General features: G+C 42.2%; 1 protein-coding gene across 2 annotated transcripts; it reads right to left on the bottom strand.

The window, feature by feature from the left end:
• Window positions 1–17182: 17182 nt before the first annotated feature.
• Window positions 17183–118594, bottom strand: LOC122553887 (RNA-binding protein 25). 2 transcript variants are annotated; one of them, XM_043698355.2, is made up of 19 exons: window positions 118441–118594; window positions 85544–85664; window positions 84889–84938; window positions 80318–80365; window positions 73167–73337; window positions 72586–72643; window positions 55891–56051; window positions 50944–51120; window positions 46047–46130; window positions 43133–43479; window positions 42447–42561; window positions 37841–37930; window positions 32988–33061; window positions 32750–32900; window positions 30741–31059; window positions 29897–30171; window positions 26740–26838; window positions 24891–24938; window positions 17183–18973 (listed from the first exon to the last, which is right to left on the bottom strand). In XM_043698355.2, exons 2-19 carry the CDS (start codon window positions 85647–85649, stop codon window positions 18881–18883), a joined length of 2466 nt encoding a protein of 821 aa, XP_043554290.1. In that variant the 5' UTR covers window positions 85650–85664; window positions 118441–118594; the 3' UTR covers window positions 17183–18880. The 2 variants fall into 2 exon arrangements, with proteins under 2 accessions (XP_043554290.1, XP_043554289.1); XM_043698354.2 differs by having other exon boundaries at window positions 73167–73349.
• Window positions 118595–121896: the final 3302 nt, after the last annotated feature.

The raw sequence follows: 121896 nt of genomic DNA on the forward strand, positions 1-121896 counted from the left end.
GCAGTGTGTTCAGTGTGGGGTGCTCATGGGATTGGGCAGTGTGTTCAGTGTGGGGGGTGCTCACGGGAGGGTCAGTTATCACTTCTTCACTAACAGATTGCTGTGTTCAGTGACAAATGCCAGGATAGCTGGCCTAGAGCTCTCTGTTTTTACCTTAACGCTTTTTTCAAAACTGGGGTCTTATTTGCTGGCACCAGCCCCACTGAGACCCGTTGTAGAATCCTGAAATTCAAGGAATCAGTGCTCATCTGCTGAACTTTAACACATTTTAACTCAAACGTCTTAGTCCACCTTCTTCACACCACTTGATTTAATCTCACTCATTACCTCCCAACTACACTCTCCATCACATATTCATGTGCACACGTACTCATGCACACCCATCATTCTAAGGGAGTGGGGGGTTTGTGATGACGATTGTGTGCTCTGATATTCACTGTTAATTCTAGGTCCAGAATGGAGACCTGAAGCAGTACATGGATGACTGCAGGTAATGAACATGAACAACATTAAGGTTTGGCAACGGTTGCTCATACTCCCAACTGCTCAGAGTTTGTGCAAGTGGAAATTTTATTTTGAAAGGTAACTTTGATTATTTCATGGGATGGGGGAGTGCTTTTCTGCCTGTCCCAAGTTGCCCCTCAAGAAGGTGGTGGTGAGCTGCCTCCTTGAAGCACTTTTTAAAAAATTCATTCATAGGATGAGGATGTGACTGGTTAGACCAGCATTTATTGCTCAACCCTAATTGCCCAGAGGGCAGTTAAGAGTCAACCACATTCCTGTGGGTCTGGAGTCACATATATGTTGTCTGCCTATTGTTGTCTCACCGTCCATCTCTATTTCCAGTTCAGTGTGTTATCACTCTGTCTCTCTCTATTCCCAGTTGTGTGTTATCTCTCTCTCTTTCTAATCCTAGGCGAAAGTGAAATTAGTGAATGCTGGAAATTAGAGTTGAGAGTGTGGTGCTGGAAAACTATAGCAGGTCAGGCAGCATCCAAGGAGCAGGAGAATTGACCTGAAGGGCTTTTGCCCGAAATGTCAATTCTTCTGCTCCTCGATGCTGCCTGACCTGCTGTGCCTTTCCTGCACCACACTCCTGACTCCTTCTAGTTCATTGTTTGTCCCTCTGTCTCACTCTATTCTCAGTTCAATGTGTTGTCACTCTCTGCTTGCCTCTTCCCAGTTCAGTGTGTTGTCATTCTGACTCTGACTGGTTTCCAGTTCAGTGTGTTGTCACTCTATCTCTCTCTATTGCCAATTCAGTGTGTTGCCTCATGTTCTCTCTATTCCTAGTTCATTGTGTTCTGTCACTGTCTCTCTCTCTATTCCCAGTTAACTATGTTATCTGTCTCACTGTATGTCTCCATTCCCAGTTCAGTGTGTTGTCACTGTCTCTCGTTATTCCCAGTTTAGTGTGTTGCCACTCTGTCTCCCTCTCCACACATACAGTGTGTTGTCTGTATGTCTCTCTATTCCTTGTTCAGTGTTGGATCGCTCTGTTTCTCCCTATTCCCGTTCAGTGTGTTGTCTTTTTGTCTCTCTTCCCTGTTCAATGTGTTGTCACTCTCTCTCTTTCATCCAAGTTCAGTGCATTGTCTGACTGTCTGTGTCAATTCCCAATTAACTATGTTGTCTGTCTCTATTCCCAGTTTAGTGTGTTGTTGCGTGTACTTTCTCTATTCCCATTTGTGTCCTGTCTCACTGTTTCCAGTTCAGTGCATTGTCACCCAATTTCTTTCTTTACTCAGTCGCGTGTGTTGATACAATCTTTCTCTGCTCCCGGTACAATGTGTTTCTCTATTCCCAGTTCAGATTGTTTTCTCACTGTCTCTCCCTTTTCCCAGCTGTGTGTTGTCACTCCATCTGTTTATTCCCAGTTCAGTGCATTGTCTCACTGTCTCTATACCCAATTCAATATCTTGTCCATTTGTCTCTGTTACCAGTTCAATGTGTCATTACCGTGTCTCTTTCTAAACCAGTTCAATGCTGAATGCATTCCCTTTTGATTGTGCTGCCACGCTCACTATTTGCAGTTGAATGTGTTGTTACTCTACCTATTTGTCTTCCAAACTGTGTTGTCATCACTCTGAATCTCTATTCCTAGTTCATTGTGTTGTTACTCTGACTCTTTCCCTGTTCCCCAGTCTGTTGTCTCCCTATCTCTCTCTTTTTCTGTTCCAAGCTCAGTGTGTTGTCTCTCTCTGTCCTCAATTCAATGTGTTGTCTCTCTATTCCAGTTTCAGTCTGTTGTCTCACTGTCTGTCTCTATTTCCAGTTCAGTGTGGTCAGTTTGTCTCTTTCTATTCCCAGTTGACTGTATTGTCTCTGTCACTCTCCATTCTCAGTTCAGTGTATTGTCACTGTCTCTCCCAATTCCCAGTTCAGTGTCTTGTCACACTCGCTCCCAATTCCCAGCTCAGTATGTTCTCATACATCCCCTCGATTAGCTTCTCCTTGGATGCTGCCTGAACTGCTGTGCTCTTCCAGCACCACTAATCCAGAATCTGGTTTCCGGCATCTGCAGTCATTATTTTTACCTCATACATCCTCTACCTATTCCCATTTCAGTGACCTGTTACTCTGTCTCTCCCTGTGCCCGGGTGAGTGTGTTGTCATTCGGTCTCTCAGCATTCCCAGTTGAGGGTGTTATTACTCTTTGGCTTCGCTCTCCCTTTTATTCCCATTTCAGTGTGTTGTTTTACTGTCAGCTTACTGTGTTGTCTATCTGACTTCCTCAGCCCTGAATTCAATGTATTACCACTCTGTCTCTCCCAATTCCCCATTCAGTCTGTTGTCTCACTGTCTGTCTTTATTTCCATTTCGGAGTGTTGTCACGCCATCTCTTTCTGCTCCCAGTTGAATGTGGCTCTCCATTTCCAGTTCAGTATGTTGTCATTCTCACCCTTCCTCTTCCCAGCTGTGTTGTTACTCCATCTCCCCTGGTCCTTACTTCAGTGTATCTTCTCAGTGTCTGTCTCTGTTTATCTCTATCCCCAGTTCCGATTCTCACTCTTCCCCTTCCCCTTCCCACTTCATTGTCTTGTCCATCTGTCTCAATTCCTAGTTGTGTGTATTGTCACTCTGTCCCAATTCCCAGCTAAGCGGCAACCGTCTCTCTCTCTCTCTGTGTTCCCAGGACAGTGTGATGTCAAACTCACTCTCTCTCTATTAGAGTGAGTTTTCAGTCTGTCACCCTCTACTCCCAGTACAGTGGGTTGTTAAAACGGTCTCTCTATTCCATTTTTACTGAGTTTTCAGGCTGTTGTCCTTCACTCCCAGTACACTCACTTTCTCTTTGTTGTGGAGGTGCCAGTGTTGGACGAGGGTGGATAAAGTCAAAAATCAAATGACACCGGGTTATAGTCCAACAAGTTTATTTGAAATAGTAAGTTTTCGGAGCCCCAGCTCCTTCCTCAGGCAGAGCTTGGGCTCCAAAAGCTTGAACCTGTTGGACTATTACTTGATGTCTTGTGCTTTTTAACTTTCTCTTTTGTTCCCAGCTCAGTGCGTTGTTATCACTCTGTCTCTCCCGGTTTCCCTTTCAGTCTGTTGTCAAACTGTCTGTGTCAATTGCCGATTCAGTGTGCTTTCACTCCCTATTTCCAGTTAAATGTGTTGTCACTCTCTTTCACTCTCAATTCAGCATGCTATTTTACGGTCTCTCTCTCTATTCCCAGTTCAGTGTGTTGTCTCTCTCTTTATTCCCAGACCAGTGTTTTCTCTCTGTGTCTCTCCATTTTGTTGTGAGCTGTCGCTCTATCTCTCTGCAATTCAATCTGTTGTCTCTGTCTCTATTTCCATTTCAGAGTGTTGTCTCGGTTACTCTCCATTCCCTGTTCAGAATGTTGTCACTCTCTTCCAGTTCCCAGTTCAATGTGTTGTCAGTTTCTCTGCTGAATTTAGGGTGCTGCATCACTATCTATCCGTATTCCCAGTTCAGTGTTGTCATTTCCACACTTTCTCTCCCAATGTCATTGTGTATCAAATAGATTCTTCCAATATCTCTCTCAATTACCACTTTATTGTGTTGTCTCTCTACTTATCACAGTTGAGTGTGTTGTAACTTTTCGCAGTTCAATGCGTTCATAGAATCCCTACAGTATGGAAACAGGCCATTTGGCCCAACAAGTCTACACTGACTTTCCAACGCGTAACCCACGCAGACCCATTACTCTACACTATTACTCTACATTTACCTCTGACTAATGCATCTAAACTACACATCCCTGAACGCTATGGACAATTTAGCATGGTCAATTCACCTAACCTGCACATCTTTGGATTGTGGGAGGAAACCGGATCCCGGAGGAAACCCACATAGTCACCCGAGACTGGCACTGTGAGGCAGCAGTAGTAAGCACTTAGCAGAGGACGTTGTCACCCTTTCTCTCACTCTTCCCAGGTCAGTTTTGTTTCACTGTCTGTGCTTGAAACGTCGATTCTCCTGCTTCTCGGATGCTGCCTGACCAGCTGTGCATTTCCAGCACCACCACTTTTTGACTCAGTATGTTGTCGCTCTCATTTTTTGTATTCCAACTTCATTGTGTTATCCATCTGTTTCTCTTGCTTCCCAGTTCAGGGTGTTGTCACTATGCCTATCTCCATGCCCAGTTCAGTTTATTATTACTCTGCCTCTCTCTGTCCTCACTTCAGTGAGTGGTCTCACTGTCTTTGTTCCCTGTTCAAGTGTTGTTTCACAGCCTGTTTCAATTCCAAGTTCAGGGTGTTGTCACTTTCACTCATGCTATTTCCAATATAGTTGGCTGCCACTTTCCCTTTCTCTTTATTTCCCAGCTCAGGATGTTGCCATTCTGTGTCTCACTATTTCCAATTCAGTTCATTGTCATAGTCTCTCTCTGTTCTCAGTTGTCTGTTGTTACTAAATCCTTCTCTATTCCCAGTCATGTATGTTATCACTCTGTCCTCACCCGTGTCACTCTTTCCAGTTGTGTATTGTCTTGCTATCTGCTTCCATTCTCAGTTCAGTCTGTTATCACGGTCTCTCTCCAATCCCAAGTCAATGTGTTCTCGCTTTGACTCTGTTCCCAGCACAGTGTGTTGTCGCTCCATCGCTGGCTCTTCCCTGCAGACTATGTTGTCAGTCAGTATCTCTCTATTCCCAGTACAGTTGATTGTCACATTCCGTTTCACTTAGACTATCGACACACTGAGCTGAGAACTCTCTGTATTCTGAAATCAGTGTTTTGTCTCTTTCGATTCCACTTTCATTGTGTTTCTCCATAGTTACAGCCAGCTGTGTTATCAACATCTCCCCTTATCCCTAGCTCAGTGTGTTGTCACTCTGCTTCCACTTATTCCCAGGAGGCTTGAAGAACACAGCAAGTGCAGGCAACATCAGGAGGTGGAGAAGTCGACATTTCGGGTGTAACCCTTCTTCAGGCAGCAGATGCAGTTTGTTGTGGCGATGGTGGGGCAGGCTGCAATACTCGGTGAACTGTTCCCATTCGGTCTCCCCCCTGTAAAGAAGACCATAGTGCAGTTCATTGTGGTGTCACGCTATCGGTCTCTAGTCCAGGTTTAGTTGTCTCCCTCTCTCTCGCTCTCTCCCCCTCCCTCAACTCCAGGTTTAGTTGTCTCTCTCTCTCTCTCTTTCTTCCCAGTTCAGAGTGTTGCCCCTCTTTTTATCCAGTTCAGCATATGCTGGGCTTGCTGCTCCTACATTTCACAATGAAGGGAATATAGAGTCATACAGCACAGAAACAGACCCTTCACTCCAACAAGTTCATTCCGATCATAATCCCAAGCTAAACTAGCCCCATAAACCTTTCATGTACTTATCCAAAATGTCTTTACTCACATCCACTTCCTCTGGAAGTTCATTTTCCCCACAAATGACTGTGCAAACAAATTGCCGTTCCTGTCTTTTCAAAAGCTTTCTCTTCTCACCTAGCTTTGAAACTCCCCAGCCTAGGGAAGTGACACTGGCCAAATACCTCATATTTTGTGAACCTCTGAGGCTGAGGGGTGACCGTATAGAGCATCAAGTGAAGCATTTCTCATCAGTGTGAACATGTTGATACAACATAAGATCCCAGGCACATTTCAAGCACTTCTCACAGCCTGGACATTTTAAAGGTCTCTCCGTGGTGTGAACCCACTCAGTTTCTAGCAGGTTGAATCTCTGACTGAATCCCTTCCCAAATAGCAGGTGAATAGCCTCTGCCCAGTGTGAATTCATTGTTGGACAGTAAAGGTATTTGATTATATGAATCCAGCTCCACAGTAAGAGTACGTAAATGGTTTTTGTCAGGGTGAGTGCGTTGATGAAAGATGAAGAGGAGATGGACAAGAGATGTTGTTGGGCCTTTGTAACCCGTGTGTCCACATGAAGAGTCCAAGATATTGTTGATGACCACTCCTAGGAGCTTGACACTCTCCATTCGTTCCACCTTTGTACTGTTAATGTGTATGAGACTTTTGGCAAAATGTTACTTATGAGTTACTTGGTTTTGCTGGCATTGAGAGCTAAGTTGTTCTTAGTACACCATTTTTCCAGGTCTTCCACCTCCCCGCTGTAGTCTGTTTTGTCGCCATCTGAGATTAGACCGACTATGGTGGTGTCATCAGCCTGTTATTTGGCAATGCAGTCATGGGTATACAACAAGTACAGTTGGGAGCTGAGGACACACCCCTGGGGGGGCTCCAGTGTTGAATGTTAGTAACAAAGAAATGTTGTCCCTAATCTTCATTGTGGCCTGTGGGTCAGAAAACTGAGGATCCAGATGCAGAGAATGGGGCTTAGTCAGAGATCACCAAGTTTAGTAATCAGTCTCGAAGGAATAATAGCGTTGAAGGCTGAACTGTAGTGAACGGTGTCAAGATATTCTAGAGAGGAGTGAATGGCAAGTGATAGGGCATTTGATGTGGATCTATTGGTCCGATAGGCAAATTGGAGTGGGTCAAGAGTTGTAGGGAGGCTGGAGTTGATTAATGTTGAGAGTGTGTTACTTGTAAAGCACAGCGGGTCAGGCAGCATCTGAGAAGCAGGAAAAATGATGTTTCAGGTCGGAGCCCATTGCCATGACCAGTCTTTCAAAGCACTCCATGACCACCGAAGTTAGGGCCACTGGGTAGTCATTGAGGCATGCTGCATGAGCTTTCTTAGGCACAGGGATGATGTTGGCCCTCTTGAAAGAGGCAGGACAGCAGCGAGAGGTTGAAGATGTCCGAGAAGACCTCTGCCCGTTGATCTATACATGCTCCAAGTGCACTGCCTGGTACTCATTCCGGTCCCATCGCTTTCCTTGGATTCACATGAAGGAAAACTGATCTGATGTCTGATGCAGCGACTGTTGGGATTGGTTCGTCAAAACCGGTGTTACCTCTCCGCCAAAATTCTGCTCAAATCGAGCATAGAAGATGTTGAGATTATCTGGGAGGGATAGGTCATCGTCTGCTACCTTGCACTGTCTCATTTTAGAACCTGTGATGTCATTCAGTCCTTGCCATAGTAGCTTGGTGTTTATCTGGGTCTCTAGTTTGGATCGGTATTGGTCCTTGGCTCTGTACGGTTCTCTGAAGGTCATACTTGGATTCCTTATATTTGAGACCTCATGCCTGGTTTTTAGCAGGTTCTGTATGGCCTGATTCATCCAGGGTTTCCTGTTGGGGAACAGCTGGATTGACTTCCTCGGTATGCAGTCCTCCACACATGTGCTGATAAAGTCTGCGATGGTGGTGGCTTACTTGGCCAAGGTACCTGCAGACTGTTTCAACCTGGCCCAAGCAGCCGATTCCAGACAACACCAGAGTTGATCCTCTACCTCCTCCGACCAGCACTGGACCTGTATCCGTGAGGAGGTCGCCTGCTTGAGCTTTTGCTTGTGAGCCGGGAGAAGAAACACGGCATTGGGGTCGGAGTTCCTGAAATGAGGGCGAGGGATGGAGTGGTAGGCATTCTTCATAGTGGGGTTGAGGGGGTTATAAAATAATGAAGCCTCAAGTACAAAGAACAAAGAAAATTATAGCACAGAATAGGCCCTTCGGCACTCTACGCCTGTGCCAATCCAGATCCTCTATCTCAACCTGTTGCCTATTTTATCTTTGCTCCCTACTCATTCATGTATCTGTCCAGATACATCTTAAATGACGCTATCATGTCCACCTCTATCACCCTCTACGGAAATAACTTCTCACTTTATCGCCTCTAAACTTTCCCCCTCTTACTTTGAACTTGTAATTGAGACCCCCATTCTGGGAAAACGTTTCTTGCTTGAGGTCTATATCACTCATGATTTTATAGACCTCAACCAGATCGCCCCTCAACCTCAGTCTTTCTAATGAAAGAAATCTGAATCTACTCAACCTCTCTTCATAGCTTGTGCTCTCCATACCAGGCAACATCCTGGTGAACCTCCTCTGCACTCTCTCCAAAGCATCCACATCCATTTGGTAATGTGGTGACCAGAACTGCACACAGTATTCCAAATGTGTGAACTAAAAGTCTTATACAACTGTAACATAACCTGCCAACTCTTGTACTCATTACCTTGTCCGAAGAAAAGCATGCCATGTGCCTTCTTGACAACTCTATTGACCTGCATTGCCACCTTCAGGGAACAATGGACTTGAACACCCAGATCTCTGTACAATTTTCCCCACAACTTTTCCATTTATTATATAGTTCGCTCTTAAATGGGATCTTCCAGAATGCATCACCTTGCATCTGCCTGGATTGAACTCCATCTGCCATTTCTCTGCCCAACTTTCCAATCTATCTAGATTCTGCTGTATTCTCTGACAGTCCCATTCACTATCTGCTACTCCACCAATCTTAGTGTAATCTGCAAACTTACTAAGCAGACCACCTATATCTTCCTCCAAATCATTTCACATATCATAAACAACAGTAGCCCCAACAGGGACCTCTGTCGAACACCACTGGTCACAGTTCTCCATTTTGAGAAACTCCCTTCCACTACTACATTATATCTCCTGCTGCCCAGCCAGTTCTCTATCCATCTAGGTAGTACACCCTGGACACCATGCGAATTCATCTTCTCCATCAGCCTACCATGGGGAACCTTATCAAACAGCTCACTGAAGTGCAGAGACTAGAATAACACAGCAAATCTGGCAGCATTGGAAAGCACAGAATTCAACTTTTAGATTATAACCCTTCTTCAGGACCGGTCTATCTGATCATCTACCCGTTTCTTCACTGCCTAGACAATGGTCATCCATTCCCTTCTTTCTCCCAGTCCCTTGAGCACTGGTGTAGCCACCTCTCTAATCATGCTATCCTCATACATTGCAATCTCTTGGATGCACCAGCCACAGCTTGAGCCTCAAAATCAGAATAAAAGTTCATGCAGAATCCAGAACAAAAGAAGCACTTCCCGCACAGTCATCTGGGATGCTGGTAGTGTCCATGACTTCCCACAAATGACAGGTCACATTCCACTTGGCATATTTGTGTTGCCATGACTTAATTTTGAATTCACTTGCTAACTTTTCTAACTAATCTTAAAAATACTCTGTTCTTTAAAACTAAATTTAAGCTAAGAAAACAAAGAAACACAGCACAGGAACAGGCCCTCAAAGCCTGCACGGATCATCATGCCCTAAATAAACCTAAAAAACAAACCTTCTGCCCTTATTTCGGACTGCATCCCTCTAATCCCTCCCTGTGTAACCATCAGATGTCTCTGGCATTCCAGGCTCCTACCTCTCTGCAAGAAAATCTTTCCATGTACATCTCCCTTAAACTTGCCCCTCCTCACCTTGAGCCCTGTTGCTCCCCTGTAATTGAAACTTCAACTCTGGGGAAATAAACCTTCTATCCACCTCAATTAGGTCTCCTCTCAACTGCTGTTTTTCCAATGAAAACAAGAGTCTTTTTAATCTTTCCTCATAGACAATGCCCTTGAGACCATGCAACATCTTTGTGAAACTTCTCTGCGCTCTGTCCAAAGCTTCCACGTCTTTCTGGTAGTTTGGCAATTAAAACTGCACACAACAGTCCAAATGCAGCCCAATAAGGGTTTTATATAGCTGCAACATGGTTTGCTGACTCTTGTACTCCACACCTTGGCCGATACCATATGTTTTCTTAATCAACTTGGCCACCTGAGTTGCCACTTTTAGGAGACTTTGGATCTGCACGCTCAGATCAATCTGTTTGTTAATCTTCTGAAGAGTTCTGCCATTTACAGTATAATTCACAACTAAATTTGATCCTCCAAAATACATCGCCTCTCATTTGTCTGGATTAAATTCCATCTGCCATTTCTGTGCCCAATCTATATCCTGTTGTATCCTTTCACGACCGTCATCACTATCTGCAACTCCATGAATCTCCAGGTCATCTGCAAACTTGCTCGTCAGACCACCCACATTTTCCTCCAAACAACAAAGGACCGAAGAGGAAGCATATGTCAGGTATAGACAGGATAGATCAAGTGAATCCTTAGAAAAGTATAAAGGAAGTAAGAGTATACTTGAGAGAAATCAGGAGGGCAAAAAGGGGACATGAGATAGCTTTGGCAAATAGAATTAAGGAGAATCCAAAGGGTTTTTACAAAATATTAAAGACCAAAGGGTAACTAGGGAGAAAAGACTTTGTCTATTTATCCTATCCATGCCCCTCATAATTTTGTAAACCTCTATAAGGTCACCCCTCAGCCTCCAATGCTCCAGGGAAAACAGTCCCAGCCTATTCAACCTCTCCGTATAGCACAAATCCTCCAACCCTGGCAACATCCTTGTAAGTCTTTTCTGAACCCTTACAAATTTCACAACATCCTTCCAATAGGAAGACCAGAATTGCATACAGTATTCCAAAAGTGGCCGAACCAATTTCATGTACAGCTGCAACATGACCTCCCAACTCCTGTACTCAATACTCTGACCTATAAAGGAAAGCATACCAAACGCCACCTTCACTATCCTATCTACCTGCAACTCCACTTTCGAGAAGCTATGAACCTGCACTCCAAGGTCTCTTTGTTCTGCAGCACTCCCTAAGACTTTACCATTAAGTGTACAAGTCCTGCTAAGATTTGCTTTCCCAAAATGCAGCACCTCACATTTATCCAAATTAAACTCCATCTGCCGCTCCTCAGCCCACTGGTCCATCAAGATCCCATTGTAATCTCAGGTAACCTTCTTCACTGTCCACTGCACCTTCAATTTTGGTGTCATCTGCAAACTTATAACTATACCTCTTATGCTCACAACCAAATTATCTTCCATGTCCTTTTCCACAGTAAACACTGATGCAAAATACTTGTTTAGTATTTCCCCCAACTCCTGTGGCTCCACAGAGGCTGCCTTGCTGATCTTTGAGGGGCCCTAGTCACCCTTATGTCCTGAATATATTTGTAAAAACCCTTTGGATTCTCCTTAATTCTATTTGCCAAAGCTATGTCCCCTTTTTGCCCTCCTGATTTCCCTCTTAAGTATACTCTATGGATTCATTCGATCTGTACCTGACATATGCTTCCTTCTTTTTCTGAACCAAACCACAATTTCTTCAGTGATATGTTGCTTACACCTACCGACTTTTCCTTCCACCCTAACAGGAATATACCTTCTCTGGACTCTCATTATCTGATTTCTGATGGCTTTCCATTTTCCAGCAATCCCTTTACCTGCAAACATCTGCCCACATCTGCTTTTGAAAGTTCTTGCCTAATACCGTCAAAATTAGCCTTCCTCCAATTTAGAACTTCAACTGTTAGATCTGGTCTATCCTTTTTCATCACTATTTTAAAACTAATAAAATTATGGTCGCGGGCCCCTGCCCTGCCTTGCTTCCAAAGAGTCGGTCAAGTTTTGCACCTTCTCTTGTAGGTACATCACATACTGAATCAGAAACATTTCTTGTACATCCTTAAATTCCTTTCCATCTAAACCCTTAATGCTATGGCAGCCCCAGTCTATGTTTGGAAAGTTAAAATCTCCTACCATAACCACCCTATTAATCTTACAGATAACTGACCTCCTGATAAATTTGTTTCTCAAACTCCTGCTGACTATTAGGGAGTCTATAATACAAACCCAGTAAGGTGATTATCCCTTTCTTATTTCTCAGTTCCACCCAAATAACTTCCCTGGGTGTATTTCTGGGAATACCTTTCCTCAGTGCAGGTGTAATGCTATCCCTCATCAAAAATGCCTCCTCTCTTGCCTCCCTTTCTGTCCTTCCTGCAGCATTTGTATCCTGGAACAATAAGTTGCCAGTCCTGAGCCACGTTTCTGTAATTGCTATGATATTCCACATCCATGTTCCTAACCATGCCCCTGAGTTCATCTGTCTTCCCTGTTAGGCCCTTGCATTGAAATAAATGCAGTTTAATTTATCAGACTTAGCTTGTTCTCTGCTTTGTCCCTGCCTCAACTGTACCAGTCTTAGATTGGTTTCTTTCCTCTCTCTCCCTGGGTCCCACCCCCTTTCCTCCCCCCCAACTCCCACCTTACTAGGTTAAATCTTCCTGAGCAGCTCTAGGAAATCTCCCTGCCAGTATATTAGTCCCCTTCCAATTCAGGTGCAATTAGTCCTTCTTGTACAGGTCATTTCTACCCCAAAAGAAATTCCAATGATCTAAAAAAAATGAATCCTTCTCCCATATACCAGCTCCTCAGCCACGCATTCACCTGCGCTATCCTCCTATTTCTACCCTCACTAGCTCGTAGCACCAGGAATAATCCAGATATTACTAATCACAAGAACTTCCTTTTTAAATTCCTACCTCTCTAATCTCCCTTCAGAATTTCAACCTTTTCCCTTCCTATCAATGTGTACAATGATCCCCTGCTGGCCCCTCTCTCCCGTGAGAACATTCTGCACCCTCTTTGAGGCATCATTGATCCTGGCACCAGGGAAGCAATACACCATTCTGATTTTTCGCTGCTGGCCACAGAAACGTCTGTCTGTACCTCGGACTAGAAAGTCCCCTAACACAATCGATCGCTTGGAACCTGACATATCTCTCATTACATTAGAGTCAATCTTAATACCAGAACTTGGCTGTTCATGCTACATTCCTCTGAGAATCCATCACCCCCTACATTTTCCAAAACAGCTTACTTGTTTGAAATAGGGACATCCTCAGAACCTCCTGCACTACCTGCCTACCTCTCTTACCTCTCCTGGAGTTAACCCGTCTACGTGACTGTATATGCGACCTTTCTCCCTTCCTATATATAACTGCCATCCATCACATCCCCTTGCTCTTGTAAATTCCTCATTGCCTCTGACTGTCACTCCAATCGATCCATCCGATCTGATAGGATTCACACCCAATGGCATTTATTGCAGATATAATCCTCAGTAACACGTGAGCTCTCCCTAAACTCCCGCATCCGAGAAGAGGAACATATCACTCTACTAAGGGCCATTTTTGCTTCTTCTAATCTGCAGACCCAGAAAACAGCACCATCTTATTCTTCTACAAAACACTGCTCCAGGCTAACTTAATACTGATGGCTTATATTTTTAAGTTTAATCAAGAGACATATCTCAATAAAACATATAATCAAGAAAGAACCCACTCTACTCACTACTGCTACAGCAAGGCCACACTTAAAAACTATTCACTTACTTGTTTCTGTGCTGCGATCTCTGTCAAACAGGTGCCTCTAAGATCAGTTGTAAATTTCATTGTTTGTTAATTTTCCTAGATGCACTCCAATGTCCTGCGATTCATAAATTCAACAGCAAAGGCAGTAACTATGCAGGTTCACTGCTGTGTCAGCAGTGTGGATTCCCTCAGCCTTTCCTCATAAGACCTTCCCTCCATACCAGGCAACATCTTACTAAATCTCCTCTTCACCCTTTCATCCTTCCTATAATACGGTGACCAGAACTGTATGCAATACCCCAACTGCGGCCACACCAGAGCTTTGTACGGCTGTAGCATGATCTTGTAGCTGCGAAACTAAACTCTCTTCCAATAAAAACCATATGCCTCCTTAACAACTCTATCAACCTGGGTGGCAACTTTCAGGGATCTATACACATTGACACGGAGAGCTCTCTGCTCATCTACACTGCCAAGAATCTTAACATTTGCCCTGCACTCTTCATTCCTGTTGCTCCATCGAAAGTGAATCACCTCATACTTTTCTGCACTAAACTCCACTGGCACCTCTCAGCCCAGCTCTGAAGCTTATCTATGTCCCTCTGTAAGCTGCAACATATTTCCATACTATCCACAACTCCACCGACCTTAGTGTCATCCGCAAATATACTAACCCATCCTTCTACACCCTCATCCAGGTCATTTATAAAAATGTCAAACAGCAGTAACGCCAAAGCAGATCCTTGCAGTCCACCACTAGTAACTGAATTTTAGGATGAACATTTCCCATCAACCACCATCCTCAGTCTTATCCGGTACCTCTGATTTAACAATGAACCTTGTCATTTTAGTTCATGTGAGGCCTCAGATCTGGATCCTGTGGTCATCTGAGATCCCACAATTGCACAATGAGCAGGGATCTCTGCCCAGTTGAGCAGTAATAGGAGCCTTGACCAACTTTCCTCTTCTAGGTCTCCCAAGAACTGAAATAGAAAAGTACAATTCTGAAGGACAGTCATACTGGACATGAAACTTCAACACACACTATATAGATGCAATCGTCTTCTCCAGCACTTGTTATTTTTTTAAATTTCAAAAATCCAGTGTTACACCCAGACCTTGAGTAAGGGTTCCAATTTTGTTACTGTTCCAGGTGAGATACTCCACAGTTCCTGAGGAGAGGAGAACTGCATCCCTTTCTTTACTCACCCAGCCCCTTGGCTGATTGCAACAAAGATTAATCTACCTTTGCTTTCTCTCAGACCCAAATGAACTTATGTTTTAAAAGGAATCAATCTAAACAGGCTTTCTTGAGTTAACAAAGAGTGAATTTACCAATGACTACACGTGAAAAGTATGTGCAATGCAGAGCGTGCGCAGACCAAAAACAAGAGGTGATATAGGAAAGCCATCCTACATTTGCAAAAAAAAAAGAAGAGAATCTTCACAGAGAACCATAAAATGGTTATAGTAATTTGGTAATACTGAATTTGAACATTGCGGATAAAAAGACATTTTGTCAAAGCGCTTCATCTTGCACTTATTGGGCAATTTGTAAGAAATATCAAAGTAAAGGAAAAATGTGTACCTGATGAGAGGTGAATGCTGATTGGTAAAAGTAATACCATGGAGAATATGCCAGTTAATGATGACTGACAGTTAACAAACAGGCATTGTTTCAATTTTAATCTGTGCATTATCTATACGGTATAAATGCCTTCTCTTTATTTTGGTTTTTCTTGCAAACTATGCTGATGACAGTAAGATGTTAAAAGTTCAACAAAATTCATATTTTTCAGTTACACAATATTTTGGTCACAACATCAGAGTGAAAGGTAGCTCAAGACAGTTACTAAAAGGGAAAGTCAATGCAAATATGCAGGAGAGGGAATCAGCAGCAAGAATTCATGATGATAGTTGGACTAAATACAGTTAACCGAAACCTTCAAGGGCATCAGTGTTGGAAATCCATGACAGCACACCTTCCAGAACAAAGAAATCAACAAACAAATGTATCAAGTGGATATCTAAATGGCAGCATGTCACAAGCTGCTTTATAAATGGACAGGTGTCCGTGGAGAGTACATGTTTAATGGGTACTTCTTTATAGGGCTGCTGTTTAAATGCTGGGTGTGCAACCAGGATATTTGAAGAGGTGGTGTGCTTCTATTTAAAAGGATGGACACGTGAAGGGTAGGTGTATAAATAGAGGGTGTGCAGATGTTAAATGAGCAGTTGGGAAACAGGTTGATGGGGAGGCTATGGCGAAGTGGTCATGTCACTGGACTAGTAATCTAAACCTCGGGCAAAGTCTGGGGAATGAGCTCAAAACCTTATTATTACAAAAGGTGAAATTTGAATTCAGAAAACTCTAGAATATTACAAAAAACTAGCCTAGTGCTGTTGTGGTTCTGTTCGCCGAGCTGGGAATTTGTGTTGCAGACGTTTTGTCTCTTGTCTAGGTGACATCCTCAGTGCTTGGGAGCCTCCTGTGAAGCGCTTCTGTGATGTTTCCTCTGGCATTTACGGTGGTTATAGCCAGAGGAAACATCACAGAAGCGCTTCACAGGAGGCTCCCAAGCACTGAGGATGTCACCTAGACAAGAGACAAAACGTCTGCAACACAAATTCCCAGCTCAGCGAACAGAACCACAACAACGAGCACCCGAGCTACAAATCTTCTCACAAACTTTGAATAGCCTAGCGCTGACTAGGATGTTGGTTATCAGAAACAAAAAAAAAATCTTTACTCGTCTGACCTGCAGGTGACTTGAGGCCCATAGCAATGTGGTTGACTCTTAACTCTCCGCTGGGCAAATAGGGATGCCTACATCCCATAAATGAATTGGTACGTAACAAACCTAGTATTGTAAGGTGAAATCAGATGCAGCCACTGAAATAGTTATTTTTAAAAAATCTTTAAAATTTAACTTCCTCTTTGAATTTGTGGTTAACTAAACTTAGCTGCATTCAAATATATGAAACTCTATTGACTGTGCTTTTATCGCTCATTAAAATTTCTGTGAAACCTATTCAGGACATTGGTCCTAAGAATAAAAGGACTTAATTCAGGATAATTCCTCCTAATATAGGAGCTTCCTATTCAGGAAAAAGAAAATCACAAAACAGTTTTTTATTCTGATCCTGAAAGGCATGAGAATAGGACTGACTCAATTTGAGATTACTTATTCAGCTTTCATTGCTAAAAGCAGGAGTAATGGCATAAATAATAACCTGGAGTGATTTAATGGTACCAACTGGAGTCTCAGAAAGGATCATTTTTAATACAGTATGAAGCTTGGAGATTTGTGAAGTGAAATTGTTTGTTGTCGTTTTCTGGCTTGGTACCATAATTCTGGCAACAGATAGTAAACACTGGGCATCATCACCAACAGTAACAGTACAGTGCAGTATTTCTGTTGCACTTCGACCTGCTTCCCTCTCAGTCTTCCAAGAGTCAGGACTCATTATTTTCACCCTGAAACACACTGCTTTGTTTACATATATCCATATTACATGGATTTCACATGAATGTAACCCAGGAAATTTCTCTCTGCATAATATTAGTAGGTAGAATACTGTAAAAGTCACTGAGAAATTTCTACAAACATTGATAAAAATAATCCCAAAAATGCTACTTTGAGAAAAAGAAACATTATTTTTATGTAACCTTTGTAAAGAGTGAAAATGCAGATTGCCAAGCCAGTTGAACACAGATAAAAGCTGACTTAAACAATCTGTTATTAATATTTCAATTCTGTGGCATGTTGGGAAAGCAATTAACAATAAATCCCTCAAAAGTCAACCAAAGCTGTCCTTCCCTTGCACTTCCTTAACCTGCACCTGACAATTTCCAACTGTGTTAACTCTGCTCCTGACACAGCACTGTAGTTCAACAACGCAGTTCATCCTTCAATGCAATTAGGAATGGGCAGAAAATGCGGGCCATTGACATTTACATCCCTTGAAATAACGAAAAACAGCTAATAGCCCGGAAGAAATATAGATTTTAAAAGCAAAATTCTATTGTTAACATTCTTTACAGTACTAATTCCTGTTTGTAATGCTCAACTGGGATTAGAAAAATTAACTTCACTCTCTCTATTAAAAAGTTTAGTATTCATCTACATATGCAAATAGTAGTTCTATTTCTTGCAATCTGAACTGTTCTCTTTTCTGTGACTTAGTGTCTGCAACATTGTCAAGTCAAGAATTTCAAACTTATTTTTAAAAAAAAAAGTACTGGAGGGAAAACCAAATTTCATCACAGCATGTCAGGACTCCATAGAATACTTCTGATTTTGTGATAAATAATTGCAGCAGACAGATTTTGGAGTCCTCCACACTGCCCAAGAAGGCTGCTCAACATCTTGTTTTGAAGACTTTCTAAAATAAAAGCCTCCAAACCATTCCACAGCAAAATAAACTGCCTTGGGATAAAACTAAAGATAAAAAAAGACCATTAAAGAGGTAGCATTCCTTTTAATGGACCAAATAGATTGTATTTCTAAGCTAACCATGAAGCCATCATATTATAGCTCAAAACACATTACACCCTTTACAAACAAAGGTCATTTAGTTTATTAAAACTTCACCCCAAAGTAATTGTACGAGGCTGACAAAACAATAGCTTGCTCCTTGTATTCTCATCACAGACGATTTTGGCTACATAAAAAAGGTAAATGTAAAACTTTATGAAGGTTTGATTTCAAAACACATTTTAAATTAAACCTATGTTGGCAACTAAAGGGGATACAGATCTCTTTAAAAAGTCAACTAAGACATTGGCAAACCTGTTTATTTATTTCAAAGCCATTTAAACCCTATTCTGTCGCCTGTTGGAAAATGCAAACATTTTAAATGCAACATTTAAAATATTTTCAAGAGTGTTGACGAGAAAACCATTTCTGCATCTTTCAAAGTATTTTTCTCTCATGAATTACTAGTTTCCAAACAATAAATGTATAAACATCTTAATTCTAACCTGCTCCTCCAATATCACAGGAACAACCTGGATATCAAGTGCAAATTTCTTGCATCAATACAGCACAACCTTCCATAAATGTAACACCGAGAGAACAGAAATCAGTGTGTTGGTGATGAAAATACGCAGAAGCATTCAATTTATAAAAAATAACCAGTCATTTATCTCAGTGAAACAAAGAGGGATGATTTAGGGATATGACAAACCAAAGGAAAGAGACAGGACTTCACATTATCTCTAAAGTAAAAAATACAAGCTTCACAAGTGCCTCTGAAAACAGATGAAAGTTACAATTTTGAAGAATGGAAGAAATGTTTCCAAAAGACATATTCCTATGCATAAGAATTACAATCTATTTAACAAGTCCTATCTTTTTAGCCTCCGTTTCATATATTAATAACCTCCACATCTTCACTATGAAGACTTCTGCTTCTTCATCCAGTACCTGTAGGAAGAAATAATATTTAGCACAAGATAATGTAAAAGTAGACTGACACTGAACATCAAGTTTGCTCTCTGAGCAGATGCTGACTCATCCTGTGTTCCATGACCAATCCCAACTCTCTGGCACTTTCTTGTAATTAGCTCATTGAAAGATTTAGATATTGAGTATCATGACATAGAACATAGCATCACAGGAGAGGATGTGTGCTCTCGATGTTGTGCTGACCTGTGGAACCAATCTGAAGCCTAGTTATCCTACATTATTCCATTTTCATGCATATGTTTATGCAATGATCATTTAAATGTCCTTAAAGTTGGCATGTCTACTACAGTTGCAGGCAGGGTGCTCCACGCTCCTACTACTCAGAGTAAAGAAACTACCTCTGATATCTGTCCTATATCTATCACCCCTCAATTTAAAGCTATGTCCACTCGTGCTAACCATCACCTTCCGAAGAAAAAGGCTTTCACTGTCCACCCTATCTAACCTCTGATTGTCTTCTTTGCCTCAATTACATCACCTCTCAATCTTCCCTCTACGTTCAGAGATATTTCAAATTACAGCTGTATCTAGTCCAGATTTACACAAGGCCAGATCATAACAATGAGCAAGAATCCTGGCTGAAGTTAACAAGGGGTTCACGGCCACTGAAAAGACCATTCTTGCGATACTCGAATATCAACACATCAGAATTGTTTCTCAAACCATGTTTGGATGAGTTGCAACTCAAGTTGCTAATTGAAGTGGATAGGATATAGGAAAAGAGGGGGAATTTGTTTTAAAGTTTCCCTCTGCATATGACATGTTGTTATACGTTTCATTAGCCAGGGATTGAGTTCAGAGCCTTATGATTGAGGTTAAGCTGCAGCTCTATAAAACCCTAGGTAGACCAAACTTGGAATACTGTGTTCAGTTCTGATCGTCTCGTTTTAGGAAAGATGTGGAAGTTTTTGAGAGGGTGCAGAGGAGATTTACCAGAATGTTGCTTGAACTGGAGGGCATATCTTATGAAGAAAGGTTGAGGGAGCTAGGGCTTTTCTCACTGGAGAAAATGAGGATGAGGGGTGTACAAGATGTTGAGAGGCACAGATAGAGTGGACAGACTTCTTCTCATGGCAGAAATGGCGACCATGAGGGGGTGCAATTTTAAGGTAATTGGAGGAGGATTTAGGGTAGATTTCAGTGGTGGGTGCGTGAAATGCACCGTCAGCAGTGGTAATAGAGCCAGATACATTAGGGACATTTAAGCAACTCTTGGATAGGCACATGGAAGTTAGTACAATGAAGGATATTAGGTTAGATTGATCTTAGAGTAGGATAAAAGGCTGGCACAACATCAAGGGCTATACTGTGCTGTAGGTTCTAGATTGTAAGGGAAACTTCAAACGACTGCATTTGCTAAAGTAACATGCTTATTCAAGAAAGGGTTCAACGACTGTCCTTGTAACTACAGGCCCATTAGCCTAACATTATTGCAAGCAAAGTCTTGGAATCCATACCAAGGGAAAGAAAAATAAACATGAATAGCTTTTTGGAGCGGTTTGATTAATAAAGAACTACCACAGATTTAATTGAAAAATGTAGTTACGTTTGTCAAGTATCAGGTTAAAAAATCACACAACACCATGTTATAGTCCAACAGGTTTATTAGGAAGGAGCAGCGCTCAGAAAGCTAGTGCTTCCAAATAAACCTGTTGGGCTATAACCTGGTGTTCTGTGATTTTTAACTCTGTACATGCCAGTCCAACACTGGCACCTCCAAGTCAAGTATCAGAGTAGACTGAATAAGGGAATGCAATGGAACACATACAAGACTGATTTATAAAATGAAGGCATTTGAAATTGGAGGGTATGTCACAATCGGATAAAGAAAATGATTTAAGAAAGTAGGTGGCAAGTTGTGGTGGTTGGTTGTATTACCAACTGGTGGATTGGAGTCAGTTGCGTTCCCCTAGCGTTACCACTCCATCAATGATTTTTTTTTTTTGCAACTTGGACCTTGGAATACAAAAGAAAATTTCAACATTTCCTCATAATACCAAACTTATAAGTAGTGTCTGACACTGAAGATAAAGTAAATTTGATGCAATCAAATGTATATAGGTTAGCAGAATGGACAGACAAGTGACAGTTCTCAACAGAGAAGGGTGAGATGATGCACTCTTTCAAAGTGGCAGGATATATTCAGAAAGCAATCACTCAAGTATTTGGGATCTTGGGCTTAAATAGAGCCATAGAGTGCAAAAACAGTGATGTTAAGCTGTGGTTAGGCCACAACTAAAGTATTCCATTTAAACTTTGCTCGCTACAGTTCAGACAAGATGTGAAGGTCCTAAAGAGGGTACAGAGGAGATATACCAGAATCATTCCAGGTGTGCATTCGGTCAGGTTAGCTTGGAAAGGGTGCAGCTGTTTCACTTGACACAAAGATTTAATAGAACCAAAGAGCATAATACCAGCTTCAGTAAGGTAGACAAGAAAAAAATTAACTAGCAGCTAGCTGTACTAGAATTAAGGATATACTTTTCAGATTTTGGGCAAGACTTGACCTAGTCAATGAAGATGGAGAATGCAAAAGACAGACTTTGAAAGGATACGGGATAGTCACTTGAAGGAAATAACCTTGCGTGTAGGTGTGGGGGTCAGGATGGAGCGAGACTGACTAGAGTGCCTTGTGGAGAACTGTTATGGACACAATGAACCAAATGGCCTCTTTCAGTGTCTGAATAACTCTGACTCTCGGGGGCGGCACGCTGGCTCAGTGGTTAACATTGTTGCCTCACAGCACCAGGGACCCACGTTCGATTCCTGCCTCGGGCGACTGTCTGTGCAGAGTTTGGCCCCATGTCTACGTGGGTTTCCTCTGGGTGCTCGGGTTTCCTCCCACAGTCCAAACATGTGCAGGCCAAGTGAATTGCAATGCTAAATTGCCCATAGTGTTATCTGCATTAGTCAGAGGGAAATGGATCTGCATGGGTTACTCTTCGGAGGGTCGGTGTGGACTTATTGGGTCAAAGGGCCTGTTTCCACACCGTAGGGAATCTAATCTAATAACTCCATGACCTTACATTCCAATCATGCCTGGTAACAAATTTTCTTATTTCCATACTGCATTTATTACTAATGGAGAAAACGTTTGACATGCAAATAGAAGTTTGGGAATAAAATTCTTAGCGTGCCCAAGTTCTAATAGGCCTAAGCAAAAATGTAGGAATCTTGAGTGATTATCACAGGTGGTGGGACAGGGGTTTGAACCCCTTAGTCCAATAATTCATAACTGCACGGGGTGGCATGTGCCCTCTGTCTCTGCCAAAGTTCAGCCAAGTCAAATGGCTGAATCGCCTTCTTACTCAATGATCAGAAACCAGGGTGCAACTGAGAAAAATAATAAACATGGAATAGAAAACAACCTAGCAATGCAGAATAACTCTACCAGCGATCAAAATGCTAGCATCAAATATCATTTCAGAAAGAAAGGAAAAAAGCCAAAGGTGAGGTCAAGCCAATAAGGGTCAAGATCAGTACATTAATAACATGAGATCTTACACTGAAGGATCAAGACATAGCTGGAGCTAAGCTGCAGCAACAGACTGCAGGCATTAATGGAGCTTTTGTATATTCCCAAAAAGTAGCAAAACGGGGAAACCTAATCAGCACTAATACTGTGGAGTACAATATGCATTTCTCAAGCTATGTTGAAGAAACAACTAGGGATGAGGTTATTTTAGATTTAGTACTAAACAAAGAGAAAGGGCTAAAACCTTGCTGCAAAGGAAGCCTTTGAAAATGGAGACTACAATACCTAGAGTACTGTGTGCAGTTTTGGTCTCCTAGTCGGAGGAAAGACATTCTTGCTATTGAGGCAGTCCAGTGAAGTTTCACCAGATTGATTCTTAGGATGGCGGGACTGATGTATGAAGACAGACTGGATTCGACTGGGCTTGTACCCACTGGAATTTAGACCAATGAGGGAGGAATCTCTTGGAAACATAGAAAATTCTGATGGACAGGCTAGATGTAAAAAGAATGCTTCCGATGTTGGGTAAGTCCAGAACTAGGAGTTAGAGTCGAAGAATAGGGGGTAAATCATTCAGGACTCAGAGGAGGAAGAATTTCTTTACTCCGTTGTAAACCTGTGGCACCCTCTACCACAGAAAGCTGTCAGGGCCAGTTTGTTAGATATATTTAAGAGGGAGCTGGATGTCACCCTTAAAGAGGTCAAGAGGTTCAGAGAGAAAATGAGAGTAGGATACTGAGATTGCATGATCAGCCATGATGGTGCAGGCTTGAAGGGCCGAATGGCCTACTCCTGCATATATTTTCTATGTTTCTATGAATTTTACATGAAATTTGACTACGACATACTTCATTCTGAAACTAGCATCTTAAATCTGAGCAAAGGACACTATGCAAATTAGGAACCAGTTGACTATGGTGGTTTGAGAAAATACATAAAGGTTTGACAATAGACAGGCAATGACAAATATTTATAAAACTATAACAATTATACACTCCTTGAGGGCACAAAAAGCCAAGGGAAAGGTGAGTCAACTATGACTAAAAAACAAGGGCTGGACTGCATTGCCTAGAAGGATGAGAGAAAACTGAGCCTGAGCAACTAAGGACCCAGAAAAGGATGACAAAGAAACTGCTAGAAAGTGATAATAAGAATGCTAGCTAGTGAGAATCAAAGGTTGCTTGTAAAAGTTTTTTCACATGTTAATAAGGGCAAATGTGAACCTGTTACTGCCAGACACAGTGCAGAACAGGGAAACAGCAGATAAACTAAGCAAATACATTCAATCGAAGATGATACAGAAAATTGCCAAGAAATATGAGCTAACCAAGGAATTTGTAAAGTGGACAGCGTGGTGCTGGAAAAGCATAGCAGGTCAGGCAGCATCCAAGGAACAGGAGAATCGACGTTTCGGGCAAATGTGCCATTCCCGATGAAGGGCTATGCCCGAAACGTTGATTCTCCTGCTCCTCGGACGCTGCCTGACTTGCTGTGCTTTGACAGCACCATTCTCTTGACTGTAATCTCCAGCATCTACAGTCCTGACTTTCACCTAAGGAACTTGTGAAGGCGAGGAAAAAAGTGCTTGTGAAGCCAATTAGATTGAAGGGCTCACAGAATTCTGAAGCAGGTGGCTAGAGATAGTTGATTGGTGTTTATTTCTCTCACGCACCAGCAACCTTGCTCGCTCCCAAACTCGCACCAGTGTCCCTGCTTGCAATTGCGCGCACACACACACACACACACACTCTTCTCATCCTCCTCCTGACTCAAGACTTCCTTTTCTCATTCTGCCCTGAAAACAATCCACGAGTGTCTTTGCCACCAGCGTCACCACTCACTGTGCAAGCCTTCTTGTTACCACAATGCTGAACAAGCCTAGAGTTGATGGCGTGATAAATCATTTCAACAGGTGCAGACAGATGGAGACAAGAACAATCACCATCTGGTCGTGATCTGAAACAATGCCTTAAATGGGAGAAGTGGCAATAACTTGCATTGCTCGTTTAAAAATGGCCCAATCCTGCAGGGCAAATAGAATGTCACTGGGTTGCTTCGTTCAACTGACAAAGCCACAATGGGCAACTTGATCGCCACATGTTTCCATGAAAGGCGCATATGGATTTGGGAAGCAACCCATTCAAGGGTTTGACAGGAAAAACAGGATTGGAATGCGACTGAGAGATTAGGGTGGAATACTTGACCAAATTAAGTTTTTAAAAAACAGGGTAGACAGTAACTTTGGATAGAATATCAGCTGGTACCTGGTTTCAGAAAATTCAAATCAGAGACCATTAAAACGATGGTAAGTTGGAATTTTGCTTCTGGGGATATTTGTCGAAGGAGTAGTACAAATGACTGGAATATAGATTCGCAGAGAAAAAGAGAAAAATAGCTTACCATGGCTACATCATCTAAAATGCTCTGTGGTGAACTGTGTGCCATGACCTGTGAAAATACATCAGTTCAGTCATAAGAGATCAAGCTAAATTCAATTCAAATTTTTAACAATATATTTCTGGAACACACATTCACTGTTTAGTTAATATTCCAAAGACTCATACTGCCAACAGTTTTCACTGCAGCCTGGATGTAGAATTCATAAAATCAGGCAAAACATGCATGCTGATGAGGTTTCAGAATTCCTTTTCACTGTAGCTATCAGACTCTTCCTATACAAATTCTTTGCTTCTACTGGTTTTTTTTTTAAAAAAAACTTACTTGCTCTCCAATTTCCATACTCAGTCTAGTTCTTAATTCTAATATCAAGCTGATATCTGAGATTCATACCATTTGGTTGCTTTAATGTTCTCTCTTACCATCCAGAGAGCTTTGTTTGCCACGCCATTCCCCCCAATAAAATCTTTCTGAGACTACAGCTTACTGTTAGTAAACTCTTTTCTCATTGAAGAAATCAGATTGTTCAGTTTCAGATTTGCTGACCAAACTTTGAATCCAAATCCTGGGACAGACTCTATTGAACTCAGCCCTCCGCAATTAAGTATTTCATACTTATAAAGCTAACAAACACTGATACAATGATCACTTTTGCCTAAGTGTTTGCCCACTGACACATTGATCTGCCTCATTCTGTAGAAGCAAATGTATCCTCCTCTTTGGGAGAGGATAATATAGATCAGTCATTTTTCTGTGAAATTCCTCATTATAACAATTCCATAATTTTTGTACTGCTCCACAATTTCCTTGTAATCTGCACCTCTGCATCCTCCCACTAGTGGAGATCTGCAGGATACACTATCCTGGTATATTTCTTAATTCTAATTCAATATCTTCTGTCTGCAGCCCCTCAAGGGCATCTCTCTCTCTAGAGCTGTAACGTTATCTATAATACTGTGCCTCCTCCACTCTATCTTTCCTAAACACCTTCCATATATTTAATCACAGGCCCCTGCCTGTATTGAGACAGGTCTGCATCATCACTGCAAACATCCTATGCCCAAGTGGTAATCTGTACCTGCAGTCTTACTTACCAAGCATTGTCTTTATATACATATATTGCAAATCCAACTTCGATCTCATTGCATTTGTTCCTACTCTAACCTCAGTAAATACCTATTATCTCTTCTGTGCTGTTAGTTTCTTTCAATTCTTTGCTACTCTGGTTCTGTCCTCCAATTGCTACATTCTGGTCCTCTCTATTTCCACCCATCTTCTCCCGGTTACTTAAAATAATTCCCCAACACTAACAAAGTTCAACTAAAGCTGAAAAGCTGTGAGACCCACTTCCCCCAGAACAAGTCCCAATGTTAGTGAGTTTTGAGAAGATTTGTAGCTCAGGTTGAGGTTCTGGATGTACGTTTGCTCGCTAACTTTCCAGCGAGCAAACTTACGCTCAAGTCCCAACCTTCCAGGAATCTAAGGCTCTCCCTCCTAAACTAATTGCATCCATCATGCATTTATAAGTTGCCTTCCTATAACTTCACTTACTAATACATGAAATCAGAGATAAGCTTGAAAGCTCTGCTTGCATGGCTCCTTCCATTCAGTTGATTTCCTAACCAGATCAATAAACTTGTCTGCAAATCAGAGCTTCAATGTGAGCTAACAGTTTCATGAGAATATCAAATGCCCTCTAGAGGCCCATTCAACTAACCTACTTAGACATTCACCTCTCCACTATTCTTGGCACCCATTCAGAACTTTCAGCCAGGTTAATCAGGTACATAACTAATAAGGACTAGCTTTAATTTACACAAACATATTTGTTAAAAATCTTGAAATCACCAACCTTTGAACAAACAAAGTCAACTAGTGTTGCTTCTTCTTCACCAATGTATTCTATTATTTTTTTATTGATCCATGGTCTAATGCGTCGGTCCATTAAGTTCTGTGGTAAAAAACACAACCCAAATAGTACTATTCAATGGCAATCCAGAATCAGTACAATTGCAATCAACATTAAACAATACATCCCGATACAATCAAGTGTTGAAATGAATCCACAACTCTATTAAGCAATGAGTTTATTTTGAGAACGAGTGAGTGTTAAGGAGTTACCAGTAGCATTAACTGCTGCAGTTTAATTTCCTGCAGTTACTTAATATAACTGCAGGGTTTACAAAGCCAACACAGGGCAGGTTTAAAGAAAACACAGCCACTAACAAACTGATTTTACTTCAGAATAAATAATCAACAGGACAGGCACTACGTTCCTCCTGAACAATAGGATTTTCAATAAAGCTAGTTGTTTTTGACTGATGTGGACACAATTTGTCAAAAGAACCTTCTCCTGTGTTGCAGATCTCTACGACTCTAAGATACAGCTGGGCAGAACTACATAAAACGCACAGCAACAGGCCAGAAAAGGAGAGCACCCAGATATGTTCAGCATTAACTCCTCTCGCCTAACTCATCTTAACCTCCTATTCCCTTTTCCACCAAGGGTTGCCCTAAAACTGATGAATCAAAACAAGAAAGTGGAAAAATTCAGGACTAGCATAACCTGTGAAGAAAGAAACAGGATTAACGTTTTGAGTCCAATGAATCTTATTCAGAACTGGACTTGAAATATTAGCTCCTTCAGCAATTTCTGTTTCAGATTCCCAACTTTCGCAGTTTTGTTTTATTTTACTGATTCGATTATGTTTGCCACAGTTCAGTTTCTCCTGGTTTCTTCATTGAATTTATGAGATAACATACCTTCAGCTCCACTTCTCTTCCCCCTCTGATACAAGTGTTATCAGACCAACTTGCACCACAGATTGAGGTGTAGTTTTCTCAAGAGAAACACTGGGAAAATCAAAGCCATCTGTCCTTCAGGCCCTACCATATACTCCATTCTTTCTCCATTGTTTCTCACCAGTCACTGTTTCAGGTTGGAATAGATTTAAGGATCGGCGACTTTGGTGTCCTAATGAACACCAGATTGCAAGGATCACCCACTCACCCCTCTATCACAACCTCCGCTGAAATCCATTTTCCAGTGTGACAGCTGTTTCTCTGCCATCTCACATTATGGGAAACCACTATAGAAATCGCACTGTAGAAGACTGCGCTATGGAAAATCCGCTCTACCCGTTCAGCAGAAAGTCTGCATTATGCAAACACTGCCTAAGCTAATTTGTACATTGTAGAAGAACTACCTGCACTATGTCTTCCGGGTTGGACTATCCCAATGCTCAACTTATTGAGTTTTCATCTTTCACAAACTGCATGCCAGCAAAAATGTTGCTGCCTGCACCCAAATCCCAGCAATCACTTCTGTGATAACTGACATACAGAGCTTCCACTTGCCCAATGCCTAAAGTATCTAGTTCTTTTTTTTTGTGTGTTTAATACTCTTCAAGCCCTTATGCTCTCATTCCTGCTTACTTCTCTTGCCCCTCAACTGCCCAAGAGCTCTGTACCACTAATACGAACAGACCACAATCAGGAGTCATGCCCCATGATATCAAAGTCCCAGGTTCTGCTCCTGATAAATTGTTGCCTCTTCAACTTCCTGGAGGAGAAAGTGAGGTCTGCAGATGCTGGAGATCAGAGCTGAAAATGTGTTGCTGGAAAAGCGCAGCAGGTCAGGCAGCATCCAGGGAACAGGAGAATCGACGTTTCGGGCATAAGCCCTTCTTCAGGAAATCCTGAAGAAGGGCTTATGCCCGAAACGTCGATTCTCCTGTTCCCTGGATGCTGCCTGACCTGCTGCGCTTTTCCAGCAACACATTTTCAGCTCTTCAACTTCCTCACCTGCTTAAAAAACTTTTAATCATCACTCCAATATTAACTTTTATTTTTGCCCAATTTGACTTCAAAGAGCCACCTCAAAATGTCCAGTTGAATATTCTACAAGATATTTGACTGAAAATGTAGTTTAGCTTATTTAATACTCATTCAATTTCAAGCCTGGAAGCTTCATTTTAACTCAGTCAATCAGTGCACAAATCTTTAAAAAAAGTTCCAGAACGCAGATCCACATTTTCACTGAGCAGGTAAATTAGCCAAGACCTGCATGCCAGGTTTTGTTGATACGCCTCCATTAGTTTCTGAAATATATTGTTAACAGACAGTTGCGGAAGTAATAAAAGCTACACTAATGGCCAGAGGTGGAAACCTTAAATCAATATACTTCTACCCAAACAAGAGATACAATGCTAGTCGGAATCCCACTACTGCCACCTCAGCAGGGATAAGCTACTCACACAGGCCAAGGCTGCATTTTGGAATTTTCTGTCAGTATGGATAAACTCATTAAGCTAAGCATTCCCAGGTAATACCGTAAACTGGCTGAGCAGAATATCAGTTTGGGAGCCGTGGTTTCCAATTCAACAACCTTCCAATACGATATCTGACTCATTTGTTCATGTTCAAGATCTCAACCTGATTCATTAACTTATTATTTATATAACAGTGGGTTTGTTCCTTTCATAGATCACAGAATCCCTACAGAGTGGAAACAAGCCCTGTCCAACATGTCCACACCAACCCTCCAAAGAGTAACCCACCCAGACCTATTCCCCTGTCCTGTTACTCTAATTTACCCCTGACTAATGCACTTAACCTACACATCCCTGAACATTATGGGCAATTTAGCATGGCCAGTGCACCTAAGCTGTACATTTTTGGATTGTGGGAGGAAACCGGAGTGCATGGAGGAAACCCACGCAGACACAGAGATTGTGCAAACTTCCACCCAAGGCTGGAATCGAACCTGGGTCCCTGGCACTGAGGCAGCAGTGCTAATCACTGAGCTACCCTGCCACCCAAGAATTCCTTTAATCGGTCTGGCAGAAAGAGCAGGCATTAAATGAACAAGGACTCTACTTATGCATCAATGACAAAACAGTGCAATGTACATTTCTCCTGACAAGCAACCCCAGTATGCTGGAAAATAGACAGGTTACTAAAATGCATATCAGCTACAAGCCTTCACAAAAAACAAAACAGAAGTTTACCGTGTCCACAATCGACCAGTCAAGAGGATACGCAAAGAGCTCTGGTTTAGCTGTTGGGATTTTCTCAATCAGATTTTTTATATGTTTCCGTTTTTCTTCTGTATTTACATTTCCTTTAGAAGCACCTTTCTCATCCTCTGAATAATCCAATGGGACAAGTTTCCGCTTACGAGGAACTTCATCACTGTCTTCGTCGTCAAACTTATTGAAAACACTATCTACTGGAAGTTTCTTTCTTTTGACTGAAATTGTCTGACTTGGACTACTGGAGCCACCTGAGCAGAAAATTGGAAAGAAGTTTCAGTTTCACACATCAATTTATTGCTGACCGGGATCATATGAAGGACATAATATTTACCATTAATCAAAGACTGAGTGTCAAATTGTGTGTTGAACATTAATTAGTCTGCCAACTGCTTGGTGACCTGTAACTTGTGTGCACACCTTCCTGCTCATCAAGCTTTCGGATACCTGAAAATTAAACAGTTTTTACTCTAAAGGTTTGGAGTTAGCCATCACATCCTCATTCCTCAGCATAAGCACAATGCAATGCTAAGTCTCCTCCACACTTGGACTGTATCTGAGCAGGATCTTCGGTGCACACATTCTTATGTACCATAACAAACATTGTTGTGGCCTTTTTAGCTAACAGTGAGCTCATGGCCAACAGTAACCATCCAAAAGATTGCCATCTCGTTTGCTTGTGCTCAAGTCGAATTCGGGTTCCGAAAGTGAAAAAAAATACTGTTGCTTAAAATGTTTTGAATGAGAATGTCAATTTCATGACAAAAGTAATTCATTACCAGCAGCATTAATTCTATAGTGTTAATTTATAACGCCTAACCTAATTTGAGACTCAGGCCTATTTTAGGCCGCTGCTCCTCTTGCTGTTGGTCTGGAGAGTTCTCATGTGGAATGATAATGCCACAGGGAGACTCGTCTGCTGGTGTATTGGGTGTAGCATTACCACTTGCTGATGAAACAGAAGGGACAGAACAAATTGGACGCAATGTGGGCTTAAGGCAGGGTTTCTGTTCTGGCTCTTCCTCCTCCTCTTCTCGTCGTTCCTCTTTCTCCGGCTTCTCCTCCTCCTCCTCCTCCTCTTCTGATTCTGGCTCCTGCTTGATTGGTTGCTGCCGCCGCCGTTCTGCTTCCTGCTCCATCTATTCACAACAAGATAATAACATGAAACAAGACTGAGTTATTGGCCAGTAAGTCAATTGCCCTCTTCCCCACCAACTTAAAAAAAAGTCAGGAAATGAGAAACTAAGAAAAATCACAATCACCAGCAATGTAGCACTGAGTAAACTGCTGGAGATGCTAAGGAAATGGATCCTGACAAACTTCATTCTAGGATGTTAATACATGTGGCTAGTGATATACATTGGTTTTAACACTCCCAAATTCCCTTGATTTTGGGAAGGTAACACTAGATTGGAAGGTAGCATATGCTGACTCCTCCAAGGCAACACATTTAAAAAAAAAAGGGCCACAATATTGCTCACAATATTCTAAATGCGCTCTGACAACATCCCAATATACAGCCTCAGCAGTATGCTTCCCCACGTACTCAAGCCCTCTTGAAATAATGCTAACATTGCATTTGCCTTCCTAACTACCAACTGTACCTGTATGTCCACATTAAAAAAATCCTGAACTTCAGATTTCCAAGTCCCTTTGTGTTTCAGATTTCTAAAGCCTTCCACCATTAAGAAAATAGTCTACGCTTCTATTCTTTCTACTGAAGTGCATAGCCCCTCACTTTCCCGTGCTGCATCCCTTCTGCCACTTAAAAATCTGCCTATCAGGGAGGAGGGAGTGGCGTGCTGTAGAGATCAGTGCTCGGACCTCAACTTTTAACGTAACTTATGGTAACCAAATTTGATGTCATTATGAAAGTACTGGAATGGAAAGTTCAGGAAAAAAGACAAGTTATGAGTGGGTAAAGGTAGCAAATAAAAGTATAATATGATAAAATGTAAAATTGTCCATTTTGGCAGGAAGAATAGTATCTAAATGATGAGAGATTGCAAGTTAAAATTTTAGAGGAACCTGCGTATTCTCATGCATAAAGCCAAAAAGATTAGCATGCACGTACAGCAAGCAATTAGCAAAACTAATGAAATGTCACAATTTGACAGTGAAATAGAGTACAGAAGTGAAGAGATTATGCTTCAGTTATACTACACAGAGACCACAACAAGAGCATTGGTCTCCTTATTTAAAGGACCTGCAAGTGAGTTGAAGATAGTTCAGAGAAGATTTATGAGACGAATACCTGGAAACAGCAGGTTGGATTATAGGAAGGATTAGAAAGGCTACGCTTGTAACTGTTTGAGTTGACTAAGTGCTGACTTGATTGAAGCATACAACATCCTGAGGGACCTTGAAAGAACACACGTGATGATGTACTGGGAGAATCTAGAACTCGAGGCTGTTGTTTTAAAATCAGTGGCTACCCAATCAAAACAGATTAAAAGAATTCTCTGTCTCAGAAGGTCATACGTCTTGGAATTCTTCCTGAGAAGTGGTGGAAGTAAAGTTCGCGAAAAAAAAAGGAAGAGGTAAACAGATTCTTGTTAACCAAAAGGGCGAAAGATTATCCAGGAGAGGCAGGAACATGGATTTCAAGGTTATAATCAGATTCGCCATGACCTCGTTCAATGGTGGAGCAAGCTTGAGGGGGTGAATGGGATACACTTTCTTTGTATGCTTTCAAATCAATACTCCAAACAATGCAAGCCTTACTGTTTTACACCTTAATTAAAATGACATGTCCGCAGTAATTTGCAATTATTACTGACAATTACACTTCAAGAATATATGAGATCTGACTGATATGCAATGACCTACCCTCTGAAGCTCTGCATCTGGGTCAGGATGCCCTTCTGCCAGCAAACGCTGCCGAATCTCCTCGTGCTCCTCCTTCTCTCGTTTGCGGTCCCTTTCATCGGCTTCTATTTCTTTTTCTCGATCTCTCAGACGCTTCTGCAAAGCGCTCCCTCTAAAGTTAAACAAGAAGATCATTTCATAGAACACAGGCATATGACAATAAACTGTAAACAGGTATTGCAGAAAGACCTCAAATTACCTGTAATACTTTGGATCATCTCTGTCATCATCATAATCTTCCAAAAACTCTTTCAGTCTTTTTGCTTCTTTTGCCTATGCAGTGAAAGTCAATTATTAGCAAGACTTTTATGGTTCTTAATGTTTAACAAGTAAAATCGAACCTCTAACTCTAAAAACAGTGTTATTTCCTTCCTCCATTCCAGCACTGCACTTCAGTATTATGAACAACAGCACTCTGACAGTCTGGTCCCTCGTCTGCAGTACTTGCATCGGAGTCAAAAAGTGTGGCACTGGAAAAGCACACTAGTCAGGCAACATCCAAGCAGGAGAGTTGATCAGGTAGAGCTTTTGCTCGAAATGTTGACTCTCCTGCTCCTTGGATACTGCCTGACCAGCTGCTTTTTGACTCTCCTCTTCAGCATCTGCAGTCCTCAATTTCTCCTAGTACTAGCATCTGAAGCCAGTAGAAGACAGAAGCCATAGAAGAAGATTGATCTCTCCTAGCCTTTCAATCTCACGATCTCCAACTCAGCGTTATGGCTGAAGCAAAGGGACCGCCTTGTGGAATGCATTAATCATGATCACTGCTGGGTGAGTAAGCTCAACACAAAAGTGAAATCAAAAACTTCCTTTCTAAAGTTAAAAATCAACACAAGGTTATAGTCCAACAGGTTTATTTTGAAGAGCTGCTTCTTCATCAGGTGGTTGTGGAGCAGAATCATACGACCCAATTTATAGCAACAGGATTGCAGTGCCATTGGAATGTAATGTGAAACAAACTTAGGTGGTCTTTCATCTTTTAGAGTGATCATGTTAGTTTGGGTTCCTTCCTACGTAAATCTCAGAACTTTTTCAAAGCTACATTCTCAAGGAAGCTTTTAACAATAGGTGCCATCTCAGCTCAGATAACCGATTGAAGGTGTGAAGTTAAAGTCTGTGTCCCGATGTTAGGTCAGACTGATTTAGTGTGATTTACAGAATTTTACATGGATTTATAAAGTTTTGGAGCAAAATAAAATGTAATTCTGCAAGTACAAATTCACCTCACAAACATACGCTCATGCATGCGTGCAGGGGAGACCAAGGTATCGAACTTGGCTATCAGCCTCTGCTCAGCCACTGTGTTGTTGCCTATCCCAGAGTCCACCTTGGAGGATGATCGCCCAGAGGTCGGAGGGCAAATGTTCCGGACCACTGATGTGTTCCCCAACTGGGAGGCGTGGGGAAGGAGCACCTCACTCTACCGCAAACCCACAGATAACCTCACAATGCTACACTTCTCTAGCTTCCAACCTAAACATATAAAAACAGCCATTCCCTACAAACAAGCGCTACATATACACAGGATCTGGTCAGATGAGGAGAAATGCGATGGACACTTGGAAGTAGTCAAGGAAGCCCTCATTGGAATGGGGTAGGATGCTCACTTCATTGACCGTCAGTTCCAACGTGCTACCTCAACCGGTACCTTAGATTCTCATTGCACGACAGGTGACCCCGCTGCACTATACACACACACACCCACGCAACATCTCTCTCATAAGCTCACACATGCATCCCACACACTCACACCCACCCTTTTACAGGCTTATAACCCCATTACATACCCACATATTCACTCGGTCTCCCCTGGGCGTACACGTACAAGTTTTTGGGATGAATTTGTACTTGCAGAAGTACATTTTATTTTGCTCCAAAACTATATAAATCCATGTAAAATTCTCTAAGTTACACTTTAGAAATAGAATCAAACTATAAATCATCTTAGTAAGCAAACTATAAATCATCTTATCAATGGTTTTTGTTAGAACCTTGGTTGATTGTTCATTATTTTTGATTCATATTTTTCTCAAGTTTAGTTTGGAGCTGAGAATTGAGAGCTGAAGATAACCTTTGGACTGTGAGTAGCAGCTCGTGTTTTCTTTTAAAAAAAAACAAACAAGCTGCTGCTTGTTTGAGAAGCCTGGCCCACAAGTTCATTGTTGGTTGATTCTTGATCAAAAAAATGTTGCAGATTCTTTGACACCAAGGAAAAGCAGTATGATTAACCGGACAGATCTTTGACCATTGACAAGGTCTGTATCTGGGAGCTGGCAATAAAAGCCTGGAAAGGAAGATGATGGTCAAACAGACAGGGTGGGAGGAACTGGCTTTTTGAATTGGGGCTCTGGACAGTGCTTCAGGGAAGAGGGGTTTGGTTGTTGATGCTACAGAATGAAAATTTGAAAAAACTCCCTGCCTAACCACGTACTAGCAGCTACTGTAAGTTCAATGAAAAAAACCTAAATCTTAGGTGTCTAGAATTACAGATTCTGGGATTGATTATTCAACTAGTCTGGGGGTCAATTTTGAGGGTCCTTGAAGTTTTATTAGAAATACACGATATTTTTATTCAACCTGTTCAGGTGGGACTTGAAAATGGGCCTCCTGGCTTAGAGGCAGGGATACTCCCAATACACCACAAGAGCTCTCTGTGCTGCGAATATGAAGGTAGAAAAGCTGATTACGCTGTCTGCATCCATGTCATAACACTTGTACAGCTCAAAAATAGTTGCCAAATAGTTGAATTTGTCTATTCTTTTTGCACAAAGGCTCCAGCTAACAGCATTGAAAGTGTAACACCATAAGCAGTTCTAAGATTGCAAACACTTAATATTAGTAGTCACTTGATAGAACATGACGTGAGTTACGGATGAAAAAAGTTACATCAAATCTTTCACTTTGCACTCAGCAGAACAAAATCACAAGAATAGCAAATCTCAAAAGGGAATACCAACGTTTACTGATTGAGAAGAGGTGCCTTATTGGTTGGCAAGTGAGCTCTGATCAGCAGCAGCATTGCTATAGATAATGCACCAGGAAATGGCCCCCCCCCCTTCGATCATTCCGTCCCAAACCCTCCTTTCACCCTCCACCCACAAACGCATCGCCGTTCAAAATCACACTTCAAGTCATCGAGATTTACAGCACGGAAACAGATCCTTCGGTCCAAATCGTCCATGCCGCTCAGATATCCTAACCTAATCTGGTCTCATTTGCCTGCACTTGACCCATATCCCTCAAAACTCTTCCTATTCATATACCCATCCAGATGATCTTTAAATGTTGCAATAGTACCAACCACCAACACTTCCTCTGGCTCCTCATTCCATACAAGTACCATCCTCTGTGTGAAAAAGCTGACCCTTAGGTCCCTTTTATATCTTTCCCTTCCCACCCTAAATCTATGCCCTCTGGTACTGGACACTCTCTCTCCCCCCACCACCAGGGAAAAGACTTTGCCTATTTACCCTATCCATGCCCCTCATGATTCTGTAAACCTCTATGAAGTCACCCCTCAGCCTCCGAAGCTCCAGGGAAAACAGCCCCAGCCTATTCAGCCTCTCCCTTTTGCTCAAATCCTCCAAACCTGGCAACATCCTTGAAAATCTTTTCTGAACCCGTTCAAGTTTCACAACATCCTTCCAACAGGAAGGAGGACCAGGATTTCACTCAACATCCCAAAAGTGGCCTAACCAACACCCTGTGCAGCCACAACATGACCTCCCAACTCCTGTAACTCAATACTCTGACCAATAAAGGAAAGCATATCAAACGCCTTCTTCACCATCCTATCTACTTGCAACTCTACTTTCAAGGAACTATGTACCTGCACTCCAAGGTCTCTTTGTTCAGCAACACTCCCTAGGACCTTACCATTCAGTGTATAAGTCCTCCTAAGATTGCCTTTTCCAATCACATTTATCTAAATTAAACTCCATCTGCCACTCCTCAACCCCTTGGCCCATCTGATCAAGATCCCGTTGTAATGAGGTAATGGTCTTTGCTATCCACTATACCTCCAATTTTGGTGACATCTGCAAGCTTACTAACTTCTCCATAAAATTGCACTGTAGCCTTCACATATGATGTCTCAAATCGAGTGCATGCTTGTTTCTGGCTTAGCATGCATCCGCAACAGTACGTCAGCATGCACTGTCTAACCAAAAAATTGCTCACTATTGTTATGCTCCACACAATAAGGATTGAATGCTGGGGGGGTGGGGTGATAACAACCATTCACTGATCTTTCTCGCAATCTCTCAGACTTGCTGCTGATTTTTGCTTCACTCAATTTGTGATTCTCTGTGACCTGCACTTCACTTAATTTGTGTCTGCATCCTGCAGCACGGTGGCACAATGGTTAGCACTGCTGCCTCACAGTGCCAGGGACCCTGGTTCGATTCCGGTCTCAGGCAACTGTGTGTGAAGTATGCACATTTTCCCGGCGTCTGTGTGGGTTTCCTCTGGATGCTCCGGTTTCCTCTCAGTCCAAAGACGCGCAGACTACGTGAATTGGCCATGCTAAATTGCCCATAGTGTTCAGGGATATGGAGGTTAGGTGCATTAGTCAGGGGTTAATGTACAGTAAGACAGTAGAGGAATGGGTCGGTGTGGACTTGTTGGGTCCACATGGCAGGAATTCTATGATTTCCCTTTCATTTTGGGAAGGACAACTTGCAGCATGATCTGTCAGGAAGATATTCAGTATTAAAACCTGGATTTCTTTGTATGTGAAGGCCTAACAATCACTCTACCCCTTTGCTCATTATTACTGTACATGCACTCCCAATCCTAACATCCACGTTTCCAGATATTTCCCTCAGCGCCCTGTAATCCTTTAAATCCTTTAAAACACATTACAATTGCTTTGTCATCTGCTGCCCAATTCCAGCACATTTTTTTGACTCCTCCTTTTGGGGCTCTTTCACAGGGACTGAGCGCCAAATCAAGGACAGAAATAGAATCATTTTTGGGCAGAGAAGTGAGGTCATATGATGTCAATAACCTGATCCCTTTCACTCTCACTACTCCCTTCCACATCACACTTACCATTTCTCGCCTTCTTTCTTCCTCCCGTTCAGCTTCTTTCTCATAGTCTCTTGCTTTCTTCCGCTCCCTTATTTCCCAATTTTTAAGACGCTGAATCAAAAAGCCAAAAAGTAATTAAAATAGTTTGAAATAGTGAAGTTCAGAATTCATACTGTAAAACAATCAAGTCAGAGGGAGTGCAGCTGAATTAATTTTCAAGGGAGTAATGCAAGACTGGATGATCTTGACTTTAATGCCAGGAGTATCATGGTAAAATGGCTGAGTTAAGGGTGATGACTAGTGCATGGAAGTGAGATATAGTAGCAACAGAGATGTGGTTGAAGGAGGGGCTCGATTGGCAACTGAACATTCCAGGGTATAGAATCTACAGACAAGACAAAAGAGGGAGGAAAAAAAGGGGAGGGGACATTGTATTATTAGTTAAGGAGATAGTTAGTGTAGTAAAGGAGCCCAACGTGTTTCAGCTATGGTGACAGAAAGGAGTAACAAGCCAGCACACCATGGATAACCAGATATATTCAGGATGTAATAAGAAAAAGAAATCAGGCTTTTTGCAGGTATAAGGGGAACACATGAGTACAGGCAGTACAGAAAACGGACAGTGGAGCTTAAGAAAGACCATAAGACATAGGAGCGGAAGTAAGGCCATTCGGCCCATCAAGTCCACTCCGCCATTCAATCATGGCTGATGGGCATTTCAACTCCACTTACCCGCATTCTCCCCGTAGCCCTTAATTCCTTGTGACATCAAGAATTTATCAATTTCTGCCTTGAAGACATTTAGCATCCCAGCCTCCACTGCACTCTGCGGCAATGAATTCCACAGGCCCACCACTCTCTGGCTGAAGAAATGTCTCCGCATTTCTGTTCTGAATTTACCCCCTCTAATTCTAAGGCTGTGTCCACGGGTCCTAGTCTCCTCACCTAACGGAAACAATTTCCTAGCGTCCACCCTCTCCAAGCAATGTATTATCTTGTAAGTTTCTATTAGATCTCCCCTTAATCTTCTAAACTCCAATGAATACAATCCCAGGATCCTCAGCCGTTCCTCATATGTTAGACCTACCATTCCAGGGATCATCCGTGTGAATCTCCGCTGGACACGCTCCAGTGCCAGTATGTCCTTCCTGAGGTGTGGGGACCAAAACTGGACACAGTACTCCAAATGGGGCCTAACCAGAGTTTTATAAAGTCTCAGGAGCACAACAGTGCTTTTATATTCCAACTCTCGAGATAATTGACAACATTGCATTCGCTTTCTTAATCACGGACTCAACCTGCATGTTTACCTTTAGAGAATCCTCAACTAGCACTCCCAGATCCCTCTGTACTTTGGCTTTACGAATTTTCTCACCGTTTAGAAAGTAATCCATGCTTCTATTCTTTTTTCCAAAGTGCAAGACCTCGCATTTGCTTACATTGAATTCCATCAGCCATTTCCTGGACCACTCCTCCAAACTGTCGAGATCCTTCTGCAGGAGAAAGTGAGGTCTGCAGATGCTGGAGATCAAAGTTGAAACTTTATTGCTGGAACAGCACAGGTCAGGCAGCATCCAGGGAACAGGAGATTCGACGTTTCGGGCACAGGCCTGAAGAAGGGCCTGTGCCCGAAACGTCGAATCTCCTGTTCCCTGGATGCTGCCTGACCTGCTGTGCTGTTCCAGCAATAAAGTTTCAACCTAGATCCTTCTGCAGCCTCCCCACTTCCTCAGTACTACCTGCCTGTCCACCTAACTTTGTATCATCGGCAAACTTCGCTAGAATGCCCCCAGTCCCTTCATTAATATATAATGTGAACAGCTGCGGCCCCAACACTGAACCCTGCGGGACACAGCTTGTCACCGGCTGCCATTCTGAAAAAGAACCTTTTATCCCAACTCTCTGCCTTCTATCAGACAGCCAATCCTCAATCCATACCAGTAGCTCACCTCGAACACCATGGGCCCTCACTTGCTCAGCAGCCTCCCGTGTGGCACCTTATCAAAGGCCTTTTGGAAGTCTAGGTAGACCACATCCACTGGGTTTCTCCGGTCTAATCTACTTGTCACCTCTTCAAAGAACTCCAACAGGTTTGTCAGGCACGACCTCCCCTTACTAAATCCATGTTGACTTGTTCTAATCCGACCCTGCTCTTCCAAGAATTTAGAAACCTCATCCTTAATGATGGATTCTAGAATTTTACCAACAACCGAGGTTAGGCTAATTGGCCTATAAATTTCCATCTTTTGCCTTGATCCTTTCTTGAACAAGGGGGTTACAACAGCGATCTTCCAATCATCCGGGATTCTTTCCCTGACTCCAGTGACTTTTGAAAGATCTCAACCAACGCCTCCGCTATTTCCTCAGCCACCTCCCTCAGAACTCTAGGATGTAACCCATCAGGGCCAGGAGATTTATCAATTTTAAGACCTTTTAGCTTTTCTAGCACTTTCTCTTTTGTAATGGCAACCATACTCAACTCAGCCCCTGACTCCCTTTAATTGTTGGGATATTACTCAGGTCTTCCACTGTGAAAGCAATTAGACAAGCAAAGAAGGGATAAGAGAAAGTTCAGACTGATAAAAACAGGGAACACCCAAGATATTCTACAAGTATATCAATGGGAAAAGAACTAGGGAAAGAGTAGGACCTACTAGTGACCAATTGTGGTTAATGCCTAGGAACATTGGTAGAGTATTGAACTAATACTTCACTAGAGAATAAGGATTTAGGTATGGAACCCAAGGAGATGCTGGAGAAAACTCATTCAGGGTACGGCAAAGTATTGGAGGTGTTAGCAGGCTTAAAAGTGAACACATCTTGTCTGGATGAAATGTGTCCCAGACTGTTGTGGGAGGGAAGTTGGGAAATAGCAGGGGTACGGACCCAAATTTATAATGCCCGTCTAGCCATGGGAGAGGTGCCAGAGGACTGGGGCTTATTTGGTTCCAATATTTGAGAAGGGTTTAAAGATAGTCTAACATCAATGGTAGGGAAAATTTTAGGAAAATATTCTCAAGGTGAGCATTTATCTCCACTTGGAGGGGTTCGGCTTGATCACAACTTCGTCAGAGAGAAGTCAGACCTAACAAATTTGATTGAATTTTTTGAGGTGAACAGGCATGTAGATGAGGATAGTGCAGTTGATGTAGTTTATATAGAGTTCAGCTAGGTCTCACACAGGAGACTTTTCAAAAAGGCAAATTCACATGAAATACAGGGTGACTTGATCAAGTGGATTCAAAATTAGCTCAGTGGTAGGAAACAGAGGATGATGACAGAAGGCTGTTTTTGTGACTGAAAGCCAGTAGCATACCACAGGGTTCTGTGCTGGGTTACCTGTTACAAATTAACATAATATCTGGTCAGCATGGATGTGTTGGACCGAAGGGTCTATTTCCGTGCTGTACATTTCTATGAGTGGGGTTGGTTGGGGTAAGGGGTTGGTGTTGCCCTAGTATGCTTGCAGACAGAGGTAGTGCAGATACTTAAGTGAGGTTGAGTGTCTTCAATGAACAGCCATGACAACAGGAAATACTGTAGAACAAAGGGACCTTGACTTGCTTGTCCATAGAAGGTGGAAGGGCATGTTAGTAGGGTGGTGAAAAAGGCATATGGGATACTTGCCTCCTTCAATCGAGGCATAGATCACAAAATCCAGGAAGTCATGTTGGAGCTGCATTGAACTTTGGCGAGACCACAACAGGAGTACTATATGCAATTCTGGTCACCAATTACAGGAAAAATGTGATTGCATAGGAGAGGAAAAATGGAATAGGCTTGGGTTGTTTTCATTTGAACAGAGCAGATTAAGGGGCAATCTGATGTGTACAAGATTATGAGGGGCATGGACTGAATGGATAAGGAGCAGCTGTTTCCCTTAGTTGAAGGGTCAGTCAAGAGGGTTCAAGGTGAGGGGTGAAACTTTAGTGGGCAGATACAAGGCATAATCTTTTTACTCAGAAGGTAGTGACAGTCTGAAATGCGCTGCTATCAAGGATGAGAGAGAAAAGTTGCCTCATATCTCTTAAAAAGGTATCTGGATGAGCAATTGGTACATCGTAACACTCAGTTATGAGCCAGTATGGTAAATGGGATTAGATTGAAGGTTAAGTGCTAATATGTCGATGCAGGCTCCATAGGCCAAAGGGCTTCTTTTACGCTATGTGACTATGAAATTAATTAGTATAAGGCAAGTGTGTTTGAGCATGCTGTACATATCCTTAACTGACTCAGCCATGCTTCGGCAGAAACAAACCATGAATGCAAAATTGAAGAAAAGGGTGGGCATTGTGTGTCAACTTTTGTTCTGTTCTGGGACTGAGGATGACTCCAAGAAAACCAACTATTTCCAAGATCCAATACAGCACAACCAAACAACGCGAACCCAACACTCAAACGAAAGAAAAATATTATGTATACTGAAAATCTGCAACAAACATAATGCTGGAGAAGCCCAGCAGGTCTAGCAGCCTATGTGGTGGGAGAAACAGATTTGGAACTCGCTCAGTTTCTCCCTCCAGCTTTCTGATTATTCCTATAATTTCGTCTAAAATCTAAACTTTTACTACACTAAGGCCAATTTGTAATTTTCACAAAAGACTTCCTTTGGCCTTTCAAAAGTTACCTCTTGGTAAGCATTCTCCTTCTCACGAAGCTTCCGTTCAAGTTTCCGACGTTCATACATTTCTTCCTCATCTTCTTCTCGGTCCCTTTTCTTCTCCTTTTCTCGACTTTTCTCTCTGCAAACATCAATGAAACAGTTTTGGCTGTACAGACTCGATAGGTGAAATTGCTCTACTGTATTCTACGAAACAATGATTCTAATATAAGCAACTGATTTTAACAGGTTCTCCTTTAAAATACTATAATAATAAAACAGAGTTCTTTTGACAGCACTCGGTCAAAAAACCTGAAACATTCATTACAGGAGATGACAAACGTCATCAAATTATAAACAGCAGGAAGGAAAACCCAACTAAGTCCAGACAAGCTTCTTGTTTCCCCTTCATTCCCCCTGAGGTTTTATTGGTATATCCAATGATACAGCTTGTCTGCACAACATGAACTTGCACCCAAATTACTTACAAATCTCCCAAGAAAATCTGGTAAACTTTACAGCAATTATACGGAGAAAGTACTGGATGATGACGGGTGCCCATGGAATCATATCTTAATCAGAAACATAAAAATAAAAGCAGGACAGGAGTAGGCCAACAATTACATCAGAGATAAGGGTAAGCAAAATAATTACAAGAACTGGAAAAGAAAATTTCTATAGTTAACTAATTTCCCAAAATCATCAGTGCAAACCTAGATCTACTACGATCCTTGCTTCTTTCCCGATCCCGGCTTCTTTCTCTTTCTTTATCCCGTTCTCGCTCTCTTTCGCGGTCTCGCTCCCTTTCCTTGTCCTTAGTTCTTTCACGATCACGGTCACGGTCACGGTCTCTATCTCGTTCCCGCTCTCTTTCCCGTTCACGCTCTCTCTCTCTTTCACGTTCACGCTCACGTTCTCGCTCCCTCTCCTTTTCTTTCTCACGTTCTTTCTCTCTCTCGCGCCTTTCTCTTTCGCGTTCACGTTCTTTTTCTCGGTCTCTTCTTTCTTTTTCAACTTCTTGTCTTTCTTTTTCCCTTCTTCCCTTTTCTTCTTCTAGCTTCTAAAAATTAACAAAACAATTCTTACCCATTAGAGGGAATATTTAAAATATAAATTACAATGCTTTAAAGAAGAGTACATGAATCACAAAATCATAGTTATTGTACACACAAAATGCAAGTTGATAGAACCTGCTAACTTTAGGAAGGCATGGTACAGTTTAGATGATCAATTACAATACTGATAAAACATTTATATTTTAATTAAAACTTTACAGTCCAGAATTCCTACAAGTAAATGGAAACATCAACAGACTACAATCCATCCTTGGAAGTGATTTGACTTACAGTGGTCTGCTAGGACTTGAACCGTCAAGACTGGATTAACATTGCCTATAAGCTATGTGTCTGGGAAGAGCAAGTAAATTGTTCACAAGTAATAGAACGACCAAGCCGTCAGCACCAGCAGATGCCAATGCTTTAAAAGAATCAACTTTAACAAATTTTGTTACATACAATATATCATTTCTCTCGCATTATTAAACATGACAAACTTTTAAAAATGTCAATATCCAACAATTCAAAAGTATTAAATAATTGTAAACACAAATTCTTACCTCAAGGCTCTTGCTGTTGATTGGTCACCAATGACTCGCAAATCAGCAGACAATCGTGAAAAGAAAGCTTTTACGATACATCAATTTATCCAACCACCACTGGGCAGTGCCAAAGCACTTCAATAAAATCACCACTACCCATTGCTGAATATACTGATGTAACCGCCATAATTAATGTTGAAAGCGATGCAAAAATATGTTTAACAAAGACTAAAAATTAATTAAGTGTAGAAGGACAATCTAACCTATGCTAAATTATGAAGATGCAAAGGATTAGGGCAAATATTGATGCTGTTAACTTTCAACTTGAATTATTCTAAATTGTTAACGCAACTGATGCATTAAATTAAACAATATCACCCATATAGAAAGCACAAACATGCAGGAATATTGTGATAAAAGCAACACAAAATTACAAGGGGCTATTCCTAGATGTGATGGGCAATTAATTCAAGTGTAACAAAATATTCCGATTTATATGAACTTACCTCTGCATTTTACTAAATGCTAATATTTTGGTGTCAAGTAACAATATATTCTGCTACATACTTACAAAACTCTGATATCCCTCTTAGCTGAGTAGATTATACTAGGATAAAGAAATATAAAAAGGCGGGCTTCAAGTTCTAGCTCTCCATACCTTTGAATATTTTGTTAAATTCCTCGGGTTTTCAATGCATGTAATAATCCTTCAATTTTCATTTAAACTAGTAAAAGAAATTACGATTAACTTAACTAATTGAGCATTTTTGTTTTATACTACAAAAGATCAAAGTTGCTTCAACATTAATGTGGCCTCTTATGAGAAATTATTGTTGTTGTAGTAAAGGAAGCAGTTTAAATGTAAACATTTAAAACATCTATGATTTTGACACAGCAAATGCAAAATAATGGCAAAGGAAAGGGTAAAGGGCAAAGATAAGCTGATTGGGTCTTACCTCATATTCTTCAGACTCATCAGTGCTCTAAATGGACACCCCCTGTTAAACTGAACATCTGACAGCAACAGTCTAAAAGACTGCAGCAAATACATTACAATATAAAAGAATCAAAACATGCAAAGGTTGACTGTGCAAGTATTAAAACATCCCAATATTCAAAATGATTGCATTAAACTGCAAGCACTGAAATAAAGAGCTTTTTCAAGATGATTGTAATTAACTAGACTTTAAGGAATGACCAGTTACACCTTTGCATATTTCTAAGGGGGCATCCATGAATTTTATAAAAAAGAAACTGAAGCTCATACTTACATCCTATCCATGCATTTTCACAAGTTCTGAGTTCATCTTGCTTTAGTCACCATATGATCTCTATCATAATGGTGGGGGTCAATGAATAGATTAGCTTTAAGGGCATGTACATTATTCCATGCATGTTATATGGTACCTGTTTTGGATTTCCCCTTGCCCTAGCTGCTGCTTCAATATTCAAATATATGCCTACAATTCAAAAGTACTACATAACACCACTAACTTTTCCACTAGCCAACTTTTGGGCAGGACTCTATACTTTACTCTCCCTTCCCAAATTTTCTTTAACTTAACAATTTCTAGATTTGACTCTTGTAGTATGAAGTTTGGTTACTAAATGCACTAGAAGCAATAGTAAACTCAATGTATTAAAAGACACAATTAACCACTAGTCTATCAAGTGATACTCAAACTAACACTGACTAAATAAAACATGAGAAATTTATCACCCACCCACTTCCCCACCCCCCCAAAGAACTGATTTCTAGTATTTCTGAAAGAAAAAAATCAGATTATACGTGCAAGTATTGATCATGGTTTAATTTATTGTCTACTGCCTTGTAATTCAAACTTAAAGTGGGCCAAATGTAACATCCATCCAAAAAAAATAAGGTTGCAAAGGTAAAATTCTGATTGCTTCAATTAAACTAAGAAAAGCTACTTTCAGCAACTAATGAACTATCAGCTTTCTAAAAAAAAAGTGCAAGTATGTGTAGTTTTTGTGCTCACATTTGTAGAAATAGTGAATTATGGTACTACCTTGTGAGTATCTCTGAATTTGCTAATTTCTCGAGAAATTAGGTCTCTTTTGTCCTCTTCCATCTCCATTGCACTTATGTCATCCTGAAGAATAAAACATGGCTGTCACCAAAATATATTGTTCTCTTTATTATGCCAGAGATACATTTGAAATAAGAAAATGCAGGACACTAACAACATGACATCCATAAGGATAAAGATTCAGTGCAAGTTTGGGGGAGGGATCCTTCACCAGATATGGAAAGAACAGACAATCAAGCAAATTTTCTGGATCAAGAAAATGAAGATACACTTCAAATTATATAGTATCTTTCAAGACCTTCGGATGTGATCAAATGCTTGACAATTAATGATGTCCGTCTGAAGTTTGCTTAGAAAGTAGGGACAACGGAGGTATCAAAGCAAGGTCACACAAAAAGCAGGAGAAAGTGAGGACTGCAGATGCTGGAGATCAGAGCTGAAAAATGTGTTGCTGAAAAAGCGCAGCAGGTCAGGCAGCATCCAAGGAGCAGGAGAATTGACGTTTCGGGCATAAGTCCTTCTTCAGGAATGAGGAAGGTGTGCCAAGCAGGCTAAGATAAAAAGTAGGGAGGCGGGACTTGGGGGAGGGGCGTTGGGAATGCAATAGGTGGAAGGAGGTTAAGGTGAGGGTGACAGGCCGGAGAAGGGGTGGGGGCGGAGAGGTCAGGAAGAAGATTGCAGGTCAAGAAAGCGGTGCTGAGTCCGAGGGTTGGGACTGAGATAAGGTGGGGGGAGGGGAAAGGAGGAAGCTGAAGAAATCTGCATTCATCCCTGGTGGTTGGAGGGTTCCTAGGCGGAAGATGAGACGCTCTTCCTCCAGGCGTCGTGTTGCCATGGTCTGGCGATGGAGGAGGCCAAGGACCTGCATGTCCTTGGCAGAGTGGGAGGGGGAGTTAAAGTGTTCCGCAAGTAGGCGGCCTGCCTCCCCAATGTAGTGGAGGCCACATCGGGTGCAGTGGATGCAGTAAATGGCGTGTGTGGAGGTGCAGGTGAATTTGTGACTGATATGGAAGGATGAATCCATATACCTCTGGGACATCTGCACCAATCAACCCAACCGCCCCGTGGCTGAACCACAAGGGATGAATGCACATTTCTCCAGCTTCCTCATTTCCCCTCCCTGATCATATTGCTGAATGGCAGGCAGTGACCAGTGGGGATCAGTGCTGGGATCGCAGCTTTTTACAATATATGTTAATGATATAGAAGATGGTATTAGTAATAACATTAGCAAATTTGCTGATGATACTAAGCTGGGTAGCAGAGTGAAATGTGAGGAGGATGTTCGGAGATTACAGGGTGACCTGGACAGGTTAGGTGAGTGGTCAGATGCACGGCAGATGCAGTTTAATGTGGAATGTATGGTTATCCACTTTGGTGGCAAGAACAGGAAGGCAGATTACTAACTAAATGGAATCAATTTAGGTAAAGGGGCAGTACAAAGAGATCTGGGTGTTCTTGTACACCAGTCAATGAAGGTAAGCATGCAGGTACAGCAGGTAGTGAAGAAGGCTAATAGCATGCTGGCCTTCATAACAAGAGGGATTGAGTATAGAAGCAAAGAGGTTCTTCTGCAGCTGTACAGGGCCCTGGTGAGACTACACCTGGAGTACTGTTTGCAGTTCTGATCTCCAAATTTGAGGAAAGACATTCTGGCTATTGAGGGAGTGCAGCATAGGTTCACGAGGTCAATTCCTGGAATGGCGGGACTACCTTATGCTGAAAGACTGGAGCGACTGGGCTTGTATACCCTTGAATTTAGAAGACTGATTGGGGATCTGATTGAGACATACAAGATTATTAAAGGATTAGACACTCTGGCGGCAGGAAACATGTTTCCGCTGATGGGGGAGTGTCGAACCAAAGGACACAGCTTAAAAATACGGGGTAGACCATTTAGGACAGAGATGAGGAGAAACTTCTTTAACCAGAGAGTGGCAGCTGTGTGGAATGCTCTGCCCCAGAGGTCAGTGGAGGCCCAGTCTCTGGATTCATTTAAGAAAGAGTTAGATAGAGCTCTCAAGGATAGTGGAATCAAGGGCTATGGAGATAAGGCAGGAACAGGATACTGATTAAGGATGATCAGCCATGGTGGTGCAGGCTCAAAGGGCAGAATGGCCTACTCCTGCACCTATTGTCTATCCTTTTTTCTATCTATGCTGTCAGTACCAATATGTATGGCAATGTCTTATATGTTTGCTTTCACCCTTCAGAATACCTTCCAGAGACATCCCTGACCTTGGGGCAACAGGCAGGCAACATACCATCCTAGAATCTCTTCTGCAGCCACAGAGATCACTGTTTTCCTTACACATGAATCCCCTACCACTACAACCTTTCCATTCATCATCCTCCCCTCCTGTGCAGCAGATCCATGCATAGTGCCATGAAGTTGGCTACCACTGCTTTCAAATGCACACAGTCATCTCTCCTAATAATATCCAAAACAGTATGTCTGTCAGAAAGGAGGCTGACCACAGGAGACTCCTCCACTACCTACTTTCCTCTATTCTGCCTGATAGTCAACCATGCCCTTTCTGCCTGCTCAATTTGCAGCTGTGGGATGATCATGTCACTGATTGTAGTATCCACAACACAGATGTTCCACAGTGAACTCACCAGAAGTTCCAGCTCCGAAATGTGATTCACCAGTAGCTGCAACTGGACACACCTCCTGCACGTGTGCTCATCAGGTACAACTGGAGCTGGCTTTGCAGGATATCACAGGTGTGAACTCTGCTGCCGTGGCCTTCCTTTAAGCCCCTTACTCATCTTTTTAAGAACAGTTATGCTTATGTATGAATACTATTAACATACTTTCATTTCCCTGCTTGGCTTATGTTTCTTTATTATATTAGCACTGCAATTACTTATTTCTGTTGTTTCTCAGTTAATACCTTCTACCAAATAAACACTTACGAAAATTATGCACCAATCAACACACCAATTTTCTGTGATGTCACTGTTTCCATTTGTTTTCTCCAATCAGCATACACCTGAAGCTGCAGATTTTAAACCATGATTCCCCTCCCTCTGCTTAATTAAAGCTGAAGAATACAGTCTTACGAAGCATGAACCACACAAAAAAAGTGAAAAGCATCTCTTCCCCTCTGCATTTCCACTGAGCTCCAAATTCCCAAACACACATGCACTTGGGCTATGTCTCACTCATGATGTGTTCGCTCTCAACTGTTTGTACGAAGCTACCTTTTTTCTTCATGTGATGAGACCGTGACAGGGAAGGTTAGCATTTGCATTCCATTCAAAACTGCTCTGTTAAACTTAACACAAGTAGCTTCATCAGTCCGCTCAGAGGCCAATTAAGAATCAAAGACATCACTGTCTGTCTGGAGTCACATTCAAAGCCAATCCAGAAATCAACGCCAGATTCACTTCCACAAAGGACAATAGGTAGTTAAGGTGGTAAAGATGAAAAATTGATGCTTCCCTTCACTGAGCATGGCACTGAACACAAAAGCAGGTATATTTGGTCTCAGACGTTCGATATACACAGTTCTGATAACCGCATCTAAGGAAGTGCAGAATTGCTTGAGAGAATGCAGAGGAGATTTACAAGAATGTTGCCTACCGGCATGAAGAAAAGTCACATAGGCTCAGATTGTTCTGTGAAAGACAGAGGAGGTTGAGTGATGACTTACTGAGGTGTACAAAATAATTCAGGGCTTGGATACAGTAGACATGGAAGTTTATTTCCTCTTGCAGAGAGGTTTAATACCTGGGGCACAAATTTAAGGTTATTAGTAGAGTTAGATGGAACATGAGGAAAGACCTTTTCACCAAGAGGATCGAGGGTATCTAGAATTCACTGTCTAGTTTAGTAGTCAAAGTACAGAGCCTCAAATCATTTCAAAGGATTGTCCCTGAAACATTATAACTTACAAGGCAACAGACCAATTACTATAAGGAGGTACTAGAATTTTCTGCTGTTCCAAGAATGTGATCAGACTAGAATGGGTACAAAGACTATGAGGGAAAAAAAATTGAACAGGATATCATTGATTACTTAGGAACAGGAGAACTTTAATGGGGGGGGGGGGGGGGGGGGGGGGGGGGAGAGAGAAGAAGAGGTGGAAGGAGTTTGGGGGGGGGGGGGGGGGTGGGGAAGAGAGAGAGAGGAGGTGGGAGTGTGGCGGGAGATAGTAAACGAGCCAGGGCGTAGTGCAGAGCCAGAAGAATAACAAAGCTTGGCGTGGAATAGAATCTGTACAGTGTGGAAACAGGTGGTTTAGCCCAACAAATCCACAATATCACATTCTCCTACCCTATCCTCCTATATTTACCCCTGACTAACGCACCTAACCTACACGCCCCTGATCACTATGGGCAATTTAGCATGGCCAATTCACCTAATCTGCATATCTTTGCATTGTGGGAGGAAACCGGAGCACCCAAAGGAAACCTACGCAGACATAGGGAGAATATGCAAACTCCACACAGTCATCTGAGGTTGGAACTGAACCCAGGTCTGTGAGACAGCATCGCTCACCACTGAGCCACCATGCCCTGGCAATTATGTGAAGTCTGAGATAGTGGTGCCAGAAGGATCTAATTACTATCATAGAGAGGTTAATTGCACCAAGAGTTCAAGTAATCAACAGAACCATGGAAGGAAAATTGGGAATTGGGCAAATTGGCATTGGGTCCTGGAACTCAGCCTGAAAGGGTCAGAGACACAGAAGCCTCATCACATTTCAAAAGGACTTAGACATAAACTTGAAAAGGAATTACCTACAAAGCTATGAACCTTCTGTTGGCAAGTGAGAATTCCAGAAAAATCATCTTTCTGCCCAAAAGAGTTAAGATGTATTGAATTAAGTAAACATTCATCATTAATTTATGTAATACAAATAAATACCTCCTCTTTCTTTTCCTTTTTCTTCTTTTTGGGATGTGCATCTTGATCTTGAGAAGGTGCATTTAATTCACTGGAGTACTCTCTTATTAGTCCTTCAATTGCTCCTTTCACAATCTGATCTCTTCTCTTGGTATCCTCATCTACAACATCATCTGATGAATCCTCCGTTTTTGTATCCTTCAGGGTGTAATCAGATTAAAATGAGACATCAAGGGCTGCTCAAAAACACCAACAGCTTGCAGCTGAGTAGCTCCCAGCTGAAACAAATGTCACTTCACCGACATTCAGCGATATTAAGACTTGCCAGCACAGAATTACAATTCAACAGGCAACATTTTGTCCTTCTGTTATAATCAACAATGTGATCCAGAAGATTTTTAATTGAGGTTGACCCATTTTGCTCTCAAGATCCATCAAACTAATTGGAAAGCTCATATATATGCAACATATTTATTCTTTCAATAAATTTGTTGATCTCTAAAACAACCCGATTTTGAATTTCTTTCACAGGATGTAGTCTGATGGCCATTGGGATGAAGCAGCGTGGTCTGAAACCTTGTCATAGAGGCCACTGATCCAGTGAAAAAGTCATTTAAAATACAGGAAAAGTAACCTATTCAACAACAAAAACCACAACAGCACAAATGGGATGTTGGAAACCAAAACACATTGAATGCTGCAGAATAATAAATTCAAATTTGTCCCTGCTCTGTCCCACTGGGATATCAAAGTAGAGTCACAGATGTACACCATGGAAACAGACCCTTCGCTCCAATTCATTCATGCTGACCAGATATCCTAAATTAGTCAAGTCCTATTTGCCAGCACCTAGCCTACATCCCTTTCCACCCTTCCTATTACACATCAAAATGCCTTTTAAATGCTGTAATTGCCCCAACCTCCACCACTTCCTCATTCCATACACACACCCACCCTCTGCATGAAAAAATTGTCCATTAGGTCTCATATCTTTCCCCTCTCACCCTAAACCTATGCCCTCTAGTTTTGGATTCTTTTACCCTGGGGAAAATATCTTGTCTATTTACTCTACCCATACCCCTGATGATTTTATAAACCTCCATAAGGTGACAACTCAGCCTGCAACACTCCAGGGGTAAATCAGCTCCAGCCTATTCAGCCTTGCACTATAGCTCAAACCCCGCAGCCCTTGCAACATTCTTGAAAATCTTTTCTGAACCCTTTCAAGTTTCATAACATCATTCCTACAGTAGATAGACCAAAATTGCATTGAGCATTCCAAAGGTGGCCTACCCAATGTCCTGTATAGCCGCAGCACGACTGCCCAACTCCTATATTCAATGCAATGAACAAACGTTTTCTTCACTATCCTACTGCAAACCCACTTTCAAGGAACTTTCAACCCGCACTCCAAGGTTTCTTTGTTTAGCAATACTCCCCAGGGCCTTACTAATAAGAGCACAAGTCCTGCCCTGATTTTCCTTGCCAAAATGCAGCACCTCATATTTAATTTGATTAGATTGATTTATTGACATATGTACAAAAGTACAGTGAAAAGCTTTGTGTACGAGACATACACACGATCATAGTTAAAAATCACAACACCAGGTTATAGTCCAACATGTTTAACTGAAAGCACTAGCTTTTGGAGCACTGCTCCTTCATCAGGTGGTTGTGGCTCCGAAAGCTAGTGCTTCCAATTAAACCTGTTGGACTATAACCTGGTGTTGTGTGATTTTTAACTTTGTACACCCAATCCCACACCAGCACCTCCAAATCATGACACAGATTATAGTAAGCAGGGATGCACAGATCGCGGAAGACTTAGACAAACATTACATTGCACAGGGCATGTGCTAGGTGAGATCAACACAAGCAAGATCAGCATGATGGGAGGCTGGCTAGACCATTCATCAGTCTAATAACGGCAGGGAAAAAGCAGTTCCTGACCCTACTAGCGTGTCTTCAGGCTTCTGCATTTTCTGCCTAATGGAAGAGGTTTAGATCATTATCAGTTTGTGATGGGTCTTTGATGTTGGCAACCTTCCCAGGACAGCCAGCCATGCAAATGGAGTCCCTGAATGGAGGGCTGACTTCCATGATGTTCTGGGGCTATGCACCCCACGTTCTGCAGTTTTGTACAGGCCTGGACACAGCAGTTGCCATACCAGACAATTAAGCATCCAGACAGCATGCTTTCAATAGTTCATCTGTTGAAGTCAGTGAGGGCTCTTGTTGACATGCCAAATTTGTTGAACCACCTGAGGAACAGACTGTGTTGTCGCGCCTTCTTGACTTTCACATCTATATCGGAAGTTCTGGATAGGTTATCAATTATCTTCACTGCAAGGTACCTGACGCTCTCCATCCTCTCAACCATCGTTCTGTTGATGTGGATAGGGGCATGTTCTCCTCCTTTCTTATTGAAGTCAATGATCAGGTCTTTAGTTTAGCCAATATTGAGAGAGGTTGTTCTCATTGCACCATATCACCAAGCCCTCTATTTCTCTCCTCTATTTTGATGTGTCGATAGATATCTGTCCTATTATGGTGATGTCATCAAACTTGCAGATGGCAACACAGTCGTGGTACAGAGAGTGCAGGTTGAGGACACGCCCTTGCGCGGCTCCAGTGTGGAGTGTTATTGTAGAGGAGGTTCAGTTGCCTATCCTCTCTGATTGCGGTCGATGGGTAAAAAGCTGAGGTTTTAGTTGCAGAGGGCGGAGCCAAGACCAAGGTCAAAGAGTTTTGAGCTCAGTCTGGAAGGAATAATGGGATTGAAGGTGCAGCTGTAGTCAATGAGCAGGAGTCTGATGTCCTTGTTGCCCAGGATGTTCCAGGGAAAAGTGTACGGCTAGGATATGACAACCAGTGTTATGTAGGTCGGAAAATTGTAGGGGATTGAGGCAGGCAGGGAGACTAGAGTTGATGTGGGCCACGTCGAACCTCTTGAAGCAGTACACAATTTTGAGGTCAGAGCTGTTGGACAGTAGTCATTAAAGCACACGGCATGTACTTTCTTCAGTATGAGGAGGGTGGTGGTCTTCTTGAAGCAGCTGGGGACTTGGGATTGTAGGAGGGAAAGTTTGAAGACGTCGGTGAATACCTCCACCAGTTGGTCGACACAGGATCTGAGTGCTCAGCTGGGGACACCATCTGGGCCTGTCGGTTTCCTTGGGTTGACTCAGAGGAAGACCGATCTGACATCTGCAACAGTGACCAAGGGGAATGGTGTATCTGGGGCTGTCGGACAGGCATTACCACATCGCTGGCATTCTGGTCAAACCAAGCACAGACAGCATTGAGTGCGTCAGGCATTGATGTGTCTTTGTCCGTCATCTTGCTCTGCTTCATCCATCTAAAATAAAAACATTTGCCATTCCTTGGCCCATCTCAAATTCCCATTTTACTCTGACATTACATTCTTCGCTCTTTATGACATCAATTTTGGTTTCATCTGCAAACTTACTAACCATACCTCTTAAGTTCACATCAAAATCATTTACATAAACAACACAAAGCAGTTCACCTGCACTCATCCTTGTGACACACTGCTTTAAAAAGCAATCCTCCAGTTTAAAAAGCAATCCTCCACCACCACCCTGTCTCCTATCTTTGAGCTAATTCTGTAAGCAAATGGCTAGTTCTCCCTGTACTCCATGTGATCTAACCTTACTAAGCAGTTGACCAGTAGGAACCTTGTTGAACACCTTACTGAAGTCCATGTGGATTACATCCACCGCTTTCATCAACCTTCTTCATATTTCTTCAAAAACTTCAAGTTCGTGAGAGCATAGTCAGCCTCTCTTTAATTTTCCATACACAAAACCATGTGGACAACCAATCCTTGCATTTACAAATACATGCAACTCCTGTCCCTCATGGTGCCCTCCAAAGGCTTGCCCACCACTGATGCCAGGTGCACTGGCCCATAGTTCCCTGGCTTTTCTTTATCACCTTGGTTAAGCAATGGGCACCATGTTAGCCAAACTCTAACCTTCCCGCACCTCACCTGTAGCTATCAAAAACACAAATAAGGGTCCCAGAAATCTCTTCCCTAGCTTCCAACAAATTTCTGGGGTATACTTGAATAGGTGCCAGGAACTTATCCACATTTAAGAAATCCAAGACCAACACCTCAAATATGGAGCTGAAAATGTGTTGCTGGAAAAGCGCAGCAGGTCAGGCAGCATCCAGGGAACAGGAGAATCGACGTTTCGGGCATAAGCCCTTCTTCAGGAATCCCTGGATGCTGCCTGACCTGCTGCGCTTTTCCAGCAACACATTTTCAGCTCTGATCTCCAGCATCTGCAGACCTCACTTTCACCTCTAATATGGACACTTCTCAAGATATCGCTGTTTATTTCCCTAAGTCGTCGAACTTCGTGGCACCGGGAGTAATCCAAATATTACTACAAAGGACCTACATTTTAATTTCCTGCCTAACCTCCTATATTTTTGCCTCAGAACCTCCTCCTTTTCTCTGCCTATGTCACAAAACTAAATTTTCAAAACAAACGACCTCTTGGAAGTCATAAGTCTACACAGCTGAGTAATATTCTTCCTCCCTTGCGAACTCCACCCCAAGTAAAAAGTTAAAATTTCTTCAGTATTAATTCGTGGAGTAAGGGATTTGAGTTCCGACCTCAAAGCAGGTCCATTTTGCAATGACCCATTTCTTTCATTTGGTAAGTAATGTTCAATTTACCTTCTCTCAAGCTTCCAAATTTCTTTCCCTCATAAGAGCTTATTTGCTTTTGCTGGCTAAAAGACACTGATTTATTATGGCTAACCAATAGCAGCAAAAAGTAGGACTCAATTTATTGAAAACAAGTTCTTATTCTTTCAATGACAATTAAACATTAACTGACAACTGCAAGTCAGTGGTTACATTTTACTTGAAATGTAGATAGGATTTCGAATTTGCAACAATAAAACTGCTCAGATATTTATCTGAATGTAACATACCCCATTGACTCCCTTTTTTTTGGCCTTCCACTCATCCAGTTGGGCTTTGGTCTTCGCATCCACCTTTACAAGTAGTTTCTTGTCTCCCACTTGAAGCTCATGCAATAACCTTAAAGCACGTAGTGTGGATTCGGGTTCTTTGTATTCGCAAAAACCAAATGCTACCAAAGTAATGACATGTTTACAAAAATGACATATGACAACATTGGATTTTAAAACGGTTAAAATTAATAAATTTTTGTGCTTGATTATTTGCCTGCTTTACGAGTCTATGAAGAACAGCCAGTAGTTAGCACTGCTGTCTTACAGCATCAGCGCTAGCTGGAATCTCCAAGTCAATTCCAGCATTGGGGGCTGTATGGAGTTTGCATGTTCTCCCTGTCTGAATGGGTTCTCACTGGGTGCTCCAGTTTCCTCCCACAGTACAAAGATGTGCAGGTTAAGTGGAGTGGCCATGTTAAAAATTGCCTGGTAGGCTCCAGGGACATGTAGGTTAGTCATGGTTAAAACCCAGTTATGAGGATAGGATAGGGATGTGCGTGCATGCTCATGTTCTTCAGAGGGTTGCTGCAGACCTGGTGGGCCTATTGGCCTCTTTCTGCACTGTAGGGATTCTATGATTCTGAGGATAAAAAAGTAAACTTGACATTTTTGCAAAGAACAATATTCCTAAAAGGCAAACGAAAAAATACACTTCATGTTAACTATCCAACACGGCAAGACACACTGCTGTATCTGGATGCTAAACAGATAAACTTCATCTCTTAAGAAATATAAAGTACTGGTATGAACCTTCAAAATACATAATATTAATCCCTTCTTTTTCAGCACCATTTAAGTGGTTCTTGTTTGACCTGATCTTTTTCCAATTAATCATTCTTTTAAAATCCTCTGGACTCATTTTCATTTCTTCTACTATTGCCAGGATCTGAAGGAAGAGGGAGGGGAATAAATATTGCTTTGAGCTGCCAGTGTCAGCTGAGCCGAACACGAGAAACTCTTCTTTACACATCTCTGCCTATATCCTCAAGATGCTCAAGCCACTTTATAACAAACCTTTACTAATCCCTGCCGTCCCCAATCATCTACATAAATACCGCAGATGCAAGAATTACAGAAAAGAGCTAATGAGTCACTTCTATCATCCAAATGTAGAGAGAGTTAGTTAGGAAAAACAGGGGAGATCTTAAGTGAATAACAGGTCCACAGTTCATATTAAGCATATCCAAAATGGATTTCATAAACAGAGTAAAATCAAGACTAGGCGGACAAATTAAGATGACATGGCTTGGGTATCCAATGAGTACTAGGACAAGTTTTTATGACAGAACACTGCCAATGTCACAGAAAGGACAGGGTACTTTGAGAACATGCTAAGTCATAGAAACCAAAAGCAGGTGCTAGTTAAACAGCAAGTTGCAGTCAAAAGCAGCAAATCACCTGCGGTTACTGAGGCAAAAATGATTGCACAAATTCTGCCAGTAATCTTTCACTCCTGCTTTGACATGAATGCAGTACGAGAACATCAGAGCATTGCAAATGCTAAAATAAAACAAAAAAATGAAGGTACTGGAGATCTGTAACAAATACAGAAACTGCTGCAAAAACTCAATCGGTCCAACAGCATTTGTGGAGAGAAAACAGAATTAGTGTTTTGAATCCAGTGAGCCTTTGTCAGAACTGGACATAGCTTAAAAAAAAAATGGAAATAAGAGGGTGGTTTCAGCAAGCAGATAGGTGAAGACCAGAACACAAGTGACAGAGAAAAGCCAAGAGTGAGAGAAGACAGGAGCAAACAAAAGGGACAGTAAGCCAGTGAAGAGATGCTAGATATGTTAAAACAGGGACTATAAGCAAGTGAAAATGACTTGCTGGTGCTGAAAACAATCCATTTCAGGACAGTATCTGTGGTTGCCAGGATAGGTAACAAACATGGAGAACAGTGTCAACATTCTGAAACTATCAACTTGATGTATAAAGCCGATGGTTGAATGGAAAGATGAGGTGACATACCTGTAGCTTACATTCAACCTCACTGGGTATAGGCCAGATCTCAGAAATCTCAGCACATCGTGGTGTATTGAAATGGCAAGCAATACGAAGCTCAGTGTCATTTTTTACAGGAAGAACGTGAATGTTTTGCTAAGTGATCTGTTTGTCTCCTCAAAATAAGAGTATAGGAGAGGAATAGGAAATGGCATTCCAGTAGCAAAACAGTAGATAAGGTTGAACAAAGTGCAGGTGAATCACTGCCACACCTGGAAGGTGTGACAGTGGCCTTGGATAGTAATGATGGTGCTGGTAAACCAGCAAGTATTGTACCTGCTGTAGTTGTGGGGAGGTATGTGAGTGGAGGAGGAGTGAAACAGGATGTCCTGGAAGGAACTGTCCCTGCAGAATGCTGACAAGGGAGGGGAAAGTGTGCATCATGGTGGCATTGCTGGAGTGGAGTGACAGAGAACAAGGGGGATTGTATGTGTGCATGGGACAAAGAGAGGTGGGGGGAGGTGTGGAACGAGGGAACAAGTGTAGGAAATAAGTCAGACACAGTATTGGGCTTTTCATCCATAATGGTAAGGAATCCTTGGTTCAGGGAAAAGATGGACCCTGAAGATCCCCAGGATAATGTGAAACCATCAGAACAGATGTGACGGAGACAGAAAAACTGGTGAATGGAATGGAGGAAGGACAGTGTGAAAAATATTTAAATCAAGGTAACTATGGGTATGGTGGAATGTTGTACAGGGCCTGTTTTAAAAATAGAGAGCTGAAAATGTGTTGCTGGAGAAGCGCAGCAGGTCAGGCAGCATCCAGGGAACAGGAGAATCGACATTTCGGGCATAAGCCCTTCTTCAGGCTTATGCCCGAAACGTCGATTCGCCTGTTCCCTGGATGCTGCCTGACCTGCTGCGCTTCTCCAGCAACACATTTCCAGCTCTGATCTCCAGCATCTGCAGACCTCACTTTCTCCTTAAAAATGGAGAGAGCAATAAAGTTGGTAACAATGCTGGGCAAAGTTACAGTATTAAATCTGGGCCAAAATTATTTACATTTGGACAAGTATTGTGTTTGAGTGACTCAATCAAGTTCTTTGATCAAGCAAGAAAGGCTTGTTGAGGGTAGAGAAGTTGAGTTTCTGTCTTACAAAAGGTATTTGACAAAGTAGTTAACAGTAAGTTTGTTAGACAAGTTAAAACCAATGAGATTTAAGGAATAGTATCAGGAAAACTACCAATATCAAAGCAAAATTCTGCATTTCTTCAAGATATGAAATAAAAAAACAAGGTGCTGGCAAAACACATCAGGTTTAGAAGCACCTGTGGAGAAAAACACAGTTAACATTTCAATTCTGATATAGCTTTTCCTATAACTGTAGAAGGGTGGAAAAGTAATAGGTTTCTGTTGTTCGAAAAAGGAGAAGGTGAGTGAAACAGAAGGGAAGGTTTAGGAAAAATGAGTAGAGGAAGATAAAGATCAAAGGTACCATCCAACAAAATGCAAAGTAACTATTAATGGTTGTAATGAAAAAGCAAAGCCTTGTCTGAACTAAAACATTAGCAGTAGAATAAAGGTTAGCTATCACTGAAAGCAAAAATACTGAAAGGGATATTGGTGTAAAACATATAAAAATTAAGGTAAGAACACATGGTTTGAAGTAATTGATCTCAAAGTTGGGTCTGAGAGACTAAGTATTTAATAAAAAAAAATGGTATTATTCCAGCTTGTGTGAACTTATTAGAACATCACAGCAGGTCTGGGACCAAAACATAAGCATGTGAGCACAATGGTGCATTGAAAAATGCAAGAAAGCAAAAGAACAGGAGATGTGTTCCACAAAGCAGTCACCAAGACTACTTTTGGTCTCCATAATGTACTTGAACACTTGAAATATTGTAACATTCAAGGCTGTGGGCCTTGTGCTGGGAAGTGCAGATTTGGCGGTGCAGACTTTAACATAAAATAATACAGTACAAGAGCAGGCCCTTTGGCTCACAATGTTGTGCTGAACATGATGCCAAATTGATGAACATGATCCCTTCCGCCTGCCCTTGGTCCATATCCCTTCATATTCACATGCTTACCTAAAAGACCCTTATATGCCACTATTGTATCAGCCTCCATCACCATCCCTGGCAATGCATTGCAGTCTCCTTTGACTAAAAAAAAAACTTGTCCCTCCCCTTCTTTGAACTTATCCCCTCACATTCAATGCATGGCCCCTAGCATTATTTCAACTCAAATTTTACAGACTTCTATCAAGACCCCAGACCATCCATCCTCCCACCTCCACCCCACCCCAGGGGAAACAACCTGAGTCTTTCTACCTTCTCCTTATAGCTCATACCCTCTCATACAGCAGCAGCCTGGTAAACCTCTGCACCCTCTCCAAATCCTCCACATTCTTCCAAAAATGTGATGACCAGAATTGAATGCAATGCTCTTCAGTACAAACTAGCTGAAGTCTTATAAAGCTGCAACATTACAACCTGACTCTTGTACCTCGGTGCTCGGACTAATAAAGGCCATATGCCTTCTTTACCACCCCATCTACTTGTGGGGTCACTTTCAGGAAGCTATAGACTTGAACCCCAAGATCCCTCTAAGTCAATGCTGTTCAGGGTCCTGCCAAAACTGTATTCATTTCCTTAAAATTTAAATCTCCCGAAGTGCAGCAATTCACATTTACCTGGATGAAACTCCATCTGCCAATTCTCTGCCCATGTCTGCAACTGATCTATATACCACTGTGTCCTTTGACAACCTTCGGCACTATCCATAACTCCACCAGTCTTTGTATCACCTCCAAACTTACTAACCCACCAATCTATGTTTTCATCCAAGTCATTTTTATATATATATCACAAATATCACAGTTCCCAGTAAGGATCCCTGCAGGACACTACTTGTCATGGACGTTCTGCCTGAAAAACACTACCCTCTATCTTTTACAAGCAAGCTAATTCTGAATCTAAGCGGCCAAGTCACTGCAGATCCCAAGCATCTTAATCTTCTGAAATGAGCCTACCATGAAGGACACTTGTCGAAAGCCTTATTCAAAATCCACAGTGACAACATCCACTGCTCTATCCTCATCGATCACCTTTGTCACCCGCCCAGCACAAAGCAAAGCTGACTGTCCTTAATTAGGCCATGCCTTTTCAAATGTGTGCAAATCCTATTCCGAAGAATTCTCTCCAATAGCTTCCTAACCACTGATTTGAGTGAGTGGTCCAAGGTTTTCTGGATTATTCCTATTTCTCTTCTTGAACAGGGGAGCAACATTAGCTATTCGGCAGTCCTTTAGGACTTCTCCAGTGGCTAGCAAGGATACAAAGATCTTGGTCAAGTAGTCAGCAATCTGCTCTTGTCTCTCTCAAATAACTTGAGGTAAATACCATCTGCCCTGGGGACATATCCATCTGTTGTTCAAGACATCCAACACCACTCCTTTCTTGATTGCAATATGCCCTGGCATTTTCGCATGCACCACATTAATCTCCATATCCTCTACATCTTTCTCCTGGGTGAATACTGATGCAAATTACTCATTTAGGATATTGCCCACATCCTCTGCAGCCATGCACAAGATCCCTGCTTTGTCCCAGAGTGGTCCTGGCTTCTTCCTATTTATCCTCTTGTTTTTAATTTGGATTGCCTTTAACCAAACTAGCCTCGGTCATTTCATGGCCTCCTCTTTGCTGTCTTAATTAGCTACAAAAGTTCTTTCCCACTTTCTTTACACTGCCCACAGGTCGAGTCCAATTTTAGCTTCCTAAACCTTACACATGCTTCTTTCTTTTCTTCTGACAAAGACATCAATTTTGGTGTCATCTCCAAACTTAATAGCCATGCCCCTCATATTCACATCCAAATCATTTTTGTAAATGGTGAAAAGCAGTGGACCCAGCACCAATCCTTGTGGCACTGCTGGTCCCAAGCCTCCAGACAGAAAAGCAACCATTCTCTTCCAACTTGCTATCCTCGAGCCAAGACATCCAAGACAACACTGAGCAGCCAGTCTTGTCCCTCTCTCAACCAAGTTTCTGACATGGTCACATTATAGGCCCAAGTACTGATCCAGGTTCTAAGCTCATTTGCCTCACCCATAATACTCCTTGAAACAAATCACTTCAGTCCATCAGTCCCATCATGATCATTTATCTGTTTCTGCCTGTCCTTTCTTTCAGGGTTTCTGGCCCTAACATCCACCTCCCCCTCAATTTCTTCAAGTGCTGACCTGCTGCTCTAGTTCCCAGCCTCCCGCCACTCTAGTTTAAACCTTTCCAAGTAACACTGTCAAGATAGGAAGAAATGAATTCAGTGGAACATGAAAAATCTGAAACAATGGGTCTACCAAGGCAGCCCTGCTTTTCAATTTAAATGAGGAGGAGGCAGAAGTGAGTTGTTTGGGATTAGGGAACAGTAAGGTGGAGATCGGTGAATGGAAGATCTTCAGAGGAGATACAGTCAGTGACAGTCACAAAAACGATGCTTAACATGGAGGCTGTTGTCTAGGGATGATAGGAATTATGTCTCAGAATAATGCCAACACGTTAAGTGACATCAGCATATCTAGTCAATAAGTTTGACGAGAAAGTCAGATTAGACCAGAGAGAAAAGTGGACTCAAGTCAGAGTGAGGGAGGGGAACACAAAGCTGATGTCACATTGACAGTTCCCACTGGACAGGTCAAGATTAGGTCAAGGACCACAGAGAGAGGTTTAGATGGAGGGTGTTGAAACTTTATTGCTGGAACAGCACAGCAGGTCAGGCAGCATCCAGGGAACAGGAGATTCGACGTTTCGGGCACAGGCCCTTCTTCAGGAATGGCCTTAGATGGAGGGTGAGAAGTAGGGTGAAAGGGCCTGGTGAACAGGATCAGGATTTCTTCCCAAGGAAACGGGCATGAAGGCAAATGTGACAGTAAGTTTAGATCACATGGGATCCGGGAGATCTAGCCAGTTGGGATACAAAATTGGCTCGAGGGTAGCAAGTTGGAAGAGAATGGTTGCTTTTCTGTCTGGAGGCTTGGGACCAGCAGTGTGCCACAAGGATTGGTGCTGGGTCCACTGCTTTTCACCATTTACAAAAATGATTTGGATGTGAATATGAGGGGCATGGCTATTAAGTTTGGAGGTGACACCAAAATTGGTGGTGTAGTGGACAGGTAAGGACCTCAGTCCAAAAGGATCAGATGAGCCAGCGAACTGAGGAGTGGCAGTTACTTTCATTGGGATAAATGGGAGGTGTTGCATTTTGGGAATGCTACCTGACGCAGGACCAACAGTTAACAGTAGGGCACTGCAGTGCGCTGCAGAACAGAGACCTAGGGGTTAAGATACATAGTGCCTTGAAATTAGAGTTGCACGTCAACAGGGTAGCGAAGGCAGCGTGTGGCATGCTTGCCTTTATTAGTGAGAATTAGGTAAAAACAATGACTGCAGATGCTGGAAACCAGATTCTGGATTAGTGGTGCTGGAAGAGCACAGCAGTTCAGGCAGCATCCGAGGAGCAGTAAAATCAACGTTTCGGGCAAAAGCCCTTCATCAGGAAGAAGACTTGCAGAACTTGGTGGGCGGCACGGTGGCACAGTGGTTAGCACTGCTGCCTCACAGCGCCTGAGACCCGGGTTCAATTCCCGCCTCAGGCGACTGACTGTGTGGAGTTTGCACGTTCTCCCCGTGTCTGCGTGGGTTTCCTCCGGGTGCTCCGGTTTCCTCCCACAGTCCAAAAGATGTGCAGGGTCAGGTGAATTGGCGATGCTAAATTGCCAGTAGTGTTAGGTAAGAGGTAAATGTAGGGGTATGGGTGGGTTTCGCTTCGGCGGGTCGGTGTGGACTTGTTGGGCCGAAGGGCCTGTTTCCATACTGTAATGTAATCTAATCTAATCTAACATTGAGCACAGGAGTCGCAATGTCATGTTGTGGATATACAGAACACTAATGAGGCAAATTTTGGAATACCATGTACAACTCTGGGTCTCCTTGCTAGAGGAAAGATGTTGTGAAACCTGAGAGAGTTTGGAAAAGATTTATAAGGATGCGGCCGGGATTGGAAGGTTTGAGTTTTAGGGAGGTGCTGAATAGGCTGGGGCTATATTCCCTCAGAGGCTGAAGCGTAACCTTATCATAGAATTATAGAAACCCTACAGTGTGAAAACAGTCCATTTGGCCCAACACGTTCACACCGGCCCTCTGAAGATCAACCCACCCAGACCCATTCCCCTGGGCTATTGTTCCAGTTTTACTCCTTGCTAACGCACCTACCCTACACATCCCTGAACACTATGGGCAATTTAGTATGGCCAATTCACCTAACCTGTAATCTGCACGATTAGATTAGATTCCCAAAAGTGTGGAAACAGGCCCTTTGGCCCAACAAGTCCACAGTGACCCTCTGAACAGTAACCTACCCAGAGCTATTTGCCTCTGACTAATTAATGCACCACACTATGGGCAATTTAGCATGGCCAATTCACCTGACTTGCACATCTCTGGACTGTGGGAGGAAACCAGAGCACCCGGAGGAAACCCAGGCAGACATGGGGAGAATGTGCAAATTCCACACAGACAGACAGTCACCTGAGGGCAGAATCGAACCTGATTTCCTGGTGCTGTGAGGCAACAGTGCTAACCACTGAGCCACTGTGCTGCCCAAATAGATTTATGGTCATCGTTCCAGATGTTTCTCAAACCCAGGTTCCCAGAACATTACCTAGGTCCTTGGATTAATAGTCCAGCGATAATACCGCTCCGCCATAGCCTCCCTAGCCTTTGGATTGTGTGAAGAAACTGGAACACCCGAGGGAAACCCTGGGGAGAATGTGGAAACTCCACACAGACGGTTGCCAGAGGCTGGAATCGAACCCAGGTCCCTGGCTCTGAGGCAGCAGTGGTAACCGCTGAGCCAAGCTGCCGGCCCTTACAAGGGTTTATAAAATAATGAGAGGCATGGATAGGGTAAATAAGGTACTTTGCCCAGGGTGGGGTGGTCCAAAACTAGAGGACATATGTTTAAGGTGATGTGGAAAAGATTTAAAAAGAACCTAAAGAGTACCTTTTTCACAGAAGGTGGTGCTTGTGTATAATGAGTTGCCAAAAGGTAGTGGTGTATGGTGGTAGAATTACAACATTTAAAAGGCATCTGGAAGAGTATATGAATAGGAAGGGCTTGGGGAAATGGACTAAATGTTAGTCAAAGGGATTGCAATTTTGGTCAGCACAGAAGAGTGGACCAAATGGTCCGTTTCCATGTGATATGACTCAGTGCCATTTTCCACCCACAATTTACTGAAGTGGAGGCATATGGGATAAAACTGAGTCCTTTGATGAGTACCATTTGTTTGGAAAGTCAGAGAGGATAGTGAATACTCTAGTGGCCCACGTACTATATGCAATTCTGCAGTTAGGCTGTCTTCTAATATCCATCTTAGGGCTATCATTCCCACCGTGACTTGGGCCGCACTTACTCACCATACTTCCTGCATCAACTTTCACTGGAAAGATGGCAGCTGAGAGGAAACCTGATAGAGGTCTACAAAATTATGAGATGCACAGATAAGGTGGATTTTCAGAGGGTTTTTCCCAGGGTTGAAATTACAATTACAAGGGGGCACAGGTTCAAGGTGATAGGGGAAAATTTTAGAGAGATGTACAAGGGAAGATTTTCATGCAGAGAGTGGTAGGAGTCTGGTATGCACTGATAGAAGAGGTGGTGACATTCAAGATGCATCTGGATAGTTACATGAACAGGGAATGAATAGAGAGATATGGACCAAATAAGGCCAGGTTTGGTTTTTAGTTTAGGTAGGGCATGATGATCAGCAGAGTCACAATGTTGGTCTTTTTTTTAAAGAAAGGTTACTATGCCCTTGAGTTTATTTCCCCCAGAGTAATTGGCCAGGCTCCAACAAGGCTGAGTTTGAAAGTTTTATTGGGGCCTATTTTGTTTACCCATAATAGATAATGTTTCCAGACTAAGATCTTCAGGTCTTAAAAAACTGGTATAATCAAAGGGCAGTGGCCAGCTAGCTATGTAGCTAGCCTTCATTTAGATCAGAGTTAGTTGCAGCAGGGAATGAGAGAAAAAAAACTGCTGAACTCTCTGCTCTGTCTTGAAACCTGTAAGCCTTTGTTTAATTTTACCTTTTGTGCCAAGGGATCTGTTTGTGGGGATTAGATTAGATTAAGTAGGTAAGTGCTGCATTTTGCTTGTTCTATTCTTTAGACCTAGTTTTTTTTTTAAAAAGGTTACTTTTAGAGGGATGGCAGTGAAGGCAGTGCAATCCTCTTGCAACATGTTTGAGGTGAGGGATGCCATGGACGTCCCTGCTGATTACACTTGCAGGAAGTGCACCCATCTCCAGCTCCTCCAAGACCGTGTTAGGGAACTGGAGCTGGAGTTGGATGAACTTGGGATCATTTGGGAGGCAGAGGGGGTCATAGATCGGAGCTTTAGGGAAGTAGTAACTCCAAAGATTGCAGACAGATGGGTGATAGTGAGGGTCCCCCCCCTGCGGCCGTTCCCCTCAAGAACAAGTATACCGTTTTGGATACTTGTGGGGGGGTAAGCAATGGGGTTCAGGCCTCTGGCACGGAGCCTGTCCCCGTTGCTCAGAAGGGAAGGGTGGAGAAGAGCAGAGCAATAGTTATTGGGGACTCGATAGTTCGGGGCACAGACAGGCGGTTCTGTGGGGGCGAGAGAGACTCACGTTTGGTATGTTGCCTCCCAGGTGCAAGGGTACGTGACGTCTCTGATCGTGTTTTCCGGGTCCTTAAGGGGGAGGGGGTGCAGCCCGAAGTGGTGGTCCACATTGGCACCAACGACATAGGTAGGAGGAGGGCTGAGGATGTTAGGCAGGCTTTCAGGGAGCTAGGTTGGAAGCTCAGAGTTAGAACAAACAGAGTTGTTGTCTCTGGTTTGTTATCCGTGCCACGTGATAGAGTCGAGGAATAGGGAGCGAGAACAGTTAAATGCGTAGCTACAGGGATAGCGCAGGAGGGAGGGATTCCGGTATCTGGATAACTTGGGTTCTTTCTGGGGAAGGTGGGACCTCTATAAACAGGATGGTCTACACCTGAACCTGAGGGGCAACAGTATCCTTGGGGGGAGGTTTGCTAGTGCTCTTGGGGGGGGGGGTTTAAACTAACTCTGCAGGGGCATGGGAACCTAGACTGTAGCTTTAGGGTGCAGGACCTGGAGTGTAGGGAGGTTAGGAGGGTGCCTGTAAACAGGAAAATGGCTTGAAGTGTGTATACTTCAATGCAAGAAGTATACGAAATAAGGTAGGTGAACTTGCAGCGTGGGTTGGTACCTGGGACTTCGATGTTGTAGCTATTACGGAAACATGGGTAGAACAGGGTCAGGATTGGCTGTTGCAGGTTCCAGGGTTTAAATGTTTTAGTAGGGTCAGAGGTGGGTGTAAAAGAGGGGGAGGTGCGGCATTGCTTGTCAAAGATCGTATTACAGCGGTGGAAAGGTCGATGAATGAAGACTCGCCATCTGGAGGTAGTTTGGGCTGAGGTTAGGAATAGGAAAGGTGAGGTCACCCTGTTAGGAGTTTTCTGCAGGCCTCCTAATAGTCCTAGAGACGTAGAAGAAAGGATTGCGAGGATGATTCAGGAGAAGAGTGAAAGTAATAGGGTGATTGTTATGGGGGACTTTAACTTTCCAGATATTGACTGGGAAAGCTATAACTCGAGTTTGTTAGCTGGGTCGGTGTTTGTCCAATGTGTGCAGGAGGGTTTCCTGACACAATATGTAGACAGGCCAACAAGAGGTGAGGCCATACTGGATTTGGTTCTGGGTAACGAACCAGGCCAGGTGTTAGAATTGGAGGTAGGTGAGCACTTTGGGGACAGTGACCACAATTCGGTGACTTTTACTCTAGTGATGGAGAGGGATAAGTGTGCACTACAGGGCAAGAGTTATAGCTGGGGGCAGGGAAATTATGATGCGGTGAGGCACGACTTAGGATGCATGGCTTGAAAAAGTAGGTTTCAAGGCATGGGCACAATTGATTTGTGGAGCTTGTTCAAGAGCAACTATTGAGTGTCCTTGATAAGTATGTACCTGTCAGGCAGGGAGGAAAGGGTCGTGTGAGGGAGCCGTGGTTTAATAAGGAATTGGAATCCCTTGTTAAATGGAAGAGGGTGGCCTATATAAAGATGAGGCGTGAAGGTTCAATTGGGGCGATTGAGAGTTATAAGGTAGCCAGGAAGGATCTGAAGAGAGAATTAAGAGCAGCAAGGAGGGGACATGAAAAGTCCTTAGTTGGTAGGATTAGGGAAAACCCTAAGGCTTTCTATAGGTATGTCAGGAATAAAAGAATGACTAGGGTAGGAATAGGTCCAGTCAAGGATAGTAGTGGGAAGTTGCATGTGGAGGCTGAAGAGATTGGGGAGACACTGAATGAATACTTTTCGTCAGTATTCACTCAGGAACAGGACATTGTTGCCGATGTGAATATTGAGTCACAATTAATTAGAATGGACTGCTTTGAGGTATGTAGGGAAGAGGTGTTGGAAATTCTGGAAAGGGTGAAAATAGATAAGTCCCCTGGGCCTGATGGCATTTATCCTAGGATTCTCTGGGAAGCAAGGGAGGAGATTGCAGAGCCATTGGCCTTGATTTTTATGTCCTCTTTGTCTACAGGAGTAGTGCCAGAAGACTGGAGGATAGCAAATGTGGTTCCCTTGTTCAAGAAGGGGAGTAGGGATAACCCTAGTAACTATAGGCCGGTGAGTCTCACTTCTGTTGTGGGCAAAGTCTTAGAGAGAATTGTAAGGGATAGGATTTATGAACATCTGGATAGGAATAATGTGGTTTTGTGAAGGGCAGGTCGTGCCTCACAAACCTTATCGAATTCTTTGAGAAGGTGACTAAGGAGGTAGACGAGGGTAAAGCGGTAGATGTGGTATATATGGATCTTAGTAAGGCTTTTGATAAAGTTACCCATGGTAGGCGACTGCAAAAAATACGGAGGTATGGCATTGAGGGTGAGTTGGAGGTTTGGATTAGGAATTGCCTGGCTGTAAGAAGGCAGAGGGTCGTAGTTGATGGTAAAGGTTCACCTTGGAGTGCAGTTACTAGCGGTGTTCCGCAAGGATCTGTTTTGGGACCATTGCTGTTTGTCATTTTTATAAATGACCTGGAGGAGGGGCTAGAAGGTTAGGTGAGCAAGTTTGCGGATGATACAAAAGTCGGTGGAGTTGTTGACAGTGAGGAAGGAGGTGTCAGGTTACAGCTGGATATAGATAAGTTGCAGAGTTGGGCAGAAAGGTGGCAAATGGAGTTCAATGTAGCTAAGTGTGAGGTGATTCACTTTGTAAGAGTAACAAAAAGATGGGGTACTGGGCTAATGGTCAGATACTTGGTAGTGTGGATGAGCAGAGGGATCTTGGTGTCCATGTACACAGATCTCTGAAAGTTGCCACCCAGGTAAATAGTGCGGTGAAGGCGGCATATGGCGTACTGGCTTTTATTGGTAGAGGAATTGAGTTCCGGAGCCCTGAGGTCATGTTGCAGTTGTATAAGACTCTGGTGCGGCCGCATCTGGAGTATTGTGTGCAGTTTTGGTCGTCATACTATAGGAAGGATGTGGAGGCACTGGAACGGGTGCAGAGGAGGTTTACCAGGATGTTGCCTGGTATGGTAGGACGATCGTATGAGGAAAGGCTGAGGCACTTGGGGCTGTTTTCAATGGAGAAAAGAAGGTTTAGGGGTGACTTGATAGAGGTGTACAAGATGATTAGGGGTTTAGATAGGGTTGACTGTGAGAACCTTTTTCCACGTATGGAGTCAGCTATTACGAGGGGGCATAGCTTTAAAATAAGGGGTGGTAGGTATAGGACAGATTCTTTACTCAGCGAGTCGTGAGTTCATGGAATGCCCTGCCAGTAGCAGTGGTGGACTCTCCCTCTTTATGGGCATTTAAACGGGCATTGGAGAGGCATATGGAGGATAGTGGGCTAGTGTAGGTTAGGCGAGCTTGGATCAGCGCAACATCGAGGGCCAAAGGGCCTGTATTGCGCTGCATTTTTCTATGTTCTATGTACCGACAGTATGGAAACACGTCCTTCGGCCCAACAAGTCCACACCCACCCAGACCCATTCCCCTACCCTTTATTTACTCCTGTTGCAACTATCTTTGGAAGAGTATCATTAAGTCGGGATAGTCTGTCGGGTTTGGATAGGAAGTTATCTGATATTCTATTTTCTGTTCTTGATGTTTCATTCTGTAATTTTGTAAGTAAATTCTGTTTGTTTAAAAAACTCAGCAGTCGGTCCAGCTAATAGAATCTGGGAGTATCTACTATATACTTACCTAAAACAAATAGCAAAGCCTGGGCTACCTGCTGAAAAATGTTTTGAGGGGTCGGGCCTGTTCCTGTGTTGTCCTTTCACTTTTGGTTTTCGTTGACTGCCTTCCTTTCTCCCAGTTTCTGAAGTATATTTTCTGATGTTAGTTTCCTCATCATTCTTCCAACATTGCTTCCTTTTTCTGCACACACCCCCCCCACCGCCCAAACTCAGGATCCCTATCCTTTTGTGGCAAGCAAGACCTTCAATCATGTTCAACCCATTTCCTGTATTTCTGCTTTCTGCGGTATCTGACCTTCCCTTCTGTTTCACTTACCCCACTCCTCCCCACTCTTAACAAGAAGGATCTAAAGTTGGTTAACAGCTTAAAGGTAAACAGTTGCTTATTTTCAGATTGAAGGGACATTACAATGTTGTAACTCAAGGCTATTGCAATCACTGTTCTTTTTGATGTGTTTTTGTCACTTGGACTTGGGTATTTGGTATAAAATCAAAGTTTGCAAACAACATTATGTCTTTCAAGGATCCTAACAGTTTTGGAATTCATCAAAGAAGCAAACAGATGACAGAAGATTTAACAAAGGCAAGTGTGTAGTGAAATAAAAACAGGTAGTGTTGGAGAAACTCAGCAGAACTGGCAGCATCTGTGAAGACAAAGAGTCCACTATGACTCATTTAGAATTGATGGGGGCTGGAAACGTGGCTTTTGTTTTAAACTGCAGAAAGCAGAAGGCCAAACAGTAGCAGAATAATGATACAGAAAAAAGAAATGTTAATTGTAAGTATCAGTAGCAGAAAATAGATCAGCTCTACTAGGAACAAACACATGCAAGCAAAGCTTTTGGAAAAGTATTTCTGTTTAGGGAGGGGAGAAGTTTCACATTGGTGGTAATGCATTTTGATAGGATGAGGTAAAGAAAAGATTTAGATAAAGGAATAAAGTATATAAGCAAATAAGGTATGCCACATTCTGGACAGCATTCTTTAGGAAGGATATGAAATGGTTCAAGGGATTTACTACAATAGTACCTGGGATAAAAGGAGTTAACTGGACACTCAGCGTTTTCAAATAATGAAAAATTGAAACACTTCATAAGAAACTGTTTCCAGCGTCAGTAAGGTCAATAAGCAGAGAATGCAGATTTTTGCTTGACAAAAATGGACACTTGGTTTATCCCGAATGCTCTTGCCGAAAGGACAACGGAATCAGTTTCAAAGTAACATGGAAGATGAAATAAATAAGGCAAAATGTGAAAGGGAGTGGGATTCATTAGTTCAGCAAATAGCCAGCATAGACACAATGGGTCTAATGCTGTCTTCTGCCCTATCATCCTCAAATGAAAACCAAATGATCTGTGGATGCTGGAAATCAGAAACAAAAAGCAGAAAATGCTGGAAAAGTTCAGCAGGTCTCACAGCATCTATGGAGAGAAATCAGGGTTAGCATTTCAGGTCAAGTGATCATTCCTCAGAACTCAATTCTCTCCACAGATGCTGCCTGACCTGCTGAGTTTTTTCAGCAGCTTCTATTTTTGATCCTATGATTCTAATAGGTCCCGCAAAACTTGTGAACAAAGTAGTGCAATGAGATAACAACATTTGGGTTTTATAATTAACTTTGCATCAATTCCCTGCTGACAGTGGCAAACAGAGGAGCCTCAATTATCTGAAGGACACTGGCAGGGAGTATTTTGTTCAGATAATCGAATGCCGGATAACACAGTTTAGCCAAGTGTCACGATCTTGTTCGGATAATCTGAAATTTCGATAATCGAAGCCAGATTAACAGGTTCCTCTGTACTCTCTGTCCAAAGAATAGCGCATTCCATTTACCTCACGAATTTGAGGGGAAAATTTCTGCCTACCTTCTCTGGGTAAAGGTAGTACCTCATGAGAAAATCCCTCCATTTATCTGAAAAGTGCCAGGTCAACATTTATATGTCAGTTTGATGTCAGTAATAAATCACAATCCCAGTAATATGATGAACTACCAGTTACTTAGGGGCTTAGTTTAACTTTTGGGTGAAAGGTTAATCAACCTAATCATGATGTTCTATTTGGGAGTCACCACAATAATCTGAAAGGAGTTGCTCTTGAGAGGCTCGCTCAATAGCTTCCAACACCTTAGCAGAGAAAACAGCAGAAATGCACAGGAAGTCATCTGTGGCCCACCACTCAACATGGTATTTTGGAATAAGTTTTTGTTAAACTTCAAACCAGCCCAGCCAGTTACCCACATACCATGAACAAATGAAACAAAAGATTCAAATGGATAATGTACAAGTAATATACTTACAAACAGTCTAAAGTAGGCTAAAGACTCACTTGGTGAATTCCAACTCATTTATATAACTCAGTACAAACTATACATACCTTGCAACTTTCCTGAAGCCCCTTGCACTCTCTTCCAGCTTAAAACCAAGCCGCATTTCTGAAAATTGGAGATGATTATTACCATGTTGTTTACCAACTGAATGTCAGCTTTTATAACAACGCTGTAAAACATATTACGAGGAACCATTTTGTCAAGTCCACACATGAGCTGTAATCCACAAGTAAACAAAGAGCAATTCACCACAGTTTATTTTCTAACAATGCGAAACAGGCGTTTCAATTTGTGCTTTAGCAATCTGGGATGGGAGGCACAACATCAATACAGCATCATCTCTACTTGAAAATGAAAATGAAACTGAGGCATTGGAGCCAGGACTTGGTGCAGGAAGACAGGATAGATATTTGTTTGAAGAAAGGGTAGAATTCATTTCTACTGACTTATCTCAATAGTTAGGTAGCCCAAGAACAAAGATCTGTGTTCTTAGATGTGCCATTACCATCTAGGCACAGCGGCCACACACAGCACCATAACTCAGCCTAAGTCAATTACGCATTAGGGAGACAACTGCAACACCAACTTTTATGATGTTCTCCATATGACATTGCAAAAGGAAACTTACTGCAAGCAACTGCCTGATTAGCATATCTGAAGCTTTCTCAGAGATATTGCCAACGAACACCGTTGTAGTTGGACCACTGTTTTCATCACTATCACGGCTCCTCTGACTAGAATGGTCTTTCCTTGGTCCAATATGCTTTCCAACCATGGGTACAGAGGTTGGTACCAGAACCTGTGTAAAACACTGCAATGTTTGAATCTATTATTCAAGAAATAGAAACATCGAAGATAATCCTTTGTACAATGTGGTAATACTGCTTCAAGATCATTTCAAGGAATAAAGGACGCCAGCTTTCTGAACTTATTGATCCCACAATCCAATGTTCCTGTACGAATTTCATCACTTAAATAGAAACAATTTGCTCAGACATAAGTTTAGAGATCATAGTAAACCATGCAGAATACCGCAAATCGTGAACATTAGAGGGAGTGGATCTAAAGTTGCAGCAGAATGGCAATTTGGCATCCTTATGTAGTTCAGTTTTTGTTACAAGAATCGTAGTGGATAGATTTCATAATCTTAATGGGTCAAAACAGAGTTATGAAGTGGTTACTCTGAGATTCTCAGGCAATCAATTTTTCCCGATAGAATGAGATATAATACTCCTTTCTGAACCAACCTATGTGTGGAGGCTGCAAAGAATGAAGGAAAGGAAAGGCTGCAGAGGAACAAAGAAAAGTACTAATGTTAAAAACCGTAAAAGAGGAGAGAGAAAATGGACAGTGACAAAAGTGGGAGAGGATTCTGGGTAGTACAAGATGGAGGACAGAAACTTTCTGGCTATAAGAGCTGCTCTTTTTTTTTGAGGTATTTTAGGTGTAGGAGGTGATGTCCTCGAATTCCAGGAGCAGCAATTACTGTTTTATATGCTGTTGCATTTTTTTGGAACTTTGGAAAAAAAGTCAAAACAACAGCAGTTTAAAAGGGAGAAGAGCAGAAAAAGGAAGCACATGGTGAGCGAGAGAGAGAGCGCGAGAGAGAGCGCGAGAGAGAGCGCGCGAGAGAGCGCGCGAGAGAGCGCGCGAGAGAGCGCGCGAGAGAGAGCGCGAGAGAGAGCGCGAGAGAGAGCGCGAGAGAGAGCGCGAGAGAGAGCGCGAGAGAGAGCGCGAGAGAGAGCGCGAGAGAGAGCGCGAGAGAGAGCGCGAGAGAGAGCGCGAGAGAGAGCGCGAGAGAGAGCGCGAGAGAGAGCGCGAGAGAGAGCGCGAGAGCGAGAGAGCGAGAGAGAGCGCGAGAGAGAGAGCGAGAGAGAGAGCGAGAGAGAGAGCGAGAGAGAGAGCGAGCGAGCGAGCGAGAGAGAGAACGGATTGTACCCAAGTTGGAAGGGGACTAATATACTGGCAGGGAAATTTGCTAGAACTGCTTGGGAGGATTTAAACTAGTAAGGTGGGGGGGTGGGGGGGACCTCAGGGAGATAGTGAGGAAAGAGATTGATCTGAGACAGGTACAGCTGAGAACAGAAGTGAGTCAAACGGTCAGGGCGGGCAGGACTAATAAATTGAACTGCATTTATTTCAATGCAAGAGGCCCAATAGGGAAGTTAGATGAACTCAGGGCATGCTTAGGAACATGGGACTGTAATATCATAGCAATTATGGAAACACGGCTCAGGGATGGGCAGGACTGGCAGCTTAATGTTTCAGGATACAAATGCTACAGGAAGGATAGAAAGGGAGGCAAGAGAGGAGAGGGAGTGGCATTTTTGATAAGGGATAGCATTACAGCTGTGCTGAGGGAAGATATTCCCGGAAATATATCCAGGGAAGTTATTTGGGTGGAACTGAGAAATAAGAAAAGGATGATCACCTTATTGGGATTGTATTATAGACCCCCTAGTAGTCAGAGGGAAATTGAGAAACAAACTTGTAAGGAGATCTCAGCTATCTGTAAAAATAATAGGGTAGTTATGGTAGGGGATTTTAAATTTCCAAACATCGACTGGGACTGCCATAGTGTTAAAGGTTTAGATGGAGAGGAATTTCTTAAGTGTGTACAAGACAATTTTCTGATTCAGTATGTGGATGTACCTACTAGAGAAGGTGCAAAACTTGACCTACTCTTGGGAAATAAGGCAGGGCAGGTGACTGGGGTGTCAGTGAGGGAGCACTTTGGGGCCAGCGACCATAATTCTATTAGATTGAAAATAGCGATGGAAAAAGATAAACCAGATCTAAAAGTTGAAGTTCTAAATTGTAGAAAGGCCAATTTTGACGGTATTAGGCAAGAACTTTCGAAAGCTGATTGGAGGCAAATGTTCGCAGTTAAAGGGTCAGCTGGAAGATGGGAAGCCTTCAGAAATGAGATAACAAGAATCCAGAGAAAGTATATTCCTGTCGGGTGAAAGGGAAGGCTGGTAGGTATACGGAATGCTGGATGACTAAAGAAATTGAGGGTTTGGTTAAGAAAAAGAAGGAAGCATATGTCAGGTATAGACAGGATAGATCGAGTGAATCCTTAGAAAAGTATAAAGAAAGTAGGAGTATACTTAAGAGGGAAACCAGGAGGGCAAAACGGGGACATGAGATAGCTTTGCAAATAGAATTAAGGAGAATCCAAAGGGTTTTTACAAATATATTAAGGACAAAAGGGTAACTAGGGAGAGAATAGGGTCCCTAAAGATCAGCAAGGTGGCGTTTGTGTGGAGCCACAGAAAATGGGGGAGATACTAAATGAATATTTTGCATCAGTATTTACTGCGGAAAAGGACATGGAAGATATAGACTGTAGGGAAATAGATGGTGACATCTTGCAAAATGTCCAGATTACAGAGGAGGAAGTGCTGGATGTCTTGAAACGGTTAAAGGTGGATAAATCCCCAGGACCTGATCAGGTGTACCCGAGAACTCTGGGGGAAGCTCGAGAAGTGATTGCTGGGCCTCTTGCTGAGATATTGGTAGCATCGATAGTCACAGGTGAGGTGCCGGAAGACTGGAGGTTGGCAAACGTGGTGCCACTGTTTAAGAAGGGCGGTAAAGACAAGCCAGGGAACTATAGACCAGTGAGCCTGACCCCTGTGGTGGGCAAGTTGTTGGAGGGAATCCTGAGGGACAGGATGTACATGTATTTGAAAGGCAAGGACCGATTCGGGATAGTCAACATGGCTTTGTGCATGGGAAATCATGTCTCACAAACTTCATTGAGGAGTTTTTTGAAGTAACAAAGAAGATTAATGAGGGCAGAGCAGTCGATGTGATCCAAATGGACTTCAGTAAGGCGTTTGACAAGATTCCATGGGAGACTGATTAGCAAGGTTAGATCTCATGGAATGCAGGGAGAACTAGCCATTTGTATACAGAACTGGCTCAAAGATAGAAGACAGAGGGTGGTAGTGGAGGGTTGTTTTTCAGACTGGAGGCCTGTGATCAGTGGAGTGCCACAAGGATCGGTGCTAGGCCCAAGGCTTTTTGTCATTTACATAAACGATTTGGATGCGAGCATAAGAGGTACAGTTAGCAAGTTTGCAGATGACACCAAAATTGGAGATGTAGTGGACTGTGACTATCGATGATACCAATATCTCAGCAAGAGGCCCAGCAATCACTTCTCTAGCTTCCCACAGAGTTCTCGGGTACACCTGATCAGGTCCTGGGGATTTATCCACCTTTAACCGTTTCAAGACATCCAGCACTTCCTCCTCTGTAATCTGGACATTTTGCAAGATGTCACCATCTATTTCCCTACAGTCTATATCTTCCATGTCCTTTTCCGCAGTAAATACTGATGCAAAATATTCATTTAGTATCTCCCCATTTTCTGTGGCTCCACACAAACGCCACCTTCGCTGTAGTGGACAGCGAAGAGGGTTACCTCAGACTACAACAGGATCTGGACCAGATGGGCCAATGGGCTGAGGGGTGACAGATGGAATTTAATTCAGATAAATGCGAGGTGCTGCATTTTGGGAAAGCAAATCTTAGCAGGCTTATACACTTAATGGTAAGGTCCTAGGGAGTGTTGCTGAACAAAGATCTTGGAGTGCATAGCTCCTTGAAAATGAAGTCGTAGGCAGATAGGATAGTGAAGTAGGCATTTGGTATGCTTTCCGTTATTGGTCAGAGTATTGAGTACAGGAGTTGGGAGGTCATGTTGCAGCTGTACAGGACATTGGTTAGGCCACTGTTGGAATATTGCGTGCAATTCTGGTCTCCTTCCTATCGGAAAGATGTTGTGAAACTTGAAAGGGTTCAGAAAAGATTTACAAGGATGTTGCCAGTGTTGGAGGATCTGAGCTACAAGGAGAGGCTGAACAGGCTAAGGCTGTTTTCCCTGGAGTGTTGGAGGCTGAGGGGTGACCTTATAGAGGTTTACAAAATTATGAGGGGCATGGATAGGATAAATAGACAAAGTCTTTTCCCTGGCATCAGGGAGTCCAGAACTAGAGGGCAGAGGTTTAGGGTGAGAGGGGAAAGATATAAAAGAGACATAAGGGGCAACTTTTTCACACAAAGGATGGTATGTGCATGGAATGAGCTGCCAGAGGAAGCGGTAAAGGTTGTTACAACTGCAACATTTAAGAGGCATTTGGATGGGTATATGAATAGGAAGGGTTTGGAGGGACCAGGTTCTGGCAGATGGGACTAGATTGGGTTGGGATGTCTGGTCAGCTTGGACTGGTAGGACCGAAGGGTCTGTTTCCATGCTGTACATCTCTATGACTCTAAAAGTGTGAAGTGTATACAGTCGAAAATAAAAGTGAAAGACTGAAATAAATACAGGGAGACGAAAAGCAAAAGCAATGGTGAGCACAAACAGATGTAAAGGAATAGAGATTGACTGAGGCACTGCTCATTGTCAAGGAGAAGAATAGATGGAACGAACAACGCTTACAAGGAACTGACAAAGGAGACAGTAGGAACACAGACAAAAAGCAGAGATACGTAGCACAAAAAAAGGAGATGAAAAGAAGTTTTCCATTTGTATGGTTGAGAACACCACAAATCTAAAATGCATCCCAGAATGCAAAATGCAATTTGTTTATTTAAGTTTCAGAAGGCTAATCAAAAGTTCTGCTTCTAAAATTGCCAATAAAACTTTAAAATTTAACAAGTTCAGGATAGAATACAGTGCTGCATATGAAGGTAGAGTATGGAGAAGCATCAATTGTGGGTATTTTGCTGGATTTGTGGAATATAGTGTTCAATAAAAAAAGTGGGACAGCACAGTGGCTCAGTGGTTAGTACTGCTGTAGAATGGGATGCTCTTCAAAGGGTCGCTGCAACCTCAATGGACCCAATGGCCTGCTTCCACACTCTATGAATTCCATGAAAAAAGCATACAGTCTCAAAGCCAGAGATAGAACTATCAATGTTATAACATGGTGAGGCTTTTGAACATGTTTACATCTTTCAGCATTTTGTAAGCCTAAAAATTAAACAATTCTGGTGAGGTTATGCTAAGACTATAAAATGGATGGATCAACTGGATCAAATGGAATAGAGTACATAGTTTGTCATTCCAAAAATTGGGAACTAGAAATGTTGAAAATGCCACAATGAAAAACAAGAAAATTAAAATGAGAAGTAGTTGAGCTGCAAAGTTAGTTTAATTCCTATAAAATATCTTGTCCATAATTTTTACATTTAGCGGTCTCACCATGGCTAATCCACAATTATCTCCACAGTTCGTCTGAATAATATCATAGCCCAAATTATGTCTCAACGTTTCCATCATTTAAGATTAGAATATTTATCAATGCACCATTGTCCTTTAACAAAAACTGAACGACTTGTCAAAGAACAAGCATCTGCAATATATATTGAGAACATCGACTCTTGATTGCCACAAAGTAACTTACACAATTACCATAAATTAGCCATTTGCACACAGTAACAGAATCCACTTAGCCAAGTTTTACAATGCAGTTTCAATGTAATTACGGAACACTAAATTCTAACTTAGAGAAAATACATCATGTTGGGTCTATGTAGAAATTAACAAACAAGATACTGTTTTGTGGCATTGATCAGAGTCAACAGGGAAGTCTTATATCGAGGTTTCCTGATGTTTCAGCAGGGAGGAGGCTGGAAGGTTGCAACTGGGATCTAACAGGACTGGAAGCTTTGTCCATTTCTTCAATCAACCAAAATCTGTTGGCAACACTTGTTCCTGGAAGAATTCTATTCTCCCAGTTTCTCTATTTCTGCCACTTGTTCTAACTTTCCATAATAGTGCTTCCAATTAATCTTCATGTTTCAACAAGCGAAGGATCTCTCCTAATTTTGGTTGAAGACACTCAGCCATGTCCATTAGTGTTCTCGGACTTCTGCTTTCAACTTGAGAAAAACAGCTCTCTTGCTCTTCTTCTCACAAAACAATGGCCTCTGCACTCTTCAAATCAGCCCTGTCATTTCTGCCACCTTCAAGATGCCATTATCGAACCATCGTCTCCTCCCCTCTCAGTACTCCAAAGGGCCATGCCCACCTCAGCAACTGTTGCACTCCTCAATCTCACCCGAACAGCCCTTCCCCACAGCATGTATTTGAGCAAACTACACCTGCTCTTTCGCCTCCTCCCTAGGTCCGAACATTTCTTCCAGATGAAAGTAACGTATGAATACTTTCCAATTTAGGAGATCATATTCGCTGCTCACAATGTGCTCATTTCTGCACTGGGCAGACCAAACACATGTCATACCAGCTGCCCAGACCTCCATACAGTCACAACAAGTGTGACCTCAAGTTTCTGATTGTGTTATTTTAATTCACCTTAAAAATATGGCACTTTGAGCATCATACTTGAAACACAGAATTACACTGAAATTATAGCACAGAAACAGGACATTTGGCCTAATTCTGTTTTGGTATTACCTCTTGCCCTGTTGCCATATTTGTTGATTTCCATTTTTCTACCAGTAGTTCTCTTAAATTTTGTCATGTTCTCAACTGTATATGACTAATTCCAAGAATTAATTCTGATTACATACAAGATGCCCTTCTGTTTTTGCTGTTTAAATAAAATGTTTGGTGTGAGGAGTTAGTGCCCATAATGCTACACATGGAATCTCCAAGTTCAGCAAGAGTGCCTGGAGATTTCACTGAGGAATTAAAAAAAGGTGTCCAGGGAAGTAGGAGAAAAGGGCAAAAGGAACTGATTTCATACAATGATTAATGTTCAGTTATAAACTGCCAATGGCAGCGGTCCCAGAACAGGTTACCTGTTTGCCCTCTGTTGGGCAACGGTTCATGGTGTACAGCATGGAGACCTGAAAAGGGGGAGGGAGACAACAACAGTATAAATACAACATATCTTACACAACATGGGAATAAGTTTTTGTCACACATGGAAGACAGTTTTACAAATGGCACTTCCTATTCTAAACTGATCCCAGTCTGTTAATCTATTTGCATGCACTAATAAATGAAAAGTACCAACACTTCCACATAAACCCCTCTGAATATGGAATGACTTTTCAATGGATATAACTGAAAATTAAGAAGTTTTAAAAAGGTGGTTTTGCCAAGGATGTTCACTTCAAACAGCTCAAATTACAACTCAATCATCAAATATGGTCGTGCTCATCTTAACTTTTTTTTCTCTCCGAACTGCAAAAATGCCTACTTTGAGTTTACGTTTTCACCCATTTCAATTTATACTGCCAGATTCTACTGAAAACTGTTAAGAACATTTATAAACAAAAGCTCTCATCTGCTCTGTGATTCACAAGACCACTGCTAATTGTCACCTCTGCACTTTTTCGACCTACCCCATATCTTTTGATTCTCTGTGTTAAAGACACAGTCATTAATTTTGAAATAAAAAAACAACTGAGCACCCACAACTCTTGGTGTAGAGCATTCAAAGGATCTCTACTCTCAATGTTGAAACTATTCATCTGAATCCTTAATTAGTTGACTGCTAATTCTGAAACTATGAACAATAGTTTCCAGACTCTTCAGGCAGGGAAAACAGCCTGCCAGCTCATTGAGGAATTTTACATTAATAAGATCAAATCAATTTTCCTAAATTTCAGATAAAACAGGCCCATTTCGCTCATCTCTGACCTCATCATTGCACCCCTATTTCCTATGTTCCTATAAGGCAGACCTCTCATTTCAGAAAGATATATTTACCTCAAGATTAAGCAGAGTGTGTACTTTCCCAAGAAAAGTCTTAGATTGGTTCAGAAACCATAAGATAATTCATGAAAGAGATGCAAGAATTTTCATTTTTACTTATTAATGGATCACTTCAATTTAGTTACTTATATTCACACAGTGGCATTAATATTTCATTTAGTGTGAGGCATAGAATATTAAATCAGTCTAATTTCCTTTTCTTTCTTAATGGGATTATTGAAATAATTTATCTTCAGGGATTGCACGAGCTTTCAGCTTTTAATAAACTAAAGTAGTTTGTTTCCAATCAGGAGATAGGTTTTTCCCTCACTCTACACAAATGGGTCACACTCAGAACAGTAATAGGATTATTACTTCAGCACTCTGGGTTCAAAGACCAAAGTTTCCAGGTCCCTGTTGTAATTGGACGCAAGCACTTCTTAATGGCATAAATTGAGTTGTAGCCAGAGGGTCCCTGACACATTAATACTGGTCTGGGCAGCATTGAGTAAGACTGCAGAAAGGATTGAATGCTTACAGAAGCAAGAAAGTGATTACAAAAAATAAACCAATTGTTATGAGCATTCAAAAATGTGAAATAACATTTCTTTTACATTTGGACTGTTAATTTCATTTCTACATTTCAAATAAACCAGTCCTCAACACGAATTTGGTTCTAATCCTCAAAATCAAAAAATTTTGAAATAGAAAAATAAACGACTGGAAACATTCAAGAGGTCTGGCAGCATCTGAGGAGAAAGAGTGTGGATGTAATATTCAGAACTGTGACCTCTCGTCAGTACTCAAGGTCATACGTCTGTCACAATACTGGCTCTTCTTCCAAGGTTACTATGTCCTTGAGAATTTTTTCCCAGAGGGGGTAATTAATTTTTTTCCCCCCAGAGAGGGGACTCCAACTAGGCTGGGTTTGAAAGTTTTATTGGGGCCTTTTTGTTTACCCTAACAGTTTATATCTCCAACCCAAGTCTTTGATGTCTTAAAAAAAGGTCTAACCAAAAGGATAGTGGCCAGCGAGCTGCGTAGCTCGCCTTCATTTACATTGGAGTTTTTTTTAAATTAAGTTCAGAACTTTAGTGGGTTCAGTGGCAGCTAAGTGGGGAAAAGGCTACAGGATCTTTTCTCTCTCTTTCTGCCCTTCTGACTTCACAAACTGCAAGTTGGCTGTCATTTTTAGTCATTGTGCTAAGGGACGTGCGTAATGGGACTGTTGGAAATATTTTCAGAACAGCATCATTACATTGGGTTTGGAGAAGTTATCTGGTATTCTATTTTCTGTTTGCTACATTTCATTCTGTAATTTTGTAAATAAATTGTTTGCTTAAAATTTGGCAGCCAAACCAACTACTCTAGAAATATCCACGATAAGTTTAGCTCAAACAAACAGCAAAGTTACAGTCTGGGCTACTTGCTTAAAAGTGTTTTGAGGGGTCTGGCCGAGTCCATAACACCTCTGAAATTTTAACTGTTCCTCCCTCCAATACTGCCACACCTATTGGGTATTTCCAACATTTTGTGATATTAGTTCAGATTTCCAGCATTGCTTTTGAGGTAAGGTAGAACTTGCTACCAGAGGTCAGTGGTTCAAGTAAATAGCATACATGTGCTCAAGGGGAATACGGAATCAAAGTTTGCAATGATAAATTGAAATGAAGAAAGATTGGAGAAGGGTCAAGAGAAACATGACAATGGCATGGACTGGTTCGTGTGAATGGCCTGTTTCTGTGTTATATATCCTTTGCAATCCTATGTAATAGTAAAGCATTTTGCCCTGTTGTACAATAGCATTAACATTTAAATTGAGCATCCAGATAGCCGTACACTAAAATACTTTCCCAATGTCTTTTTTCTGTAACAGCACACTGTCATTTGAACTATCACCTTTCAATCTGAGCCTTTATGCTTTATGAACCAACCATTAACTAATTCACAGCAACTGCTTGTAGTCTATTAACAGAAGGCCTTCTGCACTTTCAAATATGATAAATTCTATTTTTTCACGTTTGAAACTATGAAGTTTCTGTCCGACACCAAACATATTTTGTGCTGGAAATCATAACAACGGGGCTGGGAAAATTTAAAGGTAGAAAGGTCTTATGTTAATGGATGTGATGGAATGTTGGCCTTTACCTCAAGAGAGCTGAAAAGCAAAGGACTACTTCACCAATATTCTGGTTAGACCTCATCTGAAGTGCTGCATTAGTTCTGAGCTTTCCACCTTTACTGCCTTGTCGAGAACACTTTGCTGATTGATCAAAACCAGGAAGAAGACAGTTAATTTTTAAAGGCATGGTTGCATGGACAAAGCTTTCACTCCTCCTTTGAATACAAGTTATTGTGACTGTCCTAATTGAGGTATTTAAAATGACATGGGGAGTCAACAGGGTAAGTATAGTGAAATCAGAAGAATTTGATTGAACTTTAAGATTACATGCTGTGGTTCTGTTCGCCGAGCTGGAAGTTTTTGTTGCAAACGTTTCGTCCCCTGTCTAGGTGACATCATCAGTGCTTGGGAGCCTCCTGTGAAGCGCTTCTGTGGTGTTTCCTCCGGCATTTATAGTGGCCTGTCCCTGCCGCTTCCGGTTGTCAGTTTCAGCTGTCCGCTGTAGTGGCCGGTATATTGGGTCCAGGTCTATGTGTTTGTTGATGGAGTTTGTGGATGAGTGCCATGCTTCTAGAAATTCCCTGGCTGTTCTTTGTTTCGCTGGAATTCCTAGAAGCATGGCACTCATCCACAAACTCCATCAACAAACACATAGACCTGGACCCAATATACCTGCCACTACAGCGGACAGCTGAAACTGACAACCGGAAGCGGCAGGGACAGGCCACTATAAATGCCGGAGGAAACACCACAGAAGCGCTTCACAGGAGGCTCCCAAGCACTGAGGATGTCACCTAGACAGGGGACGAAACGTTTGCAACAAAAATTTCCAGCTCGGCGAACAGAACCACAGCAACGAGCACCCGAGCTACAAATCTTCTCACAAACTTTGAACATTTAAGATTACATCTCCATCCCCCATGATGTCAAGAAGCACTTCATAAAGTAGTGAGTGGAAACAAGGAAGCATTACCCATAACTCCAACAAAAAACTGTTTAAAGTGGGGGGGGGGGGGAATCAGCCATTTCAAGACCAAGATTGAAAGCTTTTGGTTAGATAAGGGCATGAAGAAGGGTGACTGGACCAAAGCATGTAGACAGTGTTAAAATATTGATCAAATAAATGAATTGAATTGTGAAACCAGGGCCAAGGAGCTAAATGGAGCATTCTTATTTCAGGCAACATCAGGCATAGTATCGAATTTCAAAGGCTCACTAATTGTAGGGGAAAAAATCTCTTCTTTACTACCTGTCCGAACTAGGAAGACAAAATAATTAAAGAATCAAACTTGTGCAAAGAACTAGATACTCTAGTGTTAAATGTTAAAAAAGATTAGCAGGTCCAAGAGTTTTGCTTTAACCATTTATTCCACCTGCATTATATAAAACATCAAGTTAGTCATGGATAAGGGAGCAGATTTTAATTAAAATATTATCATTCAAACATAATCACAGGCTAACTTCACTTGTTTCTCCAATTTGGTTCCCGGCACCATTAAAAGCTATCAACATTTTTGGACAATAACATCCAAGCTTGGTAATACTTACAGTTGTGGCAGGTGTCATTATTCCCATTGGTACAGGAATCACAGGTGCCCCTAAAAATAGTAAACATAATGTTGAAAATGTCAAACAGATCTTGGTTCCAATTTAGCAGCTCATGCTACTCTATCTAGGTAGAGATCCACCAGGGCACACATTATGGATTAAGGCTAGAACTTTTTGTATGCCTATATCTCTATACTTTGGGAGAGATAGTGGACTAGTACTCCAGAAACCCTGTTCAATTCCCATCACAGTAGGTGGAACTTAAATCAACCTAAAAATTTGGAAAATAAAGCTAATTTTAGCAAGTGACAACAATAATTATCATGAATTTCCCTAAAAGCACATGTGATACACTGATATGTTTTAGGGAAAGAAATCTGTTATTCTTACCCAGTCTGGCCTACACATGACGCCTAATGCACTGCAATGCGGCTGACACTTAACTGTCCTGAAATGGCCTAAAGATGCCTCTTAGTTCAAGGACAATAACAGATGTGCAACATATGCTAGCAGTACCCACATTTCATGTAAGAATAAACAAAGTACATGTACTCACCAAACTATAGGAATACCTGCAAAAGACAGACTGCTGAGAAGACACATTTCAGTTTAAATTTTTACTGCTTAATGAAAATAACTTATTCAATTTACATACCAGGTGGCACAGAAGGAGGAAATCCTGCAAATTGTGGAGGAGGAATACCCGGCGGTAGTGGAGGTATTCCCAAAGGAGGACGATTCATGTGTGGTGGAAACGACATTTCTTCAGCACCAACCTACAAGAAACAATAGTTACAAGATTCAAAATTTTCTAACTTTGCTGCAATAAGGCAGATTTGTCAGAAGAAATTAAGACACTTTGTACTTAATTATAATGATCATAACAAAGGCTTTCAGACATCTGCCGTGCCAACAAACATCACATGCCCGCTCAAACTCACCACTTGCCCAAGTTAAACATCATTCAGGGCTCTCTGGGCCATGCTGTTTGACTGAATTGATTGAATGCATCCAGTGCTGTTTTGTCATTATCGCCTCTTGACAGTCACCCTCGCAGCTTGAAGGAGAGAACCTTGTGACCCCACAATCCAGTTTCTCAGTCCAGAAAACAAACAGTACCCTAGCCCTGAAGAACCAGAGGAAATAGCTTCCAATTCCATGAACACTCAAATATTATCTTTGTATTTTGGATCTAATTTGCTAGCTCCCACCTAAATTCTGACCAGCATGCCATATTGGGTATTTTCAGACGTCAGGCCACAGCCACTACATCATCCTCACCAACCCTACTGTCACTTGCTTGCAGCAAAAATGATGAGAAAATACAGTGAAGCATAAAAATAGTGAATGCTCTTAATAATTTAAGTTGGCAAAGTGGTGTCAGTAAACAGAGGACTTTGGTTCAAGATAACTTAACAAAAGAAATCAAAGACATTAACAACACCCGAGGGGGGGAAAGAAAGCAGTTGGCCTGATCACAAATTCACTAACGATGAAAGGTGACGGAAACCGATTCAAAAAGGCATTGAAAAATAACGATGAGGAAAGAGTGAGTAAATGAGCACAGACAGCTTTTTCAAAAGGTTAGGCACAGCGCAATTGAGTAAAGGGATAGCTCTTTCAAGGGTTCAACATAGTACAATGGATTGTTCAGCCTCTTCGCCCAAGGCAATGCTGCACAAGCTTGGAAAAGCATTTTTAGAACAACATGATTCAATCTTTACTGAAGCGTGATTACACCGATTTATAAAGTATTTTTACAGACAATTTAGAACAAGTGACATATAACCTCCTCCTTTTCTCGTCCCGAGGACAGAACACAGCAAATTAGGCAGGAAATTAAAATGTAGGTCCTCTAGGGTAGTAAAATCTGGATTACTTAGGGTGCCAAAAGCTAGTGAGAGTAGGAATAGGAGGATAGAGCAGATGTGCAATGTGGTTTAGAAACTGGTCCAAGGGAGAAGGATGCACATTTTTTGCATCTGAGGAATCTCTTCTGGGGTAGAAGTGACCTGAATAAGAAGAACAGATTGCACTGGAGTTGGAAGGAGTCTAATTTACTGGTGGGGAGATTTGCCAGAGGAACTCAGGAGAATTTAAAGTAGTAAGGAGAAGACCCAAGGAAAAAGGGAAAAGAGAGATCAGTTTTAGATTGTGTCTCAAACTGCACTAATCAAGCAGTCACAGCAGGTAGGAACAAAGCAGAGAACAAGGTAGGGCTGATACAATAAACTAGAAGAAAGTGAGGACTGCATTAAAAGTGGGGATACATTAAACTACATTTATACCAATGCAAGAGGAATGCGACAGGCTGACAGATAAAGCAGATGAGCTCAGGATATGGTTGGGAACATGGCACTGGGATATCACAGATATTACAGAAATGTGTCTCAGGGATGGGTAGGATTGGCAGGGTATAGATGCTAAGAGTATAGAAAATGGGACAAGACGTTACGGCTATACTTGGAGGATATTCATGGGAGTAGGTCAAGGGAAATTATTTGGGTGGACCTGAGAAGAGATGATCACCTTTTTTGGGATTGTACTGCAGACAACCACTCCCCTCAAAACAAAGGTCAGCTAGAAATTGAGAAGCAAATTTTAAGGTGATCTCCATTATCTGAGAGAATAATATAGGGGCCAATGGTAGGGGATTTTAACTTTCCAAACAAGGACAGTGACGACCATAGTGTTAAGGGCTTGGATGGAATGGAATTTGTTAAGTGTGCACAAGAAAACTTTGAAATTCAGTATGCAGGTGTACCTACTTGAGAAGGAGCAAAACTTGACCTTCTCTTGGAAAAAATAAGAGGTGTCCGTGGGGAAGTACTCTGGGGCCAGTGATCATAATTCTATTAGCTTCAAAATTGTGACAGAAAAGTATATACCAGATCTAAAAGTTAGAGATTAAATTGGAGGGAGGTCAATTTTGACGGTACAAGGCGACACGGTGGCGCAGTGGTTAGCATTGTTGCCTCACAGCACCAGGGTCCCAGGTTCAATTCCAGCCTCAGGCGACTGTCTGTGTGGAGTCGGCACATTCTCCCAGTGTCTGCGTGGGTTTCCTCTGGGTGCTCCAGTTTCCTTCCACAATCCAAAGATGTGCAGGTTAGGTGATTTGGCCATGTTAAATTGCCCATAGTGCTAGGTGCATTAGTCAGAGGGAAATGGGTCTGGGTGGGTTACTCTTCGGAGGGTCGGTGTGGACTGGTTGGGCCGAAGGGCCTGTTTCCACACTGTAGGGAATCTAATCATCAAATCTAATCAAGAACTTTCAAAAGTAGATTGGGGGTGGATAGTCACAGGTAAAGGGACGGCTGGAAAATGGGAAACCTTCAAAAAAGTGACAATGAAAGACCGTATGTCTCTGTTAAGGTGAACGGCAAGGCTGGTAGATGTCGGTAATGCTTGATGACTACTGAAATTGAGGTTCTGGTGAAGAAAAAGATGGAAGCGCATGTCAGGTATAGACAGAAGGCATGGAGTGAATCCCTAGAATAAGAGCAGTTGAGGGGGAAATCAGGAGAGCAAAAAGGGGACACGAGACAGCTTTGGCAAACAGCATTATGTCGAATTCCTTGGGATTCTCCTAATATATGCAGAACAAAAGGGTAACTAGGGAGAGAATAGGGCCCATAAAAATCCGCAAGGCTGCACAAGTGTGGAACCGCAGGAAATAGGGGTGATACTAAATGGGTATTTTGCACCAGATGTACCCTAGAATTTTGTGGAAAGCTAGGGAAGAGGGCCCCTTGCTTAGTTATTTATATTGATAGCCACAGGTGAGGTGCTGGAAGACTACAGGTTGCCTAACACAATACCACTATTTAAGAAAGATGGTAAAGAACTATAGACTGGTGAGCCTGATATCAGTGGTGGGCAAGTTGTTGGAGGTGATCCTAAGGGACAGGATTTACATGTATTTGGAAAGGTAAGCACTGCTTAGTGAGAGTCATCCCTTTGCGCATGGGAAATCGTGTCTCACTAACTTGAAGGCGGCAGAACAGTGGACGTGATCTACATGGACTTCAGTAAGGTATTTGACAAGGTGCCACAAGGTAGACTGGTTAGTGAGGTTAGATCACGTGGAATGCAGGTAGAACTAGCCATATGGATACAGATCTGGCTCGAAGGTAGAAGACAGAGGGCGGTGGTGGAGGCTCTCTTTTCAGACTGGAGGCCTGAGACCAGCAGTGTGCCACAAGGATCGGTGCTAGGTCCACTGCCTTTTGTCATTGATATTGATGATTTGGATGGGAACACAGGAGGTACATTAAGTAAGTCTGCAGATGACACCAAAATGGGTGGAGTAGTGGACAAGCAAGTAGGCCAAGGAGTAGCAGATGGAGTTTTAACTTAGATCACTGCATAGATAGATGGAAGATTGAAGGTGATGCTTGGTATGCTTGCATTTATTGGTCAATGCATACGAGTTAGGAGGTCACATTGCGGCTGTACATGAAACTGGTTACACCACTTTTGGAATACTGTCTGCAATTCTGGTCTTCCTGCTATAGGAAGGATGGTGTGAAACTTCAAAGTATTCAGAAAATATTTACAAGGATGTTGCCAGTTTGGACGGTTTTAACCAAAAAACGTGATGCTGGAAAAGCACAGCCGGTCAGGCAGCAGCTGAGGAGCAGGAAAGTCGACATTTCAAGCACAAGTTCTTCATCACATTCCTAACAAAGGAGTTATGCTTGAAACGTCGACTTTCATGCTCGAATGCTGCCTGACCGGCTGTGCTTTTCCAGCACCCCACTTTTTGACTCTGATCTCCCGCATCTGCAGGCCTCACTTTCTCTTGGAGAGTTTGAGTTATTGGGAGAGGCTGAATAGGTTGAGGGCTTTCGTCAAGAGAATCAGAGGTCCAGTGGTTATCTTATACAAGTTTATAAAATCATGAGGGGATCAGATAAGGTGAATAGCCAAGATCCCTTCCCCAGATAGCAGAGTCCAAAACGAGAGGGCAGAAGTTTAAGGTGAAAAGAGAAAGTTTCAAAAGGGACCTGAAGGGCAACTTTTTCACGTAGAGGTTGGTGCGTGTATTGAATGAGTTTCCAGATGAAGTGGAGTCCAGTACACCCACAACATTTAAAAGGCATCTGGAGGAATAGGAATGGTTTAGATGGATATGGGCCCTATGTTGGCAAATGGAATTAGATTAGTTCAGGATATCCAGTCGGCATGGAGGAGTCAAATCGAAGTTGTAACTTGGAGTCAATAATAAAGCAGTAAAGGATAACATTTTACAAAGACTGAACAGGCAAGATCTTAAATCAAGATCTTAAATTATGAAGGGGTTTTATATAGTTGACACTGATGAGATCCACGAGTAAAATCTAAATTACAGGCTGTAAAAGACAGCTGGTGATAAATCCAATGAAGAATTGAAGAGAAACCTCAGGTGGAATGCACTGCCATGTGGAATGGTCAAAGCAAGTCGCAGTAGGACTCTTGTGGCACAGAGGTAGGGTCCCTACATCTGAGCTTGGAGGCTGGCGTTCAAGTGTCACCTGTTTCAGAGGTGTGTCATAACACAGGGTGATTAAAAACAAAAAAAAACCAAAGCACAGAGCATTTAGGGGGAAACTAAAGAAGAATGGGATAAGCAATTGAAAACAAAAGTATGATGAAGCTGCAAACTATGTAACTGTGGAGAAAGTGTTGAAGTAATGACCTTTCAGAGAACCAACAAAAGCCTGAAGGGTCACAAACTTATAAAATTCAACAAAATTATGGAAACACACCCTAAGGTATGCATTAACTTGACAATGTAATAAAATCAAATAGACAGGAATTGGCAGAAGTGCTCAAAACATTAACCAAAACACACTTCAGCTTTGGAATCTCCCTTTATTTGAACCAAATTCAAGCCACTCGCATAAGAGTTTTGAAGCAATCCCTTAGAATTCACAAGAAAGATGCAATAATTTCCATTTCCATCAGGCTTTTTGGACTGCAACATCTCAATGCTTCAAAGGAATACAAATAGAAAGCAGACAAACTAAAGAATGGAAGAATAGGACAGCTGATTAAAAACAAGGCAGATGAGTCCAAATTAAGGAGTATTTACAGAAGAGAATAGTTGTGAAACAAAAAAATTTGAAGAAAGGAGTTGCAGACCTGAGGTTGAGACAGTTGGGAGCTGGTTTAGAGAGTGGGGAATGCAGAAGATTACAGAATTAATGGAATCTAGCAATCTCAAATTGCTATGTGGTTACAGAGTTCAGGAGGGCAAAGAACATGGCTGGGTTTGAACACAAGGATGAGAATTTTATATTTGAGACATTGGTGGTACAGAAATCTCTATGGTTCATCAAGCAAATGGTTCAGTATGACATAGCATGTGCAAGGGATACAGGCAACACATTTTGAATGAACTCATTTACACAGGGTGGAACTGGAAGCACTAACCAGAACAGGATTGGAAATGTCCAATACAATAGTAACCAAACCATTGAAGGTTTCAGCAGCAGATTGTCTGAAACGGATGAGATAATACAGATGACAGTTGGGTGCCCTGCCTAGCTCGGTCTGCTTAGATTCAGAAAATCACATCAGTCAAAAAGAATGGCTCAGATGGTGAGATCGCTTAAGAGTACAGAAGTATGGCACGTTCCTACTATATTCAATCTTCCCACTATAACTTGAAGAACCCTTTTCTCACTCTTTGCAAGATGTCACACAAGCAATGTGACAGCCAAGTTAACAGAGATGATAGCTAGTCAGTCAGCTACAAGAGTCACAAAATGATTTATGATCAATATACAACTAAGCTACCAACATAGTGTCTTATCTGTTCTACTGTTTTTGTTTCTGTCACATAGAAGAAATGTTAGATGTGTTTGACAAAAAATATAATTAAGGATATTATTCCCTCTACTAAGTATTGAACAAATCACAAGTTATCAGTCACATGCCACTGATAACCTTGGGCCTTTATCAGATTAACTTCTTATTTGAAACTAGATCAGTCTCCCATCTCTCCTATTTTTCAATATTTCCTTAAGCCTCGGACTGAATTAGTTATAGAGATGGCTTTTACATCAACTAAGCCTGCATGACTGTTTTCCATCATGCTTCCATCTCAGTAGAGACCAAAAACTTTATTTTGTGGAAATTAAAAATCTGTGAATTTATGAAAAAAGAATGGAGTCACAAAGTTTACAATTCACGCAAAAGTATTGTACAAAAGCAAGGTACATGAATACATATAACGAATCTAGCTAAATAATTTAAAGATGCTCAAACTACAAAAACATGGTTACTCAATCTAAACCAAATTTCTCACTTCAAGTCCCCAAGCAAAATATTTATTAAACTGCTCAAGATTAACCACTTAACCTGGGGACTGTTCCAGAAATTTGTCGGAAGAATTAAGCTTTCTTAAACCTTCCGCTTATTTTTAGCAAGTTTGTTCCTGCAAATTTCATCCAACTGTCTCACAGTTGTAAGCAAAGTAGAGTAAAGCCAGCACACAGAGTAAGGGAAGGTAACAGTATTCTTACATAAGCATAAATAATTATTCAAGAGAGTTGCTCAGGGGCTTGAAGGAAATCATGGCAGTATTGCCTGCACCTGTGATATGTTCCTCCTGTGCAACGTGGAAGATCATGGAAATTTCAGTTGTCCCTGGTGAACCCATTTGTGGGAGGTTTAGCCAACTGCAGCATTTCTGGGAGATTGCAAATTATTTTAGGGGCAGGGCAACCTGCACAAGGCAGACAGGTTGCACCTGAACCAGAATAAGACCAGCATGCTAGTGGATAAATTTAAAAGCCAAAAAGTAGTAATCAAATGGCTGGGAAGGTACCACAGGGCTCCTTAAGAAACTGAACAGTAACATTTCGGAAAATTTAAAATTTGTGTAAAATTAGTAGTGATAGTCAGGGACATCAACTTCAATACAACTGGGGACAAAGAGATGTACAGCACGGAAACAGACCCTTTGGTCCAACTTGTCCATGCCAACCAGATATCCCAACCCAATCCAGTCCCACCTGCCAACACCCGGCCCATATCCCTCCAAACCCTTCCTATCCATATACTCATCCAAATGCCTCTTAAATGTTGCAATTGTACTAACCTCCACCACTTCCTCAGGCAGCTCATTCCATACACGTACCACCCTTTGTGTGAAAAAGTTGCCCCATAGGTCTCTTTTATATTTTTCTCCTCTCACCCTAAACCTTTGCCCTTTAGTTCTGGACTCCCCGACCCCAGGGAAAAGACCTTGCCTATTTACCCTATCCATGCCCCTCAATTTTGTAAACCTCTATAAGGTCACCCCATAGCCTCTGACGCTCCAGGGAAAACAGCCCCAGTCTGTTCAGCCTCTCCCTATAGTCAAATCACCCAACCCTGGCAACATCCTTGTAAATCTTTTCTGAACCCTTTCAAGTTTCACAACATCTTTCCGATAGGAAGGAGACCAGAATTGCACGCAATATTACAACAGTGGCCTAACCAACGTCACAACATGACCTCCCAACTCCTGTACTTAATTTAATACTCTGAACAATAAAGGAAAGCATACCAAACGCCTCCTTCACTATCCTATCTACCTGCAACTCCACTTTCAAGGAGCTATGAACCTACACTCCAAGGTCTCCTTGTTCAGCAACCTTACCATTAAGTGTATACGTCCTGCTAAGATTTATCTAACCAATATGCAATGCCTCGCATTTATCGGAATTAAACTCCATTTGCTACTTCTCAGCCCATTCAGCCATTTGGTCAAGATCCCACTGAAATCTGAGGTAATCTTTGCTGTCCACTACACCTCCAATTTTGGTGCCATCTGCAAACTTACTAACTATACCTCTTATAATCACATCCAAATCATTTATAAGAATGATGAAAAGTAGTGGACCCAGCACCAATCCTTTGGCACTCCACTGGTCACAGGCCTCCAGTCTGAAAAACAACCCTCCACCACCACCCTCTATCTTCCACCTTTGAGCCAGTTCTGTATATAAATGGCTAGTTCTTCCTGCTAACCAGTATCTCATGGAGAATCCTGTCGAAAGCCTTACTGAAGTCCATATAGATCACATCTACTGCCCTGCCCTCCTCAATCCTCTTTGTTACTTCTTCAAAAAACTCAATCAAGTTTGTGAGACATGATTTCCCATGCACAAAGCCATGTTGACTATCCCTAATCAGTCCTTGCCTTTCCAAATACATGTACATCCTGTTCTTGGGATTCCCTCCAACAACTTGCTCACCAACGACATCAGGCTCACTGGTCTGTAGCTTCCTGGCTTGTGTTTACCACCTTTCTTAAACAGTGGCACCACCTTAGCCAATGTCCAGTCTTCCAGCACCTCACTTGTGACTATCGATGAAACAAATATCTCAGTAAGAGGCCCAGCAATCATTTCTCGAGCTTCCCACAGAGTTCGAGGGTACACCTGATCATGTCCTGGGGATTTATCCACCTTTAAGCATTTCAAGACATTCAGAACTTCCTCCTCTGTAATATGGACAGTTTTCAAGATGTCACCATTTATTTCCCTACATTCTATATCTTCCATATTCTTTTCCACAGTAAATACAGATGCAAATACTCGTTTAGTATCTCCCTCATTTTCTGCAGTCCACACAAAGGATGCCTTGCTAATCTTTGAGGGGCTCTATTCTCTCCCTAGTTACCCTTTTGTCCTTAATGTATTTGTAAAAACCCTTTGGATTCTCCGTAACCCTATTTGCCAAAGCTATCTCATGTGCCCTTTTTGCCGTCCTGATTTCCCTCTTAAGTATTCTCCTAGTGCCTTTATACTCTAAGGATTCAGTCGATCTATCCTGTCTATTCAGATATGTACTTCCTTCTTTTTCTTAACCAAACCCTCAATGTCAACCAGCATACCCTATACCTACCAGCCTTCCTTTTCACCCTAGCAGGAATATAGTTTCTCTGGACTCTCGTTATCTCATTTCTGAACGCTCCTCATTTTCCAGTCGTTCCTTTACCTGCGAACATTTGCCCCCAATCAGCTTTTCAAAGTTTTTGCTTAATATCAAAATTGGCCTTCCTCCAATTTAGAACTTCAACTTTTAGATCTGGTCTACCCTTTTCCATCACTATTTTAAAACGAATAGAATTATGGTCGCTGGTCCCAAAGTGCTCCCCACTGACATCTCAGTCACCTGCCCTGCCTTATTTCCCAAGAGTAGGTCAGGTTTTCCACCTTTTCTAGTAATACAATCCCAATAAGGTTATCATCCCTTATTTCTCAGTTCCACCCAAATAACTTCCCTGGATGTATTTTGAGGAATATCCTCCCTCAGCTCAGCTGTAATGCTTTTCCTTATCAAAAAACGCCACTCCCCCTCCTCTCTTGCCTCCCTTTCTATCCTTCCTGTAGCATTTGTATCCTAGAACATTAAGCTGCCAGTCCTGCCCATTCCTGAGCCATGTTTCTGTAATTGCTATGATATCCTGAACCCATGCTCCTAACCATGCCCTGAGTTCATCTGTCTTCCCTGTTGGGCCCCTTGCATTGAAATAAATGCAGTTTAATTTATCAGACTTTGCTTGTTCTCTGCTTTGTCCCTGCCTGACCTGACTGTTTGACTCGCTTCTGTTCTCAACTGTACCAGTCTCATATTGATCTCTTTCCTCACTATCTCCCTGGGTCCCAATCCCTCCCTACCCACCTTACTAGTTTTAATCCTCTCGAGCAAATCTCCCTGGCAGTATATTAGTCCCCTCCCAATTCAGGTGTAATCTGTCCTTCTTGTAGAGTCACTTCTACCCCAAAAGAGAGTCCAATGATCCAAAAATGTGAATCCTTCACCCAAACACCAGCTCCTCAGCCATGCATTCATCTGCTCTGTCCTCCTATTCCTGGCCTCACTAGCTCATAGCACAGGAGTAATCCAGATATTACTACCCTCTAGGACCGCCTTTTAAAATTCCTGTCTAACTCTCTAATCTCCCATCAGAATCTCAACCATTTTCCTTCCTATGTCATTGGTTCCAATGCTGGTCCCTCTCCCCCTTGAGAACATTCTGCACCCTCTCAGACATTCTTGATCCTGGCACCAGGGAAGCATCACACCATTCTGATTTTTTGCTGCTGGCCACAGAAACATCTGCCTGTACCTCGGACTAGAGAGTCCCCTATCACAACTGATCTCTTGAAATGCAATGTACCCCTCATTGCATTACAGCCAGTCTCAATACCAGAAACTTGGCTGCTTGTGCTACGTTCCCCTGGAGAATCCATCACCCCAACATTTTCCAAAACAGCATATCCGTTTGAAATGGGACTAGCCACAGAAGACTCCTGCACTACCTGCCTACTTCTCATTCCTTTCCTGGAGTTAACCCATCTATGTGACTGTATCTGTGACTTCCTATAACTGCCAACCATCACACCCTCTTGCTCTTGTAGATTCCTCATTGCCTCGGTCTCTCCAACCGATCCATTCGATCCGATATGATTCGCAACCAACAGCATCCAATGCAGATACGATTCTCAGTCACCCATAAACTCTCCGTAAACGCCCACGTCTGACAAGAGGAGCATATCACTCTAGGCCATTTTGCTCCTTCACAATCTACAGACCCAGACAGCACTGTCTTATTCCTCTACAATACGCTGCTGCAGATTAAATTATGGCTTATATTTTAAGTTTAATCAAGAGACATATCTCACTAAAACATATAATCAAGAAAGAACCCACTCTACTTGGCGGCACGGTGGCTCAGTGGTTAGCACTGCTGGCTCACAGGACCAGGGTCCCAGGTTCAATTCCAGCCTTCGGTGACTGTCTGTGTGGAGTTTGCACATTCTCTCCCAGTGTCTGCCTGAGTTTCCTCCGGGCACGCCGGTTTCCTCCCACAGTCCAAAGAAGTGTAAGTCAGGTGAATTAGCCATGCTAAATTGCCCATAGTGTTAGGTGCATTAGTCAGAGGGGAAATGGGTCTGGGTGGGTTACTCTTCGGAGGGTCGGTGTGGACTGGTTGGGCCGAAGGGCCCAATTCCGCACTGTAGGGAATCACTGCTGCAGACTTACTGTAAGGCTATGCTTAAAATATTAACTTCTGCTTCTGTGCTGTGACCTCTCTGAAACAGGTTCCTCCAAGATTAGTTGTGAATTTCACTTTTGGTAATTTTCCAGATGCACTCCGATGTCCAGGAATACATGAATTCGAACTGCAAAGGCAGTAACTGTGCAGGTTCATTTCTCTGTCAGTTTCTTTCTCTCTCTCGCGCTCTCTCCTGTACTGACCTCACTGTATGCTTCTTTTGTCTGTTCCTCTCCATGTTAAAACTACTGTTGTTTCGACTTTTTTCCCTCCAAAGTTCCAAAACAATGCAACAGCATATACAACAGTAATTGCTGTTCCTGGAATTCGAGGAAAGCACCTCCAAAACCTAAAATACCTCAAAAAAAAGGGGCAGCCTGATACAGCCAGAATGTTTTCCCCCCAAGCTCCATCTTGGATTACCCAGAAGCCTGCAGTCACAGCGTGAAAGGCTTCGGTGTAGTGGAATTCTTAAAATGCTTCCAAATACTACCTTAAAAAGCTATTTTTGAACACTGCAAAAGAGAGGGCAATCCAAGATTTAATTTTAGGGAACAAAGCTGGGAAAGTGTCTTAATTATTAGTGGGGGAGCATTTTACAGCCAGTGATTATAACTCTGATAGATTCACGATTGTTATGGAAGAGGATAAGAATGGGCCTGAAATAAAATTTCTCAATTGCAGAAAGCTGATTTCAATTAGATCAGATATGATTTGGCCAGGGTGTGCTGGGAACACGTCCTTGCAGATGAATCTAAGAATCTCAGAACAGTGGACACATTCAAGGAGGAAACATGGAGAGTACAGGCCAACATGTTCCAATGAAGAGAGACAGTGGGGCTGTCAAATCCTGGTGAACAATGGATACCAACAGATTTATATAACATTGAACATCAAACAACTCTAACCCTCTATGCCCTGACTGTTCACGTGCCTAAATGCCTCAATGTATCTGCTTAAAACTTTGTTAATGTAAATTGGGCTCTTTGATTTATTTTAATACTGAAAGCATCATTTTGGATTGCTTTTAAACTAAAAGTTATCCACAGTCATCGAATGAACCCATAGGGGTCAGTGTTGGGGCCCTTACGGTCTATGATAGATTTAGACTTGAAGGTTGACCAGTAAACTTGCAGATCTCAAAAAAGTTAGTGTGGTTGTACATAGCAAAGAGGATTTAGTCAGGCTGTTGAGATGGGCTGATCAGTGGCAAATGGAATTAAATTCAGATAAATGGGACGTGATGTTCATGGACAGGTCAAACAAAACAAGGAAATACATGATGAATGACAAGACCCTTGAAGGCACCAAGGATCGGGGGACCTTGGCATGCACATATATAGGCTTTTTAAGGTATCAGAACAGATGTATAATAATAAAGGCAGCACATGGGATACAGCCAACTTTGTTTTGACTGACACAATTGATAAACAGACAAAAACTATATACAGCAAATACTGGAAGTTTACTCTATTATTTCTGTGATGTCAGAATCATCAGTTGAGGGTGCGAGTTAATTGGTGATAGACCCCTGCCGCACATTTCAATTTGTCTGTATTGTTACATTGGTAGAATATTCTGGTCGATCAATCAGTAAATGCCTGGTCCCACAGGTGCCAGTGAATGAAAGGCTTGTGTACTTGCCTTTATTAATCAAGATTAGTTTAAAAACAGGGAAGGGATATTGGAACTTCTAAAACTTTAATTAGGCCACAGCTAGAGTATTGTGTGCAGTGCTGGAATCCACATAATAGGAGGAATGTGATTACATTGGAGACAGTACACAGGAAATCTACCAGGATGCTGCCTAGGATGGAGAGTTTTCATTATGAAGAGAGATTAGACAGACTGGGGTCCTTACATCAGAGAAATTGAGAGGGGTTATGTCTGAGATGTATAAAATAGCTAGGGTAGACAGGAAAAAAACATTTTCTTTGATGGAAGGACCAATGGCAACACTGCACAAATTTAAAGTAAAGGACATGAGATTTAGAGGAAATGTGAAGAAAAGGCTTTTCACCCTGAATGTGATGCAAATCTGCAACTTACTGCTTATAAGGGTAGAAAAGGAACATCACAACATTTAAGTGCTAAGTACATGTGTACCTGCAATGCAAGACACACATGGCTATGAGCCAAATGCTGGATGATAACACTAGGACAGACAGATTTTCAACCAGTGCAGACACAATGGACCTCCATGACTATGACTCCTCAATTAACACAGGCATGCCTGATGTCCTAAGCATTGCCACCTTGGAGCAGAACTATGCTGATTTCATTTGGAGCCCTATATTTAAAATATTCCCTTCCCCGCTTGACTAAAACTACAAGACCAACTCACTGTTGAGAGTTCTTCAACTGATGAGTTTTAAAATTCTAATGCCCAAACACTGAATATTGATTATGCAGCTATCCGAAATCCTTGGGGCCAGTTGTTTTTTGGATTGCAGAATAAATGACATTTTCATAGCGAAATGAACAAAATTACTGAACAGCAGCCCACGTGTGAATAGTATGAGCACTGAGACATAACTGATGCCTTCCAGCGCTGGGCCATGCCACAGCGTCACATCTAAATGACGTGGGTCGAGTGGCTGTGGAGTTGGTCAACCATCCACATGCCAAACAACCTTATAACACAGGAAAAAAAACTTCACAAAAAGAAACTCTGGATTTCGGATAAAGGATTAGACGTTTCCTACATTTGTTTCTAAAATTAAAAACCTAGACCTCCTACCCAAAACCAGCACAGTACCCATAATCAACCTAACGCTATTAACATTTTGTTGACCCTTTTTTCCTATTTCCACCTCCAAGAAATTTTTTTAATTCCTCTCTGGCCACAGGGGAAGTACGAGAGGACTGCAGGATGGCTAATGTGGTCCCGATCTTTTTTTTTTTAAAAAGAAGAGTGGTAGAAGTGAACAAGGAAATTACAGGTCGGTGAGTCTCACATTCATGGTGGAAAACTATTGTATTGAAGGAGCGAATTAATACTCACTTGGAAAGTTATGGGTTAATTAGGGGTAGTCAGGATGGCTTTATCAGAGGGAAGGTATGCCTACCAAATCAGTTAGAATTTTCTGAAAATGTGATGAAGTGCGTGGTTGAGTGAAGTTCAGTTAATGGCGTTTATGTGGACTTCTGACAAAGTCCTACATGGGTGACCGACTGATCAGGTGAGAACACAGGGAAACTTGGCGAGAAGGATCAGAACCGGTTGAGTAACAAGTTAGAGGTACAAGGTCGGAGAGACTGGAGGAAGGTGCCCAGCAGTACATGACAAGGCTCAGTACTGAGACCCTTGTTGCTTGTTATATACATCAAATATATAGATGAAAATGTGGGAGGAATGTTAAGCGAATTTGCATATGACATCAAGATGGGTACAGTAGTTAATAGTGAAGACTGCAGGTTACATAAAGATATAGATAGGTTGGTCAAGAGAGCAGATTGTATTTAACCCTGTTCAGTGCAGGGCAATGCACTTTGGAAGAAACAACAAAGCGAGGGAATATTCAATGAATGGCAGGACACTAGATAGCTTAGAGGAACAAAGGAACCTTAGGGTAATTATTCATAGATCCCTGAAGTCAGCAGACTACCTGAGTAGCATAGTTAATTCGGGATACTGGACACTTGTTTCATCAGTGGTTGCATAAGGAAATAATGTTGGAGTTCTACAGAGTGTTAGTCAGGCCAGAACAGGAGAGAGGAACCTCAATTGTCCAAATGAGATGGACGGGCGCCATTTCACTCGGATAAATGATTATGCAGATAATCACTTTTAGCTTAAATGGGGGGAAGCCATACCGATTTAATGCTGTGCTCTACCGGAGAATTTATTTAAATCTATAATTTTAATGAGTCTATCATTTAAACAAACTAATCTTTGCAATCTGCAAATTACAGGTTAAAATAGGAACTAAAACCTTATGTGAAATCCTAGCATTAAACAAGGTCCCAAACAGTTTTTACAATCGCAAGACCATTTACAGTATCAGTTTCCAGGAACTCAGTCTTGTAACAGAAAGACAGAAGCCATGTCTCACGCATGTATTTACGTCCTGTGTTTTTTAAAAAATGAACAGCTTGGTAAAGTGCTGGGAATACTGTAAAATACATTTTTGCAAAGGGCTATGTAACAACGCTTAAGCTAAAAAATATCCAGTCGCTGATGCTTGAGCTGCTTGTGTTTCTTTGTTTTTGCCAGCGTTTTCACATCTTCTTCTGTACAGGTAAATCGAATACACTTACCTCTTTGATGTAATTTTTTTTAGATTAGATTACTTAGAGTGTGGAAACAGGCCCTTCGGCCCAGCAAGTCCACACCAACCCGCCGAAGAGCAACCCACCCAGACCCATTCCCCAACATTTACCCCTTCACTAACACTACGAGCAATTTAGCAGGCCAATTTACCTAACCTCCACATTTTTGGACCAGAGCACCCGGAGGAAACCCACGCAGACACAGGGAGAACGTGCAAACTCCACACAGACAGTCGCCTGAGGCGGGAATTGAACCGGGGTCTCTGGCGCTGTGAGGCAGCAGTGCTAACCACTACGGGACCTTGAAATCTTCTTCGGATAATCAAAGTTCCTTTGTCCTGTGTAGTTCTGGTCACCCTACTAAGGAAGCATGCGATAGCAGGGTGCACCAGAATGCAGCCTGGGATGAAGAAATTGAGCTATAGATTGAAGGGGGACTTGATTGAGGTGTGTAAGATTACGAGGAATATAGGCAGTTTGAAGAGAGTGCAGCTGCTCCCCTTGGTTGAGGGGTCAACTACCAAAAGGGCATAGTTTTAGGCTAAGGCGCAGGAGATTCAGAGGGGATTTGGGAAAAGTTTTTTCGTACAGCGGGTGATGGGAGTCTGCAATGCATTGCCTGGAAAGGTAGTGGAGGCCGGAAAGCTTACCACCTTTAAGAAATATTTGGATGAGTACTTCAAATGTCATAATATTCAAGAATACGGGACAGTAAATTGGAACTAGTGCACTTTTTAGAGGTAGTTATGCTGGTGCAAGGGCCTTTCTGCTCTGTACAAATCAAGTCGCTAGAACAAAGCACGTTCTCAGAAGCTGTAGAGAAATCCATTTATTCATCACCTGAACATAAATTTGAGAAAAGCACATCATTGAATCACTACAGTGTGGAAGCAGGCGATTCAATCTATCAAGCACACAGCAACCCTCTGAAGAGCATCCGTCCCAGAATCCACCCGCCTCACTGTACCCGTCCCTGCATTTTACCATGGATATTCCACCTAACCTGCACATCCCTGGACAGTATGGACAATCCATATCTTTGGACCCTAGTAGTAAACTAGAGCATCTGGGGAAACCACTTGTGTCTGCGTGGTGTTTGCACAGTCAGAGGATGGAATTGAAGCCGGATCCATGACACTGAGGCAGCAGTGCTAGCTACTGAACTACTATGCTGCATCCCGGTTATCAATTAGATCATCTGTTTCATTGACCAATAATAATTCAACCTCCTGAACTGGCACCTGGAACCTTTTGGTCTGAATATCTTTTTACTAGAGATAGCACTTTTTTCATGAGGCCATCAGTTGATAACACAGTTCAAGCAACAGAGTTGAATGACTTGACTTGACTTGGATTCGGGTGAACCAAGGAGGGCCTCTTTTACAGCACCTCCACAGGGCAGAATTATTACACTGGATAGATATAGAGTAAGCTTCCTCTATTCTTTAAAAAATGAAAAAAAAAAACCTCAATATTGTTTGTTTGATGGGGACAATCTCAGGACAAGTACTACACATGGCTTGTATCAAATTAAAACTCCACCTATACTGTCCCCCATTGGTGAAGTACAGGCACACTATTAGATATAGATTAGATCTCCCTCTATGCATCACCAAACACTTCCAGGACAAGGACTGCAGAGAGATGGACACCGAGTAATACTGCCTCTATTTTTTCAAACCGAAATTAAAGCTCCAACAACACTGTACCGTCAAACAGACTCAGGACAGATACAGCCAGAGTGTTACAGACTAACCGTACACCTCAAAGCTCAATTGCTTCAGCTATCACCCAAGAACTACAATAACTTCAGCACAACTACAACTCTCCTGTCTCAACAACTCAGCCTTTTGACTGCTTGCTTAATAGCTGCACTAGTTACCTTCAGGCATCTCGTTTTCAAACTTCAATCCCTGTTAAATCACTTTCAGTTCATTCATATCTGCCTTTAAACTAATCAGTTGCTCACCTCTCTGAACCTCCAGCTATGGTCATTCAAATAACACGTTTCGTTTTCTGCATACAATCAGAATTGGAAGCGGCCACTCAGTCCATAATAATGCTCCATGGAGAAAAACTGTTATTATTAGATATCCACTGGAAGTTTATTTTCATGGCAAGCTGATCAAAGTTCCTTGTGCAGTCACTCATCTCTGCTGCCATCTCCCTGTTTGAAGATGTGGCCATACTATACCTTTAAGAGAGTAAAAGCTAGCAGTGACAGTACCAAGTGTTCTCAATAAGACACAATGTAATATGTGCTCCAGCTACTGGGAGCTGGTTCCCTGGAAACGACAAAACAGATTCGAATTAGGCCAATCAGTTTAAATTATACATCAAAAAAAAACAAATTCCATTCAAGTTTGAACTGAGTATATTGATGTTCTTAAAAACATGCTCCAATGCTTTGGGATATAAGACAGAGGAAAACTGAACAGTTGGGGGAGAACTGCCACCAACCCAACAGCTGTAGACTGCAAGTCAGAACTCAGAGGTACCTGCACAGAGAAAAACCCTCAACTGACCTGGAGAGCCAATCTACTGACGAAGACTAAGAGAAGATTCGACTGCTGGCTGGTTTTAACATTTGAATTTTTCTGTAAATCTTAATGGGAGTTTTGTCAAACTAATACTATAGAAGAGAAGGTAAAAAGATAGGTTAGAAGAAGGAATTGTAAATAGCTGTTAATTATTCTCTGTTATGCTTTAAGAAATAAAGTTGTTAATTTTTACTTTAAATAGTTCTTGGACACTACTTTTTATAGATTACTGCACGGGATACATCTTTTCTGTGTCGCTGATTTTAAATTAAGGAGTGTTTACTCCTTGTCATAACATCCCTCATAGGCAGCAAGTTCCAGTCACACAAACTCGCTAAGAAAAGGCTCTTTTTCACGTCCAAAACCTTAATCTGCTGTACTATAGCTCTGGTACCTAAAAAAAAGGGAAGGTCTTTCCTTTGTTCACTTTATTGAAACATGTTATAGCTGAAAATGTGTTGCTGGAAAAGCGCAGCAGGTCAGGCAGCATTCAAGGAGCAGGAGAATCGACGTTTCGGGCATGAGCCCTTCTTCAGGAAGGGCTCATGCCCAATCTCCAGCATCTGCAGTCCTCACTTTTTCCTGAAACATGTTATAATCTTGTATACAAGATAACATTGAGTGACAACCTGCTCTGGCTGTTTGTTGAAATTTGAACCTTAATTCTGGACAATGAAACAAAGTTAGATCTGATCTACAGATAACTGGCCTAATATTATCCTGAAGAAGGGCTAATGCCCGAAACGTCGATTCTCCTGTTCCCTAGATGCTGCCTGACCTGCTACGCTTTTCCAGCAACACATTTCCATCTCTGATCTCCAGCATCTGCAGACCTCACTTTCTCCTCTAATATTATCACAACAGACGGCTCTAGCAGTTTCTTCTTTGCTATAACTAACTTTAGTTTAACGCATAAAGACTTTTATTAGCAAATTATAAGTCTAATCCTGTGTTGACTTGGTTCACCCGAGAACGTGTATAGGGTATAAGCAGGCAGGGGATAAGTTCTGAGTTTTATGAAACAAGAAGTTCAGCTGAGCATGACTCAGATCAGATAAGAACTTGCAGTAAACAATGAGGTGCTGGAGGTAAGGATAATGGCTTAACAAGGTGAAAAAGCATTCATTATGTGGAGCCATTTAACAAGACGAGGTAGCATTCAGCAACTGAGGTCAGGTTAACAAGGTGAAAAGTATTCATTACGTGAAACCAGTTATTCATTAAATATTAAACCATCTGCTTTTACATAATGTTATCAGTCTCTGATCGTAACGGTAACCCAATTTATATGTATGTTGCCTTATCTGGATGCTCCTCCCTGTAAGATGGCTATATAGTTCATTGAGAAACTGCTCTTCCAGAAAGACAGCGAACTCATGCCCCTGTGCACATGGGCAATCGTTCTCTCTCCCTCCAGGGCTCAGAATAAAGATGAAGGAAGTAAAACTATGCAGTGTCTGAGCATTTTCCTTCAGCTAAAGGGTGAACGGAACAACACGCCTATACAAAGTATAGTCATCGTCAGCAATGATAAACATAACATGTTGCTTACCAAAGCAAAGTTCCAAGACTTAAGCTTGTATTTTTTCAATCAATCAATTTGAGAATACTATTTAAAAACATTTGTGCTTCTTGCACACATTGTCGTTTTGGTTTAATCAATGTTCTCAAAGAAATGTAACTTTGACTTGTTACCAGCTCAAAATGTTTTGCAAATGAAGTGGTTCCTTTGATACCTTTATAACTTTAACCATAAACAGCTCAGCTATAACTTAGATAATTTCCACACTTACATCATCTCAATCATCATTATGATAGCAGAAGCCATGTCAGAAACAAGCAATTTCCTATTCCTGCGAGTTAATCATCAATTGGATATTTTTTAAAAATTCTCCAGTGACTCCACAGTCAGAATTTGGCAGTTCAGAGCTGATCCAATCTACCAACATGATGATGTTTCTCAGTAAAATGTCACAATCCAAGATATTTCACAACTTCCATAGGATACAAGATCCAACAACACATTTCTCTTAAGGAACAGCTCCTTAGTGCTGTGGTAGTGCCTGTACCTCTAACACAAAAGGCCCATCTGCCCCATAGGTATGTTATAAGATGGTCAAAAAGGTTCATTAGCAATAACTGGTTGATCTGAGGATATAATTCTCATTTTAGTGCTCTTACAGCAAACAGGTAGTGTCTCTACCTCTAGATCAGGAATCCTGGTAGGGGCATGGGAACAAGTCCAACTTCAGTCTAAGTTGTACTCAAGTCAGGCCGGTGTGCTCACCAGTCCATCAATATTGGAACTCCGTGCAGAATAGAACTGCAAATGTACTTACACTGCATCTGGTGCTATGGTACCAAAAGGTTGTGAGCCGCTAACAACCTTTTCAAGGATAATTAGGAATGGACAGTCAAGCCCATTTCACCATTCAAAAAAATTGAGACGAATCATTTTACTTCAAATTTCCACCTAACCAACAAAATCCTTCTTGCTCATCAAGAATATTCCAAGATTCTGCATCCACTGCTAAGATTTACAAAGATTCCCAATCCTCAGGGAAAAAAAAAACTATCTTTGGTATTTTTTGATTCATTCATGGAAGATAGGCCGGTATCTATTGTCCATTCCTAGTTGCCCTTGAGGTAGTGACAGTGAGCTGCCTCTTGAACCACTGTAGTCCATTTGGTTTTGGAAGATCAACAAAACCACGAAAGAGGAAGTTCCAGAATTCTGGTCTAGTGACTCAGCAGGAACGGTGATATATTTCCAAGTCAGGTGGTCAGTGGCTTGGACAGCAATTTGCAAGTAACATTTCCATGTATTCCTAACCTGGATCAGGAATCAGGCTATTTTCAAACTTGTAATGAGGTAAAGTTAACAAATGATATCACAGTAAAAGATCCCTTAAGGAACAGCAACCATAACACGGGAGAACTTACTCCGCAGTTTGAGAGGGAGGAATATGGGTCATAAACAAACATGCTAAGCTTAAGTGGGAGGAATTTCAATGAAATGAGGGCAATGCTAACCAAAGTGGGCTGGGAAACTGGTTGAACAGTAAAAACAGTTGAGAAAAGACATAAGAAATTATTTCATGGAAATATATATCCCAGTGAGAAAGGAGGATTCTAGGAGTTAAGTAAACCAACCACGGTTAACCCAGGAAGATAAGGACGTTAGATTCAAAGAAAGAACATAAAACATGGCAAAGACTAGGAGTAAGACAGCTGATTGTGAAGATTTTAAGTAGTAAAAGACAACCCAAAATAGAAGGAGAGATAAACTTGGCATGTAAACTTGGAAGTAATATCAAGAAAGAAATTCTTTAAATATAGAAAAATTAAGAAAAAGGCCTAAGTGAGAGAACAAAGCTGTGGAAATAATAATAAAAATAACAACCAGGAAATGGAAGAGGCGATAATAAATACTTTGCAGTTTTTGGAGCAGTAGTACTATGCTAAAATAACATTGCAACGTTACTAAATGAAGCAGCAGCAAAAGAAAAAGAGGAAATAAACACCAAAAACATCATTAGAGAAAAAGTGTTTGAGAAATGAATGGTGCTAAAAACCTGAAGTCCCCTGGACACAGTCACAGTTATCAAAATTTACACGCAGAAACAGACCCTTTGGTGCAACTCATCCATGTCGACCAGATATCCTCAATTAATCTTGTCCCATTTGCCAGCACTCAGCCCATATTCATCAAAACCCTTCTTGTTCACATACCCATCCAAATGCCTTTTAAAAGTGTTGTCCCAACAGACTCCACTACTTCCTCTGGCAGCTCATTCCACACATGCACCACCCTCCGCAGGGAAAAACAGTTGCCCCATAGATCTCTTTTAAGTCTTTCCCCCTCACCCTAAACCTATGCCCTACAGTTCTGGACACCCCGCCCCTAAACCACTTCAAGGAAAATACCTTGTCTTGAGAATGTATATAGTGTATGAGCAGGTAGAGAAAGAGTTATGCTTTGAGTCTTGTGAAACAAGAGGTTCAGCTAAGCATGACTCACATCAGATAAGAACTTGTGGTTAACAATGGGGTGCTGGAGGCAAGGGTAATGGGTTAACAAGGTGGAAAAACAGTCACTATGTAAAGCCATTTAATAATATTGGAACCATTCAGTATGCAAGGTCAGCTAACAAGGGGAAAGAGTATCCATTGTATGAATCCAGTTAATAAAGTTAAGAACATTCATTGGATAACAGTAAAAGACTTTATCTCTGCTATTGATACTCATTGATTGTAACAGTCACCCAATTAATATGTATGTTGCCATATCTGGATGCTCCTCCCTGTAAATAATTATATAGTTCATTGAGAAACTGCTGTTCCAGAGAAGACCGTGAACTCATGTCTCTGTGCACGAGTGATCGTTCTCTCTCCCTCCAGCGTCTACAGGAAAACAACACATACAGACCAAACAATGAACTACAGAAGCAATCACCCCAACATCCACAAACGATGCTGCATCAGAACATTATTCCAACGAGCCACCACACACTGCAGCATAGAAGAACAGAGCAGCGGAAAATCACCTATACTGTGTATTCAAAAGGAATAGGTACCCAATGAACACAGTCCGCCAATTTCTCAGCAACAACCCAATCAAGCAGACAAAACACGTTCAGCAAACCGAGTCACTTTCCCCTTGAGCAAAGACATCTCGGAAATGACTGCCGGGCTACTCAGACCTTTTGGCATCATGGTAGCCCACAAACAAACCAACACACTAAAACAGCAATTAATGAACTTGAAAGACGCTACACAGACAACAAGCAAAACTAATGTCATTTACAAAATACCGTGCAAGAACTGTAACAAACACTACATTGGACAAACAGGCAGAAAACTAGCCACCAGGATACATGAACATCAACTAACCACAAAATGACATGACTAGTATCCTTACATACAGATAAGGAAGGGCACCACTTCGACTGAGACAACACATCCATCCTAGGACAAATCAAACAGAGACACGACGAGAATTCCTAGAAGCATGGCATTGCAACCGGAACTCTATCAACAAACAAATCGAGTTAGACCCACTTACCACCCCCCTGAGAAAAAGAACAGGAAATGACATCACCAACCCAAAGAAACCCAAACATATAAATAGAAAGCAAGAAACATCAGCAGTGCTTCGTCCAGAGGCTCGTTGAAGATGTTACCTAGTATGGTGACGAAACATCGGAAAATGAATCTTCCAGCTCAGCGAGCAAACCTATATCCATAAAACAAAGCTCTAGTATGCACGTAATAGGGAAAGCAAATGGAATGCGGGACTTTATTTCACAGGGAATGGAAGGAAAGGGAGGTCTTGTTAAAGCTATAAGGCACTAGCCAGAGCACAACTGGAATACTGTGAACAATTTTGGACTCTGTCTAATTAAAGATATACTGGCACTGAAGGTTGTCTGCAGAAGCTCTACTTGGCTGATCCTAGATGGACAGACTATCATATGAGTCGGTTGGGTCTGTACTCATTGGAGTTTAGAAAAGTGAAAGGGCATCTTATTGAAATATATAAGATTCTTAAGGACTTGATGAGGTACAGTTGTTTTCCCTTTTGGGAAAGACTAGGACCAGAGGGGATAATTGTAGAATGAGGGGTCGCATGATTAAGACAGAAGACGACAAATTTCTTCTCCGGGGGTAGTCAATTTGCGGAATTCTTCAATGGCAGATGACTACTGTGACTGGGACAACGAGATAGACAGATTTAGTCAGACCCTCAGCATGCTACTCTTATTCCTATCATGATATTCCAGCTGTTTGGCTTGTCTCCAGAAACATCTTATCTTTAATTTTTTTGTAATTATCGCTCTGCCTCAATTAATTGGATTGTACATCAACTTTCACTAACTGTTCAGCTATTGACATTTAACTCATACTGTCTGACACTTTTGATCATCTGCAGAGATGTATTATTCGACACTTCACTCATACCATTTCAAATGACCTTTTGATCTCTCTGCTTATAAATTCCGTGCTTTATGTTTTTATTCACCTAATGAAGGGGGAGCAGTCTGAAGACTTGTGATCTCAAATAAACCTGTTGGGACTATAACCTGGTGTTGTGCAACTTCTAAGCTTGTCCACCCCAATCCAACACCAGCACCTCCACTTCTAGGTGGTAGTAACCAATATCAAAAATTACTTTTCAAAAGCTAGCTAGTTCTCCCTCCTTTTGATAACCTTAACTGGTTCACACCAGAGCTGGATTCAAACTCAACCAGGCCAATTTATAGGATTCACAGCCAAAACCTGCTAAGTTAAAAGATTAATTTGTACTCTCTAGACATTAGCGTCATGTTAAAGGGTTAAACTGTACTGTCTTTCTCCAATAAGTTGAACATTCTAGAAGTGGATGGGGGTGACATTCTCTCACAAACAGCATGCAAGAATTTAGATGACCATCCACTGTAACGGACACTTCATTTGGGCAGCCATTTAGAACTATTCTACTGCTATCACCAGATTAAACTCTCATTCAGTTCCTTCCATTCATAAATGGTTTCATAGCCATCAACCAACCAAATTCATCTGTGTGATCATCCCTGAAGCTAGGGCATATCACACCTATATCGTCTCGGGGAATCACAGGGTCAGGAAATCATCTGCATAACGATGACCCAGGATTAGGGCATTTACAGTATCGTCGATAATGACCTCATCCTACCATTGAATCTGGGGTAATGTGGTTATGGGGTGGGTGGGTTGACAAGAGTACGTGTGAACATTACCAACTGACCTGTATAAAGGGGTTGTGTTTCCTTTGTTCGGGGTCTCTTTGCCTCAACTTCACAAGCCTGCGGTGAGTGTCAGAGGGTCACTTAGCTTGCACAGATTTTAATAAACTTCAACTGTTTGCAGACATTGTTGTGGGACAATTGCATCTCGTGTGAAACCTCAGGAAAAGAATCTAACAAACTGACCAAGGAATCCAAATTGGTTCAATAGTCTCCAATTTGGGGATAGAAACTAATGTTTATGGATAACTTTATGGATAGCTGTTATTCAGATCAATGAGTTTAATCAGAGGTGTTAAAATTTGTATGGTTTGATAGAAAGGGTGATTTGAAATTAGTTCCAATGACCAGTATGAACAGGATGACAAAGTTAAAACAATCACCAACAAAAAAATGGGTTCAAAGATTACTTTCCTTCAGGTAGTGAATGCGACACGAAATACCCTTACAATCAGATTTTCCAAGAATTAAAATGCTGTGGATAATTATTTCAAAGACAAAGTGAGCAATAAGGAAAGAAAATTAACATTTTGAAAATACACCCATTTTCATCCTTTAGTCCAAAATGAATTCTCACTTATACACGCAAACTTCCAACTGTCTTTAGTAACTGGTTCCTTAGTAACATTCTGTTCCCAACTTCACACGATGTAATGCCTCTCAAGTTAAAAATCTCACAACACCAGGTTATAGTCCAACAGGTATAATCTGGCATTGTGAGATTTTTAACTTTATCCACCTCAGTCCAACACTAGTTCTTCCACATCTCCTAACAAGTTATTACCTGCAAACTTGGATATACAATTCCTGCATCCTTTTACCCAAGTTGTTGAACAGGTGAAATGTTCCTCACACCCCTCATTCTCCATTCTGTATTTGATTTCACCAAGTAATCTCTACCCCAATCAAAAAATGACAAAGGTGAAATCATCAAAATTAAACTGAACAGACAAAAATAAAAGGATTACTGAGAAGGCAATCTAGTAGAATCTTTTGAACTCAATTGAGGGCCTAATCAAAACAAATTAAGTGCCAGTGAGTATGCAAACAAAAAGAGAATGAAAACATCCACAAGGAAAGTACTTGCTCATCAGTTACAGAGACTGAATCTCACGTGAAACCTTACCAACTGTCTTTTGGAAATTAATACAATAATTAATACAGTAATTGCAAAGACATTCCCTGTTAATGTTATTAGTGATTCCAGTTTTAACAGGGTCCACTAAACAAGACTCATTTAGCAAAGTCATACTACCAACTGCTCAATCACTGTACCTTTAATGACCATTTCTACCAACTTTCCCACAAATAACGCAGAACTGGCATGTATGCATCAGCAATTTTCTAGTCTAAGTGACAATTTCTGAACAGAAATAGAGATGATAACCAACTCGTCTGTTATTTCAACCTTCTTTAAGCACCCTGGTACGGACATGAAGTCGTGAAGATTTAATTATACAAAGTTGTATGTCTCTCCCACTATTAGTACTTTGTTAATGAACCCAATGAATTTTTCATTCCCTTTCTCAACTTATTCTCAGCTTCCCTTCCATTTCAGGTATCTTACCATTTTCCTTCACTGAACATTTCAGAAACCTACCTATAAAACTTTAAATCTATGGCCATACCCAACCATGAACAGGTGTCAATTTTACTTAGAGATATTTATGAAAATATTTGTATCAATGCCAATGCTTTCTGATGGTTCTTTCTGCAATCTTGATATTTTCTTTAAGACTTTGTTTTCTAAGCTTCATGCAGTCTCGTGGACTACTACTTTCCTGCTATTTATCGAAGTTACTTGCTTTAGCTTTGCACGGAATTTTACTTGACATGTTGACCATGGTTGTTTGACTATATAAGTGAATTTTTTGGCCTTTTGGGAGGTATTGTATGAAATCCCTCCTACTGTTTTTAAGTTTAGAGGCATTTGACCTAACTCATGATATTACTGTGTACTTTATTCCATTCAAAGATTAAAGCATGTATTAACGATTGGATCTTTATCATAGAATCCAGAGTGCAGAAAGAGGTTATTCAGCCCAAGGATTCTGCACCGACTCTCCAGTCAGCAATTCACCAGATCCAACCCCCTACCCAATTCTCATGTCTACCTCATCTAGCCCGCATAGTCCTGGACAATTTAGCATGGTCAATCCACCTAACCTACACATCTCCAGACAGTGGGAGAAAACAGAGCACCTCAAGAAAATGCATGCAGACACAGGGAGAATGTTCAAACCTCACAGTCACTCAAGTATGGGATCAAACCTACATCCCTGGTGCTGTGAGGCAGCAGTGCTAACCACTGAGCCATTAAATCCAAAATGGGCAGCACGGTGACTATGGTTAGCACTGCAGCCTCAATGCCAGGGTTCGATTCCCACCTCTAACGACTATCTTTGTGGAGTTTGCACATTCTCCCATGTCTGGTGGGTTTCCTCCGGATGCTCCGGTTTCCTCCAACAATCCAAAAAAGGGTGAATTGGCGATGCTCAAATGCCAAGTCAGGGGTAAACACAGGGTAGGGGAATGGGTTTGGGTCAGCTTGGACTTCTTGGGCTGAAGGGCCTGTTTTCATACTGTAGGGAATTTAATCTAAAACCTATCCTTGCCAAACTTTCACAAATTCAGTATTGTATGATTCTATTTGCAAACCGGGCAGATTAAACCTGAAGTAAAATCTTGAAAGTAAAAAATCCCTGGTAGGAAGAGAAAGCCAGAAAGATTGACAATATGCTGACCATCATGACATGTGAAGCCTTTTTGATGCCAGCAGGTCCAGCTACAAACCAAAGGCCAAAATCCTCTCAACTCACAGGATACTCTCAACTTCAACAACCCCTCAACCTTGAATCCGCAGCAGTAGTTGATATTCTCAGAGGTCTTGCAATCCATATATGGACAACTGTCAATGCAACAGGCAATCAAATAGATAAAAACTAAAATCTGTGACCCCAATGTTGGTCCAGCTGAGGGTTTCAAAGATGTTGGGTTTTTTTCCTCACTTCAACACTTTGTAGGAAAAAGAACTTGCTATTCCCAACCTCAAGTGTGATGAGTAATTACCTTCAAGGAGGGAAATAAGTGACGGAAACTTCTGAAGTATTCCTCATCATGACTACAGTAGAAAAACTTCTAACATTTTTCACCGACTTCCCATAGCTACCAAAATCCTCTCAAACACTTGTAGCTTCACCCCTTCCAGAAAAATGCCTGATGCATCCCTACATACCTGGCAAATCCAAGAAAAATGCCAAAGACTTCAGGAACTCTTCATGGCATTCATTCATTTGATCAATGCATGTGACTCAATACATCAAAAAATTCTGATGTTTGTCTTCAAAAGATCTTATATTCAAAAAACTTTTTCAGTAATATCTCAAATAGAATCTTCAAATCTACACCAGTGCTAAGTGAGGCTTGTGACAAACACCATGTTATTTGCAATCTGATAGTGCTATTCTTTTGTGCCAGTATTAAATACTGATGGAAACTCTAATCACAGTCACCTCCATAACAAGATGAAACTGACAATCATACACATATGATCTATGTCTGTGGTTCCTGATGAAGGGATTATACCCAAAACGTTGATTCTACTGCTCCTCAGATGCTGATTGACCTGCTGTGCTTTCCAGCAGCACATTCTCAACTACTTCTGTGGATGACTGGTATGCCATTGCCCATTCTGTACAGGAATTGCAAGTTACTGTCAATTGCTTCCATTCCACATAAAAACTTGCCCCATTTTTGAATGTTGCCAAAACGAAAGACATACCAATTTGCACCTAGAAAACCAAATATTTCACCTTGAATATAGATTGAAGGAAAGACTCAGCATATGTTTCCCATAGGTTGGCAGCCACCTCTCTCAAAAAGTCACCAATGACTAGGAGTAGCAACACGTCATCAGGTACAACAACTCAGCATTCTGCAAACTACTGCAGACAAACAAAGACCTCCACAAGTTGAAGAATGTGGTGCTAGAAAAGCACAGCCAGTCAGGCAGCATCCAAACAACAGGAGAATCGACATTTTGGGCTTAAGACCTTCATCAGGAATTCCTGATGAAGGCTTATGTCCAAAATGTTGATCCTCCTGCTCTTTGGATGCTACCTGACCTGCTGTGCTTTTCCAGCATCACACTCAGAGTCATAGAGATGTACAGCATGGAAACAGACCCTTCGGTCCAACCCGTCCAGATATCCCAACCCAATCTAGTCCCACCTGCCAGCACCCAGCCCATATCCCTCCAAACCTTTCCTATTCATATATCCATCGAAAGGCCTCTCACATGTTGCAATTGTACCAGCCTCCACCACATCCTCTGGCAGCTCATTCCATACACGTACCAGCCTGTATGAAAAAGCTGCCCCTTAGGTCTCTTTTATATCTTTCCCCTCTCACCCTAAACCTATGCCCTCTAGTTCTGGACTCCCCAACCCCAGGGAAAAGACTTTGCCTATTTATCCTATCCATGCCCCTCATAATTTTGTAAACCTCTATAAGGTCACCCCCCAGCCTCCGACGCATTAGGGAAAACAGCCTCAGCCTGTTCAGCTTCTCCCTGTAGCTCAGATCCTCCAACCTTGGCAACATCCTTGTAAATCTTTTCTGAACCCTTTCAAGTTTCACAACATCTTTCCGATAGGAAGGAGACCAGAACTGCATGGAATATTACAACAGTGGCCTAACCAATGTCCTGTACAGCCGCAACATGACCTCCCAATTCCTGTACTCAATACTCTGACCAATAAAGGAAAGCATACCAAACGCCTTCTTCACGATCCTATCTACCTGTGACTCCAATTTCAAGGAGCTATGAACCTGCACTCCAAGGTCTCTTTGTTCAGCAACACTCCCTAGGACCTTACCGTTAAGTGTATAAGTCCTGCTAAGGTTTGCTTTCCCAAAATGCAGCACCTCGCATTTATCTGGATTAAACTCCATCTGCCACTTTTCAGCCTATTGGCCCATCTGGTCAAGATCCTGTTGCAATCTGAGGTAACCCTCTTCGCTGTCCACTACACCTCCAATTTTGGTGTCATCTGCAAACTTACTAACTGCACCTCTTATGCTCGTATCCAAATCATTTATGCAAATGACAAAAAGTAGAGGGCCCAGCACCGATCCTTGTGGCACTCCACTGGTCACAGGCCTCCAGTCTGAAAAACAACCATCCACCGCCACCCTCTATCTTCCACCTTTGAGCCAGTTCTGTATATAAATGGCTAGATCTCCCTGTATTCCATGAGATCTAATCTTGCTAATCAGTCTCCCATGGGGAACCTTGTCAAACGCTTGACTGAAGTACATTCAGATCACATCTACTGCTCTGCCCTCATCAATCTTCTTTGTTGCTTCATCAAAAAAACTCAATCAAGTTTGTGAGACATGATTTCCCATGCACAAAGCCATGTTGACTATCCCGAATCAGTCCTTGCCTTTCCAAATACACGTACATCCTGTCCTTCAGGATTCCCTCTAACAACTTGCCCACCACCGACATCAGGCTCACTGATCTATAGTTCCCTGGCTTGTCCTTACCACCCTTCTTAAACAGTGGCACCACGTTTGCCAACCTCTAGTCTTCCGGCACCTCCCCTGTGACTATCGATGATACAAATATCTCAGCAAGAGGCCCAGCAATCACTTCTCTAGCTTCCCACAGAGTTCTCGGGTACACCGAATCAGGTCCTGGGGATTTATCCACCTTTAACCATTTCAAAACATCCAGCACTTCCTCCTCTGTAATCTGGACATTTTGCAAGATGTCACCATCTATTTCCCTACAGTTTATATCTTCCATATCCTTTTCCACAGTGACTCAGACTCTGATCTCTAGCATCTGCAGTCCTCACCTTCGCCAAAGGCCTCCACAAATCAAATCCTCATGTACAAAGCAGCTGTCTGCACCATACTGCAGTGACATTTGGACTATGCATCAGTGACACAAAATACCACTGGAAAAATCCTCCAGACTAAATGGGAGGATTAAGGCCAGCTCCTCCTACAAAATCAATTTCAATGAACTGGAAATGATGCTTGTGGCCAAAAAGCATTTGCATAACCAGGTTCACACTTTTCTCAATCTTCAAATGGGCCAGAGTTCAAAGGAGACCAAAGAAAATGATTCAAAATGCATTCTGAAGTTCTGCTTAAAATGTGACAGCATTGACATTAGTGACCAGGACAAACGTGCTACTATTCCACATAAATGACAACAACTTGTTCATCATGCTGCTTCAACGCTTTAGTCACAATGCCCGAATAATTACCACAGCAGTAGCGAAAAATAAACAAATCTTATACACCGGAATCTTGTATTCCATGTTGACATCCTGCCTCATACAGCCAAACTTCTGTGGGATTGAGAATCAGCCTATTTAGTCACACAAAGGCCTATCGCAGAAAGTCAGAACCTCAAATTGAGGGTTAAGATGAAGACAGGTTTGAAATTGGTTGGAACTCCCCAGGCAAATATCAAACAGACTGCACATGCAGAAGACCTGAAACACTAAAACAGAAACAACTGGAAAAACTTAACAGGGCTGGCAGCATTGTGGAGAGAAAACAGAACTAACATTCAGGCTCGTAACCCTCAGAACTTCAGAAAAACGGATCATGAGACTTGAAACATGAACTGTTTTCTCTCCACAATGGTACCACACTTGCTAAGTTTTCCAATAAATATCATATCGCCAGCAAGAAATGAAAATCTTCAGTAATAAGTGTGCAAGAGCGAACAATTCAACACAAGTCTAAACAGTTGGTCCTTTGAACCAGGAGTTTATGAAGTATCAATACCAGAATTACTTAAATAATCCTAACCTTCTACCCGTACAAAAAACAATTAGTTACTTACCTGTGGTGGAAAATTAGCCTTGTTAAAAATATACACACTTTATTCTAAAAAAGACAAAATAGCACTTTGCATCTCAGTGTAACAATTTACACATCAAACCTGGCTCCTCCATACTTTTAATATAATCTTAATTTATCCAGAGCTAATTATTACCTTTCCACTTATGTCACAATCCTTTTATCAGATTTATACTCAATGCTTTAGTGGTTTAAAACTGCGATCCCGATGCAAAACTGTGGCAGAGGGAGAAGCCGCAGAAAACTGGAAGACGAAGAGTGCAGTGGTTTCTGCTGGGAATCCCTGACTCAAGGTGGCTAAAGCCAGGCCACGGGAAAGGAGGGGAGACGAGGACTGGCATATTCAGCAGGCCGGCTCTGCGGCCTAAGGAAAGGCCACCATTTTGTGGCAAAGTTTTATTGTGGCAACTGTACCATTTAAACAGGAATGTTGGTGGTGGATCGAGGAGGAGACACGAACGTACCACCCACCCCCAACCCCCCACTGAAGGCTGGCAGAAAGCACCGACAACTCTCTGCTCTTTCCCCCCACCCCAAACCACCCCCGGAGGGGTGGGGAGCACAGAAAAAGGGGGCGAGTTAAGGACACTGCCCTCTGGAAATACCAGAATGCTGCAATTTGATTTGAGTTGGGGGGGGGGGGGGGGATGGCAGGGAGGGGAGGGGAGGGGAGGGGAGGGGAAGGGCTCAGCTCAAGCCCGGGGACCTCGACAAAATGGCGAGAGAAGTCAGGGCCCTCCGACGCTCACAGCCCGGCGGCCTCTTGCCCCCGCGCCGCGCCGGCTATTTCCTCACCCGCGGCGTGAAGTAAGGCAGAGGGGCCCGGCCCGATGCCCGCGGCCTCCCGGGAGGTGCGAGAGCCCGCCATGATCCAGGCCCCCAATCCCTGGACAAGCAGCGCCAGCGCTCGGCCCCCGGAACTCCATTCGCAGGCAAGGCCTGAGCTTTCCACCCCCCACCTCCCCACATCGGGACTGACAAAAGGCCGAACTCGCCGTACGGACACCGCGCGATCGGTCACCCGGTCGTTTCCGGGCCCGCGAATACTCACCAGCGCGGGCTGCACGCTGGGAGCCCGGGGAAAAGGGGTCTCGGCACTCGCTGTCCGCGGAATGGGCAGCAAAAAAAATCCTCAGGCACTCGGCCTCCTCGCTCCCGGAACAACAGCCCGTAGGCCCTGCGTCACTGCGTGCGCGCCTCCCAAAAACGTCATGACGAACGCGCAACCCCGCCACCGGTCTTGGCAGCGCCCGCGGCCCACGGGCTTTGCGCGGTCACGTGGACGAGCTCGCCACCGATTCCCCCCCCCCCCATCTGAAATAATACCTTCTTCAATCTTTGCGGCATCTTTCAATTAAAAACTGTCGCCCTCTATAACCCCTACAACCTTAGCTCACAATACTTCCCCCACCCCCCCGTAAATATGCCCATAAACAATTTCTACCCCCAAAGAGACTCCATGCCCCCACACTACCCTGTAAACACCCTTCATATCTCCACCCTTCTGTAAACATCGTCAATAACACGCCACAAACATCCTCCACATCCCCACACTGCCCCTTAAACTTCCTCCATTCCTCCCCCCCCTCCTCCCCTAGAAACACCTTCCATACCCCCAACGATCCTCCATAGGCCCATAAACATCCTCCATATCCCCACCCATGCCCATAAACATCTTCCATACTCCCAAACATCCTTCATACCCTCACACAGCCCTGTAAACATCATCCATACCTCCACGTCCCCTCTCATAAACATTCTCCATACCTCCACCCCACCGGAAAACAATGTCCAGACATCCACCCCCCACTCCGTAAATATGCTCTATACCCACCCCTGCAAACATTCTCCATACTGTCTCATAAACACCTCCTCACCCTGTAAACCTCCTCCCCCCCAATAAAGACTTCGAGTCGTGGAGATGGACAGGAAACAGTCCCTTCGGTCCAACTTGTCCACGCCAACCAGAAAGCCAAACCTAATCTAGTTCCATTTACTAGCACTTGGCCCACATCCCTCTAAACCCTTATTGTTCATATACTCATCCAGATGACTTTTAAATGATTTTATTGTACTAGCCTGCACCACTTCGTCTGGCCGCTCATTTCATACACACACACCACCCTCTGTGTGAAAATGTTGCCCCTTAGGTTCCTTTTATATATTTCCCCTCTCACCCTAAACCTATGCCCTCTGGTTCTGGACTCCCCCACATCAGGGAAAAGACTTTGTCTATTTATCCTATCCATGCCCTCATTTTTTATAAACCTTGATAAGGACCCCCCCTGAGCCTCTGACACTCCAAGGAAAACAGCCCCAGCCTATTCAGCCTCTCCCTATAGCTCCAACCCTGGCAACATATTTGTAAATCTTTTCTGATCCCTTTCAAGTTTCACAATATCGTTCCTATAGGAAGGAGACCAGAATTGCACACAATATGCCAAAAGTGACCCAAACAATGTCCTGTAAAGTTACAATATGTTCTCCCAACTCCTATACTCAATATTCTGACCAATAAAGGAAAGCATACCAAACACCTTCTTCACTATCCTATCTACCTGTGACTCTACTTTCAAGGAACTATGAACCTGTACTCCAAGGTCTCTTTGTTCAATAACAGTCCCCAGGACCCTACTTTAAGTGTGTAAGTCCTACTCTGATTTGCTTTTCCAAAATGCAGCACCTCGCATTTATCTAAATTGAACTCCATGTGCAACTCCTCAGCCCATTGGCCCATCTAATCAAGATCCTATTGTACTCTGAGGTAACCTTCTTTACTGTCAAGTACACTCCAATTTTGGTGTCATCTGCAAACTTACTTACTATACCTCCAGTGTTCAATTCCAAATTATTTACATAAATAAAAAAGTAGTGGACCCAGCACCGATCCTTGTGGCACACCACTTGTCACAGGCCTCCGGTCTGAAAAGCAACCCTCAACCACCGCCCTCTGTCTTCTACCTTCGAGCCAGCTCTATATCCAAATGGCTCGTTCTCCCTGTATTCCATGAGATCTAACCTTGCTAACTAGTCTCCCATGAGGATTCTTGTCAAACGCCTTGCCAAAGTCCGTATAGATCATGTCTACCACACTGCCACATCAATCCTCCCTGTTGCTCCTTTAAAAACATCATTCAATTTTGTGAGAATGATTTCCCACACACAAAGCCATGCTGACTATCCCTAATCAGTCCTTGTCTTTCCAAATACATGTAAATCCTGTCCCACAGGATTCCCTCCAACAACTTGCCCACCACCAACATCAGGCTCACCGGTCTATAGTTCCCTGGCTTTTCCTTATCATCTTCCTTAAATGCTGGATCTTGTTGACTATGAGATCTTTGTTTGGGATTGTTAACCTGGGCCAATCAGGAAAATCCTGGTTAAGCCAATATAATCAGGGGATGGCATAACTGGCCATAAACAGGTCCCAGGCAACAGTCCATGGAGGGGGTCGTTAGGACCGACTGCCTGCTCCTCTTCTGCGGATATGTCTGAGCCTGGGTATCCCTGGAGAATGAGCACGCGGTGTCCACCAACACCACTGAGCTGCTCAGGGAGAGATGGGCACCGCAGGGAGTGGAGTACATTATTTCCCCCTCCAATTCTATTTTGATTTAATCACTTCACTGTTTGATCACGCAGCATTGCCCTTTAATGAGAAGAGCACTGCTTGTCACTGGCCACTTGAGTGTTTCCTTTCTTCCTGGTGGTGGAAATTGAATAAAGATTTGTATACTTTGTGTCTTCCACTGGTGTCTCACACCTACAGACACACAAAAAAAGAAAAACCACAGGATGGCCAAACTGGCCATGAACAGGTCCAGGCAGTGGACCATGGAGGGGGTCATTAGGGCCGATTGCCTGTCCCTCTTCTGCCGTTAGGTTAGAACCTGGGTATCTCTGGAGAATGAGCACGCTGTGTCCACCAGCACCATTGAGCTGTTCAGGAGGAGGTGGGCACCGCAGGGAATGGAATGTATTATTTCCCCGTCCAACAATATTTTGATTTAATCCCTGCCCTCCCCTTCACTGTTTGACCATGCAGCATTGCCCATTGATGAGGATGGCACTGCTTGTCACTGGCCACTTGGGTGTTTCTTCCTGATGGTGGAAATTGAATAAAGATTTGTACACCTTGTGTCTTTCACTGTGTCTCACACCTGTGCACATACAACATGGGTGCTGGGGAAAAATAAGCACTACCGCAGTTAGGCGGTAGTATAGGGGAGAAAAGAAAAAAATATATAACCAGGGGATTGGAAACTCCTCAGTTCAGGGAAATGATTCCATGCTGGCTGGCTACCCACTGAGAGTGCACTTGTGCACAAGTAAATAAAGGGGGAAAAACTTAGCAATGGGATACTAGTCTCTGTAAAATTATTTCAGTGGTAATGGGAGAAAACAGGACTTGCCTGAAATAATTTGCTTGCAACAGCCATCTTGGAGTTGGGGTAAGTATTTCTGGCATCTTGCCTTTATTTGGGAAGCATGACACATTTGATCC

The sequence above is a fragment of the Chiloscyllium plagiosum genome, unplaced genomic scaffold (assembly GCF_037043375.1).
Source record: "Chiloscyllium plagiosum isolate Xiang-an unplaced genomic scaffold, Cpla_swu_hap1 HiC_scaffold_8, whole genome shotgun sequence".
Lineage (NCBI taxonomy): Eukaryota > Metazoa > Chordata > Chondrichthyes > Orectolobiformes > Hemiscylliidae > Chiloscyllium > Chiloscyllium plagiosum.

Coding starts and splice junctions, on each gene's coding strand:
- LOC122553887 (XM_043698354.2), bottom strand. CDS start 85,649: ATGTCGTTTCCACCACACATGAATCGTCCTCCTTTGGGAATACCTCCA. Junction 84,939..85,543: donor TCCTCCTTCTGTGCCACCTG/GTATGTAAATTG, acceptor TACTATTTTTAG/GGGCACCTGTGATTCCTGTA. Junction 42,562..43,132: donor AAGGATCGTAGTAGATCTAG/GTTTGCACTGAT, acceptor TGATGTTTGCAG/AGAGAAAAGTCGAGAAAAGG.